This window comes from Oncorhynchus kisutch, linkage group LG4 (assembly GCF_002021735.2).
Source record: "Oncorhynchus kisutch isolate 150728-3 linkage group LG4, Okis_V2, whole genome shotgun sequence".
NCBI classification, from domain to species: Eukaryota; Metazoa; Chordata; class Actinopteri; order Salmoniformes; family Salmonidae; genus Oncorhynchus; species Oncorhynchus kisutch.
This window is the reverse complement of record NC_034177.2, coordinates 5801805-5945983: the sequence shown is the minus strand read 5'-3', so window position 1 is coordinate 5945983 and position 144179 is coordinate 5801805.

Here is a 144179-nt window from a genome sequence, read left to right as displayed (position 1 = left end):
CCCATGTTTGCAAGGAAACGTGACAGGCCTCGACACACTACCCTGGTGTACCTCAACGTGGAGGAGGGAGGCTGTGGGTCTCCTCCTGTATTCTGCATTATGGCCCAGCAGCAGTCAATACCACAGTACAGCTCTGACCTTTCAACTGTGGTCTAATTACATTCATGTCCCGGGGTAGGCTGACAGCAAAATAAGCCTTCTTCTTTTATGAACTCACCACTGGGGCATTGTCATAGCCGCCTGTCACCTGGGATCTTGGCTGGCCTTGTTGATCCCCTCCCACCGTTTCCCCAGTAGGAGAATGGACCAGGCCCAGTTTCCAGTTGAGCAATGCCATGGTTCCCTCTATTCAGGCATCTGGGGTCCATTCAGACGTCAGCCATCTTGGCTCAAATTGAGGCCCCCTTCCGTGGCTGTGCTCTTGAGGGGGAAAGACAGCGACTGGAGCTGGTGTTCAGCAGCCAGCCCGTGTCAGGACCCGTCAGCTCCGAACGGGTATCTTAAAAGACGGCCGCACTCTTTCAATAACAGTAGGAGGAGCATGCTGGGACTGTGGCCAGCCAAAGGCTTCCTGTTCCCAAGATGCCTCACAGCTCTCAATCTCTATGGCAATTTAATTTAAAGGGGCCTTATGTGATGGATATGTTGGACGGTGATAAAGGAGAAGATAAGAGTAGTTCAGGAATACACACTTACAGGAATTAAAGGTCCAGTGTAGTCCAAATTTCCCTGTGTTTTATATACATTTCTACACTATGAGGTTGGATTAATACTGTGAAATTGGGAAAATACGACAATGCCATTATAGTGTGAGAACTGCACTAAAACACTACCTGCAATTTCTGTCTGTTTTGGTGGGATGGAGTTTTGGCCTGGCTAGTGACATTAGCAGGTGGTAAATTAGACCATTCAGACCAATCAGAGAGATCCAAACATTTTTGCCATTAAAACATCTAGTTTTCAGTTTTCCCCTACCAACTCAGACCACTCCCATTCATTCCTAGCAAACTTATTGTTTGGGAAATTTCTCTTTGCTAAGAACTTATTTTGTTTATTTTTTACCATTTTAATTGAATCATTCACGATAAGTTACTTAATTGTTACCCAGAAACAATTTGATATTGATATAGAAATGACTGTATTGGATGTTGAATTTGCTTGAAACTGTGATGTTAAACTGACAATGAATATGTATTAAGGCTTTTAAAGAACATCCTGTACCTGTATAGCATATCGCTGCAGCATTTTATAGCATGTAGCATAATTATTATAGTTGCAGCAATGTGATACACATGCCCAACCTCATTAGCTGGAGATATATAAGCCCAACCTCATTAGCTGGAGATATATAAGCCCAACATCATTAGCTGGTGATACTCATGCCCAACCTCATTAGCTGGTGATATACAAGCCCAACCTCATTAGCTGGAGATATATAAGCCCAACCTCATAAACTGGAGATATATAAGCCCAACCTCATTAGCTGGAGATATACAAGCCCAACATCATTAGCTGGAGATATATAAGCCCAACCTCATTAGCAGGTGATATTTAAGCCCAACCTCATTAGCTGGAGATATACAAGCCCAACCTCATTAGCTGGAGATATATAAGCCCAACCTCATTAGCTGGAGATATATAAGCCCAACCTCATTAGTTGGAGATATACAAGCCCAACCTCATTAGCTGGAGATATATAGCCCAACTTCATAAGCTGCTGATACACAAGCCCAACCTCATTAGCTGGTGATATACAAGCCCAACCTCATTAGCTGGAGATATATAAGCCCAACCTCATTAGCTGGTGATACACACGCCCAACCTCCTTAGCTGGTGATACACATGCCCAACCTCATTAGCTGGAGATATACAAGCCCAACCTCATTAGCTGGTGATATACAAGCCCAACCTCATAAGCTGGTGATATACAAGCCCAACCACATTAGCTGGTGATATACAAGCCCAACCTCATTAGCTGGTGATACACATGCCCAACCTCATTAGCTGGGGATACACAAGCCCAACCTCATTAGCTGGTGATACACATGCCCAACCTCATTAGCTGGTGATATATAAGCCCAACCTCATAAGCTGGTGATATACAAGCCCAACCACATTAGCTGGTGATATACAAGCCCAACCACATTAGCTGGTGATATACAAGCCCAACCACATTAGCTGGTGATATACAAGCCCAACCACATTAACTGGTGATATACAAGCCCAATCTCATTAGCTGGTGATATACAAGCCCAACCACATTAGCTGGTGATACACATGCCCAACCTCATTAGCTGGGGATACACAAGCCCAACCTCATTAGATGTTTATACACATGCCCAACCTCATTAGCTGGGGATACACAAGCCCAACCTCATTAGCTGGTGATACACATGCCCAACCTCATTAGCTGGTGATATACAAGCCCAACCACATTAGCTGGTGATATACAAGCCCAACCACGTTAGCTGGTGATATACAAGCCCAACCTCATTAGCTGGTGATACACACGCCCAACCTCCTTAGCTGGTGATACACATGCCCAACCTCCTTAGCTGGGGATACACATGCCCAACCTCATTAGCTGGTGATATACAAGCCCAACTTCATTAGCTGGTAATATACAAACCCAACCTCATTAGCTGGAGATATACATGCCCAACCTCATTAGCTGGTGATATACAAGTCCTACCTCATAAGCTGGTGATATACAAGCCCAACCACATTAGCTGGTGATATACAAGCCCAACCACATTAGCTGGTGATATACAAGCCCAACCACATTAGCTGGTGATATACAAGCCCAACCACATTAGCTGGTGATATACAAGCCCAACCACATTAATTGGTGATATACAAGCCCAATCTCATTAGCTGGTGATATACAAGCCCAACCACATTAGCTGGTGATACACATGCCCAACCTCATTAGCTGGGGATACACAAGCCCAACCTCATTAGCTGGTGATATACAAGCCCAACCTCATAAGCTGGTGATATACAAGCCCAACCACATTAGCTGGTGATATACAAGCCCAACCACATTAGCTGGTGATATACAAGCCCAACCACATTAACTGGTGATATACAAGCCCAATCTCATTAGCTGGTGATATACAAGCCCAACCTCATTATCTGGTGATATATGAACCCAACCTCATGAGCTGGTGATATACAAGCCCAACCACATTAGCTGGTGATACACATACCCAACCTCATTAGCTGGTGATATACATGCCCAACTTCATTAGCTGGTAATATACAAACCCAACCTCATTAGCTGGAGATATACAAGCCCAACCTCATTAGCTGGTGATATACAAGCCCAACCACATTAGCTGGTGATATACAAGCCCAACCACATTAGCTGGTGATATACAAGCCCAACCACATTAGCTGGTGATATACAAGCCCAACCACATTAACTGGTGATATACAAGCCCAATCTCATTTGCTGGTGATATACAAGCCCAACCTCATTATCTGGTGATATATGAACCCAACCTCATGAGCTGGTGATATACAAGCCCAACCACATTAGCTGGTGATACACAAGCCCAACCTCATTAGCTGGTGATACACATGCCCAACCTCATTAGCTGGTGATATACAAGCCCAACCACATTAGCTGGTGATACACAAGCCCAACCTCATTAGCTGGTGATACACAAGCCCAACCTCATAAGCTGGTAATATACAAACCCAACCTCATTAGCTGGTGATATACAAGCCCAACCTCATTAGCTGGTGATATACAAGCCCAACCTCATAAGCTGGTGATATACAAGCCCAACCACATTAGCTGGTGATTTACAAGCCCAACCACATTAGCTGGTAATATAGAAGCCCAACCACATTAGCTGGTGATATACAAGCCCATCCACATTAGCTGGTGATATACAAGCTCAACCTCATTTTTGGTCTATCAAGCTATTAGCTAGTGTTCTCTGCATAAACAACGCTCTTAAACAATATAAACTGCAATGTACTCACTATCCATACAACTGCTCCGTACAGAGTTTATGTGAAAAATACAATCAAGGCAACCAATGTTCATCCCCCTTAGTAACTGATCTCAGTTGGCTTTTTACAATAACACATCATCCATCAATAATCCTTAATGACAAGTCAACTGTGATTGTAAAATTGCAATCTCTGGCCAAGACATTTTAGATCCTCCCTCTTCATTGAAATGCTGGTGGCAGTCCGATCTCAATGTGTTTTTGTGTTCGGTGAGCTATGTGATTCGTGAAACCCGGCGGGATGGGTCTGTGCCATAGTGTCACAGAGCCAGTTTGGAGACAGTTAACTATGAAAGGTCAAATGGTGAAAATGGAGTGGAACATTTCTTACAATTTCATGAAATGATTTAAATTGGATTTTGGCTGGGCTTGTGTCTGTTCTAGATATCCCACAAGGTGTCGTGAAGAGTTTGAGAAAAGAAGAGGGGATAGAGGAGAGGAGAGAGGACGAAAGGGGAGCAAGTGGGGAGGAGTGGAGGATACAACATGGAAAGGCAAGTCAGTTAAGAATTAAGAACGAATGCTTATTTACAATGATGTCCTACCCGGCCAAACTCTAACCCGGACATCACTGGGCCAATTGTGCACCGCCCTATGGGACTCCCAATCACGGCCTGTTGTGATACAGCCTGGAATCAAACCAGGGTCTGTATTGACACCTCTAGCACTGAGATGCAGTGCTTTCGAACGTAGTGCCACTTTGGAGCCCCAGTGTGATGAGTGGAAGAAGGAAGGGGAATGTTTAAATAAAATTTATTCAACCTCTATTTAACTAGGCAAGTCAGTTAAGAACACATTTTTATTTACAATGACAGACTAGGAACAGTGAGTTAGCTGCCTTGTTCAGGGGCAGAACGACAGATTTTTTTATCTTGCCAGCTCAGGGATTGCAACCTTTCGGTTCCTGGCCAAACATTCTAACCACTAGGCTACCCTGCCGCCCCAAAAGTGAAGGGTAGAAGAGGCAATTGGAAGGAAAATAGGACAAGGTTAATGCATCACTGAACTCCACATGCGAAAGGGAAAAGGTGAGAGGAGAAGAGAGCGTAGTTGCGAGAATTAATTATACAATGAGTAAAGTGGTCATGCTGTTTGTACGTGGCTTCTATGAAAGTGAACTGTGTTTGCGGTCATCAGGGGTGTATTCATTCTGCCGATTCTATTGGAAAAACAAGGTGTTATTGAACATCACTGTCTGTCACCTTGATTACTCAAATTTCTCCCTGACCTGTGTGTACCTACGTTGTAAACTTTCATTCATAGGCGAGATTGTAGCAACCACATGATGGGTACAGGGAAATTCAAGAATCATTTAGTACTGTATTTTGAACTGGGTGAATGGAATATGAATGACTGTCATCCAATATTCTGTAATAGAAATAAGGCCAAGTTCATCTTAGACGGTGGATGCCGCCATTGAGACCCTGTGGTTCTGTATGTGATGGATGAGTTTGCTAAAGGAGTGCTGACTCTCTTGATCGAATGATGGAGGACATGAGGGAGATTTCAGTTGATATAATAACAATAATAATAATATGTTAGGTGCTTAGCTTGGTCTTGTCAAATGTCTGAATTAGAAATTCTGTTTTTTCCCAGTTTTTTGCACATCCCATTCCCTGAGAGACCAGTCAGAGACCCGTCAGAGAGTGGGTTCAAGGCAAGGGTCTGACATGATCAACTCCCTGAGAGACCCGTCAGAGAGTGGATTCAAGACAAGGGTCTGACATTATTATCTCCCTGAGAGACCTGTCAGAGACCCGTCAAAGAGTGGGTTCAAGACAAGGGTCTGACATTATCAACTCCCTGAGAGACCCGTCAGAGAGTGGGTTCAAGACAAGGGTCTGACATTATCATCTCCCTGAGAGACCTGTCAGAGACCCGTCAGAGAGTGGGTTCAAGACAAGGGTCTGACATTATCAACTCCCTGAGAGACCCGTCAGAGAGTGGGTTCAAGGCAAGGGTCTGACATGATCAACTCCCTGAGAGACCCATCAGAGAGTGGGTTCAAGGCAAGGGTCTGACATTATCAACTCCCTGTGAGACCCGTCAGAGAGTGGGTTCAAGACAAGGGTCTGACATTATCAACTCCCTGAGAGAACCGTCAGAGAGTGGGTTCAAGACAAGGGTCTGACATGATCAACTCCCTGAGAGACCCATCAGAGAGTGGGTTCAAGACAAGGGTCTGACATGATCAACTCCCTGAGAGACCCGTCAGAGAGTGGGTTCAAGACAAGGGTCTGACATTATCAACTCCCGGAAAGACCCATCAGAGAGTGGGTTCAAGACAAGGGTCTGACATTATCAACTCCCTGAGAGACCCGTCAGAGAGTGGGTTCAAGGCAAGGGTCTGACATTATCAACTCCCTGAGAGACACGTCAGAGAGTGGGTTCAAGACAAGGGTCTGACATTATCAACTCCCTGAGAGAACCGTCAGAGAGTGGGTTCAAGACAAGGGTCTGACATTAACAACTCCCCGAGAGACCCGTCAGAGAGTGGGTTCAAGACAAGGGTCTGACATTATCATCTCCCTGAGAGACCCGTCAGAGAGTGGGTTAAAGACAAGGGTCTGACATTATCAACTCCCTGAGAGACCCATCAGAGAGTGGGTTCAAGGCAAGGGTCTGACATTATCAACTCCCTGAGAGACCTGTCAGAGACCCGTCAGAGAGTGGGTTCAAGACAAGGGTCTGACATTATCATCTCCCTGAGAGACCGTTCAGAGAGTGGGTTCAAGACAAGTGTCTGACATTATCATCTCCCTGAGAGACCCGTCAGAGAGTGGGTTCAAGACGAGGGTCTGACATTATCAACTCCTTGAGAGACCGTTCAGAGAGTGCGTTCAAGACAAGTGTCTGACATTATCATCTCCCTGAGAGACCCGTCAGAGACCCGTCAGAGAGTGGGTTCAAGACAAGTGTCTTACATTATCATCTCCCTGAGAGACCTGTCAGAGAGTGGGTTCAAGACAAGGGTCTGACATTATCAACTCCCTGAGAGACCCGTCAGAGAGTGAGTTCAAGACAAGGGTCTGACATTATCAACTCCCTGAGAGACCCGTCAGAGAGTGGGTTCAAGACAAGGGTCTGACATTATCAATTCCCTGAGAGACCCGTCAGAGAGTGGGTTCAAGGCAAGGGTCTGACATTATCAACAGCGACCCCTTGAGATGATAGCTTTTCATGATTTGTACCAGCATATTTTGTCCTACAGTATGTTGAAAGCACAGCTAAATATCATACGAATTCATTACTGCAAATACAATTTGTGTGTGTGTGTGTGTGTGTGTGCGTGTGTATCTGTGTCTGTCGTCTGTGTGTGTCTGTGTTTGTGTGTGTGTGTGTGTGTGTGAGAGAGAGAGAGAGCAAGATTGTGCATGCCCGCATTTTTCAGGAATGTGTGTTTGTGTGTTTCCTTAGTGTCTACATGCACACACACACACACACACACACACACACACACACACACACACACACACACACACACACACACACACACACACACACACACACACACTAGCATCTCTGTGTGTGCGTGTTAAAAGCAGCCTTAGTTAAGGCAGAGAAAGCCTGTTAATTAAAACCTTTATGAAAACACAATGAATATTAATAGAGAATCCGTTTCGAGCTGTTATTTGATTATTCTCCCCGACACTTCCTGTATATTGCTCTTTTTCATTACCAATCTGTTTCACATGGGGGAATCTCATGTTACTAGGGAGAATGAAAAAAAGATTGCTGGCTAATTAGTCTAAGACTATTTAATGACTCTAAATTACAGCTCTGTATGAAAACTGCTCGCTGAACACAAATTAGAAAATCAAGATACCCTTTACTTTGGTCATATTGTGTTTTAGCCTTGATCAAGGATCTGTAAAACGTTTCTAAAACAAAGGCTGGGACAGGACTACATAGCTTCAAAATGGTAATGGTATCAGAGTGAGAGCACACTAATACACAATCTACGATAATACCCTTCATACAGTTCTGTACAGCACTTTAAGGTACTACCCTTCGGGGCTATAGTATCTCAATGTAAGGTACTACCCTTCGGGGCTATAGTATCTCAATGTAAGGTACTACCCTTCGGGGCTATAGGATCTCAATGTAAGGTACTACCCTTCGGGGCTATAGTATCTCAATGTAAGGTACTACCCTTCGGGGCTATAGGATCTCAATGTAAGGTACTACCCTTCGGGGCTATAGTATCTCAATGTAAGGTACTACCCTTTGGGGCTATAGTATCTCAATGTAAGGTACTACCCTTCGGGGCTATAGTATCTCAATGTAAGGTACTACCCTTTGGGGCTATAGTATCTCAATGTAAGGTACTACCCTTCGAGGCTATAGTATCTCAATGTAAGGTACTACCCTTCGGGGCTATAGTATCTCAATGTAAGGTACTACCCTTCGGGGCTATAGTATCTCAATGTAAGCTACTACCCTTCGGGGCTATAGTATCTCAATGTAAGGTACTATCCTTCGGGGCTATAGTATCTCAATGTAAGGTACTACCCTTCGAGGCTATAGTATCTCAATGTAAGGTACTACCCTTCGGGGCTATAGTATCTCAATGTAAGGTACTACCCTTTGGGGCTATAGTATCTCAATGTAAGGTACTACCCTTCGAGGCTATAGTATCTCAATGTAAGGTACTACCCTTCGGGGCTATAGTATCTCAATGTAAGGTACTACCCTTCGGGGCTATAGTATCTCAATGTAAGCTACTACCCTTCGGGGCTATAGTATCTCAATGTAAGGTACTACCCTTCGAGGCTATAGTATCTCAACACAAATTAAAACACTTTGAGTGGTTATCAGGACGTTTGGACTTTATGGGATGACCGTTTTCCTAATCAGCTTTAGCCCAGTCAACAAGAGGCTCCAATAGTTTTCCTGGTGCACTCGAGATATTTGTATGTTGTCCAAGTGTTTTTTCGTGGAACGGGAGGCCTCTGGCATCAACACATGGTGTCTCACACCTCGGGACAATCTGTCGGAAACAAAGAAGAAGCTCATTGGAAAGAGCTCCCCCACACTCGACTGGACATCTGAGCCCCCGCACTTGACGGGACAACTGAGCCCTCGCACTCGACTGGACATCTGAGCCCCCACACTCGACTGGACATCTGAGCCCCCACACTCGACTGGACATCTGATAGCATGTACACCCACTTAGTCTCTGTCTGTTCCAACACATTCCTTAACTCACTCACTGTGTGTCTCTCTCTGTGTGTGTGTGTGTGTGTGTGTGTGTGTGTGTGTGTGTGTGTGTGTGTGTGTGTGTGTGTGTGTGTGTGTGTGTGTGTGTGTGTGTGTGTGTGAGTGCGCGTGTGTGTGTGACAGACATCTGAAGAGACATTACTGAATGATTGGGATGACCATAGTCAACGGGACACGTTATCAAGCAGGAGACATGATTCTCTTTCACTTGGCCTAAGACTGTGCTGGATGGGTGACATAAGATGATGGTGATGGTGGTGATGACTATGGTGACGATGATGGTAATAGTGATGGTAATTATTAATTGTGGTAATTACGATGCCATGCTTTCAGAAAATCCTCAATATTTATTATTGGTAAATAGGCAATCAACAGAGATGTATAGACAAACGATCACCACTGGCTCTGCCAAACTCAACCTGCACCTTCCCCACCCTGTCCCCTCCATTCAGAGTGATGCATTCTGGGAAAGCATCACTCCGAGAACCCCCACTGACTGTCGACGCTGTATTTTCTCAGTAAGTGGAGCAGATGATCAGCTGTTACAGCTGTGAGCCAGTAGCAGTTAAGAGAATAACACCTGTCTCATAGTGCCCCGCCTTCTATTATGACGCTCTTCCACGCGCCAGTTAGCGTTGTTATGCTAATCTACTAATGTGGTGGATGTAATTGTAATTGAATGGTTTGGCGCGGAGGCCTTATGGTCAGGGAAAGAGAATTGCTCGTGCCCATGCCAATGTTATGATAGCCACAGATTAGGCACAGCGCACAGGGCTGATCAGGCTGGATGTGGGACGGCTAATAGACTCCGACGGTATTAATTTGCACACCTGTGTGTGTGTGTGTGTGTGTGTGTGTGTGTGTGTGTGTGTGTGTGTGTGTGTGTGTGTGTGTGTGTGTGTGTGTGTGTGTGTGTGTGTGTGTGTGTGTGTGTACTATATGTGTGTGTGTGTGTGTGTGTGCGTGCGTGCGTGTGTGAGTGTGTGTTGGTCTACGTGTGTGGTCCTCCCAGATCTCTCTCTAACTCTCTCTGCTCCTCTCTGTCTTTCAAATCAAATCAAATTGTATTTGTCACTTCGTAAAAAACAAGTGTGAACTATCAGTGAAACTAACAGTGAAACTAACAGTGAAATGCGAACAACAATGGAGACAGAAAGAACATAGATACATAATAGAAAAGTAATAACACGTAACAATAAAAGTAATAATAAATACACAATGAGTAACGATAACATGGAGTACCAGGTAATAACATGGTTATATACACAGAGTACCAGGTAATAACATGGTTATATACACAGAGTACCAGGTAATAACATGGCTATATACACAGAGTACCAGGTAATAACATGGTTATATACACTGGGTACCAGGTAATAACATGGCTATATACACAGAGTACCAGGTAATAACATGGTTATATACACAGAGTAGCAGGTAATAACATGGCTATATACAGGGAGTCCCAGGTAATAACATGGCTATATACACAGAGCACCAGGTAATAACATGGTTATATACAGGGAGTCCCAGTTAATAACATGGCTATATACACAGAGTACCAGGTAATAACATGGCTATATACAGGGAGTACCAGGTAATAACATGGTTATATACACAGGGTACCAGGTAATAACATGGCTATATACAAGGAGTCCCAGGTAATAACATGGCTTTATACACAGAGTACCAGGTAAAAACATGGTTATATACACAGAGTACCAGGTAATAACATGGCTATATACAGGGAGTCCCAGGTAATAACATGGCTATTTACTCAGAGTACCAGGTAATAACATGGCTATATACACAGGGTACCAGGTAATAACATGGCTATAGACAGGGAGTCCCAGTTAATAACATGGCTATATACACAGAGTACCAGGTAATAACATGGCTATATACACAGAGTACCAGGTAAAAACATGGTTATATACACAGAGTACCAGGTAATAACATGGCTATATACAGGGAGTCCCAGGTAATAACATGGCTATTTACTCAGAGTACCAGGTAATAACATGGCTATATACACAGGGTACCAGGTAATAACATGGTTATATACAGGGAGTACCAGGTAATAACATGGTTATATACACAGGGTACCAGGTAATAACATGGCTATATACAAGGAGTCCCAGGTAATAACATGGCTTTATACACAGAGTACCAGGTAATAACATGGTTATATACACAGAGTAGCAGGTAATAACATGGCTATATACACAGAGTAGCAGGTAATAACATGGCCATATACAGGCTATTTACACAGAGTAGCAGGTAATAACATGACTATAAACACAGAGTACCAGGTAATAACATGGCTATTTACACAGAGTACCAGGTAATGACATGGTTATATACACAGAGTACCAGGTAATAACATGGCTATATACACAGAGTACCAGGTAATAACATGGTTATATACACAGAGTACCAGGTAATAACATGGCTATATACACAGCGTACCAGGTAATAACATGGCTATATACAGGGAGTACCAGGTAATAACATGGTTATATACACAGATTACCAGGTAATAACATGGCTATACACACAGCGTACCAGGTAATAACATGGCTATATACAGGGAGTACCAGGTAATAACATGGCTATATACACAGAGTACCAGGTAATAACATGGCCATATACACTGGGTACCAGGTAATGACATGGTTATATACACAGGGTTCAGTACCGAGTTGATGTGCAGGGATACGAAGTAATTGCGGTAGATATGTACGTATAACCTCACCCTTAGAATAAAAGTTGCTATCTAGAACCAATAAATGTTCTTCGGCTGTCCCCTTAGGATATTCCTTTGGAAATCACTGTTTGCTTCCAGGTAGATCCGCTTTGGCTTCCATGTGGAACATGACTCGGTACTGATACCCTGTGTATATAGCCATGTTATTACCTCGTACCCCTGCACATCAACATGGTACTGATACCCTGTGTATATAGCCATGTTATTATCTCGTACCCCTGCACATCAACATGGTACTGATACCCCATGTATATAGCCATGTTATTATCACGTACCCCTGCACATTGCCTCAGTACTGATACCCCGTGTATATAGCCATGTTATTACCTCGTACCCCTGCACATCAACATGGTACTGATACCCCGTGTATATAGCCATGTTATTAACACGTACCCCTGCACATCAACATGGTACTGATACCCTGTGTATATAGCCATGTTATTAACACGTACCCCTGCACATCAACATGGTACTGATACCCCGTGTATATAGCCATGTTATTATCACGTACCCCTGCACATTGCCTCGGTACTGATACCCCGTGTATATAGCCATGTTATTATCTCGTACCCCTGCACATCAACATGGTTCTGATACCCCGTGTATATAGCCATGTTATTATCTCGTACCCCTGCACATCAACATGGTACTGATACCCCGTTTATATAGCCATGTTATTATCACGTACCCCTGCACATCAACATGGTTCTGATACCCCGTGTATATAGCCATGTTATTATCTCGTACCCCTGCACATCAACATGGTACTGATACCCCATGTATATAGCCATGTTATTATCTCGTACCCCTGCACATCAACATGGTACTGATACCCCATGTATATAGCCATGTTATTATCTCGTACCCCTGCACATCAACATGGTTCTGATACCCCGTTTATATAGCCATGTTATTATCTCGTACCCCTGCACATCAACATGGTTCTGATACCCCGTGTATATAGCCATGTTATTATCTCGTACCCCTGCACATCAACATGGTACTGATACCCCATGTATATAGCCATGTTATTATCTCGTACCCCTGCACATCAACATGGTTCTGATACCCCGTGTATATAGCCATGTTATTATCTCGTACCCCTGCACATCAACATGGTACTGATACCCCATGTATATAGCCATGTTATTATCTCGTACCCCTGCACATCAACATGGTACTGATACCCCATGTATATAGCCATGTTATTATCTCATACCCCTGCACATCAACATGGTACTGATACCCCATGTATATAGCCATGTTATTATCTCGTACCCCTGCACATCAACATGGTACTGATACCCCATGTATATAGCCATGTTATTATCTCGTACCCCTGCACATCAACATGGTTCTGATACCCCGTGTATATAGCCATGTTATTATCTCGTACCCCTGCACATCAACATGGTACTGATACCCCATGTATATAGCCATGTTATTATCTCGTACCCCTGCACATCAACATGGTTCTGATACCCCGTGTATATAGCCATGTTATTATCTCGTACCCCTGCACATCAACATGGTACTGATACCCCATGTATATAGCCATGTTATTATCTCGTACCCCTGCACATCAACATGGTTCTGATACCCCGTGTATATAGCCATGTTATTATCTCGTACCCCTGCACATCAACATGGTACTGATACCCCATGTATATAGCCATGTTATTATCTCGTACCCCTGCACATCAACATGGTACTGATACCCCGTGTATATAGCCATGTTATTAACTCATACCCCTACACATTGCCTCGGTTTTAATACCCCGTGTATATAGCCATATTATCTCGTACCCCTGCACATCAACATGGTTCTGATACCCTGTGTATATAGCCATGTTATTAACTCATACCCCTGCACATTGACTCGGTTCTGATACCCCGTTTATATAGCCATGTTATTATCACGTACCCCTGCACATCAACATGGTTCTGATACCCCGTGTATATAGCCATGTTATTATCTCGTACCCCTGCACATCAACATGGTACTGATACCCCATGTATATAGCCATGTTATTATCTCATACCCCTGCACATCAACATGGTACTGATACCCCGTGTATATAGCCATGTTATTATCTCGTACCCCTGCACATCAACATGGTACTGATACCCCATGTATATAGCCATGTTATTATCTCGTACCCCTGCACATCAACATGGTTCTGATACCCCGTGTATATAGCCATGTTATTATCTCGTACCCCTGCACATCAACATGGTACTGATACCCCATGTATATAGCCATGTTATTATCTCGTACCCCTGCACATCAACATGGTACTGATACCCCGTGTATATAGCCATGTTATTAACACGTACCCCTGCACATCAACATGGTTCTGATACCCCGTGTATATAGCCATGTTATTAACTCATACCCCTACACATTGCCTCGGTTTTAATACCCCGTGTATATAGCCATATTATCTCGTACCCCTGCACATCAACATGGTACTGATACCCCATGTATATAGCCATGTTATTTTCTCGTACCCCTGCTCATTGACTTTTATAACCCCTTTCTCTAATAGTGCTGGTATTAAGTAACAGATAGCAAACAGTAGCAGCAGCAGTAGCAGTATGTGACGAGTCAAATGAGTTAATGGTCAATGCAGTCCGGATAGCTATTAGGTGAACCATTTAACTAACTATTTAGCAGTTGTATGCTTTGGGGTAAACATTGTTCAGGGTCCTGTTGGTTCCAGACTTCTATCACTCCAGCCCTTCCATCTCTCTTTCTATTCTACCTCTTCTGCCTCTTACCATCTCTTCATCCTTTTCTCTGTCTTTTCTCTCTTAGGGCAGTCTCTCCACTTCTCCCATCTTTCGCTGCTTTCCCATCCTCGCTCTAGGTCTCTACCAATTTGTCTCTCAAACACTCCCCCGCCTCTCTCTCTCTCTCTCTCTCTCTCTCTCTGTGTGTGTTTCTTTCAAACCCTTCCATCATCTCTCTCTCTCCATCGCTCTCTACCTCTACCCCTTCCACCTCTCTTGCTGTCTCTGCCTCTTTCAATTCAATTTCAATTTGATTTAAGGGCTTTATTGGCATGGAAAGCATACTGTATGTTAACATTGCCAAAGCAGGTGAAATAAACAATACAAATGAACAGTAAACGTTACACTCACAAAAGTTCCTGAGTAGCGAAGCAGTCTAAGGCCCTGAATCTCAGTGCAAGAGGCATCACTACAGTCCCTGGTTTAAACCCAAGGTGTATCACATCTGGCTGTGATTGGGAGTCCCATAGGGCGGTGGCTTGACTGGTTAAATAAAGGTTAAAAAAAAGAATATATATATATATATATATTTCACCTTAATTTAACCAGGTAAGCTAGTTGAGAATAAGTTCTCATTTACAACTGCGGCCTGGCCAAGATAAAGCAAAGCAGTGCGACACAAACAACAACAACACAGAGTTACACATGGAATAAACAAGTGTACTGTCAATAACACAATAGAAAAAAGAAAGTCTATATACAGTGTGTGCAAATGGCATGAGGTGGTAAGGCAATAAATAGGCCATAGTAGCAAAGTAATTACAATTTATCAGATTAACATTGGAGTGATAGATGAGCAGATGATGATGAGCAGATGATGGTGTGTAAGTAGTGATACTGGTGTGCAAAAGAGCAGCAAAGTAAAAAAAAAGGTAGGTAGATTGGGTGGGCTATTTACAGATGGACTATGTACATCTGCAGCGATCGGTAGCTGCTCAGATATCTGATGTTTAAAGTTAGTGAGGGAAATGTAAGTCTCCGGCTTCAGCGATTTTTGCAATTCATTCCAGTCACTGGCAGCAGAGAACTGGAAGGAAAGGCGGCCAAAAGAGGTGTTGGCTTTGGGGATGACCAGTGAGATATACCTGCTGGAGCGCGTGCTACGGGTGGGTGTTGTTATCATGACCAGTGAGCTGAGAAGCTGGAAATAAGGCGGGGCTTTACCTAGCATAGACTTATAGATGACCTGGAGTCAGTGGGTCTGGCGACGAATATGTAGCGAGGGCCAGCCGACTAGAGCATACAAGTCGCATTGGTGGGTGGTATAAGGCGCTTTGGTAACAAAGCGGATGTCACTGTGATAGACTACATCCAATTTGCTGAGTAGAGTATTGAAAGCTATTTTGTAGATGACATCGCCGAAGTCGAGGAATGGTAGGATAGTCAGTTTTACTAGGGTAAGTTTGGCGGCGTGAGTGAAGGAGGCTTTGTTGTGAAATAAAAAGCAGATTATAGATTTAATTTTGGATTGGTATATATACACTGTTATAATGATGTTCAAATAGTTAAAGTACAGAAGGGAAGATAAGTAAACATAAATATGGGTTTTATTTACAACGGTGTATGTTCTTCACTGATTGCCCTTTTCTTGTGGCAACAGGTCACAAATCATGGTTCTGTGATGGCACACTGTGGTATTTCATCTAGTGGATATAGGAGTTTATCGAAATTGGGTATGTTTTTCGAATTCTTTGTGGTTCTACGTAATCTGAGGGAAATACGTGTCTCTAATATGGTCATACATTTGGCAGGAGGTTAGGAAGTGCAGCTCAGTTTCCACCTCGTTTTGTGGGCAGTGAGCACAATAGCCTGTCTTCTCTTGATAGCCAGGTCTGCCTTTGGCGGCCTTTCTCAATAGCAAGGCTATGCTCACTGAGTCTGTACATTTGTCAAAACTTTCCAAACCTCTCAAGTGTTGGTGAGTTACAGTGGTCAGGTATTCTGCCACTCTGTTTAGGGCCAAATAGCATTCTAGTTTTCACATTTTTTTTGTTCCTTCTTTCCAATGTGGTAAGTAATTATCTTTTTGTTTTCTCATGATTTGGTTAGGTCTAATTGTGTTGCTGTCCTGGGGCTCTGTGGGATCTGTTTGTGATTGTGAACAGAGCCCCAGGACCAGCTTGCTTAGGGGACTCTTCTCCATATTCATCTCTCTGTAGTTGATGGCTTTGTTATGGAATGTTTGAGAATCGCTTCCTTTTAGATGGTTGTAGAATTTAACGGCTTTTTTCTGGATTTGCTGAATTTTGCATGCAGGGTCTCAATTTGGTGTTTGTCCCATTTTGTGAATTCTCTCTCTTTCTCTCTCTCTCTCTCTCTCTCTCTCTCTCTCTCTCTCTCTCTCTCTCTCTCTCTGTCTCTGCTACACAGTGGAACTGCAGTAAGCTGCCAGGGGAGCTGGCAGGCAGCCATTGGTGAAGTTCAAGGCTGTTTGAAATTTCAGTGGGATACAGGACGTTCTTTAAGAAGCCTTTTCAGTCATTGTAATATAAGTGTCCAATCTCCTAGGAGAAAGAGAGAGAGAGAGAGAGAGGGAGAGGGAGAGGGAGAGAAAACATTTTTTTCCCCTTTTGTACTTCAGCTATTTGCACGTCGCTACAACACTGTATGTAGACATAATATGACATTTGAAATGTCTTTATTATTTTGTAGCTTTTGTGAGTGTAATTTTCACTGTAACAAAAATATAAAGTTTAATTCACCTTTGTTTATTATCTATTTCACTTACTTTGGCAATTTAAACATGATTCCCATGTCAATAAAGCTCCATAAATTGAATTGAGAGAGGGAGAGACAGAGACAGAGACAGAGACAGAGACAGAGACAGAGACAGAGACAGAGACAAAGACAGAGACAGAGAGAGAGAGACAGAGAGAGAGAGAGACAGAGAGAGAGAGAGAGAGAGAGAGGGAGACAGAGATTTGTGCGGTGTCTCATCAAATGTTGTGTAAAAACAAACATTCAGCAAAATGTGTTGTAAATAAGGCTGACAAAATGTATGGGGACTAGGCAACTACTTCCAAAACAGACCTTGGTAAAAATTTGTCAGCCTTTTGTACACAGTGTACCACACACATGATAACACGGGTTAGTTGGCTCCTGGATGGTGATCGGTTGACAGCCGGGAGTTACAGCACCAGAATCACGCATGCTCTAGGTAATGCCTGTTAACAATTCCATTAGATTTAACAATGCACATCCACTATCCCACAGCCCAGTCACCTTCATCTCCCATGGAAAAATACAATGTCTCCCCATGCTACTAGGCTATCATTTTGATTGTGTGCTAGCTTTAGTTGGCTAGCTAGCAAAATAAAAGTAAATAGCCTGCATAGCTTCGTGACAATGTTTAGCATAGTGACCAATTGAATGGATAGAATGAACGACCAGCCCATTTGGATAGCAACTTCAGAATCTCAGAACTAACGACCAGCCCATTTGGATAGCAACTTCAGAATCTCAGAACTAACGACCAGCCCATTTGGCCAGCAACTTCAGAATCTCAGAACTAACGACCAGCCCATTTGGCCAGCAACTTCAGAATCTCAGAACTAACGACCAGCCCATTTGGATAGCAACTTCAGAATCTCAGAACTAACGACCAGCCCACTTGGCTAGCAACTTCAGAATCTCAGAACTAACGACCAGCCCATTTGGATAGCAACTTCAGAATCTCAGAACTAACGACCAGCCCATTTGGCCAGCAACTTCAGAATCTCAGAACTAACGACCAGCCCATTTGGATAGCAACTTCAGAATCTCAGAACTAACGACCAGCCCATTTGGCTAGCAACTTCAGAATCTCAGAACTAACGACCAGACCATTTGGCTAGCAACTTCAGAATCTCAGAACTAACGACAAGCCCATTTGTCTAGCAGCTTCAGAATCTCAGAACTAACGACCAGCCCATTTGGCTAGCAGCTTCAGAATCTCAGAACTAACGACCAGCCCATTTGGCCAGCAACTTCAGAATCTCAGAACTAACGACCAGCCCATTTGGCCAGCAACTTCAGAATCTCAGAACTAACGACCAGCCCATTTGGATAGCAACTTCAGAATCTCAGAACTAACGACCAGCCCATTTGGCTAGCAACTTCAGAATCTCAGAACTAACGACCAGCCCATTTGGCTAGCAGCTTCAGAATCTCAGAACTAACGACAGGCTTTGGCCCAAACTATTTTGTATTTTGAAAGGATTCAATTAAATGAATCCTCCAAAAAACATTTTATGAAAACATGTCGTTAATCTTTTTTTGAATATGTTGGTAACTGTTTTATAAAATCAATAAGGCCATCAAAGAACAACACCTTTCTAAGGTTTGTTTTTCCAGCCCTTGGTTTCGCCTCGGGCCTAAGAACAGCCCTTAACTGGCAGTTATTCACACAATAATTCCCAGGTCTGTAACGGCTGTTTGAAGAAGAGGACCAAGGTGCAGCGTGGTACATGTTCATGATTTTAATAAAACTGAACACTAGAACAAAAAATAACAAAGCGGCACAAACAAAACACACAAAACAGAAAACAACCACCCACCAAAACCCATTGTGAGAAAAATCTACCTAAGTATGGTTCTCAATCAGAGACAACGATAGACAGCTGCCTCTGATTGAGAACCACACCCGGGCAAACAACAAAGAAATACAAAACATAGAAACTGAACATAGAATGCCCACCCTAGACACACCCTGGCCTAACCAAAATAGAGAATAAAAGCCTCTCTATGCCCCACCCAAAGGTGCGGACTCCGGCCGCAAAACCTGACTCTAAAGGTGAGGGTCCGGGTGGGCCTTATTTATGGCGGCGGCTCTGGTGCGGGACGTGGACCCTCGCTACAGGCTTTGGACCGGAGGGCGACTCTGGCAGCTCCGGGCAGGAGGGCGACTCTGGCAGCTGTGGACAGGAGGGCGACTCTGGCACCTCCGGACAGGAGGGCGACTCTGGCACCTCCGGACAGGAGGGCGACTCTGGCACCTCCGGACAGGAGGGAGACTCTGGCACCTCCGGACAGGAGGGCGACTCTGGCACCTCCGGACAGGAGGGAGACTCTGGCACCTCCGGACAGGAGGGCGACTCTGGCAGCTCCGGGCTGGGGAGACACACAGGAGACCTGGTTCTGGGAACAGGCACATGACTCACCAGGCTGGGGAGACCTACTGGAGGCCTGGTCTGTGGAGGAGGCACAGGATAGACCGGGCTGTGGGGGAGCACAGGAGATCTGGTGCGTAGCCTTGGCACCACTCTTCTAGGCTGAATGCCCAGTCTAGCCCGGCACGTGCGGGGAGCTGGAACAAGCCGCACTGAGTTCTCCTGGCGCACTGGGGAAACCGTGCTTAGAGCCGGCGCAGGATATCCTGGCCCGAGCAGACGCACTGGAGGTCTGGAGAGCAGGGCTGGCACCATCCGTCTGGGCTGGATTCTCACCCTAGCCCGGCAGATGCGGATAGCTGGAATGTAGCGCACCGGGCTCAGAACGCGTACTGGAGATCTGTAGTGCCAAGCTGGCACAAGACGTGCAGGGCTGGGAAGTCGCACAGGAGGCCTGGTGCGTGGGGGCTGGCACAGTCTTCACCAGACAGCTAGCACGCACCTCAGGACGAGTATGGAGAGCTGACTCAGGTATCATCAAATCCAGGACACACTCCATCGGGCGGATGTCGTGTCTCATGCATCAACACAGGAACTCCCTCATTACTCTCTCCTCCAATCTCCCCATTAACTCCTTCACTGTCTCTGCTTCACTCCCTTCGCTCACCTCCAATCTCCCCATTAACTCCTTCACTGTCTCTGCCTTGCTTCCGTAGCTCTCATCCAATCTCCCCATCAACTCCTTCACTGTCTCTGCCTTGCTTCTGACGCTCTCCTCCAATCTCCCCATCAACTCCTTCGCTGTCACTGCTTCGCTCACCTCCAATTCCACCCTGACTGGCTCTGGTTCCATCCTCGGCTCCTTATGGTCAGCAAGGGGAGTTGGCTCAGGTCTGAATCATGATCCTGCCACACTCCCCGTGTGCCTCCCCAAAAAATGTTGTTTGGGGCTGCCTCTCGGGCTTCCTTGCCAGCCATGTTCCCTCGTATCGCTGGTTCCCTTTTCCTGCTGCATCCGCTCTCCTGGCTGCCTCCACCTGTTCCCATGGGAGGAGATCCCTTCCAGCCAGGATATCCTCCCATGTGTAGGATTCCTTGCCGTCCAGAATGTCCTCCCATGTCAAGTCCTCTCTTCCACGCTGCTTGGTCCTTTGGTGTTGGGTAGTTCTGTAACGGCTGTTTGAAGAAGAGGACCAAGGTGCACTGTGGTGTTCATGATTTGAATAAAACTGAACACTAGAACAAAAATTAACAAAGCGGCACAACCGAAACAGTTCTGTCTGGTGCAGACACACAAAACAGAAAATAACTACCCACAAAACCCATGTGGGAAAAAGTTACCTAAGTATGCTTCTCAATCAGAGACAACGATAGACAGCTGCCTCTGATTGAGAACCACACCCGGCCAAACAACAAAGATATACAAAACATAGAAAATTAACATAGAATTCCCACCCTAGTAACACCCTGGCCTAACCAAAATAGAGAATAAAAGCCTCTCTATGGCCAGGGCGTGACAAGGTCCGATTGCCTTACACTCAACACTGCCACACAAATTCTTAACTTATTAACACACTTGTACACAAACCTACATATTGATTCGGACAGTGAAGCTAAAACCTTCAGTTTGGCGCTATACTCCAATTCTGGATTTAAGATCAAATGTTTAATATGATTCAACATACGTCTGTTTTGACGCTTAGAAATGTATGCATTTTATGTATCTAGGAGTCATACGTTTTGGACAAATTCACTTATTTTAGAGACTTCATGGCGCGTGGTACGGTTCTGCACTGCAAAAAATCCATGGCTTAGAATGGGGAAACATCCGATTCAATTAAGCAACAAAAAAACACCAATGGCGTGGGCAAATAGAAATATCTAGTTGTTGAGAAAGAACTAGTAAAAACTAGTAAGAACTAGTAAAAACTAGTAAGAACTACTAAAAACTAGTCTAAACTATGCAAATAGCGCTTGACTTGTCTCATCAGACCACATGACCTTCTCCCATTCCAAAATCATATGTCATATGTCACATGTGAAATGCTTATTTTACTTTACAGGCCAACAATGCAGTTAAAAAAATAGAGTTATGTAAAACATGTAATAAAAAAGTGACAAAATAAAATAACAATAGCAAGGCTATTACATTAGCAGAGGTTTAGTTCCATTGCACAATAGCAAGGCTATTACATTAGCAGAGGTTTAGTTCCATTGCACAATAGCAAGGCTATTACATTAGCAGAGGTTTAGTTCCATTGCACAATAGCAAGGCTATTACATTAGCAGAGGTTTAGTTCCATTGCACAATAGCAAGGCTATTACATTAGCAGAGGTTTAGTTCCATTGCACAATAGCAAGGCTATTACATTAGCAGAGGTTTAGTTCCATTGCACAATAGCAAGGCTATTACATTAGCAGAGGTTTAGTTCCATTGCACAATAGCAAGGCTATTACATTAGCAGAGGTTTAGTTCCATTGCACAATAGTAAGGCACAAAGAGAGACACTTGTATATTTCTCATTTCTCAAAATAATAAAAACAATCTTAAGTGTTAATATATCAGTTTGAAACAAAGTTTTAAAAAAAGCTTTAGAAAACACGCACATTAATAAACAATTTCTTTGACATGATCTTTTTATTATAGCTATAGCATTTTTAATTCAGCCTGTGCACTGCAAAGCTAGACAGTAGCCTTCTGACACCATATACACATTTGACAAAGCTTTACAACAAACAAACAAAGAAAAGTAGGAGAAATGCCTGTATAGTCTGTGACAATGACTATGTTTTGAATAAGTCAACCAGACATTTCAACGCTCATGCATCCCATGTTCACATGGTGTGATGAAAAATAGGTAAAGTTTGGGAAAGTAACTTGAAACAGATATGGACAGTCAAAAAACATTCCAAAACATTTGACTTCTGTCATTGCCAACAAAGGGTATATAACAAAGTATTGAGATAAACTTTTGTTATTGACCAAATACTTATTTCCCACCATAATTTGCAAATAAATAAATTAAAAATCCTACAATGTGATTTTCTGGATTTTGTTTTCTCATTTTGTCTGTCATAGTTGAAGTGTAGCTATGATGAAAATTACAGGCCTCTCTCATCTTTTTAAGAGGGAGAACTTGCACAATTGGTGGCTGACTAAATACTTTTTTGCCCCACTGTATATATATATCTGAAAACAGAAGTCCCTTATTGCAAAATATGAACTACCTTATGAATGGACCGGTTGATATTCAATGGCTTGACGATGTGATGTCACTTCCCCCATCTTCTTGGGTGGTGCAACCAACAGTGTCGGAAGGGCTTTCAAGACGGTTATGTCTTTTTCACCTGTTACTAACAAAAATATAATGATCATGGAAACCTCAAGTCACCGTATTGAATCAAGCTATTGAGAAATGACTGATATGTTTCGCCTTACCTTCATCCAAAGTAATTGGAGACCTCATGGCTTTTTCATGACGCCACAGAACAGTAGTTTAGAATGCAAGGCTTTCCATCGATCCTCCTAAAACCCCTCAGGCCTGAAACTAAATATAATAAAAAATGTATCCAAAAATTATTTTCCCTGAAAAACATATATATTTTTATAACATTTTTGAACAGGAGAACTTCCATGTGAAATTTCCTCCGTTAGAAAAAGGGAATTTTCTTCTATGTCCCACCTCAGGGCGCCGTCTTCCCATCTCACGTCTCGCAAATTAGTTACAGCTCAAGCCTCTTTACTGAGCACAATTTGGGAGTATTGTCACCACTGTTGAAGGACACTCCAGGCTACCTGGCGTATCTACTTCAATTATAACCCAACTAAATTCTGAACACTGCAGCCCGTTTCTAAATGCCTGATGCGAACTCATGCCCAAACTTATCAAATATTCGGCTCAATGGGCTGATGCCACTATAAAGCTGCCAGCTCCCAGCAGCAGCACTGGCCACAATGTACTGAATGAGGCCTTTGCTGTTGTCAAACCAGCCTTTGACAGCAGCTGATAACATCATGTAAATGTGTGACTTCTCTTTAAATGATACATTTCCTGGAAAAAAGGGTATGTCTCCAACATTTTACTGGGCCTCTCTTGCTATTTAACGGCATCTGAATCGATGAATGCTCTTCGAGACTGGAATTCCAGGAAAGCAGGCTTCTTTGGCTTTTTGGTCTTCTAGATTTCCTGGAGGGTTCTGTATTGTCATGCCTGTTTGTTTTTTAACTGAAAAATACAAAGGAAAGTGCCGCACACGGTTGTTAATGCTCCCAGGTGATTTTATTGTTACAATGTTTCGACCCCTTGGTCTTAATCAGGCATCCATATGCCAGGTGGGGGTGCAAGGTCCTACAAATAGGGGCAGTGCTCACTGAATTAGAGCATTGGGCCTGTAACTGAAAGGTTGCTGGATGGAATCCCAGAGCTGACAAAGTACAAATATTTTTCTGCCCCTGAGCAAGGCAGTTAACCCTCTGTTCCCCTTATGGCAGCCTCCCGCAACTCTCTGATTCAGAGTGGCTGGGTTAAATGTATTTCAGTTGTACAACTTACTAGGTACCCCCCCTTTCCCTTTCAAAGCAATACGTGGCAACAAAACAATAACAATAAGTCCCTCTGCACACATCAACAGTCACCCAGGAAGCATCGTTACCCATCGCTCCACAAAAGCCGCGGCCCTCAGAGCAAGTGACGTCTAAATAGCTAGCCGTTTCACATTGGTTACACTCACCCCCCTTTTGACCTCCTCCTTTTCCGCAGCAACCAGTGATCCGGGTCAACAGCATCAATGTAACAGTTTAGCTTTCATCCCTCCACTCGCCGGGCTCGAACCAGGGACCCTCTGCACACATCAACAGTCACCCTCGAAGCATCGTTACCCATCGCGCCACAAAAGCCTCGGCCCTTGCAGAGCAAGGGGAACCACTACTTCATGGTCTCAGAGCAAGTGACGTCACCGATTGAAACGCTATTAGCGCGCACCACCGCTAACTAGATAGCTATTTCACATCGGTTACACAGGCTCGGGGATTCGAACCAGAAACCTTTTGGTTACAGGCCCAATGCTCTTAAAAGCTAGGATACCTGCTACTCACCCTTCTAATATGGCTGAATGTACTTTTAACAAGTGGACGTGGATGGAAGCTGTCACTTCTAAGGAGGGAGTTCCTGTCCATAGGTTTCCTGTAGAGATCTGTAGATCCATCACATCAAGAAAAGGTCATAGTTAATGGTGAAACTGAGGTGCTCATTCATAGAGTTTAGAAAGGCATGGAATTCCAAGAGTTCAAATAAAATCGAATCAAATTGTATTTGTCACCGAAATCAATAGGTGTAGACCTTACCGTGTGCCCAAAACGAACACATACAGTTCAATAAAAAGTGTTGAGAAAATATTTACTAAATAAACTAAAGTAAAACATTTCATTAAAATAAACTAAATAAAATAACGCTGATGAGGCTATGTATCGGGGATACCGGTACCGAGTCAATGTGCGGGGGTTACAGGTGAGTCGAGGTAATTTGTACGTAGGTAGGGGTAAAATGACAACGCATAGATAATAAACAGAGTGTAGCAGCAGTGTAAAAAAAGGCCTGGGTGGCCATTTGATTAATTGTTCAGCAGTCTTATGGCTTGTGGGTACCGCTTGCTGTGCGGTAGCAGACAGAACAGTCTATGACTTGAGTGACTGGAGTCTTTAACAGTTTTTTGTTCTTTCCTCTGACAACACCCAGTATATACTGTAGGTCCTGGATGACAGGAAGTTTGGCCCCAGTGATGTACTGGGCTGTACGCACTACCCTCTGTAATGCATTACGGTTGGATACCGTGCAGTTGCCATACCAGGCGGTGATGTAACTGGTCAGGATGCTCTTGATGGTGCAGCTGTAGTACTTTTTGAGGATCTGGCCAAATCTTGTCAGTCTCCTGAGAAAAAATGACTTGTCGTGCCCTGTTCACAACTTTCTTGGTGTGTTTAGACCATGATAATTTGTTGGTGATGTGGACAACTCTCGATGCGCTCCACTGTAGCCCTATCGATGTGAATGGGGGCGTGTATGGCCATCCATTTCCAGTAGTCTACGATCATCTCCTTTGTCTTGCTCCTGGCACCACAATGCCAGGTCTCTGACCTCCTCACTATAGGCTGTCTTATTGTTGTCGGTCATCAGGCTTACCACGATGTGTCGTCAACAAACTTAATGATGGAGTTGTAGTCATGCTTGGCAACGCAATCGTGAGTGAACAGGGAGTACGGGAGGGGATTAAGCATGCACCCCTGAGAGGCCCCTGTTTTGAGGATCAGCATTGCAGATGTGTTGTTGGCTACCCCTACCACCTGTCAGGAAGTCCATGATCCAGTTGCAGAGGGAGGTGTTTAGTCCCATGGCCCAAAACTTAGTGATGAGCTTTGTGGGCACCATGGTGTTGAACGCTGAGCTGTAGTCAATGCATAGCATTCTCACTTAGGTGTTCCTTTTGTCGAGCTGGGAAAAAGGAGTGTGGAGTGCGATTGAGATTGCGTCATCTGTGGATCTGTTGGGGTGGGAGTGGGTCTAGGGTTTTTAGGGACAATGGTGTTGATGTGAGCCATGACCAGCCTTTCAAAGCACTTCATGGCTACCAACATGAGTGCTACAGGAAGGTAGTCATTTAGGGAGGTTACCTTCGCTTCCTTGGGCACAGGGACTATGGTGGTCTGTTTTAAACATGTAGGTATTACAGATTCGGACAGGGAGAGGTTGAAAATGTTAGTGAAGACACCTGCCAGTTGGTCCACACATATGCTTTGGGTAATCCGACTGGCCCAGCGGCTTTGTGAATGTTGACCTGTGTAAAGGTTTTGCTTACATCGGCCACGGAGAGCGAGATCACACAGTCGTCTGGAACAGCTGGTGCTCTGATGCATGCTTCAGTGTTGCTTGCCTCGATAGGCATAGCAGTGGTCATTTAGCCAGGTTACATTGGCATTCTTTGGTCACAGGGACTATGCTGGTCTGCTTGAAACATGTAGGTTTTACAGACTCTTTCTGGGAGAAGTTGAAAATGTCAGTGAAGACCCTTGCAAGTTGGTCTGCGCGGCTCTGTGTACACGTCCTGGTAAGCTGTCTTGCCCCACGGCTTTGTGAATGTTGACCTATTTTAAGGTCTTGCTCACATCGGCTGCGGAGAGCGTGATCACACAGTAGTCCAGAACAGCTGGTGCTCTCATGCATTTTTCAGTGTTGCATGCCTCGAAGCGAGCATCAAAGAAATGCATACCATCTGGTAGGCTCACCTCATTTGGCAGCTCGCAGCTGGGTTTCACTTTGTATTCAGGAATATTTTGCAAGCCCTGCCACATGTGACGAGCGTCAGAGCCGGTGAGGTAGGATTCCATCTTAGTCCTGTATTTAAGCTTTACCTGTTTGATGGTTTCGTCTGAGGTGGTATACTCCTCAATGCCATTGGATGAAACATATTGTTGTCTGTGCTGGCAAAACAGTCTTGTAGCGTAGCATCGGCATCATCTGACCACTTCCGTATTGAGCGAGTTACTGGTACTTCCTGCTTTAATTTTAGCTTGTATGCAGGAATCAGGAGGATAGAATTATGGTCAGATTTACCAAATTGAGGGTGAGGGAGAGCTTTGCATGCCTCTCTGTATGTGGAGTAAAGGTGGTCTAGAGTTTTTTTTCCTCCGGTTGCACATTTGACATGCTGGTAGAAATGAGCTGAAACGGATTTAAGTTTGCCTGCATTAAATTCCCCGGCCACTAGGAGCGTCACTTCTGAATGAGCATTTTCTTGATGCTTACGGCCTAATAGTTCATTGACTGCAGTCTTAGTGCCAGCATCGGTTTATGGTTGTAAATAGACGGCTACGAAAAATATAGGTAGATAGTATGGTCTACATCTTATCATCAGTTACTCATCAGGTACTCTACCTCAGGCAAGCAATATCTCGAGACTTCCTTAATATTAGACATTGCGCACCAGCTGTTATTGACAAACAGACACACACCACCACCCCTCGTCTTGCCGAGCTCTTCTGTCCTTCCAGTGCAGGTAAAACCCAGCCAACTGTATATTATCCATGTCGTCATTCAGTGAAACGTAAGATATTACTGTTTTTAATGTCCCGTTGGTAGGATAGTCTCGAACGAAGCTCATCCAGTTTATTCTCTAGTGATTACACATTGGCCAATAGAACAGATGATGGCGGCGCGTTACCCACTCGCCGACAAATTCTCACAAGGCACACCAATCTCCGCCCGCTGTCGTTTCTTCACATGAATGACAGTGATTTGGGCCTGGTCTCTGAGAAGGAATATATCCTTTGCGTTTGACTCATTAAAGAAAACATCTACGACCACTTCTAGTAATCTCTGTTCTGATACCCAGAAGCTCTTTCCGGTCATAAGAGACGGTAGCAGCAACTTTATGTACAAAATATGTTACAAACAATGTGAAAAACACACAAAATAACACAGTTGGTTAGGAGCCTATAAAACAGCAGCCATCCCCTCCAGCACCATTCTTCCTGGGTCCCTGTTTAGATAAGGAAAATATAATCTAAATATCTCAGAATGAAGACAATATTGGGGAGAAATGGGTTATGTTCTGGATGCAGCACCACCAACATTCCTAGTTAGTAGGTGTCCCTTTGGTCTATAAGAAAAATTATCCTCTGAAGAGAAAATAGTTGGAGGTTAGTACCAGTTCAGCGAAGTCCACAATACAATTGGTGCTGAGAAGAGCTGAGGAAGAACTTGAGGGCCTCTAGGCAGCTCTGGTGGGAGATGTTAGTATAAAGACTGGTAACATCAAAGTACACCGAATATACTTTTCTGGTATACAGTCCACATATTTCAGGAGAGTGATAAAATCAATTGTCTCTGATGTATGTGAGGAGAGCCCAGGCTTTCAATGTTCCACAAAGGTAGAGATGTTCTCTGTCAGGTGGCATCAAGCTCTGGTGAATTTTGGAGAGAGTGTATGTGACAGATGGGGTTGGGCAGTCAACTTTCCGACACTCATATTCTGTCTTTGTAATTTCCCCTTCATATGAAAACTTCGATATGGATCGGAGACTTGAATTGATTAGTAGGATCCCGAGGGAGTCTTTTGTACAATCCATTATCACTGAGTTATCTTTTCGTTTATCATGTCTTTAGGACAAGACTCAAGTTCATTGTCACTCAGGTTATCAATGGGAAGAGATTAAGTAGCCTTGTTTCAGTATCGTGAGGTAGCTTGTTGTACAAATACACACCCAGGATAGGACTCTAGTCTATCACAGGGCCTTAACCCCAATATATCTCCTTAAGTCTGAGTGCCAAGATGTATCAGGTCTTATTTTTACAGGTATTATTCAGCCATGGATGGAACTCACGACTTTCCAATCTCAGGGCAGACACTTTAACCACACAACCATTGAGTTGGTCAATGGGAAGAGCATTAGAACTATGGCTTGTCTGGTTACTTGTCTCGTTCAATGGATTTAGATTGACAGGGAGCAACCCTATTTAACAAAGAACTCGTCAATATCAAACTGCTGACAAACTTTATAACTGTATCAAAGTCATTGACCTTTGATGTTAAGACATTATAGTCCCTTGCCTAAGTCAGATAAGCATGTGTCAAATATAGACCTGTTGGACAAGTTCATTACTGTGTCTTGCTCCGTCGGGGGTACTTCAGCTGTTTTCCTCTCTTGCATTTCTTGCGGGGAAGCAGGGTGGGTGGCATATTCAATAACGTTATCCATCAGGATTCCCCCCCCCCAAAAGTTTAAACTCCGGATTGGTCACTGGAGTCAGAGGTGAAGGAGCAGGTTCATCGTCACATCTGTGGCCTTCTAGGATTTTGGCCGGGCTGGCATTTACCCTTTCAGCTTGCCGATTCGCTTGTCTCCATCCACCCCTCCAGATATACACCTTCTGATCCTTGTAGTCCGCAGTATCACGCTCAAACTCTTTCTGCTTGCTTGTCTTTGTCTCCTCTGCAAGTTCATCACGAATGTTTTCCATATTGCTCAGAATGTTCTCTCGTTTGTCCTTGTCGGTGATCTAGATCTAGATCTTTCTAGATGTTCCTCTTGATCTCCGGTCATGCTCAATTGTTCTGTTACTTATTGCATGGTCAGAGCCATTAAATCAAAAGAGGATTTATTAAGAAATTTTTTCCCACTCTCATTGCTGTCAGGGTCGTTTCTCCAGCTTGAAAATAAACATTTAATATAATTATTCCTACCCCTTAATGGTTTTGGTGTTAAAGGCACAATTCTTAATTGAATAAAAACAATTTTAATTAAGGGGTAAAAAAATGAAATGTCTCCCAATCCAAGAGGGCGATTGCACTGCCCTCTGGTTTAGCTGAGAGTTAGCACAAGGCTGGTAGAAAGCAGTGCTTGCACTGATTTAACTCAGATACGTTAAATTGATTGTTGTGTCAAAACAGGCACAGACATGCAAATTGCAGTGGTAGTGTCTAGCTTAGGGTCTAGGGACTAGTTTGGAAATCAGGTGCTGAAAGCACAGCAATCAGGTTTAGCCTTGCCCCAGAAAATCTATAAACTCTTAACCACATTGTAAAAGTCCCTAAGGGCATATGCCAAAACAGTGACAGCTTAACTTAATGTTTCAATTGACAAGATGTTGAATGTTTTGTTTGTAAACAGAGTATAATGTGTACTCCCATGTTTCATTAAAAAAAGGCTAAATCAAGCTACCAATCTAATGTTTCATTACCATCACCTATGCTCTTTACTCTCTGAGGTGCAGGATCTATGCTGTTCACTCTCGGGGGAGCTGTACCTATGCTCTTTACTCTCGGAGGTGCTGGATCTATGCTTTTCACTCTCGGGGGAGCTGTACCTATGCTCTTTACTCTCTGAGGTGCTGGATCTATGCGGTTCACTCTCGGGGGAGCTGTACCCATGCTCTTTACTCTCTGTGGTGCTGGATTCTCTTGTCTCTTTCAGGTTTAGGGCCCTTGGTCTTTTTGCCCCTGGTCCGCACATTCTGTTGTCTCTTCATCAGTAGTCTGGAGACAGTTTCCTGTTAGGACACACAGGAAATGGCTCCCTTTAAATGCACATGACATGACACAATAATGCAGCAATTAACTGCTGTTAATTCCTGATTAGCAACATACACCATGATTAGACTAAATGGCATGAAACAAGATGACCACTCACCCATCATATTTACAATACACTGATCTGTCCCGCAGCATAGGGTAATATTCTACCAGTCGTTTGGCCATTGAATTTACTTCACGCTTCGACGGATACTTGAAGTCTTCCATTGTGGCTCGCATTATGAATATCATGTTTGTCATCGTGTTACGGAGTAGTCAACAGCGAAGCAATTTTGCTCTTGCCTAAAAAGCTGCTTTCAAAGTAATATCTTCTGGCTTGCTTTAACTCGCTGTCTACGTAGATGACATTCTGCAGTGGGTAACTTTATGATGTTGAAGGGACTCCTTCATGATCGCTAAGCCTTGATGTAAAATGTGACCTGAGTGTGGAGGCACTGGTGTCAATGCCATTGGCTCTAAATGAGGTATTTGGATTACTGGACTTCAGAGTGCTGGGGTCACTGGTTCTGGTATTGGAGGTACTGGGGTCACTGGGTCTGGTACTGGAGGTACTGGGGTCACTGGGTCTGGTACTGGAGGTACTGGGGTCACTGGGTCTGGTACTGGAGGTACTGGGGTCACTGGGTCTGGTACTGGAGGTGATGGGGTCACTGGGTCTGGTATTGGAGGTACTGGGGTCACTGGGTCTGGTACTGGAGGTACTGGGGACACTGGGTCTGGTACTGGAGGTGATGGGGTCACTGGGTCTGGTACTGGGGATGCTGGGGTCACTGGGTCTGGTATTGGAGAGTGCTGGGGTCACTGGTTCTGGTATTGGAGGTACTGGGGTCACTGGGTCTGGTATTGGAGGTACTGGGGTCACTGGGTCTGGTATTGGAGAGTGCTGGGGTCACTGGGTCTGGTACTGGACGTGATGGGGTCACTGGTTCTGGTACTGGTGTCTCAATAGCCGGCCTACAAGACTGGAATGGTCTACCGTATCAAAAGCTTTGGCCAAGTCAATAAAAATAGCAGCACAACATTGCTTAGAATCAAGGGCAGTGGTGACATCATCGAGGACCTTTAAGGTTGCAGTGACACATCCATAACCTGAGCAGAAACCAGATTGCATACCAGAGAGAATACTATAGACATCAAGAAAGCCAGTCAGTTGATTATTGACAAGTTTTTCCAACACTTTTGATACACAGGGCAAAATAGAAAGTGACCTATAACAATTTGGATCGGCTTCATCTCCCCCTTTTAATAAAGGATGAACCGTGGCTGCCTTCCAAGCAATGGGAACCCCTCTTGAAAGGAGAGGCAAGTCTAAAAGGTTGGAGATAGGCTTGCCGATGATAGGGGCATCAACCTTAAAGAAGAAAAGGTCTAAACCATCTGTTCCAGATGGGGTCAAGTTTCAGGAGCTCCTTTAGCACCTCGGACTCAGTGACTGCCTGCAGGGAGAAACTTTGTTGTGAGCAGGGGAAAAAGAGGGAGAAGCATCGGGGATAGTCGCAATGGAAGTGTGGGAGATGAGGAAATGTTGGATGGGCAATGATGCATGGCTAAGTCAAATAGGAATCTTGACTTAATGAAGTGGTGATTAAAAAGCTTGGCCTCAGTGCTTCTTGTCAGTAACAACCACATCATCAACATTAAGGGACATGGGCAGCTGTGAGGAGGAGTGTTTATTCTCGAGGTCTTTAACCGTTTTCCGGAACTTCTTGGGGTTAGACCCACAGAGAGAGAACTGTTCCTTATAGAACTGCTCCTCCTCAGCCTGAGTATACGTGTGCCGAGACTTTCGCCAAATGCAATTCTCGAGGTGGAGTTAGTCCACAAGATCACGGTTGAACCAGGGACTGAACCTGTTTTTAATTCTCATTGTCTTTATGGGGATGTGTTTATACAGGTACTCCCTGTATATAGCTCAACTATTGTTATTTACTGCTGCTCATTAATTATTTGTAACTTTTTATTTTCTACCTTCAAATGTTTTACTTATCTATTTTTTACTTAACATTTGTTTTTCTTAACTTCTTAAACATTGTTTGTAAGTAAGAATTTTACTGTAAGTTCTACACCTCTTGTATAAGGCGCGTGTGACAAATACAATTTCATTTGGATTTGATTTGTATGTGGCATGAATGGTTGTACTAAAGAGTATGGTGTTGTATGTGGCATTAATGGTTGTACTAAAGAGTATGGTGTTGTATGTGGCATTAATGGTTGTACTAAAGAGTATGGTGTTGTATGTGGCATTAATGGTTGTACTAAAGAGTATGGTGTTGTATGTGGCATTAATGGTTGTACTAAAGAGTATGGTGTTGTATGTGGCATTAATGGTTGTACTAAAGAGTATGGTGTTGTATGTGGCATTAATGGTTGTACTAAAGAGTATGGTGTTGTATGTGGCATTAATGACTGTACTAAAGAGGATGGTGTTGTATGTGGCATTAATGGCTGTAGTAAGGAGAAGAGTCTACAACTCTATCTAGTATCATGTCAAGTCAACCCACTCTCAGCACCTCCTCACCACCAATGAGTGCAGATCAAGACGGAGGGACAACCGAGGATCACCGTGACCGAGGGGTATCGTCGTCGTTAGAACAACATGCGACCAGGTGAAACCAGAACCCATCAAGATTTTGTGAATTTGGAGAAGGAGTGTAGGCCAGTTTTGGTCACTGGCCTACACACAATAGCCCATAACGTCAAAGTGGAATTATGTTTTCTAAATGTTTCCAGTTTAATTAAAAATTAAAAGCTGAAATGTCTTGAGTCAATAAGTATTCAACTCCTTTGTTATGGCAAGCCTAAATAATTCCAGGACTAAGAATGTGCTTAACAAGTCACATAATAAGTTGCATGGACTCACCCTGTGTGCAATAATAGTGTTGATCATGATTTTTGAATGACTACCTCATCTCTGTACCCAACACATACAATTATCTGCAGTGTCCGTCTGTCAAGCAGTGAATTTCAAACACAGATTCAACCATAAAGACCAGAGAGGTGTTTCAATGCCTTGCAAAGAAGGATACCTGTTGGTAGATGGGCAAAACAAAAAAAGGCAGACATTGAATCCCCCATTGAGCAATTTTATTATTTACACTTTGGATGGAGTATCAATACACCCAGTCACTACAAAGATACAAGCAACCTTCCTAACTCAGTTGCCGGAGAGGAAGGAAACCACCCAAGATGTCACCACGAGGCCAACTTTGACTTTAAAACAGTTACCCAGCTTAATGGCTGTGATAGGAGACCACTGAGGATGGATCAACAGACTTGGTGTTACTCCACCAGTGGAGGCTGATGGGGGGGGGGCTATAGGAGGATGGGCTCATTGTAATGGCTGGAATGGAATTAAGGGAAGGGAGTCAAACATGTGGTTTCCATATGTTTGAATTGTGTGATACTGTTCTATTCCATTCCAGCCATTACAATGAGCCCGTCCTCCTATAGCTCCTCCCCCAAGCCTCCACTGTACTCCACAATACTAACCTAGTGAAAAGAAGCCATGTTTCTCCAAAACATGCATCCTGATTGCAACAAGACCCAAAAGTAATACTGAAAAAGAAATGTGGTAAAACAAATCACTTTTTGTCCTGAGTAATAAGTGTTATGTTTGGGACAAATCCAATATAACATATTACTGAGTACCACTCTCCATATTTTCAAGCTTAGTGGTGGCTGCATTATGTTATGGTTATTGCCTGTAATCGTTAAGGACTGGGAGTTTATTAGGATAGAAAAAAAAGACACGGACTGCAGTAAAGCACAGGCAAAATCCTGGAGAAAAACCTTAAACACAAGGCCAAATCTACACTGGACTTGCTTGCCAAGAAGACAGTGAATGTTTCTGAGTGGTCTAGTTACAGTTTTGACTTAAATCTGCTTGAAGATCTATGGCAAGGCCTGGAAATGGTTGTCTAGCAATGATCAACAATCAATTTGACAGAGCTTGAAGAATTTAGAAAAAAATAATGGAAAACGTTGCACAATCCATGTGTGGAAAGCTCTTAGAGACTTACCCAGAAAGACTCACAGCTCTTAGAGACTCACCCAGAAAGACTCACAGCTCTTAGAGACTCACCCAGAAAGTCTCACAGCTCTTAGAGACTTACCCAGAAAGCCTCACAGCTCTTAGAGACTTACTCAGAAAGACTCACAGCTGTAATCACCAAAGAGGATTCTAACATGTATTGACTCAGGGGGTTGAATACTTATCTAATCCAGATATATTACTTGTATTTAAAAAGAAAAATGTAAGTAGAATATTTCTTCTATATTGACATATTGACATTACAGATTATTTTGTGTAGATTGTTGACAAAAGAAAAATACACATTTTTTATTTTTTTATCCCATTTTGCAACTTTGCAAATGTCAAAGAGGTGGATACTCTCTGAAGGCACTGTAGCTTGCACTTAATGGTTATAACTAATTTGACTATTCCTACAGAATACACATACCAAGGAGTGTTCTAAGCTTATATGTAGACTGACAAAATTGGATGGGAGTAATAACCATTAATAATGATACAGTACAGTACAGAAAGAGTTATGCCCATATATATCATCATCCCTTTAATGTTTTTCCAGGATATATGCATATATCACCATCCCTTTAATGTTTTTCCAGGATATACTGTATATCACCATCCCTTTAGTGTTTTTCCAGGATATATGCATATATCACCATCCCTTTAATGTTTTTCCAGGATATACTGTATATCACCATCCCTTTAGTGTTTTTCCAGGATATACTGTATATCACCATCCCTTTAATGTTTTTCCAGGATATATGCATATATCACCATCCATTTAGTGTTTTTCCAGGATATACTGTATATCACCATCCCTTTAGTGTTTTTCCAGGATATACTGTATATCACCATCCCTTTAGTGTTTTTCCAGGATATATGCATATATCATCATCCCTTTAATGTTTTTCCAGGATATATGCATATATCACCATCCCTTTAATGTTTTTCCAGGATATACTGTATATCACCATCCCTTTAATGTTTTTCCAGGATATACTGTATATCACCATCCCTTTAGTGTTTTTCCAGGATATATGCATATATCACCATCCCTTTAGTGTTTTTCCAGGATATACTGTATATCACCATCCCTTTAATGTTTTTCCAGGATATACTGTATATCACCATCCCTTTAGTGTTTTTCCAGGATATATGCATATATCACCATCCCTTTAATGTTTTTCCAGGATATACTGTATATCACCATCCCTTTAGTGTTTTTCCAGGATATATGCATATATCACCATCCCTTTAATGTTTTTCCAGGATATATGCATATATCACCATCCCTTTAGTGTTTTTCCAGGATATACTGTATATCACCATCCCTTTAATGTTTTTCCAGGATATACTGTATATCACCATCCCTTTAGTGTTTTCCAGGATATACTGTATATCACCATCCCTTTAATGTTTTTCCAGGATATATGCATATATCACCATCCCTTTAGTGTTTTTCTATGATCTCTGCCCATATATATCATCATCCCTTTAGTGTTTTTCTATGATCTCTGCCCATATATATCATCGTCTTTTTAACACCAGTCTCAACGTAAATAGTGAAGAGGCGACTCCGGGATGCTGACCGTCTAGGCAGAGTTGCAAAGAAAAAGCCATATCTCAGACTGGCCAATAAAAAATTAAAACATTAAGATGGGCAAAAGAACACGATGTTTACGTTGAGACTGGTGTTTTGCAGGTACCATTTAATGAAGTTGCCAGTTGAGGACTTGTGAGGCATCTAGTTCTCAAACTAGACAGTCTAATGAACTTGTCCTCTTGCTCAGTTGTTCACCTGGGCCTCCTACTCCTCTTTCTATTCTGGTTAGAGGTTAGTTAGCGCTGTTCTGTGAAGGGAGTGGTACACAGCGTTGTACGGGATCTTCAGTTTCTTGGCAATTTCTCGCATGGAATAGCCTTCATTTCTCACAACAAGAATAAAGAATAAGATGACAACTTTCAGAAGAAATGACTTTTTTTCTGGCCACTTTGAGCCTGTAATTGAACCCAGAAATGCTGATGCTCCAGATACTCAACTAATCTAAAGAAGGCCAGTTTTATTGCTTCTTTAATCAGCACAAGGGTTTTCAGCTGTGCTAACATAATTGAAAAATGGTTTTCTAATTATCAATTAGCCTTTGAAAATGACAAACTTGGATTAGCTAACACAACGAGCCATTGGAACACAGGAGGGGTGGTTGCTGATAATGGGCCTCTGTACGCCTATCTACTGTAGATATTCCATAAAAAATCAGCCGTTTCCAGCTACAATAGTCATTTACATCACTGAAAGTCTACACTGTATTTCTGATGAATTTGATGTTATTTTAATTGACAAAAAAATGTGCAAAGACATTTCTAGGTTTTAACTGTAGGGAAACTTTAGAGAAAAGTTTGGAACAGTTTTTGTCTCGCCCAACAATACTAGCCATGATTGAAGATGGACCTCAGAAATGCACTGATCGATTTTTATGACATTGTACTTGGGGACCTTATAAGATCACATTGTTTTTCCATGAAACCCACTTGCTTTACAGATTATTTTTATATACAGAATAAATTGAGTTGTGTAATCCTTTAGGCTCCCATGCTTCAAAGAAAAAAGTTATTCATGATTTATTACATTTTGGGAAATATCAACCCCACAAGCTGTCTGCCGTCCGACTTTTTGCTATAGCAAAATCACGTGACTTCTCAGTGTGTGGTGGATGCGATATTGCAAAGAATTTAAAGAGGCCTTGGTTCTATTGTACAATGGTGATCAATTTCTAACTGTCAATGTGGAGAACGAGGCATATGGACCAATGGTTCTTCTCTGCAGTGATACTTACGCTGTGTGGATAAAGAGCGGGTGGGATTTGCATTTAGCAAATGTAGACACTGTGAATGTACTTTTGATGATGTGTTGATGTACATTCATGAGGATGTTTTTTTGTGTGCAAAGGACATTGTACAGACTTATTTGGCAATGCTGTGAAATTTACATCTTAAGAAACAGTCTGAAAACAACATATGGTATAAACAGAAAGAGCAAGCAAGTTGCATTCATTGCTTTATTCAATCTTAAACGCCACAGGATTGAATGCATCGTAAATGAAGGCATTAGTTCATTAGACATGAAGTGTGTGTTAAAACACCTACTTATTTCAGGACAGTTGGACTTGGACACTTTAAATGCTGCTATCCTTGGTTTCTGGATGTACGATGTACAGTAAAGCAATAAACCATGACCTAAACCTACAGCACATTGGCATCAAATGTTTATATACATTTCAAGCAGTCCTCAGGGCAAATTCTTGATCTCCTTAATATATTGCCGTTTTACAGTGTGTCCTCTGGCCCATTCTCCACTACCACATATCTACAACACAAAATCCATGTGTATGTGTGTGTATAGTGCGTACGTTATCATGTGTGTGTGTATGCATGTGTCTGTGCCTCTGTGTGTGTCTCTTCACAGTCCCCGCTGTACCATGAGGTATATTTTTACCTGCTTTTTAAAATCTGATTCTCCTGCTGCATCAGTTACCTGATGTGGAATAGAGTTCCATGTAGTCATGTCTCTACGTAGTACTGTGTGCCTCCCATAGTCTGTTCTGGACTTGGGGACTGTGAAGAGACCTCTGGTGGCATGTCTTGTAAGGTATGCATGGGTGTCTGAGCTGTATGCTAGTATTTTAAACAGGCACCTCAGTACCTTCAGCATGTCAACACCTCTTACAAAAACAAGTAATGATGATTTCAATCTCTCTTCCACTTTGAGCCATGAGAGATTGACATACATGTCATTAATGTTAGCTCTCTGTGAACTTTTAAGGGACAGCCGTGCTGCCCTGTTCTGAGCCAACTGCAAAGACCCTCTTTGTGGCACCTGACCACATGACTGAACAGTAGTCCAGGTGTGACAAAACCAGGGCCTTTAAGACCTGCCTTGTTGACAGTGTTGTTAAGAAGGCAGAGCAGCTTTTTATTATGGACAGACTTCTCCCCATCTTAGCTACTGTTGTATCAATATGTTTTGACCATGACAGTTTATAATCCAGGGTTGCTCAATTTCCACATTATTCGTTACGAGATATAGTTGAGGTTTACTGTTTAGTGAATGTTTTGTCCCAAATACAATGCTTTTAGTTTAGGAAATATTTAGGACTAATTTATTCCTTGCAAACCATTCTGAAACTAACTGCAGCTCTTTGTTAAGTGTTGCAGTCATTTCAGTCACTGTGGTAGCTGACGTGTACAGTGTTGAGTCATCCACAGATATAGACACACTTGCCTTACTCAAAGCCAATGGCATGTCATTAGTACAGATTGAAAAAAGCAAGTGAAAAAAGCAAGTGGCCTAAACAGCTACCCTGGGGAATTCCTGCTTCTATCTGGATTATATTAGAGAAGCTTCCATGAAATAACACCCTCTGTGTTCTGTTAGACAAGTAGCTATTTATCCACATTATAGCAGGGGGTATAAAGCCATAACACATATGTTTTTCCAGCAGCAGACTGTGATCGATAATGTCAAAAGCTGCACTGAAGTCTAAAAAAGCCAGCCCCCACAATAATTGTATCATACAATTCTCTCAGCCAATCATGTCATTTGCGTAAGTGCTATGCTTGTTGAAGGTCCTTCCTTGTAAGCATGCTGAAAGTCTGTTATCAATTTGTTTATTGTGAAATAGCATTGTATCTGGTCAAACCATTTTTTCCAGAGGTTTACTAAGGGTTGGTAACAGGCTGATTGGATGACTATTTGAGCCAGTAAAGGGGGCTTTACTATTCTTGGGTAGCAGAATGACTTTAGCTTCCCTCCAGGCCTGAGGGCACACACTTTCTAGTGGGCTTAAATTGAAGATGTGGCAATATTGTCTGCTATTTCCATCCAGATTGTCAGACCCCGGTGGCTTGTCATTGTTGATACTTTTTTCACCTCCTCCACACTGACATTACGGATTTCCAAATGACAATGCTTGTCTTTCATAATTTGGCGTACTTGGATGTGAAGTGTCAGCGTTTGTTACTGGCATGTTATACTTCAGTTTGTTTATCTTGCCAATGAAAACGTATTAAAGTAGTTGGCAATATCAGTGGGTTTTGTGATAAATGAGCCATCTGATTCAATGAAAGCTGGAGCGAGTTGGCTTTTTGTTCCCCAAAAATTTCATTTTAGGTCAAAGCTTTTTGCTGTATATTCTTTATAGAATTTATCTTTGTTTAATAGTATAGTTTATTTTCATTTTTAATTTAGTTTAGCCACATGATTTCTTAATTTGCTGTACATTTGCCATTCAGTTGGGCTGCCAGACTTATTTGCCATTCCTTTTGCCTCATCTCTCTCTACCATAACATTTTTCAATTCCTCATCAATCCACGGGGATTTAACCATTTTGTAACAGTCATTTTCTTAATGGGTGCTTATTAGTAACTAAATTAAGCAATTTCATAAATGTGTCAAGTGCAGCGTCTGGTTGCTCCTCATTACACACCACAGACCAGCAAATATTCTTTACATCAACATATGAATCACTTACAAAACTTATTGTATGACCTCTTATACACTATATTAGGCCCAGCCTTTGGAACTTTGGATTTCCTAGACATAACTACTATATTGTGATTACTAGATCGATGGATCTGGATTCTGCTTTCAAGCTCATTTCTGCAGCATTAATAAAGATCAATACATATTGATGTTTTCATTCCTGTGCTGTTTGTAACTAACCTGGTAGGTTGAATGACAACCTGAACCAGGTTGCAGGCACTGGTTACAGCTTGACATTTTTTCTTGCGTGGGCAGCTTGATGATGGCCAGTCATTATTTAAATCACCCAGAAAATATACTTCTCAGTTGATTTCACATAAATTATCAAGCATTTCACACATATCATCCAGATACTGACTGTTAGCACTTGGTGGTTTAGATAAGTCGGTCCATTCATGATACACTTTTACATTATCTAGATAATTGAGTCGGTCCATTCATGATACACTTTTACATTATCTAGATAATTGAGTCGGTCCTTTCATGATACACTTTTACATTATCTAGATAATTGAGTCGGTCCATTCATGAACCACTTTTACATTATCTAGATAATTTAGTCGGTCCATTCATGATACACTTTTATAGCAGCTTCCCACCAGAATGGGCTTTAGGTGAGTCAGATGAACATGTAGCCAGATTACTTCAACATTATTTAACATTAGATCCTCTCTAATCTTTACAGGAATGTGGTCCTTTGTATAGACCACAACACCTCCACCTTTGGCATTTCTGTCTTTTCGGTAGATGTTATAGCCATGTATTGCTTCCACTGTATTATCAAAGGATTATGTAAGTGATTTTTAGAGATATTCAGAATATGAATAGCAACTGTTACAAGCAAGTTATTGACTTCATATACCTTGTTTCTCAGACTGTATATGTTAATATGGGACATTTTAAGCACTTTTCTGGGTTGCTTGATTGTTTTTAAAGCTTATCAGAAGAAGACATGATAGTGCAGGGTGAGCTGCACAAAGTGGTCTTCTTACTAAAGCACACCACCTCAGTGTTAACAGTGTAACTCTGGTTCATAGGCTCATGATTACTGCATACAATAGCTTTAGGATTAACAAAGGTATTCAGGGAAATTAGGGGAACATAAATTAAGTTTCTTACATTGTGTCTGCCAACGCCCCTAGGATAATGTACATTTAATGCAGCATTATGACTACTCATTGTCAAAATGGTAGGAATTAGCTGAGCTGGCCATGGCTCATTGATAAGTCATTGTTTCAACGCAGCCTTGAAATGTGTGGACAGAGTCCAGGAACAAAGATGATTTGGATGGACTCCGTCCTACCTGTAGAGTATCGTCTGTTTCCAGTCGATATGTAACTATAACCAGTTGACATATAACTCTATAGGGTTACCAAACCCTTTGAGGGATCATCAATGAAGTGCAGTCGGATTAAGTCATTGTAAAATGCTGAGAAGAGAATCATATCAAAGGTTGTGTGAGCGTTGCATTGTGAAAGACAAGTGCTTTATGTGAACATGTATTGCAATGTGAAACACTGATTAAGTTTGGTGAAGAAGTGACTGTATGATTTTGTGTGTTTTACTTAGTTAGTTAATTAGTTAGTTACTTAGTTAGTTAATTAGTTAGTTACTTAGTTAGTTAATTAGTTAGTTACTTAGTTAGTTAATTAGTTAGTTACTTAGTTAGTTAATTAGTTAGTTACTTAGTTAGTTAATTAGTTAGTTACTTAGTTAGTTAATTAGTTAGTTACTTAGTTAGTTCATTGACCATGTGTTTAGTTTTGAAACAACTGCCTTTTTAAAGATCTGTTTTGAGTTTTGTACCAAATAGTTACGAAAATGTACCACATACTTGTGAAAATGTACCAAAGCGATACAAAGAACTGTAAGGAATACAGGGCCTTTAAAGTCACAAAAAAACACTCTTGTTTAAGACCATGTTCCTCTTCTCCAATCCACTTCCAAGTATACAGACCCTGGGGAGAATCTGTTTCTGGTAGCAGTGGCTCTCCTGTTTAATGCTATTTTCTCCTTGGTCTGACTAGCACCGTTGTTTTTCGGTCTGGTTCTCACGTTTCCTCTACTTTCAGAAAGTCTCTTGGCTCCTTTGGGACATTCGATCACACCGCTTGTCTGTCTGACTTTCTTCCTGGGTCGTGGTATTATTTGGATTATTATTATATTAGTTGTTTACCAGATAGCCTCCGTGTTGTCGGCGGGAGTAATGCTATATACTTTTTTTGCTTATGAAGGTGACACTGTGACTTATGCGAACGACACAAGGATGGCGAAGCGACCGTTTGACGTGCACATGGCATTTCCTGATTCTGTATCCACCTTGCAGTTCTAAAGACCAACGTGGGAGGAGTTTACCAGAAGCTCAATTTAGACGTTACCATGTTTACCTTTTGATGAGTTAAATCTGTGGAAGGATGGCAAGGGATTGAACGGGGGTGTTTCACTGTCAATAACCACCTCTTTTAAAAAATGATAACAGAAGGACTCAAAGAAGGGTTGTAAAAGAGAGAAGTTAATTTATCTGGGTTACAGCATCACTCCTCGTGGACCTTGAGTTTGAACGTCATTGTTTAAAATAACCAATAAATCATGTTGAATTGCTGTGTAATTGAATTGACTGATAATGTAGTTATGACATCACCTTGTGACTCCAGGGCCAAATGTAACCAATGCAATTATATTTGACCATATGGACCTTATTGCAGAGAGAGGAGCGGTCTGGTTTCTTTCCTATTCACCCAAGACTGCTCTGACCTTTGTAGCATCTTATTCGAGTGACATACACATACTGTATATGTGCCGTTAAATAACATGCAGTATGAAAAACCAATTTTTTTTGTCTTCCCTTGAAAACCACTCAGATTCAGATAGATCGGAGACAGCATTGGGAGGTTACTCAGGGCATTGGGAGAACACACAGAAAATTGGGAGTTTACGCAGAGCTTTGGGATGGTTATACAGAGTGGGTCAATTACAATTGTTATTCTCGGTTCACACATTGTGTCTTCGGGGGATGGCGGTAACCCAAGCCTGCTCCAAAATGAATGTGATAACCTACAGGATGGGTCATAGGTCAAGAGGTCAAGAGTTCCCACAACTGTCAAATCTACGTCTGTAACTCTCTGAAACTCAGGAGTTCCCCCCCCCACTGTGAAATCTACATCTGTAACTCTCTGAAACTCAGGAGTTCCCCCCCCCACTGTGAAATCTACGTCTGTAACTCTCTGAAACTCAGGAGTTCCCCCCCCCACTGTGAAATCTACGTCTGTAACTCTCTGAAACTCAGGAGTTCCCCCCCCACTGTGAAATCTACGTCTGTAACTCTCTGAAACTCAGGAGTTCCCCCCCACTGTCAAATCTACGTCTGTAACTCTCTGAAACTCAGGAGTCCCCCCACTGTCAAATCTACGTCTGAAACTCTCTCAATATCTATCAGTTTCTCTATATTTCTGTTCCAGCTCTCGATTTCTCTAGCACACACACCAACACACTCCTACACACACCAACACAGTGCTACACACACACACACACACACACACACACACACACACACACACACACACACACACACACACACACACACACACACACACACACACACACACACACACACACACACACACACACACACACGCACACACACACACATACACACCCATACACACACACACACACACACACACACACACACACACACACACACACACACACGCACACACACACATACACACCCATACACACACACACACACACACACACACACACACACACACACACACACACACACACACACACACACACACACACACACGCACACATACACATACACACCCATACACACACACACACACACACTCCTACAAACACCAACACAAAATGAGACTGCTGCAGCATGTAAAATAGGGCAATTGGACCCGTACCTGACCTAACCTTTAATTTGACCTCTACCTGATCTAACCTTTAATTTGACCTGTACCTGACCTAACCTTTAATTTGACCTGTACCTGACCTAACCTTTAATTTGACCTGTACACTGACCTAACCTTTAATTTGACCTCTACCTGACCTAACCTTTAATTTGACCTGTACCTGACCTAACCTTTAATTTGACCTGTACCTGACCTAACCTTTAATTTGACCTGTACCTGACCTAACCACAAGATTGACCTGCCCCTGACCTAACCTTAAATTTGACCTGTACCTGACCCAACCACAAGATGGACCTTTACCTGATCTAACCCCTAGATCGACCTGTACCTGACCTAACCCCTAGATTGACCTGTACCTGACCTAAACCCTAGATTGACCTGTACTTGACCGAACCCCTAGATTGACCTGTACCTGACCTAACCCCTAGATTGACCTGTACCTGACCTAACCCCTAGTTTGACCTGTACCTGACCTAACCCCTAATTTGACATGTACCTGACCTAACCCCTAGATATTCCTGTACCTGACCTAACCCCTAGTTTATAGAATATGTAATAGCCACTGCACAATTGGAGTTTAATTTCCTACCTCAAGTGATCTGAAGATAGTTGTGGTGAACATGCTGCAGATTGAAGGAGCTGGTGAGAAGTAGGAAGGGAGGAAAGGTGAGAGGGAGGGGGACAAAAAAAAAACGAGTTCCTTTTTGTGCAAATGGTTCGACATGTATTTAATAAGACGAGTGACAATCACTGAGGAAAGAAACAGAAGCTTCAGTTCTTCTTTTGTCGAGAGACGGCATTGGGGATTAGGGAAGATATTGCAGTTGTGTCAGTCGGGGAGGGAGGGAGGGGGGGGGGGGGGGGGAAAGCAGCCTGCATCTTTATCCAATTGCTTTCTGGGTATTGGAAACCCCAGTCAAGCCTCAAGTCACAGGTGAAAGAGTGGCTGAATAATTACCTCTGTTGCTCCGCTGCTAGCACTCTGTCTCACCCTCTCATTCTCTCTCCACAGTTGAAACATTAATTTCCATGTTCATTTCCCTTGTCACAAGATGAAACACATGTCACGATGGCTGAAGAGGACCAGCGTTCCCCCCTCCCCCATTTGAAAATAGGATCCTTAACTTTGTCATTCCGCTGCTTGATATTACACTCAGTTTAAAGTATTTTTTTTTATTTAACCAGGCAAGTCAGTTAAGAACAAATTCTTATTTTCAATGACAGCCTAGGAACAGTGGGTTAACTGAATGTTCAGGGGGGCAGAACGACAGATTTGTACCTTGTCAGCTCAGGGGTTTGAACTTGCAACCTTCCAGTTCCTAGTCCAACGCTCTAACCACTAGGCTACCCTGCCGCCCCCTAATTACATTGTAATGTTTAAATCGATAGCACGAAAATGGCTGTGGGGGCTTGAGTCAATGCATGTGACAGAGGGTGACCGGGTGGAGACGAGCCGATCTGTTGGTTGCCGTGAACACTCGGTGGAGTCAGGTTACACCTTTGCTAATGCTAGGCTGAACTACCAGAATCATGATGATATCAAACCAAGGGAAAATCAGCCTAAACTTCTATGATCTACAGTAGGTGATATACTCATGACTCCAGGTTTTATCGATGGAAATGGAAGAGATCAAACACGACAACCCTGTTGGGTTCCCTTTCATACTGCCTTCCTCTATCTCTTTCTTGACCTCTCTTGTCGATCCCCATCTCTCTTTGTGTCACTCACTCCACCTCCCTGTCCTACTTGTATCTCCCACCTACTGGTCTCCTCTCTCTCTCTCTCTCTCTCTCTCTCTCGCGCTCTCTCTCTCTCTCTCTCTCTCTCTCTCTCTCTCTTTGTCCCTCTTCTCTCTCTCTCTCTCTCTCTCTCTCTCTCTCTCTCTCTCTCTCTCTCAATTCAAAGGGCTTTATTGGCATGGGAAACATATGTTAACATTGCCAAAGCAAGCAAAATAGATTATAAACAATACAGATTAACAGTATACATTACAATCACAAAAATTCCAAAATAATAAAAACATTTCAAATGCCATATTATGTGCAAATCGTAGAAGTACAAAAGGGAAAATAAATAAACATAAACATAGGTTGTATTTACAACTGTATTTGTTCTTCACTGGTTGCCCTTTTCTTGTGGCAACAGGTCACAGATCTTGCTGCTGTGATGGCACACTGTGGTATTTCACCTAGTAGATAAGGGAGTTTATCAAAATCGGATTTGCTTTCGAATTCTTTGTGGATCTATGTAATCTGAGGGAAATAGGTGTCTCAAATATGGTCATACATTTAGCAGGAGGTTAGGAAGTGCAGCTCAGTTTCTACCTCATGTTGTGGGCAGTGTGCACATAGCCTGTCTTCTCTTGAGAGTCAGGTCTGCCTACTGCGGCCTTTCTCAATAGCAAGGCTATGCTCACTCAGTCTGTACATAGTCAAAGCTTTCCTTAAGCTTGGGTCAGTCACAGTGGTCAGGTATTCGGCCACTTTGTATTCTCTGTTTAGGGCCAAATAGCATTCTAGCTAGCTCAGATTGTTGGTAAATTTTTTCCAGTGTGTCAAGTTGCCTTGAGCACTGCATAGCTTCACGTTCATTTAGTTCTTTATTGATTTTGCCGGTTCACGTAATAAAGATGATGAACCCAAACCACGCACTTTGGTCCGGCTATCTTTACACCGACGTTCATGACAGAAGAGCCCACCACCATCAGACCAAGCAGCGTGCCCAGGAGGAGCAGGGATCCTTGGAGGAGCAGGGATCCTGGGCCTGGGAGGAGCAGGGATCCTGGGCCCGGGAGGAGCAGGGATCCCGGACCTGGGAGGAAAGCAAGGAGTGGAGGACATCCTGGACTTGGGACGAAATAATGTCAGGAGACAAAAGCCTGAAATGGAAGCAGGCGGAAGCAGCGAAGGAGGGACAGTGGCGACATCGGGGTTTGCGGCCACGACGTAGGCCCAAGAAGCAGCCTCAAACCATTTTTATGGGGGGGTGACACAGGGTGGTTGGCGACTATGAGGGGTGAGTTAGAGACCAAGGAGGAAGCGTTGGATAGATTGAGAGAGAGTGAACGGGGGGGTGAGATAGAGACCTTTGAGGAGTGGTTGGCGAAATGTGAAGAGAGTGAAGCGGAAGAGCTGGTGGTTTGGCTAGGGAGGCAAGGAATTCGCCCTGAGGAGCGTGTTAGCCTGCTCCACGCACCAGGTCCCCAGTGCGCCTCCACAGCCCAATATGTCCTGTGCCAGCTCTCCGCACTCGCTTTGAGGAGCGTGTCATCGTTCCGGTACAATGTGTGCCGGTTCTACGCACCATTTCTCCAGTGCGCCTCCACAGCCCGGTGCGTCCTGTGCCAGCTCTCTGCACTCGCTTTGAGGAGCGTGTCATCATTCCGGTACAATGTGTGCCAGTTCTACTCATCGTGTCTCCAGTGCGCCTCCACAGCCCTGTGCGTCCTGTGCCAGCTCCACGCACCAGGCTTCCAGTGCATCTCCCCAGGTCGGAACACCCTGTGCCAGCTCCATGCACCAGGCCTCCAGCGATGGTCTGCAGTCCAGAGCCTCCAGCGACAGTTCCCAGTCCGAAGCCTCCAGCGACAGTTCCCAGTCCGGAGCCTCTAGTGACGGTTCCCAGTCCGGTGCCTCCAGCGACGGTTCCCAGTCCAGAGCCTCCAGTGAAGGTTCCCAGTCCGGAGCCTCTAGTGATGATCCAGGGCCCGGATCCTCCAGTGATGATCCATGGCCCGGAGCCTCCAGTGATGATCCATGGCAAGGAGCCACCAGTGATGATCATTGGCCCGGAGCCTCCTGTGATGATCCATGGCCCGGAGCCTCCAGTGATGATCCATGGCCCGTAGCCTCCAGTGATGATCCATGGCCCGGAGCCTCCAGTGATGATCCATGGTCCAGGGCCTCCTGCGAGGGTTCCCAGTCCAGAACCTTCAGCGATGGTCACGCCCTGACCTTAGAGATCCTTTATTCTCTATTTTGGGTTAGGTCGGAGTGTGATTAGGGTGGGCATTCTAGTTTCTTTATTTCTAGGTTGGCCTGGTATGGTTCCCAAACAGAGGCAGCTGTCTATTGTTGTCTCTGATTGGGGACCATACTTAGGCAACCTTTTCCCACCTGTTTGTTGTGGGATCTTGTGTGTGTAGAGTTGCCTTGAGCACTGCATAGCTTTACGTTTGTTTTGTTCTTTATTGTTTTTTTGCCGGTTCACGTAATAAGATGACGAATCCAAACCACGCTGCACTTTGGTCCGACAATCCTTACAATGACGTTTGTGACAGTCCCACGTTAATTTATACAAACATTAGGATGCAAGTACAAACACCATGGGAAGATCTAGGTGTGCAGAAGATCTAGGTGCTGCTGTAGGTCCTCCTTGGTTGGTGACAGAAGCACCAGATCATCAGCAAACAGTAGACATCTGACTTCAGATTCTAGTAGGTTGAGGCCGAGTGCTGCAGACTCTTCTAGGCCCCTCACGAATTCATTGATGTATACAGTACCAGTCAAATGTTTGGACACACCCATTCATTCAAGGGATTTTCTTTATTTTTTACTATTTTCTACAATGTAGAATAATAGTGGAGACATCAAAACTATTAAATAACACATATGGAATAATGTAGTAACCAAATAAGTGTTAAACAAATCAAAATATTTCCGCTTCTTTAAAGTAGCCACCCTTTGCCTTGATCACAGATTTTCACATTCTTGGCATTTTCTCAACCAGCTTTATGAGGTAGTCACCTGGAATGCATTTCAATTAACAGGTGTGCCTTGTTAAAAGTTAATTTGTGGAATGTCTTTCTGTCTTAAAGTGTTTGAGCCAATCAGTTCTGTTGTGACAAGGTAGGGTTGGCATACAGAAGATAGCCCTATATTATAGCAAGAACATCTCAAATAAGCAAAGAGAAACGACAGTCCATTATTACTTTAAGACATGAAGGTCAGTCAATCAGGAAAATGTCAATAACTTTGAGAGTTTCTTCAAGTGCAGTCGCAAAAACCATCAAGCGCTGTGATGAAACTGGTTCTCATGAGGACCACCATAGGAAAGGAAGACCCAGAGGACAAGTTCATTAGAGTTACCATCTTGCATCTTAAATAAATGAGTTTCACAGAGTTCAAGTAACAGACACATCTCAATATTAACTGTTCAGAGGAGATGATGAATCAGGCCTTTATGGTCCAATTAAAACACAACTAAAGGACAATAAGAAGAAGAAGATAAGAACAAAGAGCATTGAAAATTAGATCAGTTGAACTCTGTCCTTTGGTCTGATGAGTCCATATTTGAGATATTTGGTTCCAACAGCCATGTCTTCGTGAGACACAGAGTAGATGAGCGGATGATCTCTGCATGTGTGGTTCCCACCGTGAAGCATGGAGGAGGAGGTGTGATGATGTGCGGAAGCTTTGCTGTTGACACTGACAGTGATTTATTTAGAATTCAAGACACACTTAACCAGCATGGCTACCACAGCATTCTGCAGAGATACACCATCCCATCTGGTTTGCGCTTAGTGCGACAATCATTTGTTTTTCAACAGGACAATGACCCAACACACCTCCAGGCTGTGCAAGGGCTATTTGACCAAGAAGGAGTGTGATGGAGTGCTGCATCAGATAACCTGGTCTCCACAATCACCTGATCTCAAACCAAATGAGATGGTTTGGGATGAGTCAGACCACAGAGTGCAGGAAAAGACGCAAACAAGTGCTCAGCATATTTGGGAATTCTTTCAAGACTGTTGGAAAAGCATTCCTGGTGAAGCTGGTTGAGAGAATGCTAAGAGTGTGCAAAGCTGTCATGAAGTTAAAGGGCGGCTACTTTGAATTATCTCAAATACAAAATATATTTTGATTTGATTAACACTTTTTTGGTTACTACATGATTCCATATGCATTATTTCATAATATTAAAAATAAAGAAAAACCCCTTGATTGAGAGGGTGTGTCCAAACTTTTGATTGGTACTTTATGTTACAAAGTGTGGGGCTTAAGCTGCACCCTTGTCTCACCCCCCGGCCCTGTTGATAGAAATGTGTGTGTTTTTTGCCAATTTTAAACCCACACTTCTTGTTTGTGTACATCGATTTTATCATCTTGTATGTTTTACCCCCAACACCACTTTCTCTTCTCTCTCTCCACTCCCCCTCTCCCTCTCTCTCTCTCCATCTCTCTCTCTCTCCATCTCGTCATCTCTCTCCCTCTCTCTTCTTCCTCTCCCCTCTCTCCCTTTCTCTCTCCCTTTCTCTCTTCTCTCCCTCTCTCTCTCTAACCCTTCCACCCTCCCTCTGTCTCTCTTTGTCGGCTCCTGCCGCCTTTGATGCACTCTATATTGAAGATTTATGGCCCCGCCAGAGCCAGGTGTAGCACTTGGAACAGGGGTTAAAAGCAATTTTATTGCACAATTTTATGAAGCCAGTACAAGGAAAACAGAGATTAGAAAAGGAGATAGCCGCTCGAGATACTACCTGAAATTCCAAGGGTAATGGTTGACGGTCCCTTTATAGTGTGGAGTAGAGAGAAGAGGAGACAGTCCCGTTATAGAGAGGAGTAGAGAGAAGAGGAGACCGTCCCTTTATAGTGTGGAGTAGAGAGAGGAGGAGACAGTCCCTTTATAGTGCGGAGTAGAGAGAGGAGGAGACAGTCCCGTTATAGAGAGGAGTATAGAGAAGAGGAGACAGTCCCTTTATAGTGTGGAGTAGAGAGAAGAGGAGACAGACCTTTTGTAGTGTGGAGGAGACAGTCCCATTATAGAGAGGAGTAGAGAGAAGAGGAGACAGTCCCTTTATAGAGAGGAGTAGAGAGAGGAGGAGACAGTCCCTTTATAGTGTGGAGTAGAGAGAGGAGGAGACAGTCCCTTTATAGAGAGGAGTAGAGAGAGGAGGAGACAGTCCCTTTATAGAGAGGAGTAGAGAGAGGAGGAGACAGTCCCTTTATAGTGTGGAGTAGAGAAAAGAGGAGACAGACCTTGTGTAGTGTGGAGGAGACAGTCCCGTTATAGAGAGGAGTAGAGAGAAGAGGAGACAGTCCCGGTATAGAGAGGAGTAGAGAGAAGAGGAGACAGTCCCATTGTAGAGAGGAGTAGAGAGAGGAGGAGACAGTCCCTTTATAGTGTGGAGTAGAGAGAAGAGGAGACAGTCCCATTATAGAGAGGAGTAGAGAGAAGAGGAGACAGTCCCTTTATAGTGTGGAGAGGAGAGAGGAGGAGACAGTCCCGTTATAGAGAGGAGTATAGAGAAGAGGAGACAGTCCCTTTATAGTGTGGAGTAGAGAGAAGAGGAGACAGACATTTTGTAGTGTGGAGGAGACAGTCCCATTATAGAGAGGAGTAGAGAGAAGAGCAGACAGTCCCTTTATAGTGTGGAGTAGAGAGAGGAGGAGACAGTCCCTTTATAGTGTGGAGTAGAGAGAGGAGGAGACAGTCCCATTATAGAGAGGAGTAGAGAGAGGAGGAGACAGTCCCTTTACAGAGAGGAGTAGAGAGAGGAGGAGACAGTCCCTTTATAGTGTGGAGTAGAGAAAAGAGGAGACAGACCTTGTGTAGTGTGGAGGAGACAGTCCTGTTATAGAGAGGAGTAGAGAGAAGAGGAGACAGTCCCGGTATAGAGAGGAGTAGAGAGAAGAGGAGACAGTCCCATTGTAGAGAGGAGTAGAGAGAGGAGGAGACAGTCCCTTTATAGTGTGGAGTAGAGAGAAGAGGAGACAGTCCCTTTATAGTGTGGAGTAGAGAGAGGAGGAGACAGTCCCTTTATAGTGTGGAGTAGAGAGAGGAGACAGACCCATTATAGAGAGGTATAGAGAGAAGAGGAGACAGTCCCGTTATAGAGAGGAGTAGAGAGTAGAGGAGACAGTCCCATTATAGAGAGGAGTAGAGAGAAGAGGAGGCAGTCCCGTTATAGAGAGGAGTAGAGAGAGGAGGAGAATATACATCCTCCTCGAGCAGGAAGGATGGATAAATCTTCAATGCGGTTTAATCCACTGTTGGCTATTTGACTGGAACAACAATGAAATGTTGAAATCAAATGGAGACATTTGAATATGTTTCAGAGGACATGTTTATCTGTTCATGCTTGGATCCCAGGCAGTGTTTCAGAGGACATGGTTATATGTTCATGCTTGGATCCCAGGCAGTGTTTCAGAGGACATGGTTATATGTTCATGCTTGGATCCCAGGCAGTGTTTCAGACGACATGGTTATCTTTTCATGCTTGGATCCCAGGCAGTGTTTCAGACGACATGGTTATATGTTCATGCTTGGATCCCAGGCAGTGTTTCAGACGACATGGTTATCTTTTCATGCTTGGATCCCAGGCAGTGTTTCAGAGGACATGGTTATCTTTTCATGCTTGGATCCCAGGCAGTGTTTCAGAGGACATGGTTATCTTTTCATGCTTGGATCCCAGGCAGTGTTTCAGACGACATGGTTATCTTTTCATGCTTGGATCCCAGGCAGTGTTTCAGACGACATGGTTATCTTTTCATGCTTGGGTCCCAGGCAGTGTTTCAGAGGACATGGTTATCTGTTCATGCTTGGATCCCAGGCAGTGTTTGACTGTGTTCCCCAAATACTTTTGAAAAGTACATATCAATGTCTTGATTATGAATATTTTCACCTACAGTAGGTTTTAAAGCCATGAAGGTTACCTGAATATAAATCAAATCGAATGTTATTTGTCACGTACATAAACAACTGGTGTAGACTAGCAGTGAAATGCTTACATACCGGTCCTTACTTGTGAGTGTAAATATGTGTGAGCGTGTGTTTATTGCCCAGTGTGTGTGTGTGTAACGTCGACGCAGGGAGTCAGGAAGCAGGTGCAGTTAGTGAGTTTAATAATAATGAACGTAGAACGATACAAAACAAACGTCTGACAAGGAACATAACCAAATCTCTCTGAAGAGTGATGCTAGGGAGTGCCAGATGAAGGGGGAGTAATCAGTGCAGTGATGGGTTGCCAGGTGTGCATAATGAGGGTTGCCAGGTGTGCGTAATAATGAGTTGCCAGGTGTGCGTAATGAGGGTTGCCAGGTGTGCATAATGATGGGTTGCCAGGTGTGCGTGATGATGGGTTGCCAGGTGTCCGTGATGATAGGTTGCCAGGTGTGCATAATGAGGGTTGCCAGGTGTAAGTAATGAGGGTTGCCAGGTGAGCGTGATGATGGGTTGCCAGGTGTGCGTAATGCGGGTTGCCAGGTGTGCATAATGATGGGTTGCCAGGTGCGCTTAATGATGGTTGCCAGGTGCGCTTAATGATGGTTGCCAGGTGTGGGTAATGATGGGTTGCCAGGTGTGCATAATGATAGGTTGCCAGGTTGCGTAATGAGGGTTGCCAGGTGGGTGTAATGAGGGTTGCCAAGTGTGCATAATGATGGGTTGCCAGGTGTGCGTAATGAGGGTTGCCAGGTGAGCATAATGATGGGTTGCCAGGTGTGCGTAATGAGGGTTGCCAGGTGTGCATAATGATGGGTTGCCAGGTGCGCTTAATGATGGTTGCCAGGTGCGCTTAATGATGGTTGCCAGGTGTGGGTAATGATGGGTTGCCAGGTGTGCATAATGATAGGTTGCCAGGTTGCGTAATGAGGGTTGCCAGGTGGGTGTAATGAGGGTTGCCAAGTGTGCATAATGATGGGTTGCCAGGTGTGCGTAATGAGGGTTGCCAGGTGAGCATAATGATGGGTTGCCAGGTGTGCGTAATGAGGGTTGCCAGGTGTGCATAATGATGGGTTGCCAGGACTGGTGGTTAGTAGACCGGTGATGTCGAGCGCCAGAGAGTGGGAGTAGACGTGACAGTACCCCCTCCGATGCGTGGCTTCAGCCGCAGGAAGACGGCGGCCAGGAGCACGCCGGCCAGGATGACGCCGGCCCGGAGGACGGCCCCGAATAGGGCAGAATGGTGAAGGTGGAATTCTCGGATGATTTTGGGATCTAGAATGTCGTCCACCGGAATTCAGCACCGCTCCTCTGGACCGTACCGCTCCCAGTCCACCAGGTACTGGAGCCGACCCACACAATGTCGGGAGTCCAGCAGTGATCTGACGGTATAGGCGTGGCTCCAAGGGAGGTGGAGGGGTGTCGTGGGGGACGGCATCAGCCAGGGGAGCAGGTACCACCGGCCTGAGGAGGGAAACATGAAAAGATGGTGAAATCTGGTAGATAGTGGGGAGTTGTAGTCTCTAAGTTATCTTGTTGACCATCCGGACGACCTTGAACGGCTCCACAAACTGGAGACTCAGCTTCTTTTAATGCAGCCGGAGAGGGAGGTTCCTGGATGGGGAGCCAGACGCGATCACCAGAGCCTCGCTGCGGTAGCGATCCACCTGCTCGTTCTGGCGCGGACGACGCGCTGGTGTCTCATGGCATCGTTCCATACATCTTCTGCCTGAACCACTCGTCCACCGCAACGCTTCGGCCTGACTTGGAGTCCACGGAGCCAGGGCCAGCTGTTAACCCAGAACACACTGTAGGGAGTCAGCCAGGTGGAGGAGTGTCACAATGAATTCTGTGGTATTCAGCATAAGGAAGGAATCAGGCCCACGTCTACTCTCCCTCTCCGGAGGGCAATTTGCAGGAGCGGGTTCCCTTGCCAGATCCTAGAGGATGTCCACATCTACAGTCCCAAAACATGGGGCCAATGATTCAGGAAGACCAATTGACGGGCTGGAGGACACTCACACGGACCTCCACCGACATGGAACCACAGGGTGCGGGAAAGCAAGTCCTCCAACATCCTGGTCCCCAGGTGGTAATCCTCTTCACTGACCAGGAGATGGTGGGATTAGGGAGTTGGAGCCACCTTCCCGCCCGATCCGAGCTTGAACCAGGGACCCTCTGCACACATCAACAACAGTCACCCACGAAGCATCGTTACCCATCGCTCCACAAAAGCCACGGCCCTTGCAGAGCAAGGGGAACAACTACTTCAGTTCTCAAAACTAGTGATGTCACCGATTGAAACGTTATTAGCACGCACCACCGCTAACTAGCTAGCCATTTCAGATCGCTTTCATGTGGGTAGAGTCCAGTGTGTGTGGGTAGTCAGTGTGTGTGGGTAGTAAGTGTGTGTGGGTAGAATCCTGAGTGTGTGGGTAGTCAGTGTGTGTTGGTAGAGTCCTGTGTGTGTGGGTAGAGTCCAGTGTGTGTGCTTAGTTAGTGTGTGTGGGTAGTCAGTGTGTGTGGGTAGTCAGTGTGTGTGGGTAGTCAGTGTGTGTGGGTAGTCAGTGTGTGTGGTTAGTCAGTGTGTCTCGTCGTTGTTGGTAGTCAAGCCTACCACGGTAGTGTCGTCTCCAAACTTGATGATTGAGTTGAAGGCGTGCGTGGCCACGCAGTCGTGGGTGAACAGGGAGTACAGGAGAGGGCTGAGAACACACCCTTGTGGGGCCCCAGTGTTGAGGATCAGCGGGGTGGCAAATTTGAGTGGGTCTAGGGTGTCAGGTAGGGTGGAGGTGATATGGTCCTTGACTAGTCTCTCAAAGCACTTCATGATGACGGAAGTGAGTGCTACGGGGCAGTTAGTCATTTAGTTCAGTTACCTTAGCTTTCTTGGTAACAGGAACAATGGTGGCTCTCTTGAAGCATGTGGGGACAGCAGACTGGGATAAGGATTGATTGAATATGTCCGTAAACACACCAGCCAGCTGGTCTGCGCATGCTCTGAGGACGCGGCTGGGGATGCCGTCTGGTCCTGCAGCCTTGCGATGGTTGACACGATTAAATGTTTTGCCCACGTCGGCTGCAGTGAAGGAGAGCTCGCAGTTTTTGGTAGCGGGCCATGTCAGTGGCAATGTAGTGTCACAAAGCAAGCATAATGTTGTTTAGTCTGTCTGGGAGCAAGACATCCTGGTCTGTGACAGGGCTGGTTTTCCTTTTATAGTCTGTGATTGACTGTAGACCCTGCCACATACCTCTTGTGTCTGAGCCGTTGAATTGCGACTCTACTTTGTCTCTATACTGACGCTTAGCTTGTTAGATTGCCTTACGGAGGGAATAGCTGCCCTGTTAGTATTCGGTCATGTTTCCGGTCAATCATCATGCGATGTCCTAAGGAGTAGTAAAATGAAATTCCTAAGAACTTCCTAAAAAGGGTCCTGACATGGTCCTCAGCATCTTCCTGGGAACATACAAAGAACTTGACAAAGGTCCCCCCAGAGATCGTTCCCTTGTGACCATTGCGCAATGTTCAATGTTCAGAATATTAGTGGGTTAAGGTTGCTCAGAAACCCTTAATAAAGGGACCTTTTGGGAATGTCACCGATTGTCCTCAGGATGTCCCGTTTGCTGGGTAGGTACTTAGAGTGCGTGAATCAACCAAGGTGTGTGTGTCCACGTGTGCGTATGCTTGTCAGCATACGTGTGTGCACTAGTGTGTGTGTGTGTGTGTGTGTGTGTGTGTGTGTATGTTTTTCAGAGACGTGTGTGTTGGTGGTTAACTGCTTCAATCCCATGTTCTCCGTACCAAACAGTGTTCCCAGACCTAGGAATGGGCCCTGCGTGGGATTGCTACGATACCGATGACAGACTGAAGGGCAGGTCAGTCTCCTGCAGCTCATGAAGGACAAAAGGTAGTTACAAGTCAAGGCTGCCAAGCCTCTGGCAATAAGGAGGACAAAGTGCTCTGTTCAACCCCACAATGGTGAGTTATAACAGCCTATGGTTCTTGTGTTGCGACATTGTCAATCAAACTCCACTTTGATTGGACTGATACTGTGGGGGGATAACCCAAAACCACTGTTTTTATTCAATAAAGTCCTTTCTCTCTCACTCTTCCTAACACTCACTCTCTCCCTTCTTTTAAAAAAAATACAAAAAATACTTTCATTATTTCCACATTCCCCCTTTTTCCTCCCCTCCTCCCTCTAATCACAGATGGTCTTTCATCTCTACAGGCAGGAATGGAGTGATAGGATCAGGAGGAGTGAAGAAAGAGTCATTGTGCCCCCTTAACCCCTCTCTCTGGTACCCCAAACTAACCTGCTAATAGTCCCAGGGACATTGAGGTCACAGTCAGAGACCTAGACATCTGTTCTGTGGCTCTGGTGTACAGTTTGTTGCTCCACTATGATATATCATGTTATATAACATGGTAATAGAGCAGAGATCAGTTGCAATTCAAATCAAATCCAATTTTAGCTGATGTTATTGCGGGTTTAGTGAAATGCTTGTGTTCCTAGTTCCTCTCTTTATTTTTACTATGTATATATATATATATACATAAAGTGAATTCAGAAAGTATTCAGACCCTTGACTTTTTCCACATTTTGTTACGTTAGAGCCTTATTCTATCATGTATTCAATTTAAAAACAAACATTCCTCATCAATCAGTTGTGCATATTTATTATTTACATATTTTATTCAGAAATTGTGCTCAGGTGGTTTTTGCTCTGACATGCACTGTCAACTGTGGTACCTTATATAGACAGGTGTGTGACTTTACAAATCTTGTCCAAATCAATTGAATTTACCACAGGTGGACTCCAATCAAGTTGTAGAAACATCTCAAGGACGGTCAATGGAAACAGTATTTACCTGAGCTCAATTTTGAGTCTCATAGGGTCTGAATACTTAATAAATAAGGTATTTCTGTTTTTAAATTTTTTATTATTATTATATTTTTTTATTTATTATACATTTGCAAAAATGTCTAAAAACTTGTTTTCGCTTCGTCATTATTATTATATTTATTGTGTGTATATTGATAAAAAACATTTTTTTTTGTACATTTTAGAATATGGCTGTAACATAACAAAACAAGGAAGGAAAGGGTCTGAATACTTTCCAAATGCACTGTTCATATTAAATGGGTAAAACATGATGTAAACATGATTAAAATGACCAGTGTTCCATGTCTATGTATATAGGGCAGCAGCCTCTAAGGTGCAGGGTTGAGTAACCGGGTGGTAGTTGGCTAGTGACAGTGACTAAGTTCAGGGAAGTGTACTGGGAGGAGGCCGAATAGTGATGGCTTCTTAACAGTCTGATGGCCTTCAGATAGAAGCAGTTTTTTAGTCTCTCGATCCCAGCTATAATGCACCTGTACTGTCTCCTAAATGGTAGCGGGGGTGAACAGGCCATGGCTCAGGTGGCCGAGGTCCTTTCTGCGACACCAGGTGCTGTGGATATCCTGGAGGGCAGGATGGTTACTTACAGTTTTTCATAACCAGATACATTTTCTGGTAAGTGTTTTGATTAACACTCTCCTGTTACTTGAATAAACGTTGGGAAACGTATCAGCAGTTCAAAAACATTCGATGGGTTCAGTGCAAAAACTTTTCACAGTCCTTTCGAATGGAAAGTCGTGGCTCCAAATGTGGAGGAAAAACTCCAAATGCTTTTCCAATCTGCACATCCCTCAAGACCTAAAAGACCTATTTATCCAAATCAGCCATTTCGCATAGACTTGTGGGTAATTGTTTGAAGGAGGAATTTGAGAGACCGAAAGAGGTTTCTGTTGTAGTTGTAAATCTCGACACTGGACACAAAGCAGAACTTAAACTCTCAACAGTCGAGGCTTTCTCTCCCAAGTTCTGGCTAGTCTTAAAGACCAAGTCCTTGGTTGCTATCTTTATGATGTTTGGTTTATGGGGGATTATTTGTGTTTGCGCTGGTGTCCCACAAGCAATTGCTAATCTGTTTGGGAGTTCACAGTGAAGGCCTTCGACGACGGGGAAGTTAATGGTGCCAGACAACAAACACTAGTGACTGTGTAAAGCTGTAAATAGTCTGAGTCAGGTCTCCCACTAAGTGATCTGTAACTTCTATCAAGTTTCAACCATCATAAATGTGTGGTTAGTGCAATGGCTTAGAGTCGTGTCAATTACTGACCTCAGAGGATTCGGGGTGAAATAACACTTGGATTAAGTGGGGCGGCAGCCTAGTGGTTAGAGCTGTTGGACTAGTAACCAAAAGGTTGCAAGTTCAAATCCCCGAGCTGACAAGGCAACAATCTGTCCTTCTACCCGTGAACAGGCAGTTAACCCACTGTTCCTAGGCTGTCATTGAAAATGAAAATATGTTCTTAACTGACTTACCTTGTTAAATGAAGGTTTAAAAAAATATATTTTTAAAAATTATGTATCATTGTATCTCTCTCATGTGAACTGCATTCACCCAATAATATCAATATACTGATCAAATCAAATCGTATTTGTCACACGGCCGAATACAACAGGTGTGTAGACCTTACCGTGAAATGCTTACAAAGTTCTAAATCAACAATGCAGTTTTAAGAAGTAGAGTTAAGGAAACAGTTTACTAAATAAGCTAAAGTAAAACATTTTAATGAAAAGTAACAAAATAAAATAACAGTAACGAGTCTATATACAGGGTATTACGGTACAGAGTTAATGTGGAGGCTATATACAGGGTATTACGGTACAGAGTCAATGTGGAGGCTATATACAGGGTATTACGGTACAGAGTCAATGTGGAGGCTATATACAGGGTATTACGGTACAGAGTCAATGTGGAGGCTATATACAGGGTATTACGGTACAGAGTCAATGTGGAGGCTATATACAGGGGGTACCGGTACAGAGTCAATGTGGAGGCTATATACAGGGGGTACCGGTACAGAGTCAATGTGAACACAAAGATTCCTTGATGCCCTTCCAGACTCCCTCTGCCTACCCAAGGACGCCAGAGGACAAAAATCAGTTAACCACCTAACTGAAGATCTCAATCTAACCTTGCGCAATACCCTAGATGCAGTTGCACCCCTAAAAACAAAAAAAATGTCTCATAAGAAACTAGCTCCCTGGTACACAGAAAATACCCGAGCTCTGAAGCAAGCTTCCAGAAAATTGGAACGGAAATGGCGCCACACCAAACTGGAAGTCTTCCGACTAGCTTGGAAGGACGGCACCGTGCAGTACCGTAGAGCCCTTACTTAATTGAGGAAAATAAGAACAATCCGAAATTCCTTTTTAATACTGTCGCAAAGCTAACTAAAAAGCAGCATTCCCCAAGAGAGGATGACTTTCACTTTAGCAGTGATAAATTCATGAACTTCTTTGAGGAAAAGATTATGATTATTAGAAAGCAAATTACGGACTCCTCTTTAAACCTGCGTATTCCTCCAAACCTCAGTTGTCCTGAGTCTGCACAACTCTGCCAGGACCTAGGATCAAGAGAGACGCTCAAGTGTTTTAGTACTATATCTCTTGACACAATGATGAAAATAATCATGGCCTCTAAACCTTCAAGCTGCATACTAGACCCTATTCCAACTAAACTACTGAAAGAGCTGCTTCCTGTGCTTGGCCCTCCTATGTTGAACATAATAAACGGCTCTCTATCCACTGGATGTGTACCAAACTCACTAAAAGTGGCAGTAATAAAGCCTCTCTTGAAAAAGCCAAACCTTGACCCAGAAAATATAAAAAACTATCGGCCTATATCGAATCTTCCATTCCTCTCAAAAATTTTAGAGAAGGCTGTTGCGCAGCAACTCACTGCCTTCCTGAAGACAAACAATGTATACGAAATGCTTCAGTCTGGTTTTAGACCCCAACATAGCACTGAGACGGCACTTGTGAAGGTGGTAAATGACATTTTAATGGCATCGGACCGAGGCTCTGCATCTGTCCTCGTGCTCCTAGACCTTAGTGCTGCTTTTGATACCATCGATCACCACATTCTTTTGGAGAGATTGGAAACCCAAATTGGTCTACACGGACATGTTCTGGCCTGGTTTAGATCTTATCTGTCGGAAAGATATCAGTTTGTCTCTGTGAATGGTTTGTCCTCTGACAAATCAACTGTAAATTTCGGTGTTCCTCAAGGTTCCGTTTTAGGACCACTATTGTTTTCACTATATATTTTACCTCTTGGGGATGTTATTCGAAAACATAATGTAAACTTTCACTGCTATGCGGATGACACACAGCTGTACATTTCAATGAAACATGGTGAAGCCCCAAAATTGCCCTCGCTAGAAGCATGTGTTTCAGACATAAGGAAGTGGATGGCTGCAAACTTTCTACTATTAAACTCGGACAAAACAGAGATGCTTGTTCTAGGTCCCAAGAAACAAAGAGATCTTCTGTTGAATCTGACAATTAATCTTAATGGTTGTACAGTCGTCTCAAATAAAACTGTGAAGGACCTCGGCGTTACTCTGGACCCTGATCTCTCTTTTGAAGAACATATCAAGACCATTTCGAGGACAGCTTTTTTCCATCTACGTAACATTGCAAAAATCAGAAACTTTCTGTCCAAAAATGATGCAGAAAAATTTATCCATGCTTTTGTCACTTCTAGGTTAGACTACTGCAATGCTCTATTTTCCGGCTACCCGGATAAAGCACTAAATAAACTTCAGTTAGTGCTAAATACGGCTGCTAGAATCCTGACTAGAACCAAAAAATTTGATCATATTACTCCAGTGCTAGCCTCTCTACACTGGCTTCCTGTCAAAGCAAGGGCTGATTTCAAGGTTTTACTGCTAACCTACAAAGCATTACATGGGCTTGCTCCTACCTATCTCTCTGATTTGGTCCTGCCGTACATACCTACACGTACGCTACGGTCACAAGACGCAGGCCTCCTAATTGTCCCTAGAATTTCTAAGCAAACAGCTGGAGGCAGGGCTTTCTCCTATAGAGCTCCATTTTTATGGAACGGTCTGCCTACCCATGTCAGAGACGCAAACTCGGTCTCAACCTTTAAGTCTTTACTGAAGACTCATCTCTTCAGTGGGTCATATGATTGAGTGTAGTCTGGCCCAGGAGTGGGAAGGTGAACGGAAAGGCTCTGGAGCAACGAACCGCCCTTGCTGTCTCTGCCTGGCCGGTTCCCCTCTTTCCACTGGGATTCTCTGCCTCTAACCCTATTACAGGGGCTGAGTCACTGGCTTGCTGGGGCTCTCTCATGCCGTCCCTGGAGGGGGTGCGTCACCTGAGTGGGTTGATTCACTGTTGTGGTCATCCTGTCTGGGTTGGCGCCCCCCCCCTTGGGTTGTGCCGTGGCGGAGATCTTTGTGGGCTATACTCAGCCTTGTCTCAGGATGGTAAGTTGGTGGTTGAAGATATCCCTCTAGTGGTGTGGGGGCTGTGCTTTGGCAAAGTGGGTGGGGTTATATCCTTCCTGTTTGGCCCTGTACGGGGGTGTCCTCGGATGGGGCCACAGTGTCTCCTGACCCCTCCTGTCTCAGCCTCCAGTATTTATGCTGCAGTAGTTTGTGTCGGGGGGCTGGGGTCAGTTTGTTATATCTGGAGTACTTCTCCTGTCCTATTCGGTGTCCTGTGTGAATCTAAGTGTGCGTTCTCTAATTCTCTCCTTCTCTCTTTCTTTCTCTCTCTCGGAGGACCTGAGCCCTAGGACCATGCCCCAGGACTACCTGACATGATGACTCCTTGCTGTCCCTAGTCCACCTGGCCATGCTGCTGCTCCAGTTTCAACTTCCACCTGACTGTGCTGCTGCTCTAGTTTCAACTGTTCTGCCTTATTATTATTCGACCATGCTGGTCATTTATGAAGATTTGAACATCTTGGCCATGTTCTGTTATAATCTCCACCCGGCACAGCCAGAAGAGGACTGGCCACCCCACATAGCCTGGTTCCTCTCTAGGTTTCTTCCTAGGTATTGGCCTTTCTAGGGAGTTTTTCCTAGCCACCGTGCTTCTACACCTGCATTGCTTGCTGTTTGGGGTTTAGGCTGGGTTTCTGTACAGCACTTTGAGATATCAGCTGATGTACGAAGGGCTATATAAATAAATTTGATTTGATTTGATTTGATTTGAATGTGGAGGCTATATACAGGGGGTACCGGTACAGAGTCAATGTGGAGGATATATACAGGGGGTACCGGTACAGAGTCAATGTGGAGGCTATATACAGGGGGTACCGGTACAGAGTCAATGTGGAGGATATATACAGGGGGTACCGGTACTGAGTCAATGTGGAGGCTATATACAGAGGGTACCAGTACAGAGTCAATGTGGAGGCTATATGCAGGGGGGTACCAGTACATAGTCAATGTGGAGGCTATATACAGGGGGTACCGGTACAGAGTCAATGTGGAGGCTATATACAGGGGGTACCGGTACAGAGTCAATGTGGAGGCTATATACAGGGGGTACCGGTACCGAGTCAATCTGGAGGCTATATACAGGGGGTACCGGTACAGAGTCAATGTGGAGGCTATATACAGGGGTACCGGTACAGAGTCAATGTGGAGGCTATATACAGGGTATTACGGTACAGAGTCAGTGTGGAGGCTATATACAGGGGGTACCGGTACAGAGTCAATGTGGAGGCTATATACAGGGGGTACCGGTACAGAGTCAATGTGGAGGCTATATACAGGGTATTACGGTACAGAGTCAATTTGGAGGCTATATACAGGGTATTACGGTACAGAGTCAATGTGGAGGCTATATACAGGGTATTACGGTACAGAGTTAATGTGGAGGCTATATACAGGGGGTACCGGTACAGAGTCAATGTGGAGGCTATATACAGGGGGTACCGGTACAGAGTCAATGTGGAGGCTATATACAGGGGGTACCGGTACAGAGTCAATGTGGAGGCTATATACAGGGGGTACCGGTACAGAGTCAATGTGGAGGCTATATACAGGGGGTACCGGTACAGAGTCAATGTGGAGGCTATATACAGGGGGTACCGGTACCGAGTCAATGTGGAGGCTATATACAGGGGGTACCGGTACAGAGTCAATGTGGAGGCTATATACAGGGGGTACCGGTACAGAGTCAATGTGGAGGCTATATACAGGGTATTACGGTACAGAGTCAGTGTGGAGGCTATAAACAGGGGGTACCGGTACAGAGTCAATGTGGAGGCTATATACAGGGGGTACCGGTACAGAGTCAATGTGGAGGCTATATACAGGGTATTACGGTACAGAGTCAATGTGGAGGCTATATACAGGGTATTACGGTACAGAGTCAATGTGGAGGCTATATACAGGGGGTACCGGTACAGAGTCAATGTGGAGGCTATATACAGGGGGTACCGGTACAGAGTCAATGTGGAGGCTATATACAGGGGGTACCGGTACAGAGTCAATGTGGAGGCTATATACAGGGGGTAACGGTACAGAGTCAATGTGGAGGCTATATACAGGGGGTAACGGTACAGAGTCAATGTGGAGGCTATATACAGGGGGTAACGGTACAGAGTCAATGTGGAGGCTATATACAGGGGGTAACGGTACAGAGTCAATGTGGAGGCTATATACAGTGGGTACCGGTACAGAGTCAATGTGGAGGCTATATACAGGGGGTACCGGTACAGAGTCAATGTGGAGGCTATATACAGGGGGTACCGGTACAGAGTCAATGTGGAGGCTATATACAGGGGGTACCGGTACAGAGTCAATGTGGAGGCTATATACAGGGGGTACCGGTACCGAGTCAATGTGGAGGCTATATACAGGGTATTACGGTACAGAGTCAATGTGGAGGCTATATACAGGGGGTACCGGTACCGAGTCAATGTGGAGGCTATATACAGGGGGTACCGGTACAGAGTTAATGTGGAGGCTATATACAGGGGGTACCGGTACAGAGTCAATGTGGAGGCTATATACAGGGGGTACCGGTACAGAGTTAATGTGGAGGCTATATACAGAGGGTACCGGTACAGAGTTAATGTGGAGGCTATATACAGAGGGTACCGGTACAGAGTCAATGTGGAGGTTATATACAGGGGGTACCGGTACAGAGTTAATGTGGAGGCTATATACAGAGGGTACCGGTACAGAGTTAATGTGGAGGCTATATACAGGGGGTACCGGTACAGAGTCAATGTGGAGGCTATATACAGGGGGTACCGGTACAGAGTCAATGTGGAGGATATATACAGGGGGTACCAGTACCGAGTCAATGTGGAGGCTATATACAGGGGGTACCGGTATAGAGTCAATGTGGAGGCTATATACAGGGGGTACCAGTACAGAGTCAATGTGGAGGCTATATACAGGGGGTACCAGTACCGAGTCAATGTGGAGGCTATATACAGTGGGTACCGGTATAGAGTCAATGTGGAGGCTATATACAGGGGGTTACGGTACAGAGTCAATGTGGAGGCTATATACAGGGGGTACCAGTACCGAGTCAATGTGGAGGCTATATACAGGGGGTACCGGTACCGAGTCAATGTGGAGGCTATATACAGGGGGTACCGGTACAGAGTCAATGTGGAGGCTATATACAGGGGGTACCGGTACAGAGTCAATGTGGAGGATATATACAGGGGGTACCGGTACAGAGTCAATGTGGAGGCTATATACAGGGGGTACCGGTACCGAGTCAATGTGGAGGCTATATACAGGGGGCACCGGTACAGAGTCAATGTGGAGGCTATATACAGAGGGTACCGGTACCGAGTCAATGTGGAGACTATATACAGAGGGTACCGGTACAGAGTCAATGTGGAGGCTATATACAGGGGGTACCGGTACCGAGTCAATGTGGAGGCTATACACAGAGGGTACCGGTACCGAGTCAATGTGGAGGCTATATACAGAGGGTACCGGTACCGAGTCAATGTGGAGACTATATACAGAGGGTACCGGTACAGAGTCAATGTGGAGGCTATATACAGGGGGTACCGGTACAGAGTCAATGTGGAGGTTATATACAGGGGGTACCGGTACCGAGTCAATGTGGAGGCTATATACAGAGGGTACCGGTACCGAGTCAATGTGGAGGCTATATACAGGGGGTACCGGTACAGAGTCAATGTGGAGGCTATATACAGGGGGTAACGGTACCGAGTCAATGTGGAGGTTATATACAGGGGGTACCGGTACCGAGTCAATGTGGAGGCTATATACAGGGGGTACCGGTACAGAGTCAATGTGGAGGCTATATACAGGGGGTACCGGTACAGAGTCAATGTGGAGGCTATATACAGGGGGTACCGGTACAGAGTCAATGTGGAGGCTATATACAGGGGGTAACGGTACCGAGTCAATGTGGAGGTTATATACAGGGGGTACCGGTACCGAGTCAATGTGGAGGCTATATACAGGGGGTACCGGTACAGAGTCAATGTGGAGGCTATATACAGGGGTTACCGGTACAGAGTCAATGTGGAGGCTATATACAGGGGGTACCGGTACAGCGTCAATGTGGAGTCTATATACAGAGGGTACTGGTACAGAGTCAATGTGGAGGCTATATACAGGGGGTACCGGTACAGAGTCAATGTGGAGGCTATATACAGGGGGTACCGGTACCGAGTCAATGTGGAGGCTATATACAGAGGGTACCGGTACAGAGTCAATGTGGAGGCTATATACAGGGGGTACCGGTACAGATTCAATGTGGAGGCTATATACAGGGGGTACCAGTACCGAGTCAATGTGGAGTCTATATACAGAGGGTACTGGTACAGAGTCAATGTGGAGGCTATATACAGGGGCTACCGGTACAGAGTCAATGTGAGGAGGCTATATACAGGTGGTACCGGTACCGAGTCAATGTGGAGGCTATATACAGGTGGTACCGGTACCGAGTCAATGTGGAGGCTGTATACAGGGGGTTCCAGTACCGAGTCAATGTGCAGGGGTACAGGTTAGTAACGAGGCTATATACAGGGGGTACCGGTACCGAGTCAATGTGGAGGCTATATACAGGGGGTACCGGTACAGAGTCAATGTGGAGGGGTACAGGTTAGTAACGAGTCTATATACAGGGGGTACCGGTACCGAGTCAATGTGGAGGCTATATACAGGGTGTTATGGTACAGAGTCAATGTGGAGGCTATATACAGGGTGTTACGGTACAGAGTCAATGTGGAGGCTATATACAGGGGGTACCAGTACCGAGTCAATGTGAGGAGGCTATATACAGGTGGTACCGGTACCGAGTCAATGTGGAGGCTATATACAGGGGGTACCAGTACCGAGTCAATGTGCAGGGGTACAGGTTAGTAACGAGTCTATATACAGGGGGTACCGGTACCGAGTCAATGTGCGGGGGTACAGGTTAGTAACGAGGCTATATACAGGGGGTACTGGTACCGAGTCAATGTTGAGGCTATATACAGGGGGTACCGGTACAGAGTCAATGTGGAGGGGTACTGGTTAGTAACGAATCTATATACAGGGGGTACCGGTACCGAGTCAATGTGGAGGCTATATACAGGGTGTTATGGTACAGAGTCAATGTGGAGGCTATATACAGGGTGTTACGGTACAGAGTCAATGTGGAGGCTATATACAGGGGGTACCGGTACCGAGTCAATGTGCAGGGGTACAGGTTAGTAACGAGGCTATATACAGGGGGTACCGGTACCGAGTCAATGTGCAGGGGTACAGGTTAGTCAAGGTAATTTATACATCTAGGTTGGGGTGAAGTTACTATGCATAGATAATGTCACATTTTCTGCAATATTTTCCCACTCTACCCCTTCTGAGGGAGAAGATGCCGAAATCTGAATAGAGATGGATGGAAATTTGAGTTGGGCCCTGGGCCCCCTTGAAGCCTGGTCTTTTCCCAGGAGTGAAGCCCCCGAAGGGCCAGGGTAATTAGGCCAGGTGAATAGGCCGGCAGCCTGGTACAGTGGGTCCTTGTTCCCCGTCTGCGGCACGGCTCAATTGTCTCAGACTGGAGAGAGGGATGATTTCATTCAGGAAATGGACAGGATGGGACTTTAATTCGGGTCTCGGTAATTGAGTATAATGCAGGACATAATTGAAGATACGCCAATAGGAGGGGATTGGGGCAGGAAGGTCGGGCACAATGGTTAATAGTGTTCTGGTGAGAGGGTGTAGGTAGAGGGTATAGGTAGAGGGTATAGGTAGAGGGGGGAGGTAGAGGTAGAGGTAGAGGGGGAGGTAGAGGTAGAGGGTGGAGGTAGAGGGTATAGGTAGAGGGGGGAGTGAGAGGGTGGAAGTAGAGGGTATAGGTAGAGGGGGGAGTGAGAGGGTGGAAGTAGAGGGTATAGGTAGAGGGGGGAGTGAGAGGGTGGAAGTAGAGGGTATAGGTAGAGGGTGTAGGTAGAGGGGGGGGGTAGAGGGAATAGGTAGAGGGTATAGGTAGAGGATATAGGTATAGGGTACAGGTAGAGGGGGGAGGTAGAGGATATAGGTAGAGGGTATAGGTAGAGGGGGGTGGTAGTGGTAGAGGTAGGAGAGGTAGAGAGGGTAAGGGGGAGGTAGAAGGGGGTAGAAGGGGGAGGGGGAATGTAGAAGGGGGACTGAATCACCTGTGGAAATACTGTCCTTCAGCTCACGTTGAAATAATACTTTTGTGAAACATTTGGCCCTAGCCAAAGTCCAAAACTGGATCAATAGTCTATTCCCGGCCCTACCTTCTCTTCCCAGTGTCCTCGGTCTATCTCTCTCTCCCCGATTCCTCTTTTCTCTCTCTCCCCTCTCCGTCTCTATGCAGCCTGTAACTGTGCTCTCTTCCAGGCAGTTTTTCTCTGGTGCACAGAGCTGCTACAGGCAAGATAAGACTGGTCTCCCCGAGTTAGGGCTTAGCATAATCCCTCTTCCCTCCTCAAAAAATACAGTGCTCACACTCATCCACACACAGACAGAGAAGAGAAGACAGACCGATGGAGAAAGAGAAAAGAGAGATAGGGAGAGGGGCTGAGTAGGGGGGCAGAGAGAGAGAGAGCAGCAGGAGAGAGAGAGAGTAGTGGGAGAGAGAGTAGGGAGGAGAGAGAGAGTAGGGAAAAGAGAGAAAGAGAGAGTAGCAGGAGAGAGAGAGAGTAGCAGGAGAGAGAGAGTAGGGGGAGAGAGAGAGTAGGGAGAGGAGAGAGAGAGAGTAGGGTGAGAGAGAGAGAGAGAGAGAGAGAGAGAGAGAGAGAGAGAGAGAGCGAGAGTAGGGAGGAGAGAGAGAGAGCGAGAGTAGGGAGGAGAGAGAGAGAGTAGTAGGAGAGAGGGAAGTGAGAGAGAGAGAGAGAGCAGCAGGAGAGAGAGTTGGGAGGAGAGAGAGAGTAGGGAAAAGAGAGAGAGAGAGAGTAGCAGGAGAGAGTAGCAGGAGAGAGAGAGAGTAGGGAAAGTGAGAGAGAGAGAGAGTAGGGAATGAGATAGACAGAGAGAGAGAGAGAGAGAGAGAGAGAGAGAGAGAGAGAGTAGGGAGGAGAGAGAGAGAGTAGTAGGAGAGAGAGAGAAGGGAGAGAGAGAGAGAGAGAGAGCAGCAGGAGAGAGAGAGAGTAGTGGGAGAGAGAGTAGGGAGGAGAGAGAGAGTAGGGAAAAGAGAGATAGTAGGGAAAGAGAGAGATAGAGAGAGAGTAGGGAAAGAGAGAGAGAGTAGGGAATGAGAGAGAGAGAGAGAGAGAGAGAGAGAGAGTAGGGAAAGAGAGAGAGAGTAGGGAAAGAGAGAGAGAGTAGGGAAAGAGAGAGAGAGAGAGAGAGAGAGAGTAGGGAAAGAGAGAGAGAGAGAGAGTAGGGGGAGGAAGGAAACAAGGAATTGCAGACCCACTGCCACACAGTATGTACATTAGTATTTCTCTATAATAAACTAGGTACAAAAGAATGTGAGCGTGCCGTGGAATGAGGCGAAAGAGGAGGAGGGATTTGAGTTCCAGTGTTGCTGATGATCAGTGTGCAAGCTAATCCTCTGACAAGGGGTGCCCGGTCGGTGAAACCCAATCCCCATACATGCCCGAAGGCTCGGCAAGCAGGCAGGGTAACGCCAGGTTAAAACTTAGCATCCAGACTCCAGTGACAGGACTCAGACAATGTGCCCGCAAGCTGGTTGTTGTTGTCTGCCCTCCTGCATGGCTTCCGCTGGCACAGAGATGGCACTCTGTTCAGATGCAGACGTAAATAAAAACATGAAATCCTATGAAATCATGTTAGCAAAGAGGCTGGGGGAAAAAAAATACAGACTCAAAGATGATATGGGGAAGATAAAGGGAAAATAGATTGGCCATGAAATAGCATATCCTTTATCAGGAAATACATCTCCCTGTGTATTTGTGTTTTGTATTAGTGTGTTTTTTTGTTGTCTTCTTCTATGTTTTGGTTGTTGTTTCCAGTTAAAAGAGAGAAAAAAATGAAATCAATTGTCTATAAAAAAACAAACAAACATGCAGACTCGTCATTGATTGGACGATGGACGATGGTTTGTTGTGGAAGGGGGAGGAGGATGGCTGAAATGGAGTTACACACTTAAAAAGATGGATGGATGGATGTTTACTGAAAAAGAGATGGCAGGCAAGACAAGATGGCATCACTAAAAACAGACCCAAGAGGAATCTGCCCCCCCCGACTTGTCCTGATAAAATCCTCTAAACTATCGCTGGCCTCTATTTGAAAACAGATTTCAGAAAGCAGTCATCGTTACGTCTTGATCACTGAATATATCAAAGACTGAGAGCCTCACCTCATGAACAAGAAAACAAAACAAAATTCTAAAGTGTTTATAGTGACAGTTTCAGTCATGTCTCAGAATTGACTAACACCCAGGTCACAGTACAATGTGACATTCGTTCCTTTTGTTTTGTCGTTTGTTCCCTTTTCGTCAGTTAGTTCCTTTCTCACCTTCCGATCTCATCAGCTCAGCTTCACACTCTGACAGAACACATATAGTCACTCATCACTTATTCATCTAAAGAATAATGGCGGAAAATATTAGATTTTTTTCTTCTGGCAGGTGGTAGTGGTATCTGTAACTTTTCAAAGTCAAATCCTTCTTAGGATGAATTAAAAAGGAGAAAGAAATCATTAAGAGTTAACAAAACAACACATCACTAATACGGCAAAATTTACCTAATAGCATGAATGACATTGCCTTGAAATACAATACCGTGACATAGTTGGTAGAGTGAGGCTAACAGAACTCTTTGCTTGCCTATATCATGGTTCAACGCTCAAGAAAAGATTGGAGAACATTTAAGTTAGCATAATGTTGTCCCTGTGTTGTTGACCTTATTATGTTCTGGTGACTGACAGCTATTTGGCAGTTTTGACATTTTGAGTGACTCAACTGCTCTTGCTATTGGGGCTGAATAGAGTCTTTGTTAAGGAAGTACCACGGAGGCCACCTGATGAGCGTGGGGTTCGAGTAAAGCTGGGAAACAGAGGAAAAACAGATTCAGCAAAAGTATGAATACAGATTCAGTAACACTGTAGGAGTCCTATGAATGCATTCATAAAGCCTTTATAAAGGCTACAAAATGCATTATAAGATCAGATATAGACAGTTATGAACATTATGTCGTGGTTATTAACAATAGCACTATATACTATTCCAAAATATACTATTCCATAATATACTATACTATACTATTCTATGCTGGGGTGCCAGGTAGCCTAGTGGTTAGAGCGTTGGACTAGAAACCGAAAGGTTGCTCGATCGAATCCCCGGGCTGACAAGGTTAAAGAATCTGTCCTTCTGCCCCTGAACAAGGCACTAGGCCGTCATTGAAAATAAGAATTTGTTCTTAACTGACTTGCCTGGTTAAATAAATAATACAACAACAACGAAAAATGTCTGATATAATATACTATAATATTTTATAAGATACTATACTTTACTATTCAATAAACATAATATACTATTCGATAATATACTATGCTATAATATACTATACCTTTCAATAATATACTATACTATTCTATAATATAATATAATATACTATACTATTCTATAATATACTATACTATTCCGTAATATACTATACTATAATATACAATAATATACTATACTATAATATACAATAATATACTATAGTATAATATACAATAATATACTATAGTATAATATACAATAATATACTATACTATAATATACAATAATATACTATACTATAATATACAATAATATACTATACTATAATATACAATAATATACTATAGTATAATATACAATAATATACTATACTATTCTATAATATAATATACTATACTATTCTATAATATACTATACTATTCCGTAATATACAATATTATACTATACTATTCAATAATATACTATACTATAATATACAATAATATACTATAGTATAATATACAATAATATACTATACGATTCTATAATAAACTATACTATTCAATCATATACTATACTATTCTATAATATACTATAGTCTTCTATAATATACTATAATATAATATACAATGATATACTAATATATTGTATAATATTCTATATCTATATATTCTCCTACACTATAGTATTATATAATATGCTATACTACCATAGAATATACTGTTCTGTAATATACTATGATATACTATTCTGTAATATACTACACTATTATATACTGTACCATTATATACTAAGCTATTCTATGATATACCAAACTATTATATAATATTCTAAGCTATTCTATAATATACCAAACTATTCTATAATATACTATACTATTCTATAATATACTATACATTCTATCATATACTTTTGTATTTTTTTATATACTATTTCACAATATACTATACTATTCTCTAATATAATATTCTCTAATATACCAATCTATGATATACTATACTAATCTATAATATATTATAATAGTATATACTATACTATACTATAATATACTATACTATTTTGTAATATAATACACCATTCTGTAATATATTATAACATTGAATGCTATACTATACTATAATATACTATACAATTCTATAATATACTATACTATTCTAAAATATATTATTATATTATATTCTGTAATATACTATACTATTCTATAATATACTATACTATTCTGCTTGGGGCTCCTGAGTGGCAGAGCTGTCTAAGGCACTGCATCTCAGTGCAAGAGGCATCACTACATTCCCTGGTTCAAATCCCAACTTTTTCAAGATCAGTCTCACAAAAAATAAGCATTCTTGCATTCTAACTGCATGCTATTCAGTGCTCTGAACAAATTAAGGGAATCGCTCAAGAACATTGGCACATTCTAAGATCCGATGATAGTATCAGAAATGTGTTTTCGGACCTTCCCTTGGTCATGTTCTCGCGGGGGCAGAAACCTCAGAGATCAACTGGTAAACTTTGATTTACCACCCCAAGATATTCCTGAACAACGTGTATTTGCGTCCCTACTGGATGGGAAACTACAAATGTAATGGCTGTCCTCAATGCAATGGCACTTATTAATGTAGAGGCTTCAAACACCGCCAAACAGGGAAACAGATCCCAATCAAAGGTGTTATCACATGCTCCACTAAGGCAGTTATTTATCTTATTACTTGTCCTTGTGGTAACATTTATGTGGGTTAAACAAAGCGCAAATTAAAAGTACATTTCTCGAAGCATCATAGAACCCTATTCGGTGCAAAAACTCGACTTACCCAGTTGCGACCCACTTTTTAGAAGAAAACCACTCGATTTCGTCTTTACGTTATATTGGCATCGAACATATCACCCTCCCTGGGAGAGGGGGTGACCTCGACAATTTATTGTTAAAACGAGAGGCTGCCTGGATCTTTAATTTAAAGAACCTTTCCTCCTTTCGGTCTCAACGTAGACGTTGATCTGAAGCCATTCTTGTGATTATTGTGATTTTGCCATTGTAAATGTTTGTAGGCTTATGTATCTATGATCATAAGCTATCCATTTATGTTTTTTTGTATGCTATTTTAATATGAGAAGAAACCAATGATATCAGGCCAAACCCAGCCATGATTACAGACACCTGTGTGTCTTTTGACACAATATAAACGAGTCACCCCACAGTGTTTGTCATCAGACCCTGATGAAGACAGCTTGTCTGTCGAAACGTTGGACGTAAATATTTTTGCATCCTGAGCGGGTCTCCTTTTATTTTTTTCAAGTGTTCCGCTCCGCTAGCCAGCACCTCGCCTAAATAGGTGTGCGTTTCTTTCACCTCTAGATCAAATCCAGGGCTGTATCACATCCGACCCGTGATCGGGAGTCCCATAGGGCGGCGCACATTTGGCCCAGCGTCGTCCCGGGTAGGCCGTCATTGTATATAAGGATATGTTCCTAAACTGACTTTCTGTTATTCCATATCGTAATATACTATACTATGCTATACTGTGTTATACTATACTGTAATATGTTACACTATACTATACTATGCTATACTATGTTATACTATAATATAATATACTATAATGAGCTCTGTTATTCCATACCGTAATATGCTATACTATGCTATACTATGTTATACTATACTGTAATATGTTACACTATACTATACTATGCTATACTATGTTATACTATAATATAATATACTATAATGAGCTCTGTTATTCCATACCGTAATATGCTATACTATGCTATACTATGTTATACTATACTGTAATATGTTACACTATACTATACTATGCTATACTATGTTATACTATAATATAATATACTATAATGAGCTCTGTTATTCCATACCGTAATATACTATACTATGCTATACTGTGTTATACTATACTGTAATATGTTACACTATACTATACTATGCTATACTATGTTATACTATAATATAATATACTATAATGACCTCTGTTATTCCATACCGTAATATACTATACTATGCTATACTGTGTTATACTATAATATAATATGTTACACTATACTATACTATGCTATACTATGTTATACTATAATATAATATACTATAATGAGCTCTGTTATTCCATACCGTAATATACTATACTATGCTATACTGTGTTATACTATAATATAATATGTTACACTATACTATGCTATACTATGTTATACTATAATATAATATACTATAATGAGCTCTGTTATTCCATACCGTAATATACTATACTATGCTATACTGTGTTATACTATACTGTAATATGTTACACTATACTATACTATGCTATACTATGTTATACTATAATATAATATACTATAATGAGCTCTGTTATTCCATACCGTAATATACTATACTATGCTATACTATGTAACACAACGCTGTACTATTTTATACTGTACTGTACGATGCACGTATCTAATCTACTCAACTATACTGCAATATACTATACTATAGTATACTATACAATGCTAGTGTATACTATGTAATATTATACTACACATTGCTATGTTATACTATGTTATAATACACTGTGATGTGGTATACTCTACTCTACTATACTTTGTTGTACTATACGATGTTAAACTATACTATACTTATGTAATAAGGCACAAGGAGGTGTGGTATACGGCCAATATACTGTACCACAGCTAAGGGCACAGTTTATAATATTTTGTACTATACAATGTTATACTATACTATGTTATGCTCTATTAATATATACTATACTAAATTATAGCAAACTATGTTAACTATACTACACTATACTATACTATACTGTACTATATACTATATGCTGTTATACTCAACTACTTTTAGCTGTACTATCTTACAATATACTATGGTATACTATGTTATAGTATACACTACTCTACTCGGCTATACTCTACTATGTTATGCTACACTCTACTATACTATGCTATGTTAAGTTATTCCATACCATATTATACTATATTATACAATACTATGTTAAAGTATACTATGCTATACAATACTATACTATGTTTACTATGGTACGCTGTGTTATACTATCCTATACTGTTATATACTATAATATGTTATACTATGCAATGTTATTCCATGCTATACTATCCTGCACTACGTTAAACTATGGTATCCTATACTATGTTATACCAAACGATACTATGCTTAGCTATACACTAATCGACTCTACTATTCTGTACTACAGTGTACTATGCTATGTTATTCCATTCTATAAAATACTATATTTTGCTATACTATGTTATACTATACTATACAATATTATACAAAACTATACAATATTATACTATACTATGTTATACTATACACAAATCTACTTGACTATCCTGTACTAAACTATTCAATATTACACTATACTGTACTGTAATGACCTGGCCAGATCATAAATTAAGAAATGGACAGACAGAGGTGTGAGGTTACGAATTCCCGGTTTATTAACCAAACTCAAGACAGGCTACTGTTTGGCCGTAGCCCATGCCAAATAAATCAAGGATACCCATATAAAACAACCATGACCATCTCTTGTTAAGACCAGATGGCAAAAAAAATGGCTAAGCATGGTCTTAAACTTGTCTGGGATGCTCCACTCCCAGCCAAACCCCTGAGGGTGGGTGCTTGGGGAACGGCATTGCCTGAGAGGGGAATTGTGGGGGTCCCTGTGGATTGGGGAGAAGAGGCCCCTCAGTATAGGGGCTAACCTGTCCCTGTGCAGCGCCAGGGGGAGAAAGATGCACCCGGTACACAACCTCCTCTACCTTCTCCAGGATGCTGCAGGGTCCCACCCAGTGGATGTCCAACTTGGGGCATCTGCCTTTCTTTCTCAGGGGGCTGTAGACCCAGACCAGCTCCCCAGCCACAAAGTGCCTTCCCCGGGTGTGCACGTCGTAGTTCCTCTTGTGCCTCACACCTGCATTCACCAGCTGCTCTCTGGCGAAGGTGTGGGTTTTCTCCAGGCTGTCCTGCAGTCACCCAGCATACTTCGGCCCCGGGAGGAACAGGAGCGCTATCCAGGGGGCCGGTCTCGTGCATACCCAGCCTCTCCCACATGGTGGCGAACACAGGGGACTCAAAGTTTCTGCCTTGGTTGCTGTGGATGGACTCAGCAGCTCCAAACTTGCTGAACATCCCCGCTGTCCCCGCATCGACGATGGTCTTTGCCTCCTGGTCAGGCAGAACTTAGGCCTCGGGCCATTTTGTGAAATAGTCCTTGGCCGTGAGCAGCCAGCGGTTTTTACTGTCTGTGGTGGGAAACGGCCCAACTACATCCACTCCCACCCTCTCCATCGAAGCTCCAACTGGGAACTCTTGGAGCTGAGCATGAGAACGGCCTGGAGGGCCCTTCTGTGCTGACACCTCCTCCCACCTTGGCCTCAGCTGCGCCTCTACCCACTGTAGCACCGGCTGTAGGTCTGTGTCCCGTCCCTGCTGCTGCCCACATTCAGCCACGTCGACAGTCTGCAGCTCACGGCAGACAGGTCCCAGCGCCCGACACACTGTGGCACAGACCCCTTCCTCTGCACACAGCTCTCTCTCTCACTTCCCTCTCTCCGCTCACAGTGGTGGCAGCTGTCTGCAGTACAGGGCTGACGGAACATGGCGTCGGAGTTGGAGTGGCGTGCCCCTGCCCTGTGCACCACTGTGAAGTCATACGGCTGAAGCTCCTCCATCCAGCGTGCCACCTGCCCCTCTGGCTCTCTGAAAGACATGAGCCACTGGAGATCAGAGTGGTCAGTCCTAACAGTAAAGGGCAGTCAACCGAGGTAGTACTTGAAGTATTTGATGGAAGCCACAACAGCAAGGAGCTCCCTCTGGGTGACACAGTAGCGGCGCTCATGTTTGTTGAATGTTTTGCTGAAGTTACACCACCACTCTCTTCCCCTCCCCAACCAAGCCCACATTGCTCGTGTCTGTGTCCAGGATAAAGGACAAGGTGAAGTCACGAGGGGGGCGAGCACAGGGACATCGATCAGTGAACATTTGAGGGTGTTGAAGGCATCCTCTCACTCTACTGTCCAAGTGAAGGCCTTGTCCTGCGGCAGCAGGCGGATCAGGGGAGCAGCAATGCTTGAGAAGCCCCGTACAAACCATCTGTAGTACTAGGCCATTCAAACAGCAACTACTGCAACCGTTCCTGCTTCTCAGGGTCAAGACCAACGCAGTTCCTCTCCCATATCTCCCTTACTGCAGACAGTGTCCTCTCCTCTCCCATATCTCCTTCACAGGCAGTGTCCTCTCCCATTTGGGGTAGCTGGGCTGGGGGGGACCGAGCTCACGTAGGGATCTGTCATGGAGGTAGCTGGGGGAATGTAACACACAGCCATAGGTGATAGAGGGGCTGGGGAAAAGGCACACAGAGATGTGTGTGTGGGGGGGGGGGGGGGGCAGCCATGAGTCTCTGTTGCATTAACCATTGGAGTAAGGGGGTTGTTGAGTTGTGTGAATGTGACATTAGGAGACGGGAGCCCCCCATGGATGATCAGCGTGCCCTCAGCCTGTGCTCCTAAGAATGTCCAATCCCAGGAAACAACCTGGTTCTCCAGGTTGCCTGTTGTCTATTACTCAGTTCAGAGTGCAGCAGCCCAGGCTGCACACACAGTGTCCAAAGCGCATCCTCAGTGTTCCAACTAAAGCCCCATAATCCCGTCTGTCCTCCGGGCTAATCAATATCAAACAGGACAGAGCATCATCTGTGAGGCACAAAGCAAGCTGCAGTGGGCCTATCTTCATTCGACCCCTTTAGAATGAGCGAACAGTTCAAACTGAAAGCATGAAATGCTTCCCAATCTGCTTTACCGGGGTCTTTATTATTAACAGATACAGACGCAATCGGGAACATGTGCGCCGTCATGTTTATTTACATTCTGAGCTTCTCGTCAAGCAGCGCTACAACTATGTTGTAGTGACTTCACAGTTATGTGTTATGTTGTAGTGACATCACAGTTATGTGTTATGTTGTAGTGACTTCACAGTTATGTGTTATGTTGTAGTGACTTCACAGTTATATGTTATGTTGTAGTGACTTCACAGCTATGTGTTATGTTGAATTGCTTTCACAGCTTTGTGTTACATTGTAATGACTTCACAGCTAATTGCTATATTGTAGTGACTTCACAGCTAATTGCTATATTGTAGTGACTTCACAGCTAATTGCTATATTGTAGTGACTTCACAGCTAATTTCTATATTGTAGTGACTTCACAGCTATGTGTTATGTTGAATTGCCTTCACAGCTATGTGTTATATTGAATTACCTTCACAGCTATGTGTTATATTGAATTACCTTCACAGCTATGTGTTATATTGAAATACCTCCACAGCTATGTGTTATATTGAATTACCTCCACAGCTATGTGTTATATTGTAAAGCCTTCACAGCTATGTGTTATATTGTAGTGAATGTTTTGGGGCTGTAAAAAAGGGATTGATAAATAACATCCTGTATTGATAAATAACATCCTGTATTGCTATGGCAACACCTCAAACGAGACCCTCGTTTGAATTTAAGGACAATAAACAATGAAGCCTGGTGGCCAGTTTGGTATTGCCTGGTTGCCAGGTTGGTATTGCCTGGTTGCCAGTTTGGTATTGCCTGGTTGCCAGGTTGGTTTGCCTGGTTGCCAGTTTGGTATTGCCTGGTTGCCAGGTTGGTATTGCCTGGTTGCCAGGTTGGTATTGCCTGGTTGCCAGGTTGGTATTGCCTGGTTGCCAGGTTGGTATTGCCTGGTTGCCAGGTTGGTAAGGCCTGGTTGCCAGGTTGGTATTGCCTAGTTGCCAGGTTGGTATTGCCTGGTGGCCAGGTTGGTATAGATTGGTTGCCAGGTTGGTTTAGCCTGGTTACCAGGTTGGTTATGCCTGGCTGCCAGGTTGGTTCACTATATAACAATATATATTATTAATATGACAGTGTGTCTACTGCCATACTGAGAATTGATTCCTGAGTTATAGCTCAACTCCAGCTTTGTTGAAATCTGTCATTCTACTCCCATTTTATCTTTCATTCTACTCCCATTTTAGACAAAAAAAAAATCCTTCCAACAGCGCGTCCAGCGCCAACCCAAACACGCATGGAGACCTCGTTGATGTGAAGGAATCTTGACGGGTCTCCCAGGTGTGAAAAGAAAAGGAAAAAACCTGAGGCGTAATTGCTCACAAACTCTGTAATTAAGGTGCCTAAATGGGTATGAGGTGACGCCTGCCTGGTAAAAACTCAGGTGATGTCGGGTCAAATCCACCTAGTGTGGTTAGCATGGAGATCTTTTCACTTACTCATTATAATATTGTAGTGGTCCTTTACACACTCCATTTAAATGATTTCATTTATTATGATCCTCAAAGCCAATGGCAACAGCTACTCTTACCGGGGTCCGACACATAACGAAAAAGACATTACAGACAGAAGACTTTTACAATTGATACTAACGTGTGTGTGTGTGTGTGTGTGTGTGTGTGTATCAGTTACACGTACATGTCAGTACAAACACACAACAAGTAGGTCACATGGAGGAGAGGCATTGTGCCATGAGGTGTCGCTTTATATTTATTTTTGAAACCAGGTTTGCTTTTCACTATATAAGATGGAAGGGAGTTCCATGCACCTGTGGCTCTGTGTAATACTGTACTTTTCCTGGAATTTGTTCTGGACCTGGGGACCGTGAAAAGACCCCTGGTGGCATGTCTGGTGGGGTGTAAGTGTGTATGATGTCACATCAGCACTTGCAGCAAACACAGAGATATCGCAACATGCCTGTTAGCAAACGCACACGTTAATGTACATTGGAAACACTTATGCCCACGTTAGCTTGTGCTATGTCATAGGAAAGTTCTTTCCACATTTATAATCCTGGCTTCAGATTGCGATCAACATTGCAAGCGTGAGCTCATTGAAAATCATTGCGTGTCTTCAGGTAGATCACATAGGATTTGAAGTTGGCAACCTGTCTAAGCCTGTGCCCACCTGGAATTGGGTCACGCCCATGAACCGTAACAAATAGAGCTAGGGGTGGAGCCTCTGTACTTACAGCACACCTGAGCAACCATCATCTAATCAGCTGAAAGACATCTCTCTCTCTCTCTCTAACTCTCTCTGATGTTTTATTACTCCAAAAACGCTTTCCCTTATCTTGTGCAATACCATTCTCTCTCAGCTTGTCCAGTTCTTACACACTTTTCTTTTTGAGGAGAAGGAGCCGTTTAATTATGTTGGGACACACCCAGTGGCTGAATGAGAACAGAAGAGGAGAAGGAGCAGTTAAGTTATGTTGGGACACACCCAGTGGCTGAATGAGAACAGAAGAGGAGAAGGAGCCGTTTAAGTTATGTTGGGATAGATTCACAGTGCCTCACGCTCTTCCTCTCTCCACCCAAGTGCTCCTCTGGCTGAGAAACTAATGAAAGCCCAACTGCTTGTGACAGCAGCTATTTCCTGCATGGCCCCTGGGGGCCAGTTGGGTTGGGTTATGAGGAGTTGTGTCTGGCATGTGAACCCAGCCATATGCCCTAGGTCAAGTGCTTTGAGCTGGGCTACCAACAGGAGCCAGATGGGTCCAATTCTGCAATCAGAAAATCTAGGGGGGGAAAAAAAACATTTGTGATCATCAGTTTACGGCAGGTTGGCTGTGACAAATCTTAAAGGTCCATCTAGCAATGTGACATCATCGTAGTAGGGCAACTTCCTGCTTACAGACATGAACAACAACAGAATTCAAAATCAGCCTTGGGACATGTCCACATTGAGAAGAGTTGTAGTCTTGGGACAGGTCCACATAGAGAAGAGTTGTAGTCTTGGGACAGGTCCACATTGAGAAGAGTTGTAGTCTTGAGACAGGTTCACATTGAGAAGAGTTGTAGTCTTGGGACAGGTCCACATTGAGAAGAGTTGTAGTCTTGAGACAGGTCCGAATTGAGAAGTGTTGTAGTCTTGAGACAGGTCCACATTGAGAAGAGTTGTAGTCTTGAGACAGGTCCACATTGAGTTGTAGTCTTGAGACAGGTCCACATTGAGAAGAGTTGTAGTCTTGAGACAGGTCCACATTGAGAAGTGTTGTAGTCTTGAGACAGGTCCACATTGAGAAGAGTTGTAGTCTTGAGACAGGTCCACATTGAGAAGAGTTGTAGTCTTGGGACAGGTCCACATTGAGAATAGTTGTAGTCTTGAGACAGGTCCATAATTGAGTTGTAGTCTTGAGACAGGTCCACATTGAGAAGAGTTGTAGTCTTGAGACAGGTCCACATTGAGAATAGTTGTAGTCTTGAGACAGGTCCACATTGAGTTGTAGTCTTGAGACAGGTCCACATTGAGTTGTAGTCTTGAGACAGGTCCACATTGAGAAGAGTTGTAGTCTTGAGACAGGTCCACATTGAGAAGAGTTGTGGTCTTGAGACAGGTCCACATTGAGAAGAGTTGTAGTCTTGAGACAGGTCCACATTGAGAAGAGTTGTAGTCTTGAGACAGGTCCACATTGAGTTGTAGTCTTGAGACAGGTCCACATTGAGTTGTAGTCTTGAGACAGGTCCACATTGAGAAGAGTTGTAGTCTTGGGACAGGTCCACATTGAGAAGAGTTGTAGTCTTGAGACAGGTCCACATTAAAAAGAGTTGTAGTCTTGAGACAGGTCCACATTGAGAGGAGTTGTAGTCTTGAGACAGGTCCACATTGAGCAGAGTTGTAGTCTTGGGACAGGTCCACATTGAGAAGAGTTGTAGTCTTGAGACAGGTCCACATTGAGAAAAACCTAAAGTAGTTGTCTTGGTCAATTTGAACTTGATTGTTTGCAGATTTTTGTAAGCAGGAAGTCACCCCATTACGTATGATCAAATCAAATCAAATGTTATTTGTCACATACACATGGTTAGCAGATGTTAATGCGAGTGTAGCGAAATGCTTGTGCTTCTAGTTCCGACAATGCAGTAATAACGAACAAGTAATCTAACTAACAATTCCAAAAAACTACTGTCTTATACACAGTGTAAGGGGATAAAGAATATGTACATAAGGATATATGAATGAGTGATGGTACAGAGCAGCATAGGCAAGATACAGTAGATGATATCGAGTACAGTATAACATATGAGATGAGTATGTAAACAAAGTGGCATAGTTAAAATGGCTAGTGATACATGTATTACATAAGGATGCAGTCGATGATATAGAGTACAGTATATACGTATGCATATGAGATGAATAATGTAGGGTAAGTAACATTATATAAGGTAGCATTGTTTAAAGTGGCTAGTGATATATTTACATCATTTCCCATCAATTCCCATTATTAAAGTGGCTGGAGTTGAGTCAGTGTCATTGACAGTGTGTTGGCAGCAGCCACTCAATGTTAGTGGTGGCTGTTTAACAGTCTGATGGCCTTGAGATAGAAGCTGTTTTTCAGTCTCTCGGTCCCAGCTTTGATGCACCTGTACTGACCTCGCCTTCTGGATGACAGCGGGGTGAACAGGCAGTGGCTCGGGTGGTTGATGTCCTTGATGATCTTTATGGCCTTCCTGTAGCATCGGGTGGTGTAGGTGTCCTGGAGGGCAGGTAGTTTGCCCCCGGTGATGCGTTGTGCAGACCTCACTACCCTCTGGAGAGCCTTACGGTTGAGGGCGGTGCAGTTGCCATACCAGGCGGTGATACAGCCCGCCAGGATGCTCTCGATTGTGCATCTGTAGAAGTTTGTGAGTGCTTTTGGTGACAAGCCAAATTTCTTCAGCCTCCTGAGGTTGAAGAGGCGCTGCTGCGCCTTCTTCACGATGCTGTCTGTGTGAGTGGACCAATTCAGTTTGTCTGTGATGTGTATGCCGAGGAACTTAAAACTTGCTACCCTCTCCACTACTGTTCCATCGATGTGGATAGGGGGGTGTTCCCTCTGCTGTTTCCTGAAGTCCACAATCATCTCCTTAGTTTTGTTGACGTTGAGTGTGAGGTTATTTTCCTGACACCACACTCCGAGGGCCCTCACCTCCTCCCTGTAGGCCGTCTCGTCGTTGTTGGTAATCAAGCCTACCACTGTTGTGTCGTCCGCAAACTTGATGATTGAGTTGGAGGCGTGCGTGGCCACACAGTCATGGGTGAACAGGGAGTACAGGAGAGGGCTCAGAACGCACCCTTGTGGGGCCCCAGTGTTGAGGATCAGCGGGGAGGAGATGTTGTTGCCTACCCTCACCACCTGGGGGCGGCCCATCAGGAAGTCCAGTACCCAGTTGCACAGGGCGGGGTCGAGACCCAGGGTCTCGAGCTTGATGACGAGCTTGGAGGGTACTATGGTGTTGAATGCCGAGCTGTAGTCGATGAACAGCATTCTCACATAGGTATTCCTCTTGTCCAGATGGGTTAGGGCAGTGTGCAGTGTGGTTGAGATTGCATCGTCTGTGGACCTATTTGGGCGGTAAGCAAATTGGAGTGGGTCTAGGGTGTCAGGTAGGGTGGAGGTGATATGGTCCTTGACTAGTCTCTCAAAGCACTTCATGATGACGGATGTGAGTGCTACGGGGCGGTAGTCGTTTAGCTCAGTTACCTTAGCTTTCTTGGGAACAGGAACAATGGTGGCCCTCTTGAAGCATGTGGGAACAGCAGACTGGTATAGGGATTGAGAATATGTCCGTAAACACACCGGCCAGCTGGTCTGCGCATGCTCTGAGGGCGCGGCTGGGGATGCCATCTGGGCCTGCAGCCTTGCGAGGGTTAACACGTTTAAATGTCTTACTCACCTCGGCTGCAGTGAAGGAGAGACCGCATGTTTTCGTTGCATAGCTGCACTGTTTGTATTCGGTCATGTTACCAGACACCTTGCCCTGATTAAAAGCAGTGGTTCGCGATTTCAGTTTCACACGAATGCTGACATCAATCCACGGTTTCTGGTTAGGGAATGTTTTAATCGTTGCTATGGGAACGACATCTTCAACGCACGTTCTAATGAACTCGCACACCGAATCAGCGTATTCGTCAATGTTGTTATCTGACGCAATACGAAACATCTCCCAGTCCCAGTCCACGTCATATTGCTGCGTCTACCTTCAAGTCGCCATCATCCTCTCCGTCTGTGGATGTCAAACATGCAACTATACACAGTTGCTACCAAGGGTGAGACCGTGGAACATCATGTCAAGAACACAAGGAGCGTTGTGAGTAACGAAGCATGTTCCAATCGACAAGCCTTTGCTCTGCAAATTAAATGAGGTGCCCCTTTCTGTGTTTTGCTGTGGCTATGAGAGAAAAGGTCATCCATTGACTGTCCCATTTAATCAGGCACTAACTATATGCAGTTAACTTACATCTGCTGTGCTACTCATAATTTTTTTAACAGCTTAGCATCGGCACAAGAACGTACTTTGTGCACAGCTCTCTCTTTCTCTCTCTCTCTCTCTCTCTCTCTCTCTTTCCTCCTTCCACTGTCCTTATCAGCATGATTACAGATTTTAAATCCACTATCATACAGAAAGCCTGATGAAAAACAAATGGCATGTCTTATATTGGACGATGAAAGTGACAGGATTTACTGGGAACTCTCTGATCTTTGGGAATTAAGATCAGAATGTGCTGACTCGAGAGCTAATTCTGTAGAAGGGAAGTTATAGTAGTGGAAGTTTCATTTATGCAAACTAGGCTCAGGGCTTGTGGGGTATGGAGTTAACATACTAATAACTAGTTAGATTTCGAAAGCGTCACTGATAAAACTAATTTTGTATTTAGGTATTTTTTTCAGTGTGTGTGCATGCGGTCACACACAAATAGTACTTCTGCAATTAATATGACTGACTACCAGACTAATTTGCATGTTAAGATGTTAAAACACAGAAGAGTTCAAGGAAACTGTCCTTTTCTTTTACATACATTTCAGAATACGCTATCTCAATTCAACAAGGTCCAGAGAACACATTGCTGAATAAATATTAGCTCTGCTCGGTCAAGTGAATATCTTGAAATGTTTATAAATAAATAAATAACTCTACAACCCAAACTGACATCTTCATAAATATTTATTAGACGCTTTCCCCCTCAGAAAAAATACACAAATCTGAATATAGGAAATGGACATTTCAAATGCATGAGATTTCTTAATATCACCACCTACGGGGCGGCAGGGTGGAAGGTAGCCTAGCGGTTAGAGTGTTGGGCCAGAAACCAAAAGGTTGAGCATTTGAATGCCCGAGCTGGCAATGTGAAAAATCTGTTGATGTGCTCTTGAACAAGGCACTTAACAGTAATAAGCTTTTGCAACAGCTGATCATGCTATTTTACTGAATAAGTTGTCCTCGATAGGTCTGAAAGCTAACGCCTGTTCAAGGTTTCATGATTATCTTAATGACGGAACTCAGGCCATCGTGATTGATGGGGTTAAGTCTAGAAGTACATAAATGTGTACCGCAGGGGTCGATACCCTGTTATTTTATTTTCACTATTAATATAAATGCTGTTGGTCAATAAACAGGGTTCATATTCTCTACCCAACCCTACTGTCTAAACCTAAACCCTTACCCTAACCGGGTTAGTATCCTCAGCCCAAACCTACCCCCTAAACCTTACCTAAAAAACTGGGTTCGTACTCTCAGCCCTACCCTACCCCCTAAACCTTACCTAAAAACTGGGTTTGAACTCTCAGCCCTACCCTACCCCCTAAACCTTACCCTAAACCGGGTTCCTATCCTCCACCCTACCCTACCCCCTAAACCTTACCCTAAACCGGGTTCGTATCCTCAACCCTACCCTACCCCCTAAACCGGGTTCATATCCTCAACCCTACCCTACCCCCTAAACTGGGTTCGTATCCTCGACCCTACCCTACCCCCTAAACCGGGTTTGTATCCTCAACCCTACCCTACCCCTAAACCTTACCCTAAACCTGGTTTGTATCCTCAACCCTACCCTACCCCCTAAACCGGGTTCGTATCCTCAACCCTACCCAACCCCCTAAAGCTTACCCTAAACCTGGTTCGTATCCTCAACCCTACCCTACCCCCTAAACCTGGTTCGTATCCTCAAACCTACCCTACCCCCTAAACCGGGTTTCTATCCTCAACCCTACCCTACCCCTAAACCTTACCCTAAACCTGGTTTGTATCCTCAACCCTACCCTACCCCCTAAACCGGGTTCGTATCCTCAACCCTACCCTAACCCCTAAACCTTACCCTAAACCTGGTTCGTATCCTCAACCCTACCCTACCCCCTAAACCGGGTTCGTATCCTCAACTCTACCCTACCCCCTAAACCTTACCCTAAACCGGGTTCGTATCCTCAACCATAACCTACCCCCTAAACCTTACCCTAAACCGGGTTCATATCCTCAACCCTACCCTACCCCCTAAACCGGGTTCGTATCCTCGACCCTACCCTACCCCCTAAACCGGGTTTGTATCCTCAACCCTACCCTACCCCTAAACCTTACCCTAAACCTGGTTTGTATCCTCAACCCTACCCTACCCCCTAAACCGGGTTCGTATCCTCAACCCTACCCAACCCCCTAAACCTTACCCTAAACCTGGTTCGTATCCTCAACCCTACCCTACCCCCTAAACCTGGTTCGTATCCTCAACCCTACCCTACCCCTAAACCGGGTTTCTATCCTCAACCCTACCCTACCCCTAAACCTTACCCTAAACCTGGTTTGTATCCTCAACCCTACCCTACCCCCTAAACCGGGTTCGTATCCTCAACCCTACCCTAACCCCTAAACCTTACCCTAAACCTGGTTCGTATCCTCAACCCTACCCTACCCCCTAAACCGGGTTCGTATCCTCAACTCTACCCTACCCCCTAAACCTTACCCTAAACCGGGTTCGTATCCTCAACCATAACCTACCCCCTAAACCTTACCCTAAACCGGGTTCGTATCCTCAACCCTACCCTACCCCCTAAACCAGGTTCGTATCCTCAACCCTACCCTACCCCCTAAACCAGGTTCGTATCCTCAACCCTACCCTACCCCCTAAACCTTACCCTAAACCGGGTTCGTATCCTTAACCCTTCCCTTCCCTACCCCCTAAACCTTACCCTAAACCGGGTTCGTATCCTCAACCCTACCCTACCCCCTAAACCAGGTTCGTATCCTCAACCCTACCCTACCCCCTAAACCTTACCCTATACCGGGTTCGTGTCCTCAACCCTTCCCTACCCCCTAAACCTTACCCTAAACCGGGTTCGTATCCTCAACCCTACCCTACCCCCTAAACCTTACCCTAAACCGGGTTCGTATCCTCAACCATACCCTACCCCCTAAACCTTATCCTAAACCGGGTTCGTATCCTCAACCCTACCCTACCCCCTAAACCAGGTTCGTATCCTCAACCCTACCCTACCCCCTAAACCGGGTTCGTATCCTCAACCCTACCCTACCCCCTAAACCAGGTTTGTATCCTCAACCCTACTCTACCCCCTAAACCTTACCCTATATCGGGTTCGTATCCTCAACCCTTCCCTACCCCTTAAACCTTACCCTAAACCGGGTTCGTATCCTCAACCCTACCCCGAACCCGGTTTAGGGTAAGGTTTAGGGGGTAGGTTATGGTTGAGGATACGAACCTGGTTTAGGGGGTAGGGTAGGGTTGAGGATACGAACCCGGTTTAGGGGGTAGGGTAGGGTTGAGGATACGAACCTGGTTTAGGATAAGGTTTAGGGGGTAGGGTATGGTTGAGGATACGAACCCGGTTTAGGGTAAGGTTTAAACCTTACCCTAAACCGGGTTCGTATCCTCAACTCTACCCTACCCCCTAAACCTTACCCTAAACCGGGTTCGTATCCTCAACCATACCCTACCCCCTAAACCTTATCCTAAACCAGGTTCGTATCCTCAACCCTACCCTACCCCCTAAACCGGGTTCGTATCCTCAACCCTACCCTACCCCCTAAACCAGGTTCATATCCTCAACCCTACCCTACCCCCTAAACCTTACCCTATACCGGGTTCGTGTCCTCAACCCTTCCCTACCCCCTAAACCTTACCCTAAACCGGGTTCGTATCCTCAACCCTACCCTACCCCCTAAACCTTACCCTAAACCGGGTTCGTATCCTCAACTCTACCCTACCCCCTAAACCTTACCCTAAACCGGGTTCGTATCCTCAACCATACCCTACCCCCTAAACCTTATCCTAAACCGGGTTCGTATCCTCAACCCTACCCTACCCCCTAAACCGGGTTCGTATCCTCAACCCTACCCTACCCCCTAAACCGGGTTCGTATCCTCAACCCTACCCTACCCCCTAAACCAGGTTTGTATCCTCAACCCTACCCTACCCCCTAAACCTTACCCTATACCGGGTTCGAATCCTCAACCCTTCCCTACCCCTTAAACCTTACCCTAAACCGGGTTCGTATCCTCAACTCTACCCTACCCCCTAAACCTTACCCTAAACCAGGTTCGTATCCTCAACCATACCCTACCCCCTAAACCTTATCCTAAACCAGGTTCGTATCCTCAACCCTACCCTACCCCTTAAACCGGGTTCGTATCCTCAACCCTACCCTACCCCCTAAACCAGGTTCGTATCCTCAACCCTACCCTACCCCCTAAACCTTACCCTAAACCAGGTTCGTACCCTCAACCCTACCCTACCCCCTAAACCTTACCCTAAACCGGGTTCGTATCCTCAACCCTACCCTACCCCCTAAACCTTACCCTAAACCGGGTTCGTATCCTCAACCCTACCCTACCCCCTAAACCTTACCCTGAACCGGGTTCGTATCCTCAACCCTACCCTACCCCCTAAACCTTACCCTAAACCGGGGTCGTATCCTCAACCCTACCCTACCCCCTAAAACTCAGTTGTGTGTTCTTTAAATGCTAAATCATTGTCAATCTAAATACCAAGGTATTTGTACGCAGGGACTTGTTTTGATTTACCATCTGATGAGTAAAGATGTCATCCTTCTGAGACAATCTTACCAGAACTTGAAAACAACATATATTTAGGTTTGCCATTTATTAAATACTAGTTTTAAATCAGTAAGGGCATCCTGTACAGCTGCAAAATCAGACTGTAGCCTTGTCACAGCCAGGTCAGCAGTTGGGGAAATTGCATACATACTGTAATATTATGATCCACGTAAAGATGAAATGGACAATTTATAGCAGTTTAACATGATTTTTGAACAACTACCCCATCTCTGTACCCCACAAATTTGTTGGTGTTGGAGACATGGGTGAACAAGGAGTACATGTGGGGACTAAACACCCCTGTGTGGCCCCTGTGTTGAGGATCAGCGCGCGGACGTGATGTTGCCTACCCTCACCAACTGGGGTCGGCCCTTCAGGAAGTCCAGGACCCAGTTGCAGACCTAAAGTCCTAAGCTTGGTGACGAGCTTGGAGGGGACAATGGTGTTGAACGCTGCTCTGTAGTTAATGGACAGCATTCTCACGTAAGTATTCCTCTCATCTACCTGGGTAAAAGCAGTGTGGAGTGCAATTGAGAATGCGTCATCTATGGATCTGTTGGGGCGGTGTGTAAATTGGAGTGGGTCTGGGATGATAGAGTTGATGTGAGCCATAACCAGCCTCTCAAAGCACTTCATCAAATCAAATCAAATCAAATGTATTTATATAGCCCTTCGTACATCAGCTGATATCTCAAAGTGCTGTACAGAAACCCAGCCTAAAACCCCAAACAGCAAGCAATGCAGGTGTAGAAGCACGGTGGCTAGGAAAAACTCCCTAGAAAGGCCAAAACCTAGGAAGAAACCTAGAGAGGAACCAGGCTATGTGGGGTGGCCAGTCCTCTTCTGGTTGTGCCGGGTGGAGATTATAACAGAACATGATTCATAATTACAGAAGTGAGGGCTACAGGGTGGTAGTTATTGTGGCATGAAGCCTTAGAGTTCTTGGGGACAGGGGTGATGGTGGTCATCTTAAAACATGTAGGGATTACAGACTGGGGACAAGGAGAGGTTGCACGTGCTCCGAGAAAGAACAATATCCGTCAGTGACGGACCTCGAAACGGGGCACAATGGTTTTTTTAATTGTCTTAGCGTGCATTAAAATGCATTGAGTTGGCCTGGTAGAGGCATTGTTAGGCATATCACAGCTGGGTCTTCCTTTGTAATCCGTCATGGATTGTAGCCCCCTGCCACATACGATGAGCGTCAGAGTCTATCTAATAGGATTCCAACTGTATTCCTATATTGTACTTTTGCTCAGTTTGATGGCTCTGCGGTGGTCGTAGCAGGACTACTTGTTCCTGTCCTTGGCCTTCAGGCGTTTGTCTACAGGTTTTTTTTTCTCACTATTGTTACGACCATTATGTAAAAAAAAAAAGGACTTAATAAAAATGGACAAGCGAATTCAATAAAATGCCTATTCAGCATCCACAATGTAAATCACTCATTACTGCCACACACAGGTCGGAAGTCTACAGAAACTCTATACATTGGAGGTGCTGAACAGGCATTTTTTTTCCCAGTTTCTTGTAAATGTGGGTAGCCTAGTGGATAGAGTGTTGGACTAGTAACTGGAAGGTGGCAAGTTCAAATCTGTCATTCTGCCCCTGAACAGGCAGTTAACCCACTGTTCCTAGGCCATCATTGAAAATAAGAATTTGTTCTTAACTGACTTGCCTAGTTAAATAAAGGTAAAATAAAAATGTCTATCTAGACCTTTCTTTGGAAGTACCCTACTTAAATGAATATAGTCGCTCAGTGAAACTCCATATTTGGTAAGTAACAAATGTATTTTTGGGAAATTATAACACTTGCAAAGCTGTCTTAATGGGATTTTGAATCTGAGCGTCCTGGGCGGTAGAGAGGAGGACACATCATACTCATCGTTGACATCTCTAACGCTCTCTTGGGGCGGCAGCGTAGCCTAGTGGTTAGAGCATTGGGCTAGTAACCGGAAGGTTGCGAGTTCAAACCCCCGAGCTGACAAGGTACAAATCTGTCGTTCTGCCCCTGAACAGGCAGTTAACCCACTGTTCCCAGGCTGTCATTGAAAATAAGAATGTGTTCTTAACTGACTTGCCTGGTTAAATAAAGGTAAAATTAAAAATTAAATGTACCGAGGGTGGCTTTGGAGATGCATTCACAGAGAAGTGGCCAATGTTCTCGTTGTAAACTTTTTAACCTTGAGAAGGACGCTGGATCCTCTGTCGGTGGAGCTTGTTTGGTCCAGCAGTAAATTGATGAACTGGCACGGATTAGCATAGCCCCGGACATTCCCCCTAGAGTACATCAATAGCCTGGAGCTGTCTGCCCTGTGCACGTGTGCGTGTGCGTGTGTGTGAGAGAGAGAGATACAGAAAGAAAGAGAGAGAGAGAGTTTGTTTGCGTGTGTAGTGTAAGTATGTGCCTCTCTGTATATGTATGTGTGCTTGTGCAGGTGGGTGGATGACTGTAAACCTGTCAAGAGCCCTTGGGGAGGAGCTGCCAACCTGAGAGACACACTGACCCTGACCACCTGTCCCTGACTCACAGCTCACCCCTCTCTCTCTCTCTCTCTCTCTCTCTCTAATTCTCTCCCTATGTCTCTCTCTTTCTATGTCTCTCTCTCTGTCTCTCTTTTTCTCTCTTTCTCTCTCTCTTTCTCTCTCTCTCTTTCTCTCTCTCTCTCTTTCTGTCTCTGTCTCCATCCTCTTTTTCTATCCCCTATTTTCCTTCTGGTGATTGGTCATGTCTGAAGCCCAGTTATTTACCCTATTGAGGGATAGGAGAGAGATGATTGGATGACAGGGCCTCTGTGCTGGCTTAGTCAGGTCTGACTGAGTTGCCCCGGTGTTGAGAGACAAGCAGACAACAACTGTGTCACCTGGCTGGTTCAACATACGGTGAGAAAACCAGCGTATGTTGACGGGCTGGGACATTATTTTGTCACTATAAAAAAAAAAGCATAAATACTATGATCGCAGTGCAATATTACTACAGTAAATGAGTGAAGATGATCTGGGCACCGATAAACATCTCGTCTGATGTAGCGTGCCGGGGCAGGTTTCGAAGGAGGAAACAGACGTTTGTTTTTGCAATAGGAGAGTCGTTTTTTTTTCTTCTACTGGGAGAAGTCTGTCTGTCATCCGCTCGTCACGGTGGTTTCCGTGGATTTCTCCCAGTATCCCAAGCTTTAAGGACCTTGTTGACATTTAATGTGGTAAATCCTTGCCGGATGAAAGGGAATACCTTGCCTGGTTGCATGAACAACACAGATAGTTGGATGGTGCTGCATCAGAACTTCCAGACTTGGCCGTACTATGGGAGCCGTCTCACACAAACCACAGTGTTTACGTTTTCCCTCTGACCTGTAAAAATAAACATTTAGCTAACTGGCAGCTGAGGAATTTGTTAGTGCGTTGCCACAAAACGATTAAATACATTTTTTGAGAATCATTAAAGAGGACATCAATCACAAAAAAAAAAAAAAAGAAGACAAGGTTTGTCTTTTGGATAAATACTCATACACATTTCAGACAGTACCAGACAGGAAGTATGTGTTGCATGTAAGAAACACTGGAGAAGAAGTAGTTAACTTTTAAAGGTGTGTTACTTTATGCGTGTTGTCTGAAAACATTTAGCGTGCTACACTGAAGTATATCCCTCTAGAAGAGCACTGTATTTCCCTAATCATTCATTTGATAGCTTGACATTGCTCTGACATTGCTCTGACATTGCTCTGACATTGCTCTGGCATTGCTCTGGCATTGCTCTGACATTGCTCTGACATTGCTCTGACATTGCTCTGGCATTGCTCTGACATTGCTCTGGCATTGCTCTGGCATTGCTCTGGCATTGCTCTGACATTGCTCTGACATTGCTCTGGCATTGCTCTGACATTGCTCTGGCATTGCTCTCACATTGCTCTGACATTGCTCTGGCATTGCTCTGACATTGCTCTGACATTGCTCTGGCATTGCTCTGGCATTGCTCTGACATTGCTCAGACATTGCTCTGACATTGCTCAGACATTGCTCTGGCATTGCTCTGACATTGCTCTGGCATTGCTCTGACATTGCTCTGACATTGCTCTGGCATTGCTCTGACATTGCTCTGACATTGCTCAGACATTGCTCTGACATTGCTCTGACATTGCTCTGACATTGCTCTGACATTGCTCTGACATTGATCTGGCATTGCTCTGACATTGCTCTGACATTGCTCTGACATTGCTGTGACATTGCTCTGACATTGCTCTGACATTGCTCAGACATTGCTCTGGCATTGCTCTGACATTGCTCTGACATTGCTCTGACATTGCTCTGACATTGCTCTGGCATTGCTCTGACATTGCTCTGACATTGCTCTGACATTGCTGTGACATTGCTGTGACATTGCTCTGACATTGCTCTGACATTGCTCTGACATTGCTCTGACATTGCTCTGACATTGCTGTGACATTGCTGTGACATTGCTCTGACATTGCTCTGACATTGCTCTGACATTGCTCAGACATTGCTCTGACATTGCTCTGACATTGCTCTGACATTGCTCTGACATTGCTCTGGCATTGCTCTGACATTGCTCAGACATTGCTCTGACATTGCTCTGGCATTGCTCTGACATTGCTCTGACATTGCTCTGACATTGCTCTGACATTGCTGTGACATTGCTCTGACATTGCTCTGACATTGCTCTGACATTGCTCTGACATTGCTCTGACATTGCTCGTGCTTCTATTTACATGTTCTTTATTCCCTTCCTTTACTTAGATTTGTGTGTATTGGGTATATGTTGTGAAATGGTTAGATATTACTAGTTAGAAACACAAGCATTTCTCTACAACCTCAATGACATCTGTCAATTTGACCAGTAAAATTTGATTTGATTTGTGTCAGAAACCCTTTCCTGTAGAGAACACGGAGTGGCATAGCATCATCATACAGTTTTATAGTAACTACTTAGTCCCGCAGGTTACACAAGTGCCAAACTGTGTACTACAGACGCACTAGGAGACATACTGCACATGACTGTATTACTTTAAAGGAATAGTTCACCCAAATTACAAAACATCATATTGGCTTCCATACCCTGTAAGCAGTCTAAGTACAATAAATGTATGTCTTTGGTTTTGTTTCCCTGGCTTTTAGTGAAAGTAGATTTGTCTCATGAAGTCAACATTCTCCTCTATGATCATCTATCAAAGGTGAAAGCAAATGACTGGTTCTTTCTAAACATTTATTTTGATCAAGTTGACATTTTTCCATCAGGCTCTTCGTCTGAAATTATATTTGACAGAGGGAAAACCAGCATATCATTCTATTCACATACTGTGTTAACTTCACTGTCTATTCACATACTGTGTTAACTTCACTGTCTATTGACATACTGTGTTAACTTCACTGTCTATTCACATACTGTGTTAACTTCACTGTCTATTCACATACTGTGTTAACTTCACTGTCTATTCACATACTGTGTTAACTTCACTGTCTATTCACATACTGTGTTAACTTCACTGTCTATTCACATACTGTGTTAACTTCACTGTCTATTGACATACTGTGTTAACTTCACTGTCTATTCACATACTGTGTTAACTTCACTGTCTATTCACATACTTTGTTAACTTCACTGTCTATTCACATACTGTGTTAACTTCACTGTCTATTCACATACTGTGTTAACTTCACTGTCTATTCACATACTGTGTTAACTTCACTGTCTATTCACATACTGTGTTAACTTCACTGTCTATTCACATACTGTGTTAACTTCACTGTCTATTCACATACTGTGTTAACTTCACTGTCTATTCACATACTGTGTTAACTTCACTGTCTATTCACATACTGTGTTAACTTCACTGTCTATTCACATACTGTGTTAACTTCACTGTCTATTCACATACTGTGTTAACTTCACTGTCTATTCACATACTGTGTTAACTTCACTGTCTATTCACATACTGTGTTAACTTCACTGTCTATTCACATACTGTGTTAACTTCACTGTCTATTCACATACTGTGTTAACTTCACTGTCTATTCACATACTGTGTTAACTTCACTGTCTATTCACATACTGTGTTAACTTCACTGTCTATTCACATACTGTGTTAACTTCACTGTCTATTCACATACTGTGTTAACTTCACTGTCTATTCACATACTGTGTTAACTTCACTGTCTATTCACATACTGTGTTAACTTCACTGTCTATTCACATACTGTGTTAACTTCACTGTCTATTGACATACTGTGTTAACTTCACTGTCTATTCACATACTGTGTTAACTTCACTGTCTATTGACATACTGTGTTAACTTCACTGTCTATTGACATACTGTGTTAACTTCACTGTCTATTCACATACTGTGTTAACTTCACTGTCTATTGACATACTGTGTTAACTTCACTGTCTATTCACATACTGTGTTAACTTCACTGTCTATTCACATACTGTGTTAACTTCACTGTCTATTGACATACTGTGTTAACTTCACTGTCTATTGACATACTGTGTTAACTTCACTGTCTATTCACATACTGTGTTAACTTCACTGTCTATTCACATACTGTGTTAACTTCACTGTCTATTGACATACTGTGTTAACTTCACTGTCTATTCACATACTGTGTTAACTTCACTGTCTATTGACATACTGTGTTAACTTCACTGTCTATTCACATACTGTGTTAACTTCACTGTCTATTGACATACTGTGTTAACTTCACTGTCTATTGACATACTGTGTTAACTTCACTGTCTATTGACATACTGTGTTAACTTCACTGTCTATTCACATACTGTGTTAACTTCACTGTCTATTCACATACTGTGTTAACTTCACTGTCTATTGACATACTGTGTTAACTTCACTGTTTATTCACATACTGTGTTAACTTCACTGTCTATTCACATACTGTGTTAACTTCACTGTCTATTCACATACTGTGTTAACTTCACTGTCTATTGACATACTGTGTTAACTTCACTGTCTATTGACATACTGTGTTAACTTCACTGTCTATTCACATACTGTGTTAACTTCACTGTCTATTCACATACTGTGTTAACTTCACTGTCTATTCACATACTGTGTTAACTTCACTGTCTATTCACATACTGTGTTAACTTCACTATCTATTGACATACTGTGTTAACTTCACTGTCTATTCACATACTGTGTTAACTTCACTGTCTATTGACATACTGTGTTAACTTCACTGTCTATTGACATACTGTGTTAACTTCACTGTCTATTCACATACTGTGTTAACTTCACTGTCTATTCACATACTGTGTTAACTTCACTGTCTATTCACATACTGTGTTAACTTCACTGTCTATTCACATACTGTGTTAACTTCACTGTCTATTCACATACTGTGTTAACTTCACTGTCTATTCACATACTGTGTTAACTTCACTGTCTATTCACATACTGTGTTAACTTCACTGTCTATTCACATACTGTGTTAACTTCACTGTCTATTCACATACTGTGTTAACTTCACTGTCCCAAATGAATAATGATTTCTGGGTTAGATACCGTAGCACTTACTTTAACCGTAACATAAACAGAGGAATGAAACTAACGGCATTCCTCGAATACAGATTGACTAATCTCCTCAAATACAGATTGACTAATCTCCTCAAATACAGATTGACTAATCTCCTCAAATACAGATTGAATAACCTCCTCGAATACAGATTGAATAATCTCCTCGAATACAGAGTGAATAATCTCCTCGAATACAGAGTGAATAATCTCCTCGAATACAGATTAAATAATTGTATTATGACAGTATCTTCCTGGGGCGTTTAAATGCTCTACATTGAGGCCATTAGAGTATTTATGCTACCAGCGCACGCACATCATGTCCAGGGCACAGGCTTTACACTGTGTTAGGGCAGGAGGGTTATGGCTAAGGTTTCTTATTAGCGGCCTTTAATCATTCCTGCATCCTAATTGGACAAGCCGTTTGACGATTTGAAAACCAGATCAAATGCAGATAAAAAATAAAAATGAATAAGGGCTGATTAGATAATGCGGAAGGCGCCGCGTGTAATTCAACACGCTGTCCTTTCATCTCTTGCTGTTTCAACAATTTTCACGTGGAATATGTAGACTAAGTTATGGATCCATTTTGTCATGAAGGTTCATATGTAGACTATCTAATATTATAACCTGGGTGGTCGAGCCCTGAATGCTGATAGCAATAAGGCACTTCGGGATTTGTGGTATATGGCCAATATACCACGGCTAAGGGCAGTGTCCAGGCACTCTGTGCTGCGTCGTGGTAATAGAAAAGCCCTTAGCCCTGGTATATTAGCTACATACCACACCCCTCAGGCCTTATAGGTTAAATAACTAAGTTATTGATTCATTTAGTCGAAAAGGTTCCGTGGCCAAAAATAGTTCCATCACACTTAACCCATGGCACCTTTTTGCAATCTAAATCCCCCCCCCCCCCCCCGTTCATCTAACTCCACCCCCCATTCATCTAACTCCACCCCTCCACTCATCTAACTCCCCCCCCACCAACTCATCTAACTCCACCCCCCCATTCATCTAAATCCACCCCTCCACTCATCTAACTCCACCCCCCCAACTCATCTAACTCCACCCCCCCACTCATCTAACCCCCCCCCCCCAACTCATCTAACTCCACCCCCCCACTCATCTAACTCCCCCCCCCAACTCATCTAACTCCACCCCCCCATTCATCTAACTCCACCCCTCCACTCATCTAACTCCCCCCCCCAACTCATCTAACTCCACCCCCCCATTCATCTAACTCCACCCCTCCACTCATCTAACTCCACCCCCCCAACTCATCTAACTCCACCCCCCCACTCATCTAACTCCCCCCCCAACTCATCTAACTCCACCCCCCCAACTCATCTAACTCCACCCCCCCACTCATCTAACTCCACCCCCCCAACTCATCTAACTCCACCCCCCCCAACTCATCTAACTCCACCCCCCTACTCATCTAAATCCACACCATCACTCAACTGTACTGCATAGGCATTAGCCCCATTTCATATAATATAATCATATGGGCTGACTCCATCGTCTTCAGGCGATTCCATGATCTCTGCACTCTCTGCTCCCTCAACCATCTTTGTTCCTCACAAATAGTTTTCCCATAAGGAAATGGCCTGGGCTCTGCGACTGACTTGGACACACAATCAGGTATCAAGGTAAGAGCCAGATGTAGACCGTGTCGTAGTAACAATGTGTAATACAGAAACGGAGTAGAGGTACAGGACGGCAGGCAGGGTCAGGGTCAGGGGCAGGGTCAGGGGCAGGGTCAGGGTCAGGGGCAGGGTCAGGGGCAGGGTCAGTGTCAGGGGCAGGGGCAGGGGCAGGGGCAGGGTCAGGGGCAGGGGCAGTGTCAGGGTCAGGGGCAGGGTCAGTGTCATGGGCAGGGTCAGTGTCAGGGGCAGGGGCAGGGGCAGGGTCAGTGTCAGGGTCAGGGTCAGGGGCAGGGTCAGGGTCAGGGTCAGGGTCAGGGGCAGGGGCAGGGTCAGGGTCAGGGTCAGGGTCAGGGTCAGGGTCAGGGGCAGGGTCAGGGTCAGGGGCAGTGTCAGGGGCAAGGGCAGGGGCAGGGTCAGGGGCAGGGGCAGGGGCAGGGTCAGGGTCAGGGTCAGTGTCAGGGTCAGGGGCAGGCTCACGGCCAGGGGCAGGCTCAAGGGCAGGGTCAGGGTCAGGGTCAGGGTCAGGGGCAGGGTCAGGGGCAGGGGCAGGGGCAGGCTCAGGGGCAGGGGCAGGGGCAGGGGCAGGGGCAGGGGCAGGCTCAGGGGCAGGGGCAGGGGCAGGGGCAGGGGCAGGGGCAGGGCAAGGGGCAGGCTCAGGGGCAGGTACAGGGTCAGGGGCAGGCTCAGGCTCAGGGACAGGCTCAGGGTCAGGGGTAGGCTCAGGCTCAGGGGCAGGCTCAGGCTCAGGGGCAGGCTCAGGGTCAGGCTCAGGGTCAGGGTCAGGGTCAGGGGCAGGGTCAGGGTCAGGCAGGGTCAGTGTCAGGGCCAGGGGCAGGCTCACGGTCAGGGGCAGGCTCAAGGGCAGGGGCAGGGGCAGGCTCAGGGTCAGGGTCAGGGTCAGGGTCAGGGGCAGGGGCAGGGTCAGGGTCAGGGGCAGGGGCAGGGGCAGGGGCAGGGTCAGGGGCAGGGTCAGGGGCAGGGTCAGGGGCAGGCTCAGGGTCAGGGTCAGGGGCAGGGTCAGGGGCAGGGGCAGGCTCAGGGGCAGGCTCAGGGGCAGGGTCAGGGTCAGGGGCAGGGTCAGTGTCAGGGTCAGGGGCAGGCTCACGGCCAGGGGCAGGCTCAAGGGCAGGGGCAGGGTCAGGGTCAGGGTCAGGGGCAGGGTCAGGGGCAGGGGCAGGGTCAGGGGCAGGGGCAGGGGCAGGCTCAGGGGCAGGGTCAGGGGCAGGGGCAGGGTCAGGGCAAGGGGCAGGCTCAGGGGCAGGCTCAGGGTCAGGGTCAGGGGCAGGCTCAGGCTCAGGGACAGGCTCAGGGTCAGGGGTAGGCTCAGGCTCAGGGGCAGGCTCAGCTCGTGGGCAGGCTCAGGGTCAGGGTCAGGGTCAGGCTCAGGGTCAGGGTCAGGGTCAGGGGCAGGGTCAGGGTCAGGGTCAGGGTCAGGGTCAGGGTCAGGGTCAGGGTCAGGGTCAGGCAGAGTGTCTCCAAGGTGGCATAGCAGTTCAGACGTCTTTTGTCCTCGTCTTGTCGTGTCCTGTATATATATATATTTACAACTTTTTCACATACATTTTATTTTTATTTTCCATCAACTCATCTTCAAAACATTCTCCTGCAACCCGCCTCACCAATGTATATTTATAAAAAAGTATTATTTACCTCAGATCTGTAATCCTCCAAGAAGCTAGCCAGAAACTCCAAGAAGCTAGCCTGAAACTAGCCAGAAGCTAATCCAGAAGCTAGTTCAGAAGCTAGTTAGCTCCTTTACTGGCAAATCGTTAATATTCAGCTAACCACGGTTTGTGGTCATCAGCTATCCTTTAGCTCGAAAATCTATCGCCAGTTCTGTACGGCGCAGCGCGGCTCGGAACAGAACATACCGGACCAATTTTTCTCTCCATGTCCCTGGATTTCGACTGCTCTCTGGACATTCATACCCGGATCTCACAGCTAGCTAGCTGCTATCCGTGTGACTATCGGCCTTCGTCGATTCCGGAGCAAACATCAATTATTCCGGAGCTAGCAAGCTCCGTCAATCACTCCTGAGTTCCATAAATCACACCTGGGCTGCAGTCACCTATCCGGACCCGTTTTACTGCCTTCGCGGAGCCCCACCGGGCCTTCACAACTGGACTGCCGACGTTATCTACCCGAAGGAGTTATTCGGCTGGCTCCTCCGTCGCGACGTTACCTGAACGCCCATCTGCGGCCTGCTAACCGTTAGCTGTCTTACCGGCTGCTATCTGAATAGACAATCGGACAATTTTTTATTATTTTTTTTATTATTATTATTATGTATTCTTCTAGGGCCTCTATAACTATATCGATTGTTTTTATTTTTGTTGTTGTTGTGTGATTTGGATTAATCCCCTCTACCACACGGAACCCCACTAATCTACTGACGGAACGTAAGGGGTGGCTAACAGACCTCCATCCTATGCTAGCTTGCTACCGATGCCCTGGCTAGCTGTCTAAATCACCAACCAACCTCTCCACTCACCGGACCCTTTTGATCACTCGACTAAGCATGCCTATCCTTAATGTCTTAATGTCTTGTCCATTTCTGTTCTGGTTAGTGTTTATTGGCTTATTTCACTGTAGAGCCTCTAGTCCTGCTCACTATACCTTATCCAACCTATTAGTTCCACCACCCACACATGCAATGACATCTCCTGGTTTCAACGATGTTTCTAGAGACAATATCTCTCTCTTCATCACTCAATACCTAGGTTTACCTCCGCTGTATTCACATCCTACCATACATTTGTCTGTACATTATACCTTGATGCTATTTTATCGCCCCCAGAAACCTCCTTTTACTCTATGTTCCAGACGTTCTAGACGACCAATTCTCATAGCTTTTAGCCGTACCCTTATTCTACTCCTCCTATGTTCCTCTGGCGATGTAGAGGTGAATCCAGGCCCTGCAGTGCCTAGCTCCACTCCTATTCCCCAGGCGCTCTCTTTTGACGACTTCTGTAACCGTAATAGCCTTGGTTTCATGCATGTTAACATTAGAAGCCTCCTCCCTAAGTTTGTTCTATTCACTGCTTTAGCACACTCTGCCAACCCGGATGTTCTAGCTGTGTCTGAATCCTGGCTTAGGAAGACCACCAAAAACTCAGACATTTTAATTCCAAACTACAACATTTTCAGACAAGATAGAACTGCCAAAGGGGGCGGTGTTGCAATCTACTGCAAAGATAGCCTGCAGAGTTCTGTCCTACTATCCAGGTCTGTACCCAAACAATTTGAACTTCTACTTTTAAAAATCCACCTCTCTAAAAACAAGTCTCTCACCGTTGCCGCCTGCTATAGACCACCCTCTGCCCCAAGCTGTGCTCTGGACACCATATGTGAACTGATTGCCCCCCATCTATCTTCAGAGTTCGTGCTGCTAGGCGACCTAAACTGGAACATGCTTAACACCCCAGCCATCCTACAATCTAAACTTGATGCCCTCAATCTCACACAAATAATCAATGAACCTACCAGGTACCTCCCCAAAACCTTAAACACGGGCACCCTCATAGATATCATCCTAACCAACTTCCCCTCTAAATACACCTCTGCTGTCTTCAACCAAGATCTCAGCGATCACTGCCTCATTGCCTGCATCCGTAATGGGTCAGCGGTCAAACGACCTCCACTCATCACTGTAAAACGCTCCCTGAAACACTTCTGCGAGCAGGCCTTTCTAATCGACCTGGCCGGGGTATCCTGGAAGGATATTGATCTCATCCCGTCAGTAGAGGATGCCTGGATATTTTAAAAAAATGCCTTCCTAACCATCTTAAATAAACATGCCCCATTCAAGAAATTTAGAACCAGGAACAGATATAGCCCTTGGTTCTCCCCAGACCTGACTGCCCTTAACCAACACAAAAACATCCTATGGCGTTCTGCATTAGCATCGAACAGCCCCCGTGATATGCAGCTGTTCAGGGAAGCTAGAAATCATTATACACAGGCAGTTAGAAAAGCCAAGGCTAGCTTTTTCAAGCAGAAATTTGCTTCCTGCAACACTAACTCAAAAAAGTTCTGGGACACTGTAAAGTCCATGGAGAATAAGAACACCTCCTCCCAGCTGCCCACTGCACTGAAGATAGGAAACACTGTCACCACTGATAAATCCACCATAATTGAGAATTTCAATAAACATTTTTCTACGGCTGGCCATGCTTTCCACCTGGCTACTCCTACCCCGGACAACAGCACTGCACCCCCAACAGCAACTCGCCCAAGCCTTCCCCATTTCTCCTTCTCCCAAATCCATTCAGCTGATGTTCTGAAAGAGCTGCAAAATCTGGACCCCTACAAATCAGCCGGGCTAGACAATCTGGACCCTTTCTTTCTAAAATTATCTGCCGAAATTGTTGCCACCCCTATTACTAGCCTGTTCAACCTCTCTTTCGTGTCGTCTGATATTCCCAAAGATTGGAAAGCAGCTGCGGTCATCCCCCTCTTCAAAGGGGGGGACACTCTTGACCCAAACTGCTACAGACCTATATCTATCCTACCGTGCCTTTCTAAGGTCTTCGAAAGCCAAGTCAACAAACAGATTACCGACCATTTCGAATCTCACCATACCTTCTCTGCTATGCAATCTGGTTTCAGAGCTGGTCATGGGTGCACCTCAGCCACGCTCAAGGTCCTAAACGATATCTTAACCGCCATCGATAAGAAACATTACTGTGCAGCCGTATTCATTGATCTGGCCAAGGCTTTCGACTCTGTCAATCACCATATCCTCATCGGCAGACTCGACAGCCTTGGTTTCTCAAATGATTGCCTCGCCTGGTTCACCAACTACTTCTCTGATAGAGTTCAGTGTGTCAAATCGGAGGGTCTGCTGTCCGGACCTCTGGCAGTCTCTATGGGGGTGCCACAGGGTTCAATTCTTGGACCGACTCTCTTCTCTGTATACATCAATGAGGTCGCTCTTGCTGCTGGTGAGTCCCTGATCCACCTCTACGCAGACGACACCATTCTGTATACTTCCGGCCCTTCTTTGGACACTGTGTTAACAACCCTCCAGGGGCAGGGGCAGGCAGGGTCAGGGTCAGGGGGCAGGGGCAGGGGCAGGGGCAGGCTCAGGGGTAGGGGCAGGCTCAGAGTCAGGGTCAGGGGCAGGGACAGGGGCAGGCTCAGGGTCAGGGTCAGGGGCAGGGGCAGGCTCAGGCTCAGGGGCAGGGACAGGGACAGGGACAGGGACAGGGACAGGGACAGGGACAGGGACAGGGACAGGGACAGGGACAGGCTCAGGGTCAGGGGCAGGGCAGGCTCAGGGGCAGGCTCAGGGTCAGGCTCAGGGGCAGGCTCAGGGGCAGGGGAAGGGGCAGGCTCAGGGACAGGCTCAGGGTCAGGCTCAGGGTCAGGCTCAGGCTCAGGGGCAGGCTCAGGCTCAGGGACAGGCTCAGGGTCAGGGTCAGGGGCAGGCTCAGGGGCAGGGGCAGGGGTAGGCTCAGGCTCAGGTGCAGGCTCAGGGTCAGGGGCAGGCTCACGCTCAGGGTCAGGGGCAGGCTCAGGGGCAGGGGCAGGGTCAGGGTCAGACTCAGGCTCAAGTTCAGGCAGAGTGGTCAGGCAGGTGGGTACAGGGTCAGAGGCAGGGTCAGGGGCAGGGGCAGGGGCAGGGTCAGGGTCAGGCTCAGGGTCAGGCAGAGTGTTCAGGCAGGTGGGTACAGGGTCAGGCTCAGGGTCAGGGGCAGGATCACGCTCAGGGTCAGGGGTAGGGGCAGGGGCAGGCTCAGGTTCAGGTTCAAGGGCAGGCTCAGGGGCAGGGGCAGGCTCAGGGTCAGACTCAGACTCAGGCTCAGGGTCAGGCATAGTGGTCAGGCAGGTGGGTACAGGGTCAGGGGCAGGGGCAGGGGCAGGGTCAGGGTCAGGGGCAGGCTCAGGGTCAGGGTCAGGCTCAGGGGCAGGGGCAGGGGCAGGCTCAGGGTCAGGGTCAGGGTCAGGCTCAGGCAGAGTGGTCAGGCAGGTGGGTACAGGGTCAGGGGCAGGGTCAGGGGCAGGGGCAGGATCAGGGTCAGGGTCAGGGGCAGGCTCAGGGTCAGGGTCAGGCTCAGGGTCAGGCAGAGTGGTCAGGCAGGTGGGTACAGGGTCAGGGTCAGGGTCAGGGGCAGGGGCAGGGGCAGGCTCAGGGTCAGGGGTAGGGGCAGGGGCAGAGGCAGGCTCAGGGGCAGGCTCAGGCTCAGGGTCAGGGGTAGGCTCAGGCTCAGGGGCAGGCTCAGGGTCAGGGTCAGGGTCAGGCTCAGGGTCAGGGTCAGGGGCAGGGGCAGGCTCAGGCTCAGGGTCAGGGGCATGGTCAGGGGCAGGGGCAGGGGCAGGGGCAGGCAGGGTCAGGGTCAGGGGGCAGGGGCAGGGGCAGGGGCAGGCTCAGGGGTAGGGGCAGGCTCAGAGTCAGGGTCAGGGGCAGGGACAGGGGCAGGCTCAGGGTCAGGGTCAGGGGCAGGCTCAGGCTCAGGGGCAGGGACAGGGACAGGGACAGGGACAGGGACAGGGACAGGGAAAGGCTCAGGGTCAGGGTCAGGGTCAGGGGCAGGGCAGGCTCAGGGGCAGGGGCAGGCTCAGGGTCAGGCTCAGGGTCAGGCTCAGGGGCAGGGGAAGGGGCAGGCTCAGGGACAGGCTCAGGGTCAGGCTCAGGGTCAGGCTCAGGCTCAGGGGCAGGCTCAGGCTCAGGGACAGGCTCAGGGGCAGGGGCAGGGGTAGGCTCAGGCTCAGGTGCAGGTGCAGGCTCAGGGGCAGGGGCAGGCTCACGCTCAGGGTCAGGGGCAGGCTCAGGGGCAGGGGCAGGGTCAGGGTCAGACTCAGGCTCAAGTTCAGGCAGAGTGGTCAGGCAGGTGGGTACAGGGTCAGGGTCAGGGTCAGGGTCAGGGGCAGGGGCAGGGGCAGGGGCAGGCTCAGGGTCAGGGGTAGGGGCAGGGGCAGAGGCAGGCTCAGGGGCAGGCTCAGGCTCAGGGTCATGGGTAGGCTCAGGCTCAGGGGCAGGCTCAGGGTCAGGGTCAGGGTCAGGCTCAGGCTCAGGGTCAGGGTCAGGGGCAGGCTCAGGCTCAGGGTCAGGGGCATGGTCAGGGGCAGGGGCAGGGGCAGGCAGGGTCAGGGTCAGGGGGCAGGGTCAGGGGCAGGGGCAGGCTCAGGGGTAGGGGCAGGCTCAGAGTCAGGGTCAGGGGCAGGGACAGGGGCAGGCTCAGGGTCAGGGTCAGGGGCAGGCTCAGGCTCAGGCTCAGGGGCAGGGACAGGGACAGGGACAGGGACAGGGACAGGCTCAGGGTCAGGGTCAGGGGCAGGGCAGGCTCAGGGGCAGGGGCAGGCTCAGGGTCAGGCTCAGGGTCAGGCTCAGGGGCAGGGGAAGGGGCAGGCTCAGGGACAGGCTCAGGGTCAGGCTCAGGGTCAGGCTCAGGCTCAGGGGCAGGCTCAGGCTCAGGGACAGGCTCAGGGTCAGGGGCAGGGGCAGGCTCAGGGGCAGGGGCAGGGGTAGGCTCAGGCCCAGGTGCAGGCTCAGGGTCAGGGGCAGGCTCACGCTCAGGGTCAGGGGCAGGCTCAGGGGCAGGGGCAGGGTCAGGGTCAGACTCAGGCTCAAGTTCAGGCAGAGTGGTCAGGCAGGTGGGTACAGGGTCAGAGGCAGGGTCAGGGGCAGGGGCAGGGTCAGGGTCAGGGTCAGGCTCAGGGTCAGGCAGAGTGTTCAGGCAGGTGGGTACAGGGTCAGGCTCAGGGTCAGGCTCAGGGCAGGCTCAGGTTCAGGGGCAGGATCACGCTCAGGGTCAGGGGTAGGGGCAGGGGCAGGCTCAGGTTCAGGTTCAAGGGCAGGCTCAGGGGCAGGGGCAGGCTCAGGGTCAGGGTCAGACTCAGGCTTAGGGTCAGGCATAGTGGTCAGGCAGGTGGGTACAGGGTCAGGGGCAGGGTCAGGGGCAGGGGCAGGGTCAGGGGCAGGCTCAGGGTCAGGGTCAGGGTCAGGCTCAGGGGCAGGCTCAGGGTCAGGGGCAGGCTCAGGATCAGGGTCAGGCTCAGGGGCAGGGGCAGGCTCAGGGTCAGGGTCAGGGTCAGGCTCAGGCAGAGTGGTCAGGCAGGTGGGTACAGGGTCAGGGGCAGGGGCAGGATCAGGGTCAGGGTCAGGGGCAGGCTCAGGGTCAGGGTCAGGCTCAGGGTCAGGCAGAGTGGTCAGGCAGGTGGGTACAGGGTCAGGGTCAGGGGCAGGCTCAGGGTCAGGGGTAGGGGCAGGGGCAGAGGCAGGCTCAGGGGCAGGCTCAGGCTCAGGCTCAGGGTCAGGGGTAGGCTCAGGCTCAGGGGCAGGCTCAGGCTCAGGGGCAGGCTCAGGGTCAGGTGCAGGCTCAGGATCAGGGGCAGGGGCAGGGGCAGGCTCAGGGTCAGGCAGAGTGGTCAGGCAGGTGGGTACAGGGTCAGGGGCAGGGTCAGGGTCAGGGTCAGGGGCAGGATCAGGGTCAGGGGCAGGGGCAGGCTCAGGGTCAGGCAGAGTGGTCAGGCAGGTGGGTACAGGGTCAGGGTAGCGGGACAAGAAAGCAGGAAAGAGGGTGACGGATAAGCAAGCCAGCACAATGGTATGCGTTGCTATGGTGATTTCAGTAAACAAACAGTGCAAATCAACATTCGGCAGAAAACAACGCTATGGCAGATGACAAAAGTTGAAATATTTGAACTCTGGCGTCAAGTCCCATCTACTGTGGCAGCATTCACCGTAAGCCTCAACAACATTTACTGTTGTGCTCTTATTGGAAACAATGACGTCTGTTTTGCCGTCTACCGTCTTCCTCGTACCACCAGCCGTCTAACTTATAAAGCTAGCTGGTGGATATCACTGTAAAGATGCCACATAAAGCTAGCTGGCTGGTGGATATCACTGTAAAGAGACAACATAAAGCTAGCTGGCTGGTGGATATCACAGTAAAGAGATAACATAAAGCTAGCTGGCTGGTGGATATCACAGTAAAGAGACAACATAAAGCTAGCTGGCTGGTGGATATCACTTTAAAGAGACAACATAAAGCTAGCTGGCTGGTGGATATCACAGTAAAGAGGCAACATAAAGCTAGCTGGCTGGTGGATATCACTGTAAAGATGCAACATAAAGCTAGCTGGCTGGTGGATATCACAGTAAAGAGACAAGATAAAGCTAGCTGGCTGGTGGATATCACTGTAAAGATGCAACATAAAGCTAGCTGGCTGGTGGATATCACAGTAAAGAGACAACATAAAGCTAGCTGGCTGGTGGATATCACGGTCAAGAGACAAGATAAAGCTAGCTGGCTGGTGGATATCACGGTAAGGAGGCAACATAAAGCTAGCTGGCTGGTGGATATCACGGTCAAGAGACAACATAAAGCTAGCTGACTGGTGGCTGCGTTTAAACATTGTGTTCCTCTAGGGCCACTAATGGTTCTTCACGGTTCTTATTTTAAGTCTGTCACACCTCTGGAAGTTTCTTAAATGGGCGCAGGTCTGTAATACCTTTTATTAAGGCAGTCAGGGTTTTGAAGCTCCCTACTACATGCCTGGGTGGCAGTGACAAGGTACTGTAGTAAGGAGTGTATGTGAGCCATCAACACTTTCACATCAATCCCCTAAAGTCATGGTTGGGTTGTGGTTTATACTGCATAGTGAACAATGAAGACTTCAGCTTGAAAGGCTCTCCTTTCTCCTTACTGAATGTGTGCCTTAAAACTTGAATTAGATGCGCCCGGGAGACTTCTTGTTAAGCCGAGGTCAACAACCCTTCTAGAGGGTATTGAAGGCGGCGTTTGAAAGACGTTCATCTGTAATGTTTCCATGTCGTTATTTAAGTTGTCAAGTATGCTGTTTCTCTCTCTCTCTCTTGCCCTCTATCGATCCCCTAAACTGACAGTATGTTAGACAGTCCTGTTTGAACAGGTCCCACAGACAAGAACAGCAATATAATTAGATAAATAAAGAACACTTTGAAAGCTATATAAGTATAGAACTTAGCAATGCATTCATAAGCATGCAACTATCATTGTCAGTGTCTTCGGAAAAGTCCAGGAGTGAATTCTGAAAAAAGTTAGAATTTCTTGGAAAGTTTTGATGGTGAGAGTTGAGAGGTTTTTCGTGTGGGGAAGTGGGTTTGAGGAGAAAGAAGAGAATGAGGGTCATCCCTGGTTGACCCCTCTACCGGCAGCCCAGGAGAAAGAAGAGAATGAGGGTCATCCCTGGTTGACCCCTCTACCGGCAGCCCAGGAGAAAGAAGAGAATGAGGGTCATCCCTGGTTGACCCCTCTACCGGCAGCCCAGGAGAAAGAAGAGAATGAGGGTCATCCCTGGTTGACCCCTCTACCGGCAGCCCAGGAGAAAGAAGAGAATGAGGGTCATCCCTGGTTGACCCCTCTACCGGCAGCCCAGGAGAAAGAAGAGAATGAGGGTCATCCCTGGTTGACCCCTCTACCGGCAGCCCAGGAGAAAGAAGAGAATGAGGGTCATCCCTGGTTGACCCCTCTACCGGCAGCCCAGGAGAAAGAAGAGAATGAGGGTCATCCCTGGTTGACCCCTCTACCGGCAGCCCAGGTGACCTGTGTTCCTGTCTCATTATATTTTGAATTTGTGTTGGAGATGAGTGTCACACACACACTCACACACATACATACAGTACCAACACACACACATACATACAGTACCAACACACACACCTACATACAGTACCAACACACACACCTACATACAGTACATACACACACACCTACGTACAGTACAGACACACACACCTACATACAGTACATACACACACCTACATACAGTACATACACATACACTCACACACACATACCACTTACATCTAATTTGAATCAATCAATCAATCTCTCTCTCTCTTGCAGTGCATGCTGGGAGTTTGAGTGTTTGGTGTGGAGGGCTCTGTCCTAACTTATTTTCTTGATTCTGTCTTTGCTCTTTTCTTTCATTTAAAAAAACATTTCTATAGTGAAGGGTTAATGCCCTATTTGTTTTTAGCGGTATCCACACGTTCTTTTCAAAGTTAGGGTGGAAGAGGACAGAGTTTTAGCTTCCCTGGGGTTTGGAAGGTGTGGTGTGCGTAATGGCATCTCAGCCTAGCGTGGAGGAGACTCTACGCAGGGTTTGCCAGCACAGATAGTCTATGGTGTTTTGAGTTTGGGGATTTGGAGCATATGAGCTTTGCTTGCCCACATAAATGCCATAGACAAGGTGAGGGTTCAAGCGCCAGTGGGGGAAATCGAGGTCAACGTGCAGGGGGCATTGAGACGCAGGCAGCAGAGGCTGGGCCTAGTCATGCCGGTGATGATGATGTAGATGAGGCTGCGTCTAGTCAGGTTATAGATGGTGGTGTAGATGAGGCTGGGCCTAGTCATGCCAGTGATGATGATGTAGATCAGGCTGCGTCTAGTCAGGTTATAGATGGTGGTGTAGATGAGGCTGGGTCTAGTCAGGCTATAGATGGTGGTGTAGATGAGGCTGGGCCTAGTCATGTTATAGATGGTGGTGTAGATGAGGCTGCGTCTAGTCAGGTTATACTAGTAGATGAGTAGAGTATAGTGGGGAAGTGGAAGAGACTAGGGGGGAGGAGGAGGGTGTCAAGCAGAAGAGGAAAAAGGAGAGAAGAAAGAAGTTGGGAAGGGAGAGGCTGGTGTGGTCAAAGGAACCAAGAAACCTTTGCCTGGTGCTGAGGGGGGGGGGACCTAACCAGAAAGGAAGGGCAGGTGGTCATGAGATGGAGATGAGGAGGAGAAAGTGAGTCTAAGGAAGAGGATGATGAGGAAGCCTTTTTTTTGCTGACAGCCAGTCAAGCAGAGGGGTCAAAGTGCACGCTGAGGGAACTGACAAGGTTCTTTTTTTCATCAAAGAAAGTTTGTAAGATCAGTACAACATGCTACGAATAATGAGGGGCATGGTGTCCTAATAACCCAGGAAACGGTATAGGTTGAGGAAGTGGTTTAAAACAGTGCGTAAAGGGCTACATTCAGAAACTGTTTAGCTTTGTCATTGGTCTCTTTCTTTGCTGGCTTTTCTCCCACCTCTTATGGGGACTCTTTGGGGAGGCTCATATAATATAAATGGTGCCAGAGATCCGGGAAAGAGGACTGTGTTGGGTGAATATGTAAAACCAAAAGAAGTACAGGTGTTGTTTCTGCAGGACACGCATAGTGACGATGTGAATGAAGTCGATTGGGGGCTCTGTTGGAAAAGGGCAGGTGTTGTTTCTGCAGGACACGCATAGTGACGATGTGAATGAAGTCGATTGGGGGCTCTGTTGGAAAAGGGCAGGTGTTGTTTCTGCAGGACACGCATAGTGACGATGTGAATGAAGTCGATTGGGGGCTCTGTTGGAAATGGGCAGGTGTTGTTTCTGCAGGAGACGCATAGTGACGATGTGAATGAAGTCGATTGGGGGCTCTGTTGGAAAAGGGCAGGTGTTGTTTCTGCAGGACACGCATAGTGACGATGTGAATGAAGTCGATTGGGGGCTCTGTTGGAAAAGGGCAGGTGTTGTTTCTGCAGGAGAAGCATAGTGACGATGTGAATGAAGTCGATTGGGGGCTCTGTTGGAAAAGGGCAGGTGTTGTTTCTGCAGGACACGCATAGTGACGATGTGAATGAAGTCGATTGGGGGCTCTGTTGGAAAAGGGCAGGTGTTGTTTCTGCAGGACACGCATAGTGACGATGTGAATGAAGTCGATTGGGGGCTCTGTTGGAAAAGGGCAGGTGTTGTTTCTGCAGGACACGCATAGTGACGATGTGAATGAAGTCGATTGGGGGCTCTGTTGGAAAAGGGCAGGTGTTGTTTCTGCAGGACACGCATAGTGACGATGTGAATGAAGTCGATTGGGGGCTCTGTAGGAAAAGGGCAGGTGTTGTTTCTGCAGGACACGCATAGTGACGATGTGAATGAAGTCGATTGGGGGCTCTGTTGGAAAAGGGCAGGTGTTGTTTCTGCAGGACACGCATAGTGACGATGTGAATGAAGTCGATTGGGGGCTCTGTTGGAAAAGGGCAGGTGTTGTTTCTGCAGGAGACGCATAGTGACAATGTGAATGAAGTCGATTGGGGGCTCTGTTGGAAAAGGGCAGGTGTTGTTTCTGCAGGACACGCATAGTGACGATGTGAATGAAGTCGATTGGGGGCTCTGTTGGAAAAGGGCAGGTGTTGTTTCTGCAGGACACGCATAGTGACGATGTGAATGAAGTCGATTGGGGGCTCTGTTGGAAAAGGGCAGGTGTTGTTTCTGCAGGACACGCATAGTGACGATGTGAATGAAGTCGATTGGGGGCTCTGTTGGAAAAGGGCAGGTGTTGTTTCTGCAGGACACGCATAGTGACGATGTGAATGAAGTCGATTGGGGGCTCTGTTGGAAAAGGGCAGGTGTTGTTTCTGCAGGAGACGCATAGTGACGATGTGAATGAAGTCGATTGGGGGCTCTGTTGGAAAAGGGCAGGTGTTGTTTCTGCAGGACACGCATAGTGACGATGTGAATGAAGTCGATTGGGGGCTCTGTTGGAAAAGGGCAGGTGTTGTTTCTGCAGGACACGCATAGTGACGATGTGAATGAAGTCGATTGGGGGCTCTGTTGGAAAAGGGCAGGTGTTGTTTCTGCAGGACACGCATAGTGACGATGTGAATGAAGTCGATTGGGGGCTCTGTTGGAAAAGGGCAGGTGTTGTTTCTGCAGGACACGCATAGTGACGATGTGAATGAAGTCGATTGGGGGCTCTGTTGGAAAAGGGCAGGTGTTGTTTCTGCAGGACACGCATAGTGACGATGTGAATGAAGTCGATTGGGGGCTCTGTTGGAAAAGGGCAGGTGTTGTTTCTGCAGGACACGCATAGTGACGATGTGAATGAAGTCGATTGGGGGCTCTGTTGGAAAAGGGCAGGTGTTGTTTCTGCAGGACACGCATAGTGACGATGTGAATGAAGTCGATTGGGGGCTCTGTTGGAAAAGGGCAGGTGTTGTTTCTGCAGGACACGCATAGTGACGATGTGAATGAAGTCGATTGGGGGCTCTGTTGGAAATGGGCAGGTGTTGTTTCTGCAGGACACGCATAGTGACGATGTGAATGAAGTCGATTGGGGGCTCTGTTGGAAAAGGGCAGGTGTTGTTTCTGCAGGACACGCATAGTGACGATGTGAATGAAGTCGATTGGGGGCTCTGTTGGAAAAGGGCAGGTGTTGTTTCTGCAGGAGAAGCATAGTGACGATGTGAATGAAGTCGATTGGGGGCTCTGTTGGAAAAGGGCAGGTGTTGTTTCTGCAGGACACGCATAGTGACGATGTGAATGAAGTCGATTGGGGGCTCTGTTGGAAAAGGGCAGGTGTTGTTTCTGCAGGACACGCATAGTGACGATGTGAATGAAGTCGATTGGGGGCTCTGTTGGAAAAGGGCAGGTGTTGTTTCTGCAGGACACGCATAGTGACGATGTGAATGAAGTCGATTGGGGGCTCTGTTGGAAAAGGGCAGGTGTTGTTTCTGCAGGACACGCATAGTGACGATGTGAATGAAGTCGATTGGGGGCTCTGTAGGAAAAGGGCAGGTGTTGTTTCTGCAGGACACGCATAGTGACGATGTGAATGAAGTCGATTGGGGGCTCTGTTGGAAAAGGGCAGGTGTTGTTTCTGCAGGACACGCATAGTGACGATGTGAATGAAGTCGATTGGGGGCTCTGTTGGAAAAGGGCAGGTGTTGTTTCTACAGGAGACGCATAGTGACGATGTGAATGAAGTCGATTGGGGGCTCTGTTGGAAAAGGGCAGGTGTTGTTTCTGCAGGACACGCATAGTGACGATGTGAATGAAGTCGATTGGGGGCTCTGTTGGAAAAGGGCAGGTGTTGTTTCTGCAGGACACGCATAGTGACGATGTGAATGAAGTCGATTGGGGGCTCTGTTGGAAAAGGGCAGGTGTTGTTTCTGCAGGAGACGCATAGTGACGATGTGAATGAAGTCGATTGGGGGCTCTGTTGGAAAAGGGCAGGTGTTGTTTCTGCAGGACACGCATAGTGACGATGTGAATGAAGTCGATTGGGGGCTCTGTTGGAAAAGGGCAGGTGTTGTTTCTGCAGGACACGCATAGTGACGATGTGAATGAAGTCGATTGGGGGCTCTGTTGGAAAAGGGCAGGTGTTGTTTCTGCAGGACACGCATAGTGACGATGTGAATGAAGTCGATTGGGGGCTCTGTTGGAAAAGGGCAGGTGTTGTTTCTGCAGGACACGCATAGTGACGATGTGAATGAAGTCGATTGGGGGCTCTGTTGGAAAAGGGCAGGTGTTGTTTCTGCAGGACACGCATAGTGACGATGTGAATGAAGTCGATTGGGGGCTCTGTTGGAAAAGGGCAGGTGTTGTTTCTGCAGGACACGCATAGTGACGATGTGAATGAAGTCGATTGGGGGCTCTGTTGGAAAAGGGCAGGTGTTGTTTCTGCAGGACACGCATAGTGACGATGTGAATGAAGTCGATTGGGGGCTCTGTTGGAAAAGGGCAGGTGTTGTTTCTGCAGGACACGCATAGTGACGATGTGAATGAAGTCGATTGGGGGCTCTGTAGGAAAAGGGCAGGTGTTGTTTCTGCAGGACACGCATAGTGACGATGTGAATGAAGTCGATTGGGGGCTCTGTTGGAAAAGGGCAGGTGTTGTTTCTGCAGGACACGCATAGTGACGATGTGAATGAAGTCGATTGGGGGCTCTGTTGGAAAAGGGCAGGTGTTGTTTCTGCAGGACACGCATAGTGACGATGTGAATGAAGTCGATTGGGGGCTCTGTTGGAAAAGGGCAGGTGTTGTTTCTGCAGGACACGCATAGTGACGATGTGAATGAAGTCGATTGGGGGCTCTGTTGGAAAAGGGCAGGTGTTGTTTCTGCAGGACACGCATAGTGACGATGTGAATGAAGTCGATTGGGGGCTCTGTTGGAAAAGGGCAGGTGTTGTTTCTGCAGGACACGCATAGTGACGATGTGAATGAAGTCGATTGGGGGCTCTGTTGGAAAAGGGCAGGTGTTGTTTCTGCAGGACACGCATAGTGACGATGTGAATGAAGTCGATTGGGGGCTCTGTTGGAAAAGGGCAGGTGTTGTTTCTGCAGGACACGCATAGTGACGATGTGAATGAAGTCGATTGGGGGCTCTGTTGGAAAAGGGCAGGTGTTGTTTCTGCAGGACACGCATAGTGACGATGTGAATGAAGTCGATTGGGGGCTCTGTTGGAAAAGGGCAGGTGTTGTTTCTGCAGGAGACGCATAGTGATGTGGTGAATGAAGTCGATTGGGGGCTCTGTTGGAAAAGGGCAGGTGTTGTTTCTGCAGGACACGCATAGTGACGATGTGAATGAAGTCGATTGGGGGCTCTGTTGGAAAAGGGCAGGTGTTGTTTCTGCAGGACACGCATAGTGACGATGTGAATGAAGTCGATTGGGGGCTCTGTTGGAAAAGGGCAGGTGTTGTTTCTGCAGGACACGCATAGTGACGATGTGAATGAAGTCGATTGGGGGCTCTGTTGGAAAAGGGCAGGTGTGTTGAGCCATGAGCCAAAAGGGCAAGTGTGTCCACCCCTGCACATGTTAGTAGGTATGTTAGTGCAGGGGTGGAAGTCCTTTTTGCACCTCCATCTGTCTGTAAAAATGTGCTCCTCAAAGGAGGTGTGTTGGGTAGACTGCTTGTAGTGAAAGAAGAAATTAATAACAGGGGTTTTATCTTTATAAATGTGTATGAGCCTAATGAAAGGGAGAGAGAGGGAGCTTCTATTTGGGTGTCTTAGACAGGAACTCTCACAGGAGACGCTGGTGGTCGGGGGGGACTGGAACTGTACAATGGATTTTATGAAAGACAACAATGGGGAAGAGCCTCATTCAGGGTCAGTGGTGGTGTTAAGGGACATCATTAATCAGTTTGACCTAGTGGATGTTTGGAGAACTAGACATCCTGACTCAAGACAGTATACATGGGTAAAGGGCTTTGGGGCAAAAGGTGAGTGCAGCCCGGCTTGATCAATTGTACATGTCCAACAATCAGCGCAATAGGCTGTTGGGCGCTACCATTATCCTGGTGGGGTTTTCAGATCACCACATAACCATGGCAAGGCTGTCTGTTTCACCAGGGCCTCGGCATGCATCCTATTGGAGTGTAATGTAAAGCTCTTACAACAAGCTACTTTTTGCTCAAGTTTCCAGATTTTTTGGGGTAAGGTGGAGGCAGCAAAGAGTATGAGTCTTTGAGTCAAAGGTGGGATGTGTGGAAAGTCCAAATTCTGCTTTCCCGTCAACAGTACACAGCTCTGTCATCCTCAGAGGCTAGGAGAGTATTGGGGATACTCGAATGTAGTATTAATGAGATGGAGGTAGAGATACTGGGGCAAGACAATGTAGGCCTCCAGGCTAATTTAGTTGAGTTACATAGTGACCTGGGCAGTTTTTTTTCTAGGTTAAAGCAAAGGGAGCACTTGTAAGAGCTAGGTTCTCCATGATCAAGGAGATGGATGCTTCCAGCTCCTTCATCTTTGGTTTGAAAAGACAGAGCGGTGAAGCCAAGGGTATGCATTGTCTACGGCTGTCTGATGGGCGGGTGATCTCTGTGGTGGGAGATATGCAGGAGGGGACTGTGGAGATTTGTATAGGGCAGAACTGTGTGATCCTATGTGTGCTCAGGTCTTGTTTGCAGAACTCCCTAAGCTCTCTCTGGCACATAGGGATGAAATGGACATTCCTCTGTTGTCCCAGGAACTGGCAGAGGCCGTAACCCAGATGTCCCCCGGCCATGCACCAGGGATTGATGGACTCCCAGTGGAGTTGTATAAAAAATTCTGGAGAATAATTGGACTGGACTTCTTTTGCGTGAATGCGTCGGGGTAGGAGAGTTGCCGATGTGCTGCCGTTGGGCGGCTCTAACTCTCCTGCCCAAAAACAAGGACTTGTGTGTGAACTTAAGAACTGGAGGCCTGTTGCAATGCTCTATGTGGACTACAATATATTTGCTAAGGTCCTCTCTAACAGACTGAAGTCCCATCTGGACTCGGTAGTACACAAGGACCCAAGATATTGTGTACAGGGAAGGTCAAAAAGGGATAACTTGTTTTTAATCAGGGACGTGTTGGAATCATCGAGACGTTCTAATGTGAACTTTGGACTGGTCTCTTTAGATCAAGAGAAGGCTTTTGATAGAGTGGGCCATGAGTGTCTGTTTAATGTGATGACTGTTTTGGGGTTTGGAGTGCAGTCAGGAGACGGCATGGAGTGTGCTGGACAAGCAATGGGTTTTAGATGGATTGGGCTCTACAAATCCCCAGTACCAACGAGGTCAGGGGACCTCCAGTGGAGGGTTCTACATGGAGCCCTGGCCACTAACATCTGGTTGGTACGGGTTGAACCGGGAGTCGGGCAGGGGTGACTTTTCTGTGTTATGAGAGAAACTATGATTCATGTGTTTTCTGTGTGCACCAGGTTAATATCATTAATGTCTCTGTTGGAATGTCTGTGTGAGAGGTTGGGGGTTGGGGGTGCAGTTTGCTGTAGAAGTAGAAGGTCAAAAGGTCAAATGTGTGTTGTTGAATTTTCTGTTTGCTCAGGCAAAGTTGTCTATTTGTCTAACAAGGAGGAACAGGGTCAAAGGTTGGGGGATAACATACTCTTTACTGTTGTTTAATGGGATGGTCTCTGTGCTGCTTAGGTTGGAATATGAGTTCTATAAAATGATAAAAAGTGTGGAGATGTTTCAGGAGATGGTGTGTTGGGGGGGCTGTCTGTATAGCTGGGGAGATGGGTTGGATATACGGTTGTAGAAGTGGGGAGGTTTTGGTTATTGTGATGTGTGGTGTTGTTTTGTATCGTGGGGTAGAGGGCAAGGTGAGTATTGTACATGTATGCAGGACAGGATTACATTTTGGTGTTTTATTTTATGGGTGGGTGGGGGGGGGGTTAATGAAATGAGAATGTTTCATTAAAGAAAGACTCCCTCTCTGTCTCTCTCTTATTGACATGTGCACACAAAGAGACTAAATGTCTGCTTCATCTCCCTCTCTCACACTCACATTCCAAGCTCCCCTGTGAGAAGCTTTTGGACTAACAAGACTTTTAAGGGGAATAGAAACACCAGCTTTAAACTTTCTCAATATAATTAGGGAAGCCTTTGAGCTTAAGAAAAAATATCTAACCATTCTTCTCTACAGATCATCTCATGCTCTGATCGGGTTTAAGTCCGGGCTCTGACTGGGCCACTCAAGGACATTCAGAGACCTGTCCCGAAGTCACTCCTGCATTGTCTTGGCTGTGTGCTTAGGATTGTTGTCCTGTTGGAAGGTGAAGCTTCGCCCCAGTCTGAGGTCCTGAGTGCTCTGGAGCAGGTTTTCATCAAGGATCTTGCTGTAATTTGCTCCATTCATCTTTCCCTCGATTCTGACTTGTCTCCCAGTATCTGTCACTGAAAACATCCCCACAGCATGATGTTGCCACCGCCATGCTTCACCGTAAGGAGGGTGCAGGTTTCCTCAAGACGTGAAGCTTGGCATGCAGGCCAAAGAGTTCAATCTTGGTTTCATCAGACCAGAGATTATTGTCTCTCATGGTCTGAGAGTCCTTTAGGTGACTTTTCGCAAACTCCAAGTAAACTCCATGAGCCTTTTACTGAGGAGTGGCTTCTGCCTGGTCACTCTACAATAAAGCCTTGATTGATGGAGTGCTGCAGAGATGGCTGTCCTTCTCCCATCTCCACAGAGGAACTCTGGAGCTCTGTTAGAGTGACCATCGGGTTCTTGGTCACCTCCCTGACCAAGGCCCTTCTTCCCCGATTGCTCAGTTTGGGCGGGCGGTCAGCTCCAATCAGGGTTTTGGTTGTTTTAAACTTCTTCCATTTAAGAATGATGGAGGCCACTGTGTTCTTCGGGACCATCAATGTAGTGTAGTGTAGTGCATTACCTAAGACCTGGGTCCATAGGGCCCTTGTAGTAGTGCACTATATAGGGAATAGGGTGGCATTTGGGGCACTAACCGATGTCACAGGCACTGCTTAGATCTTTCCTCTTGTTTTGAACTCTCTTCCACTTCAAACTGTTGGACTGTTTTGTTTGAGGGGTCTCTGGTTCTAAAGCCTTATACCTAGTGCTAACATGCACCATATGTCCTTGTCTTATCCACATTCTGAGTGTGCCAACATTGTAGCCCGTTACATCTACATAAGGCAGTAAAATGTGTCTCTTCTCCGTCCACTGTGTCCAAGTTGTAACCAGAAATCCTGGTTCCTCAATATAAGCAAATTATGACAGATATTCTTTCAAAATAATATGTATTTATTTTAAGACACATATCGATGGGGCAGCAGGGTACCCTAGTGGTTAGAGTGGGGCAGCAGGGTACCCTAGTGGTTAGAGTGGGGCAGCAGGGTACCCTAGTGGTTAGAGTGGGGCAGCAGGGTACCCTAGTGGTTAGAGTGGGGCAGCAGGGTACCCTAGTGGTTAGAGTGGGGCAGCAGGGTACCCTAGTGGTTAGAGTGGGGCAGCAGGGTACCCTAGTGGTTAGAGTGGGGCAGCAGGGTACCCTAGTGGTTAGAGTGGGGCAGCAGGGTACCCTAGTGGTTAGAGTGTTGGACTGGTAACTGGAAGGTTGTAAGTTCAAAACCCCAAGCTGACAAGGTACAAATCTGTCATTCTGCCCCTGAACAAGGCAGTTAACCCAATGTTCCTAGGCCGTCATTGAAAATAAGAATTTGGTCTTTAACTGACTTGAATAGTTAAATAAAGGTTAAATAAAAATAAAATGTATGCCATAAGTCAATAGTGTTACCTGTCAAGGATTTTAGAGGGCAGGATCATGATCCATCTACACTTGTAAGATCCAGACTCAATGTGTGTTTGACTTCCTCTAGAGGTGGTCAGAAGATCTGGTCACAATCAGACCCCAATGTGGTTCTAGTCCCAATGTGGACGAGATCAGGACAAAGGCTGCATGCTAGAACCAGATATAAACAGGGCTTAAGAGCCAGGTACTGAATGGGACTGTTTAACCTCTATCTAGGAACAAGGGAAACCAGGAACTCTATCTAGGAACAAGGGAAACCAGGAACTCTGTCTAGTAACAAGGGAAATCAGGAACTCTGTCTAGTAACAAGGGAAACCAGGAACTCTGTCTAGTAACAAGGGAAATCAGGAACTCTGTCTAGTAACAAGGGAAATCAGGAACTCTGTCTAGTAACAAGGGAAACCAGGAACTCTGTCTAGTAACAAGGGAAACCAGGAACTCTGTCTAACAACAAGGGAAATCAGGAACTCTGTCTAGTAACAAGGGAAATCAGGAACTCTGTCTAGTAACAAGGGAAATCAGGAACTCTGTCTAGTAACAAGGGAAACCAGGAACTCTGTCTAGTAACAAGGGAAACCAGGAACTCTGTCTAGTAACAAGGGAAATCAGGAACTCTGTCTAGTAACAAGGGAAATCAGGAACTCTGTCTAGTAACAAGGGAAACCAGGAACTCTGTCTAGTAACAAGGGAAACCAGGAACTCTGTCTAGTAACAAGGGAAACCAGGAACTCTGTCTAGTAACAAGGGAAACCAGGAACTATGTCTAGTAACAAGGGAAACCAGGAACTCTGTCTAGTAACAAGGGAAACCAGGAACTCTGTCTAGTAACAAGGGAAACCAGGAACTCTGTCTAGTAACAAGGGAAATCACAAACTCTGTCTAGTAACAAGGGAAATCACGAACTCTGTCTAGTAACAAGGGAAATCAGGAACTCTGTCTAGTAACAAAGAAATCCAAAGGCATGGATGTTACTGGTAGTTTATTAGCAGATTTTCTATTCAAACTCAATTAATTTATTCACATTCCATAGTATAATCCTTTTAATTTTCAACAGGCAGTGTAATATAATATAATAAAATATGATGAAATTGGACGTCTTTTCATTTGGAGATAATTCCAGAGCAAGAAATTCTAATGAAACCCAACTGAAGATATTCATCAGAAGAAGAAGAAGAAGAAAAGGAGTCTGTGAGAAAAGGAAGGAATGGATTTGACGTGTCACTCGACTGGGGTGTTCTAGACGAAGGAAGGAGTATGGAGAGGGACGAGTAGAGCGGCTCAGTGGGTTTCGGGGGACAAGCAGAGGGGCCACAACACTGGATTGTTTGCAAATATTTAAGGTCCCGGTTTGTAAAAGGAGGTTGAGGAGAGTGCTGGGGGGGGGGGGCACAATTAAGACTCTTACAAAACAAAACTCCAGCGGTCTAAGGCACTGCATCTCAGTGGCAAGACACCTCACTGCAGTACCTGACTCGAATCCAGGCTGCATCACATCTGGCTGTGATTGGGAGTCCCACAGGGTGTCGCAACAATTGACCCAGCGTCGTCCGGGATTGGCCAAGGTAGGCCGTCATTGTAAATAAGAATTTGTTCTTAACTGACTTGCCTATGTAAGTACATCAAATAGAAAAATGTCCCCAAGCCCACCCCTCTTCACACAACTGACCTTCTGCAATCACTCATCCTGAAAACTGATTTTTCAAAAATCTGTCAGTCTCCCAAAGTGAAGGGCTCCCACTTTACAAAGGGGCACTGGGGATGACTGGTCGTAGGTTAACCGCTACAATCTGAGCTGAAAGGACCTTTGATGACAAGTCTGGTTGCTGTTGGACAGAGTGAGGGGGTCAAAACAGTCCCTTGCAAAGCTACGGTTCTATCACTTTAACTGTGGGAATAGCACTCAATCTGTCAACCAGGCGAAGAGGGGTGTGCCATCCGGCATCCGATACCAGAGTACACACTTTGGAGAGCACAAACATGTGGCCTGAGTGGGAGACAGGGGGGTGGTGTTGATGAATATAACAATTAACCTTGCTTTCACAGAGTAGTGCTGTTGATTTGAAAGATTCCTGGGAGGAGTGTAATAAATCAACAACATCCCTTAAGAAAGAGGTATTGTGACCTCACTGGGAAGGAAAGAGGTATTGTGACCTCACTGGGAAATAAATAATTATTGTGACCTCACTGGGATCATCTGGTTCAGTAGATAAAAACAATGTTAGCATTTTCTCATTTTTCTCCTATCTATACTTCGTGCGTCCCAAATGCGTCCCCTATGTGGAGCTCTACTGGTCAACAGGGCACATAGGGGCGATTTGGGATGTAGCCTTTGATGCAGTTACCCATACTTCTGTATGGATGTCATCCAACCTCCCCTCCCTCAGAATCTTGCATTAGAGCTAACAGGATTAACTGATAAGGCTAATCAATAGCACTGTCTGTCCTCAATAAAATGACTGAGCGGGTAACGTATGGACCGTTGTTATGGATGGGCCTTTTACAGACAGCCGTAACTGTGAGATACGTCCCACTATTATGCTTCTGACCTCATTGTGACTGTGAGACAGCATTAGTCATATGAGAGAGAGAGAGAGAGAGAGAGAGAGAAAGAGAGAGAGAGAGAGAGAGAGAGAGGGAGAGGCAGGGAGAGAGAGGGGAGAGGGAGGAGACCTGTGGGGAGATGGAGTAGGCAGGGAGGGAGGCAGGGAGGGAGGGAGGGAGGGACAGAGACAGAGAGAGAGAGAGAGAGAGAGAGAGAGGGTGGCTGTGGGGAGAGGGCAGAGAGGGAGAGAGAGAGAGAGGGAGAGGCAGGGAGAGAGAGGGGAGAGGGAGGAGACCTGTGGGGAGATGGAGTAGGCAGGGAGGGAGGGAGGGAGGGAGGGAGGGAGGGAGGGAGGGAGGGAGGGAGGGAGGGAGGGAGGGAGGGAGGGAGGGAGGGAGGGAGGGAGGGAGGGAGGGAGGGAGGGAGGGAGGGAGGGAGGGAGGGAGGGAGGGAGGGAGGGAGGGAGGGAGGGAGGGAGGGAGAGGGATGGGTCTACGTAGGGAATGGATTGCTGTTGAATAATCATCAATAACCCCGACTTCACTTCACACATTACTTTCAAAGAGAGAGAGAGAGAGAAGAGGAGAGACCGAGGAGGGGGAGGTGACCATTAACCCCCCCCCCCCCCAAAAAAAGTCCTAGTCCATGTTCTATTTTTAATTCTCTCTCTCCTCCACAGCTTGGGGTAATTTAAGAGAGTCCTGGCCCAGACAGTGTACTGAGGGAGAGCCATTAATTAACTCAGAGACACACTGGTGTTCACAATGAGAAGAGAAGGATGAGGAACCAGAGAGGAAGAGAAGGATGAGGAACCAGAGAGGAAGAGAAGGATGAGGAACCAGAGAGGAAGAGAAGGGTGAGGAAACAGAGAGGAAGAGAAGGATGAGGAACCAGAGAGGAAGAGTGAGTGAGTGAGTGAGTGAGTGAGTGAGTGAGTGAGTGAGTGAGTGTGTGTGTGTGTGTGTGTGTGTGTGTGTGTGTGTGTGTGTGTGTGTGTGTGTGTGTGTGTGTGTGTGTGTGTGTGTGTGTGTGTGTGTGTGTGTGTGTGTGTGTATATATATTGAAGTGTGTGTACAGTATGTACTATGTCTATGTGTGTGTCTGGTGTGAAATGTACAATCTCTGGTCAACGTCCAGGCCCTTTGCAAGCAAAAGAGGCTGAAGCATTTGTCATTCCCAGCCTCATTAAGCCTCTCTGCCAGGGCTGAACAAACAGACAGACAGACAGACAGACAGACAGACAGACAGACAGACAGACAGACAGACAGACAGACAGACAGACAGACAGACAGACAGACAGAGGCAGTAGAATGGCCTGACTGAAGAGCTCAGTGACTTTCAACGTGGTGCCGTCACAGGATGCCACCTTTCCAAGTCAATTTGTAAAATGTCTGCCCTGCTAGAGCTGCTAGGGTCAACTGTAAGTGCTGCTATTGTGAAGTGAAAACGTCTAGGAGAAACAGCGGCTCAGCCACGAAGTGGTAGGCCACACACGCTCAAAGGTACCGCCAAGTGCTGAAAATCGTCTGTCCTTGGTTGCAACACTCACTACCGAGTTCCAAACTGGAAGCAAAGTCAGAATAAGAGCTGTTCGTCGGGAGCTTCATGAAATGGGTTTACAAGGCAGAGCAGCCTCACACAAGCCTAAGATCACCATGCGCAACTCTGGATCAGTGGAAACACTTTCTCTGGAGTGATGAATCACGCTTCACCATATGGTAGTCCATCGGACGAATCTGGGTTAGGCGGATGCCAGGAAAACACTACCTGCCCAATTGCATAGTGCCAACTGTAAAGTTTGGTGGAGGAGGCATAATGGTCTGGATGGTCTGGGGCTGTTTTTCATGGTTCGGGCTCCTTAGTTCCAGTGAAGGTAAATCTTGACGCTACCGCATACAATGACAATCTAGACAATTTGTGGCAACAGTTTGGAGGAGGCCCTTTCCTGTTTCAGAATGACAATGCCCCCGTGCACAAAGAGAGGTTTGTACATAAATGGTTTCTCTAGATCTGTGTGGAAGAACTTGACGGGCCTGTGCTTCTCGGCCCTGTGCTTCTACACCTGCATTGCTTGCTGTTTGGGGTTTTAGGCTGGGTTTCTGTACAGCACTTTGAGATATCAGCTGATGTACGAAGGGTTATATGAATATATTTGATTTGCCTGCATTAATCCTTAAGAGGTTTTAAGTCGTTTTTTAATGGTATCTGTACTTTACTATTTATGTTTTTGACAACTTTTACTTTTACTTAAATACATCCCTAAAGAACTTTACTTCACACATTTTCCCTGACACCCAAAAGTACTCATTACATTCTGAATGCTTAGCAGGACAGGACAATGGTGTAATTCACACACTTATCAAGAGAACATCCCTGGTCATCCCTACTGCCTCTGATCTGGAGGACCCACTAAACAGAGAACATCCCTGGTCATCCCTACTGCCTCTGATCTGGAGGACTCACTAAACAGAGAACATCCCTGGTCATCCCTACTGTCTCTGATCTGGAAGACTCACTAAACAGAGAACAACCCTGGTCATCCCTACTGCCTCTGATCTGGAGGACCCACTAAACAGAGAATATCCCTGGTCATCCCTACTGCCTCTGATCTGGAGGACTCACTAAACAGAGAACATCCCTGGTCATCTCTACTGCCTCTGATCTGGTGGTTTACCTAAACAGAGAACATCCCTGGTCATCTCTACTGCCTCTGATCTGGTGGATTCACTAAACAGAGAACATCCCTGGTCATACTGCCTCTGATCTGGAGGACCCACTAAACAGAGAACATACCCTTGTCATCCCTACTGCCTCTGATCTGGAGGACTCATTAAACAGAGAACATCCCTGGTCATCCCTACTGCCTCTGATCTGGAGGACCCACTAAACAGAAAACATCCCCGGTCATCCCTACTGCCTCTGATTTGGAGGACTCACTAAACAGAGAACATCCCTGGTCATCCCTACTGCCTCTGATCTGGAGGACTCACTAAACAGAGAACATCCCTGGTCATCGTCTTCCTCTAATCTGGAGGACTCACTAAACAGAAAACATCCCCGGTCATCCCTACTGCCTCTGATTTGGAGGACTCACTAAACAGAGAACATCCCTGGTCATCCCTACTGCCTCTGATTTGGAGGACTCACTAAACAGAGAACATCCCTGGTCATCGTCTGCCTCTAATCTGGAGGACTCACTAAACAGAAAACATCCCCGGTCATCCCTACTGCCTCTGATCTGGAGGACTCACTAAACAGAGAACATCCCTGGTCATCCCTACTGCCTCTGATCTGGAGGACCCACTAAACAGAAAACATCCCTGGTCATCCCTACTGCCTCTGATCTGGAGGACTCACTAAACAGAGAACATCCCTGGTCATTGTCTGCCTCTAATCTGGAGGACTCACTAAACAGAGAACATCCCTGGTCATCCCTACTGCTTCGGATTTGGAGGACTCACTAAACAGAGAACATCCCTGGTCATCGTCTGCCTCTGTTGTGGCGGACTCACTAAACACAAACGCTTCATTTGTAAATGATATCTGAGTGTTGGAGCGTTTATTTGTAAATAATGTCTGAGTGTTGGAGCGTTTATTTGTAAATAATGTCTGAGTGTTGGAGCGTTTATTTGTAAATAATGTCTGAGTGTTGGAGCGTTTATTTGTAAATAATGTCTGAGTGTTGGAGCGTTTATTTGTAAATAATGTCTGAGTGTTGGAGCGTTTATTTGTAAATAATGTCTGAGTGTTGGAGCGTTTATTTGTAAATAATGTCTGAGTGGTGGAGCGTTTATTTGTAAATAATGTCTGAGTGTTGGAGCGTTTATTTGTAAATAATGTCTGAGTGTTGGAGCGTTTATTTGTAAATAATGTCTGAGTGTTGGAGCGTTTATTTGTAAATAATGTCTGAGTGTTGGAGCGTTTATTTGTAAATAATGTCTGAGTGTTGGAGCGTTTATTTGTAAATAATGTCTGAGTGTTGGAGCGTTTATTTGTAAATAATGTCTGAGTGTTGGAGCGTTTATTTGTAAATAATGTCTGAGTGTTGGAGCGTTTATTTGTAAATAATGTCTGAGTGTTGGAGCGTTTATTTGTAAATAATGTCTGAGTGTTGGAGCGTTTATTTGTAAATAATGTCTGAGTGTTGGAGCGTTTATTTGTAAATAATGTCTGAGTGTTGGAGCGTTTATTTGTAAATAATGTCTGAGTGTTGGAGCGTTTATTTGTAAATAATGTCTGAGTGTTGGAGCGTTTATTTGTAAATAATGTCTGAGTGTTGGAGGTTTGGAGCGTTTATTTGTAAATAATGTCTGAGTGTTGGAGCGTTTATTTGTAAATAATGTCTGAGTGTTGGAGCGTTTATTGTAAATAATGTCTGAGTGTTGGAGCGTTTATTTGTAAATAATGTCTGAGTGTTGGAGCGTTTATTTGTAAATAATGTCTGAGTGTTGGAGCGTTTATTTGTAAATAATGTCTGAGTGTTGGAGCGTTTATTTGTAAATAATGTCTGAGTGTTGGAGCGTTTATTTGTAAATAATGTCTGAGTGTTGGAGCGTTTATTTGTAAATAATGTCTGAGTGTTGGAGCGTTTATTTGTAAATAATGTCTGAGTGTTGGAGCGTTTATTTGTAAATAATGTCTGAGTGTTGGAGCGTTTATTTGTAAATAATGTCTGAGTGTTGGAGCGTTTATTTGTAAATAATGTCTGAGTGTTGGAGCGTTTATTTGTAAATAATGTCTGAGTGTTGGAGCGTTTATTTGTAAATAATGTCTGAGTGTTGGAGCGTTTATTTGTAAATAATGTCTGAGTGTTGGAGCGTTTATTTGTAAATAATGTCTGAGTGTTGGAGCGTTTATTTGTAAATAATGTCTGAGTGTTGGAGCGTTTATTTGTAAATAATGTCTGAGTGTTGGAGCGTTTATTTGTAAATAATGTCTGAGTGTTGGAGCGTTTATTTGTAAATAATGTCTGAGTGTTGGAGCGTTTATTTGTAAATAATGTCTGAGTGTTGGAGCGTTTATTTGTAAATAATGTCTGAGTGTTGGAGCGTTTATTTGTAAATAATGTCTGAGTGTTGGAGCGTTTATTTGTAAATAATGTCTGAGTGTTGGAGCGTTTATTTGTAAATAATGTCTGAGTGTTGGAGCGTTTATTTGTAAATAATGTCTGAGTGTTGGAGCGTTTATTTGTAAATAATGTCTGAGTGTTGGAGCGTTTATTTGTAAATAATGTCTGAGTGTTGGAGCGTTTATTTGTAAATAATGTCTGAGTGTTGGAGCGTTTATTTGTAAATAATGTCTGAGTGTTGGAGCGTTATTTGTAAATATGTCTGAGTAAATAATGTCTGAGTGTTGGAGCGTTTATTTGTAAATAATGTCTGAGTGTTGGAGCGTTTATTTGTAAATAATGTCTGAGTGTTGGAGCGTTTATTTGTAAATAATGTCTGAGTGTTGGAGCGTTTATTTGTAAATAATGTCTGAGTGTTGGAGCGTTTATTTGTAAATAATGTCTGAGTGTTGGAGCGTTTATTTGTAAATAATGTCTGAGTGTTGGAGCGTTTATTTGTAAATAATGTCTGAGTGTTGGAGCGTTTATTTGTAAATAATGTCTGAGTGTTGGAGCGTTTATTTGTAAATAATGTCTGAGTGTTGGAGCGTTTATTTGTAAATAATGTCTGAGTGTTGGAGCGTTTATTTGTAAATAATGTCTGAGTGTTGGAGCGTTTATTTGTAAATAATGTCTGAGTGTTGGAGCGTTTATTTGTAAATAATGTCTGAGTGTTGGAGCGTTTATTTGTAAATAATGTCTGAGTGTTGGAGCGTTTATTTGTAAATAATGTCTGAGTGTTGGAGCGTTTATTTGTAAATAATGTCTGAGTGTTGGAGCGTTTATTTGTAAATAATGTCTGAGTGTTGGAGCGTTTATTTGTAAATAATGTCTGAGTGTTGGAGCGTTTATTTGTAAATAATGTCTGAGTGTTGGAGCGTTTATTTGTAAATAATGTCTGAGTGTTGGAGCGTTTATTTGTAAATAATGTCTGAGTGTTGGAGCGTTCCCCTGGCTATCTGTGAATTATAACATACAAGAAAATGGTGCCGTCTGGTTTGATTTATATATATATATAACATATTATTTTGATACTTAGGTATAATTAAGCAATTACATTTACTTGTGTTACTTAAGTATATTTAAAACAAAATACTTTTAGACAATAACTCAACTGACTTCCACTTTTACTTGAGTCATTTGCTATTCAGGTATCTTTACTTTTACTCACGTATGACAATTGGGTACTTTCTCCACCACTGCGTTCCAGTGTGCTCCGTTACAACGGGGGGCGAGAGATTAGCCTGTGTGTCTGTTTCTGCCCACCTGCCGCTAATCAGGATGTCAGGTGCACTTAGGGAATGGCAGGGGTCTGCGTGGCCTCCGACTGAGGCGTTTCCATGACGGCTGGCTCTCCATGACAACGGGGTGAATTAGCCTCCAACGGATGTCATGATGTCTAACAGGCATGAACGTCAACAGAGGAAGCCATACAGACACACGTTTGTGTGTGTGTGTGTGTGTGTGTGTGTTTGTGTGTGTGTGTGTTTGTGTGTGTGTGTGTGTGTATGTGTGTGTGTGTGTGTGTGTGTGTGTGTATGTGTGTGTGTGTGTGTGTGTGTATGTGTGTGTGTGTGTCTTGTGTGTCTGTGTGTGTGTTTGTGCTTCGTGTGCATCTGTGTATCTGCCTGTGCATTCTGTGTGTAGCTCCGCGAGTACGACATAATTTAATTTCCTTATTAGCGAATGTGTGTATTGTGTGAATACATGTGAGGGTGAGGGCATGTCAGTGGAGGGTTTTCCCTTGAAGGAAAAGAGGGTAAATGATCACTATGGGTCAAGAGTCACGATGCAAAATTAACCCAGATCAGATGGATAATGTTTTGACAATAAGACACACACACACACACACACACACACACACACACACACACACACACCATACACTGTTGATGAGAAAAGTGAGGCATATTATCTACATAAAGCAATTTAGCTGTGACCTGTACTGTGTCCTTTCTGCAGTAAACAGCACCATAATCACATCTGTAATCACTAATCTGCCTTCTCTATGACCTGACGGTGAATCTGCCAGCGTATAAAACAAACAAAATGAATCAAGTGAAACATCAGACCTGTTCTTTGTTTATTTGTAGCACAATTTCAAGGGTTTCAAACGAGAAGACAGAAAAGAGGGAGAGGGAGCAGCGAGGATTGGCAAAACACTACCACGGAACATTAAAACATTTCCCGTTATATCATAGCAAAACAATACCACGGAACATTAAAACATTTCCCGTTATATCATAGCAAAACACTACCACGGAACATTAAAACATTTCCCGTTATATCATAGCAAAACAATACCACGGAACATTAAAACATTTCCCGTTATATCATAGCAAAACACTACCACGGAACATTAAAACATTTCCCGTTATATCATAGCAAAACAATACCACGGAACATTAAAACATTTCCCATTATATCATAGCAAAACAACAACAACGGACTTGGCTACGGAGAAAATAACACCATAGACAGAGGATCAAATCAAATCAAATGTTATTTGTCACATGCTTGGTAAACAACAGGTGTAGACTAACAGTGAAATGCTAACGGGTTTTTTCCCGACAATGCAGAAAGAAACATAGATGTAATAGAAATACAATAACACTGAGAATAGATATGCAATGAGTAACAATAACTTGTCTGTATACATGCGGTACCAGTACCTAGTTCATGTGCAGGGGTACGATGTAATTGAGGTAGATATGTACATATAGGTAGGGGTGAAAGTGACTAGGCAACAGGATAGATAATAGACAGTTTGAAGCAGAAGTATTTGATGAGTTAAAAAGGGTCAACGCAGATAGTCTGGGCAGCTATTGATCAACTATTTAACCTCTAGAAGCCTAAGCTGTTGGATTGCTGAGCTGACATTTGGCATTGTTTTAAGAAGGTCATGGATCATTTAGCTATTTGATTGGGAATTGTAGGACCCCTTTAGGTATCCCCAAATAACTTACCAAACAGTTATGCGATGAAATATTGATGTATACACACATATATATATATATATATATACATATATATACATATACGCAGATATATATATATATATAGGTATTGGTAAAGTAACTAGGCAACAGGATAGATAATAGACAGTATCAACAGTATACTGTAGGTAGGGGTAAAGTAACTAGGCAACAAGATAGATAATAGACTGTATCAACAGTATACTGTAGGTAGGGATGAAGTAACTAGGCAACAAGATAGATAATAGACAGTATCAACAGTATACTGTAGGTAAGGGTAAAGTAACTAGGCAACAAGATAGATAATAGACTGTATCAACAGTATACTGTAGGTAGGGATGAAGTAACTAGGCAACAAGATAGATAATAGACTGTATCAACAGTATACTGTAGGTAGGGATGAAGTAACTAGGCAACAAGATAGATAATAGACAGTATCAACAGTATACTGTAGGTAGGGGTAAAGTAACTAGGCAGCAAGATAGATAATAGACTGTATCAACAGTATACTGTAGGTAGGGATGAAGTAACTAGGCAACAAGATAGATAATAGACTGTATCAACAGTATACTGTAGGTAAGGGTAAAGTAACTAGGCAACAAGATAGATAATAGACAGTATCAACAGTATACTGTAGGTAGGGATGAAGTAACTAGGCAACAAGATAGATAATAGACTGTATCAACAGTATACTGTAGGTAGGGATGAAGTAACTAGGCAACAGGATAGATAATAGACTGTATCAACAGTATACTGTAGGTAGGGATGAAGTAGCTAGGCAACAAGATAGATAGTAGACTGTATCAACAGTATACTGTAGGTAGGGATGAAGTAACTAGGCAACAAGATAGATAGTAGACTGTATCAACAGTATACCCTTGGTTAGGGATGAAGTAACTAGGCAACAGGATAGATAATAGACTGTATCAACAGTATACTGTAGGTAGGGATGAAGTAACTAGGCAACAGGATAGATAATAGACTGTATCAACAGTATACTGTAGGTAGGGATGAAGTAACTAGGCAACAGGATAGATAATAGACTGTATCAACAGTATACTGTAGGTAGGGATGAAGTAACTAGGCAACAGGATAGATAATAGACTGTATCAACAGTATACTGTAGGTAGGGATGAAGTAGCTAGGCAACAGGATAGATAATAGACTGTATCAACAGTATGTGATGAGTCAAAAAGACTAAATGCAAAAAGGTTCAATGCAGATAGTCTGAGTAGATATTTGGTTAACTATTTAACTAACTATTTAGGAGTCTTATGGCTTGGAGGTAGAATCTGTTCAGGTTCCTGTTGGTTCCAGACTTGGTGCATTGGCTGCCGTGTGGTAGCAGAGAGAACAGTCTATGACTTCTGGAGTCTGGAGTCTGAACATTTTTAGGGCCTTCCTCTGACACCACATGGTATATAGAACATGGATGGCACAAAGAGCTCGGCCCCAGTGATGTACTGGGCCTTCCTCTGACACCACATGGTATAGAGAACAAGGATGGCACAAGGAGCTTGGCCCCAGTGATGTACTGGGCCTTCCACTGACACCGCATGGTATAGAGAACATGGATGGCACAAGGAGCTTGGCCCCAGTGATGTACTGGGCCTTCCTCTGACACCACATGGTATAGAGAACAAGGATGGCCCAAGGAGCTTGGCCCCAGTGATGTACTGGGCCTTCCACTGACACCGCATGGTATAGAGAACATGGATGGCACAAGGAGCTCGGCCCCAGTGATGTACTGGGCCTTCCACTGACACCGCATGGTATAGAGAACATGGATGGCACAAGGAGCTTGGCCCCAGTGATGTACTGGGCCTTCCTCTGACACCACATGGTATAGAGAACAAGGATGGCACAAGGAGCTTGGCCCCAGTGATGTACTGGGCCTTCCACTGACACCGCATGGTATAGAGAACATGGATGGCACAAGGAGCTCGGCCCCAGTGATGTACTGGGCCTTGTGCACTACCCTCTGTAGTGCCTAGAGGTTCTATGGCAAGAAGTTGCCGTACCAAGTGGTGATGCGGCCAGAGAGGAACAGACAGAGACAGTGAGATTACAAGTAAATATAGGATTCCATTTGTGTGTGTAAACAATTATACGTGCATGTTTGTACGTGTGCTTGTTTATGTGAGAGAAAAAGATAGCCAAATAGATGTAGGAAAATATGAGAGAGTGCCAAAGGTGTCCCCTGTTGTTTTCCTGCCCCTCTCTCCCCCTTTAATTAGTGTCCGGGTCTTGGCCTGGCTAGTTGGCAATGCGGTGTTAACTTAATATGGCGTGAAAAAAATCATTCGGCCACGCTACAGATGGGGTAAGTCATGCGGAAGGACCCCAATGCTCCCCTTTCAGAAAGGGGCCTTTTTAAATCAGGGCCCCCTAACAAACTGAGCACCACCGGGTCTGTTGCTGACAGCAAAGATCTGTTAGTTAGCCCAACGCCAGCAAGGGAAGAGGGGAAAATGGATGAAGGAAAGTAGGGATAGAGGGAAGGGAGGAAAAAGAGAGAGATGCACTTGGAACAAAGGGAGATACAGATGTAGAGAGTTGGGAAGAAAGAGAAGGATAACAGAGTGAAAGGAGAATGAGTCAAATAAAAATTTAAAATAGTAAAAATAATTAAAAAACAAAACAAACATGGAGACAGATACGTGTTCATTAAAGGTAGTAAAGGATAAGTTTCCAATCCAAAGGGGTAACAGAGACAACAGTTTCCATTAAAGAAGAAAGGCAATGTGGAGAGGAGAATAGAGTAGCTCAAAGAGGAGAGAACGAGAGGAAGCGACCCTTGGGTGACAGTGTTCAGTGAGGCTCATGATGGGAGAAAGCTGTACACCCAGCTACCACATTTTGGTTTATTGGAAGTTGTGGTGACGTCCTTTTTTGGTATCACATTGGTTCTGAGAAGGAAGCTATTCATTTCCTGAAAATGTTGCCTGTTCTGGGAACGTTCATTTACAGGTTATAGGTAGGTTCTGAAAACATTTAACTATGGTTCCCTGAAAGTTTTCCCGGGATGTTGTATTCATGTTCTGAAAAAAAAAAAAATATCACTGCTAGCTTAGTTTGAGTTAACTGTTTTGAACTCCAAGCACAGATATGAAACAAGGATGTTAATTTGCTGAGGTATTAATCTTTCAATACACATTTATTTTTTATTTTGACACAGCGGTGTCATAGGCATAAAAATACACAAAACAAAGTGGTAATGAGGACCCGACGCACCAATGCAAACAATCTCTGACAAAGACATGAGGGGAAACAGAAGGTTACATACATAACAGGTAATGAATGGGATTGGAACCAGGTGTGTAGGAAGACAAGACAAAACCAATGGAAGATGAAAAATGGATCAATGATGGCTAGAAGACTGGTGACGTCGACCGCCGAGCACTGCCCGAACAAGGAGAGGCATCGACTTCGGCAGAAGTCGTGACAGTACCCCCCCTCCCCCCGATGCGTGGCTTCAGCAGCGCGTTGACACCGGACTCGGGGACGACCCGGAGAGCGAGGTGCAGGGAAGGATCTAGCTCCATCCGGATGGAGACGTTGGAATTCTCGCAGCAGGGAAGAATCTAACACGTCCTCCACCGGTACCCAGCATCTCTCCTCCGGACGGTATCCCCTCCCAGTCCACACGAGGTACTGAAGGCTTCCGGCTTCCGGGCAGGGCAGGCGGAGGGGCAGGTTTCGGGTCGAAAGCCAGACCCTGTCCCCTGGTGCTAACACCGAGGCCTCACTGCGGTGACGGTCTACGCAGTACGGCTTCCCAGGTTTCCTCCGCACACCGAAACCAATTGTCCACCGCAGGAGCATCGGTCTGACTCTGATTCCAAGGATACAGAACCGGCTGATACCCTAATACACATTGAAAGGGAGAAAGGTTATCGGAGGAGTGGCGGAGCGAATTCTGTGCCATCTCTGCCCATGGCACGAAATTCGCCCACTCCCCTGGCCGGTCCTGGCAATAAGACCGCAGAAACCTACCCACATCCTGGTTAACTCTCTCCACCTGCCCATTACTCTCGGGATGAAAACCTGAGGTGAGGCTGACCGAGACCCCCAGACGTTCCATGAACGCCTTCCAGATCCTTGACGTGACCTGGGGACCCCGATCAGACACTAAATCCTCAGGCACCCCATAGTGCCGGAAGACGTGTGTAAACTTGGCCTCCGCAGTTTGTAAGGCCGTAGGGAGACCAGGAAAAGGGAGGAGATGACAGGACTTAGAAAAACGATCCACAACGACCAGGATCTTGGTGTCACCCTGTGAAGGTGGAAGATCAGTTAAGAAATCCACCGACAGGTGTGACCACGGCCGTTGTGGAACGGGTAAGGGTTGTAACTTGGGCAGGTGTCTAGGAGCCTTGCAGTGGGCGCACACTGAGCAGGAGGACACATAAACCCTCACGTCCTTAGCTGAAGTGGGCCACCAGTACCTCCCATCAAGACAGCACACCGTCCAACCTATCCCAGGATGACCAGAGGAGGGTGACGTGTGGGAACAATAGATCAGTTGGTCGTGGACAGCAGACGGAACGTACAGACGCCCAACTGGACACTGAGGGGGAGAGGGCTCTGCATGTGACTCCTGCTCAATGTCCGCGTCCAGCTCCCACACTACCGGAGCCACCAAACAAGAAGCCGGGAGTATGGGAGTGGGATCCATGGACCGCTCCTCTGTGTCATACAGTCAGGACAGTGCGTCTGCCTTAATGTTTTGGGAGCCTGGTCTGAGAGAGGGTTATATACATAACAGGTAATGAATGGGAGTGGAACCAGGTGTGTAGGAAGACAAGACAAAACCAATGGAAAATGCAAAATGGATCAATGATGGCTAGAAGACCGGTGACGTCGACCGCTGAGTGAGTGAGATTGGAATCTATGATCTTCTGTTCTCTATCAAGTGAATTAGTCCAACGGGCCACCAGGATGGAGCTAGCAAGCCATTTGTGGCCAATTAGTGAGCACAGCCAACACACTTTAACAAGATTTGTTCTTTTAATTTTAATTTAACCTTTTTTTTAACTAGGTAAGTCCAGTTAAAGGACAAATTCATATTTACAATGAAGGCCTACCAAAAGGCAAAATGCCTCCTGCGGAAGTGAGGGCTGGGATTAGAAATCAAAAATAAAATAAAAATATAGAAGAGAGAAACCACAACACTACATCAAGATAGATCTATGACAACAACATAGCATGGCAGCAACACATGACAACACAACATGTGTTTTATGTTTGTTTTTTTACACAAAAAAATCTGGTGTTTCTATGCCAAACAGTTGTGTCATATTTCAGTCTTCTGTGATATAATATAATATAAATATTAATATATAAGATATATATAAAGGGTAATATTGGGATACAAACTGAAAATGTAATACATTTCGACTCTTTATCTGACATGGTACAGGCGTCGTCTTTCTTTCAGACTGTAACCATGTCTGTGAGATATAGACTTATGTTTCAAAGTAGATTGTTTAAGACGACCATAAAACACACTGACCCCGATTTAAACCACTGCAGTAAAATGTTAAAGAAGGATTTTTAAGCATTGAGACATGGATTGTGTTTTTGTTCGCCATTCAGAGGGTGACACAAAATATTTAAGTGCCTTTGAATGGGGTATGGTGGTAGTTGCCAGGCGCACCGGTTTGAGTGTGTCAAGAACTGCAAAGCTGCTGGGGTTTTCATGCTCAACAGTTTCCCATGAATTTTTATTGTTTTATTTCACCTTTATTTAACCAGGTAGGCCAGAACACCTTTATTTAACCAGGTAGGCCAGAACACCTTTATTTAACCAGGTAGGCCAGAACACCTTTATTTAACCAGGTAGGCCAGAACACCTTTATTTAACCAGGTAGGCCAGTTGAGAACAAGTTCTCCTTTACAACTGTGACCTGGCCAAGATAAAGCAAAGCAGTGCGACACAAACAACAACACAGAGTTACACATGGAATAAACAAAACATACAAACAACAACACAGAGTTACACATGGAATAAACAAGTGTACAGTCAATAACACAACAGAACAAAAGAAAGTCAATATCAAGAATGGTCCCCCACCCAAAGGACATCCAGCCAACATGGACCAGCATCCCTATGGAACGCTTTCGACACCTTGTAGAGTCCATATAGACACGGTGAGGCTGTTCTGAGGGCATAAAGGGGAGGTCATGGGAAACAACCATATCTGAGACCTAACCTGGACCAACAGGATACTATGTAATCACTGTCTGATGGCAGTGTATCTGATTGGTCAGTTAGTGTCAATAAGCCAGTCGTTAGGGATTGCCCTTTCCCTGGATACCAATTAGATTAGAAAACATTGAGTCTGTGTCCCAAATAACATCTATCCACTATCTATATGTAACTGATGTGAAATGGCTAGGTAGTTAGCGGTGGTGCGCGCTAAATAGCGTTTCAATCTGGTGGCTTTTGTGGAGCGATGGGTAACGATGCTTCGAGGGTGACTGTTGTTGATGTGTGCAGAGGGTCCCTGGTTCGTGCCCGGGTATGGGCGAGGGGACGGTCTAAAGTTAACTGTTACATATACTGCTTTACTTTTGTCCAGGGCCTATTTTTGAAAGTACTGCACTATATAGGGATTAGTGTGTCATTTGGGATGCAAACACTGTAAGCAGTACATTGAGGCAGAAACGGGATAGTAGACGCTGGGTACTGCTGTTTATTTTCACTAGAGTAACCTTACCTCACTTTCATTGGTTGCTGTAAGGGACTCTGCTTTACAACTCTCCATAGGTCAAACGTATAGTAATGGAAGAAAGGCTATTAAGGTTTAAAACACTTTCAATAGGGAGTATTTTACGTTACGTACTGTATGTTTGTGTAAGTAAGATGCAATCTCTCGATAGCTCAATTCCCAGATAACCAGAGATAGAGAGAGACAAACTCTCTCCGAATCTCTCAGAGTCCCTAGTGCCCTATGTGGGAAGTCTCGATGGGGGTACCTGGGATACTCACAGGTACACAACTCCAAAGGGTATGCACTGCCTAGTCTCATACTTAACCTTTGTTTTATATCCAGCCATTAACGAACAGTTGTGCTCTGATGAGGTAAAAGAAGGGTGGATTGGCTGGGGGAAGCGACTGCTGACATTTTGGTGGTTGTTAAGTTTTAAATTCCTCGCCAGCAGGCAGCACTGACTCTCGTTTTAAAACGAGAGTCAGTGGTAAAAAAAAATCTAAAGTCATCGAAGACAATCAAAGAGCATATGACATCCGTCTCCTTGCATACGTAAGACCTTTTAGAAATATGGAAATGTAGGTTTCCTTAGACTTTGTTTTTCGTGTGGACTGGATGAAATTATTAAGTAAACAGAGTCGGGTCAAGACCGAATTAACTCTCTGCTTTAAATGTCCAAACATCCTTCTTTAGTTCAACCTTATAATGAGAATAGAAATCGAGCTAACACAGAAAACCAATTGAAAAAGGAACCATAGTACAGAGCGTCAAGATGATTTCTCACTATTACACAGAGGTGAATTTCTAAGTTCTACTTATTCTGACTAGCTCCACCACCAGTCTTAATTTATTTTTTTTGCAAGAGCAAACCGCAATGTCAGCTGTACCTGCGCTGCATGAGTAATGAGAGCACTTTAAGTGAATAAAACAAAGTGGAAATTGAACACGGCGAGTCGGGCGGAGGGGGGGGAGCTATGCAGATATCCAGGCCCCGTTGTTCGTCTCTCTCCGCTTCCGTCTGAACTGATCCATCATTGACTCAGCAGTGTTTCCATCCTCCACCAGAACCTCCACTCCTCCTTCTCTTTCTCTCTGTTTATTTACCTTGCCTCCCATGATGAATGGATAGAAACATGGAGGATGAATTAATAGCTCTGTTATTGCGACGATAATGATGAAACACTAAAGCATTATTGATGACTCAATCAGAGCGCACAACCTCAAGCCAAGCGCCACGTTCAGAATAAGTTCACCACTTTCTGCCAAACGGTAATGTATAAAATCTGGCTTATATTTATTTGCAGCGTGGTCCATTTAATTCCTTTGAGTCACACAGCCCTGGTTGTATTTCTGCTGATTCACACAGCCATTGTTGTAGTTCCTCTAATTCATGCAGCCATGGTTGTAGTTCTTCTGATTCACACAGCCATGGTTGTAGTTCCTCTAATTCATGTAGCCATGGTTGTAGTTCTTCTAATTCATACAACCCTGGTTTGTAGCTCTTCTAATTCATGCAGCCCTGCTTGTAGTTCTTCTGATTCATTCAGTCCTGGTTGTAGTTCCTTGAATTCATACAGCCCAGGTTGTAGTTCTTCTGATTCATAGAGCCCTTGTTGTAGTTCTTCTGATTCACACAGCCATGATTGTAGTTCCTTTAATTCACACAGCCCTGGTTGTATCTTTTGATACACACAGCCATGATTGTAGTTCTTCTGATTCACACAGCCATGATTGTAGTTCTTCTGATTCATACAGCCATGATTCTAGTTCCTTTAATTCATACAGCCATGGTTGTATCTTCTGATTCACACAGCCATGGTTGTAGTTCTTCTGATTCATACAGCCCTGTTGTAGTTCTTCTGATTCACACAGCCATGATTGTAGTTCTTCTGATTCATACAGCCATGATTCTAGTTCCTTTAATTCATACAGCCATGGTTGTATCTTCTGATTCACACAGCCATGATTGTAGTTCTTCTGATTCACACAGCCCTGGTTGTATCTTCTGATTCACACAGCCATGGTTGTAGTTCTTCTGATTCACACAGCCGTGGTTGTAGTTCCTCTAATTCAAACAGCTGTGGTTGTATCTTTTGATTCACACAGCCATGGTTGTAGTTCTTCTGATTCACACAGCCGTGGTTGTAGTTCCTCTGATTCACACAGCCCTGGTTGTAGTTCCTCTAATTCATTCAGCCCTGTATGTTGTTCCTCTAAATCATACAGACCTTGTTGTAGTTCTTCTGATTCACACGGCCCTGGTTGTAGTTCTTCTGATTCACACGGCCCTGGTTGTAGTTCTTCTGATTCACACAGTCCTGGTTGTAGTTCTTCTGTTTCACATAGCCCTGGTTGTAGTTCTTCTGATTCACACGGCCCTGGTTGTAGTTCTTCTGATTCACACAGTCCTGGTTGTAGTTCTTCTGATTCACATAGCCCTGGTTGTAGTTCTTCTGATTCACACGGCCCTGGTTGTAGTTCTTCTGATTCACATAGCCCTGGTTGTAGTTCTTCTGATTCACACGGCCCTGGTTGTAGTTCTTCTGATTCACACAGTCCTGGTTGTAGTTCTTCTGATTCACATAGCCCTGGTTGTAGTTCTTCTGATTCACACAGTCCTGGTTGTAGTTCTTCTGATTCACACAGCCCTGGTTGTAGTTCTTCTGATTCACACGGCCCTGGTTGTAGTTCTTCTGATTCACCTAGCCCTGGTTGTAGTTCTTCTGATTCACACGGCCCTGGTTGTAGTTCTTCTGATTCACACGGCCCTGGTTGTAGTTCTTCTGATTCACACAGTCCTGGTTGTAGTTCTTCGGATTCACATAGCCCTGGTTGTAGTTCTTCTGATTCACACAGCCCTGGTTGTAGTTCTTCTGATTCACACAGTCCTGGTTGTAGTTCTTCTGATTCACACGGCCCTGGTTGTAGTTCTTCTGATTCACATAGCCCTGGTTGTAGTTCTTCTGATTCACATAGCCCTGGTTGTAGTTCTTCTGATTCACATAGCCCTGGTTGTAGTTCTTCTGATTCACATAGCCCTGGTTGTAGTTCCGGTGCTGCCGGTTCTTGCTTGGCTGTTCAATAAGATGTTGTTTAATAAAATAATTGGATTTTTGCTCTACAGGTTTTTTGTTCTTGCTATATTCTCATTTCTTTTCATAACCCGGGGAAGCGGACCAGGGAACAGGAGCACTGAATCACACAAACACTGAGCTGTAAACGCTCTCCTGTCACCTAAGAGAGCTCAGTACAAAACCCAGAGGAGGCCCTTGGGATTAAAAAGCCATTGAAAGGCACACTGAAAACACAGGACAGAAGGCAGTACAGGACATGAGCAGACTGATGTCATGACAATAGTTTACAGAGAGAAAACAAGAAAAGTTCAAAGGTAATGTTGAAAACATTCTGATAAGCAAGATGACACTGGCTCTAATTTGTAAATTACAACAAAAAAAAATTACAAAGGAGTGCTATATCAGACTATATTCTATGAAGTCATTATACATTATAGAAGTAACTTAAATAAATCAACATATGCTCTCCCATTTTTCACCTCATTGGATAAATCATACTGGGGTCGTGAAGATAGAGTAACTTTAACCTCTGCGAGGTCAAACAGGTCCATTATAATGTGACACCAGAGAGAGAGAGAGAGAGAGAGAGAGGGAGACAGCTCTTTAGCACACCTGTTCAAAAGAGTGGTTAATAGGTTTGTTCAGTGACTTTGCCTATCCAAACTATTCTACTACCTGAGTACTGTTCTACTCCCTGAGTACTGTTCTTTCATTCTACTCCATGAATACTGTTCTTTCATTCTACTCCATGAATACTGTTCTTTCATTCTACTCCCTGAGTCCTCCCTGAGTACTGTTCTTTCATTCTACTCCCTGAGTACTGTTCTTTCATTCTACTCCCTGAGCACTGTTCTTTCATTCTACTCCCTGAGTACTGCTCTACTCCCTGAGTACTGTTATTTCATTCTACTCCCCGAGTACTGCTCTACTCCCTGAGTACTGTTCTTTCATTCTATTCCGTGAGCACTGTTCTTTCATTCTACTCCCTGAGTACTCTTCCTTCATTCTACTCCCTGAGTACTGCTCTACTCCCTGAGTACTGTTCTTTCATTCTATTCCCTGAATACTGTTCTTTCATTCTACTCCCTGAGTACTGTTCTTTCATTCTACCTCCTGAGTACTGCTCTTTCATTCTACTCCCTGAGTACTGTTCTTTCATTCTACTCCCTGAGTACTGTTCTTTCATTCTACTCCTTGAGTACTGCTCTTTCATTCTACTCCTTGAGTACTGCTCTTTCATTCTACTCCCTGAGTACTGTTCTTTCATTCTACCTCCTGAGTACTGCTCTTTCATTCTACTCCCTGAGTACTGTTCTTTCATTCTACTCCTTGAGTACTGCTCTTTCATTCTACTCCCTGAGTACTGCTCTACTCCCTGAGTACTGTTCTACTCCTGAGTACTGTTCTTTCATTCTACTACCTGAGTACTGTTCTTTCATTCTACTCACTGAGTACTGTTCTACTCCCTGAGTACTGTTCTTTCATTCTATTCCCTGAGTACTGCTCTTTCATTCTACAACCTGACTACTGTTCATTCATTCTACTCCCTGAGTACTGTTCTTTCATTCTACTCCCTGAGTACTGTTCTTTCATTCTACTCCCTGACTACTGTTCTACTCCCCGAGTACTGTTCTTTCATTCTACTACCTGAGTACTGTTCTTTCATTCTAATCCCTGAGTACTGTTCTTTCGTTCTATTCTCTGAGTACTGATCTTTCATTCTACAACCTGACTACTGTTCTTTCATTCTACTCCCTGAGTACTGTTCTTTCATTCTACTCCCTGAGTACTGTTCTTTCATTCTACTACCTGAGTACTGTTCTTTCATTCTACTCGCTGAGTACTGTTCTACTCCCTGAGTACTGCTCTTTCATTCTACTCCCTGAGTACTGTTCTTTCATTCTAGTCCCTGAGTACTGCTCTACTCCCTGAGTACTGTTCTTTCATTCTATTCCCTGAATACTGTTCTTTCATTCTACTCCCTGAGTACTGTTCTTTCATTCTACCTCCTGAGTACTGCTCTTTCATTCTACTCCCTGAGTACTGTTCTTTCATTCTACTCCCTGAGTACTGTTCTTTCATTCTACTCCTTGAGTACTGCTCTTTCATTCTACTCCCTGAGTACTGTTCTTTCATTCTACTCCCTGAGTAATGTTCTTTCATTCTACCTCCTGAGTACTGCTCTTTCACGCTACTCCCTGACTACTGATCTTTCATTCTACTCCCTGAGTACTGTTCTTTCATTCTACTCCCTGAGTACTGTTCTACTCCTGAGTACTGTTCTTTCATTCTACTACCTGAGTACTGTTCTTTCATTCTACTCCCTGAGTACTGTTCTACTCCCTGAGTACTGTTCTTTCATTCTATTCCCTGAGTACTGCTCTTTCATTCTACAACCTGACTACTGTTCTTTCATTCTACTCCCTGAGTACTGTTCTTTCATTCTACTCCCTGAGTACTGTTCTTTCATTCTACTCCCTGACTACTGTTCTACTCCCCGAGTACTGTTCTTTCATTCTACTACATGAGTACTGTTCTTTCATTCTACTCCCTGAGTACTGTTTCTACTCCCTGAGTACTGTTCTTTCATTCTACTCCCTGAGTACTGTTCTTTCATTCTACTCCCTGAGTTCTGTTCTTTCATTCTACTCCCTGAGTACTGTTCTTTTATTCTACTCTCTGACTACTGTTCTACTCCCCGAGTACTGTTCTGTCATTCTACTACATGAGTACTGTTCTTTCATTCTACTCCCTGAGTACTGTTTCTACTCCCTGAGTACTGCTCTTTCATTCTACTACCTGAGTACTGTTCTTTCATTCTACTCCCTGAGTACTGTTCTTTCATTCTATTCTCTGAGTACTGTTCTTTCATTCTACTCCCTGAGTACTGTTCTTTCATTCTACTCCCTGAGTACTCTTCTTTTATTTTCATCCCTGAGTACTTTTCTTTGGACTCACCTACCTTCTATTTACACTGGTATCTAGGTTGAAAGGGGAAAAATAGGTCCAAGCCAAAATACTGAGTCACTATCTGACTTGAGGCTCATTTTTGGATTCTCCCAGGGGCCCTAGAAAGGTCTTCATCTTTGTCATCGGACAAGGGATTGATACGATTTCCTTCAGCATGTCGTTAGACCCTCTCAGTTAAGCTATGTGGACCCGAACAAGGGAGCCTTTCTCTCTCTGTCAGTGGGCACTTGGACACCGAGGAGGGCCAGGCAGTCTCCTCCAACAGAAACCAGATGCAGCCGTTCTCTCTCTCCTGCACTGTGTTACAGAATACCCCCTGCAGTTAGCAACCCGCAGCCTGTAACGCATGCCATACACACCCCAGGTATCAGAGTTACACCATCCCACAATGTTATTAACTACCTCGTGTGTGTCACTGTGTGCTCCTCTAGGTCACCAGGCTGCTCGTTATGGCGCACACCTGTCACCATCGTTACGCGTACCTGTGCGTCATCAGACTCACCTGGACTCCATCACTTCCTTGATTACCTTCCCTATATATGTCACTCCCTTCGGTTCCTTCCCTATATATGTCACTCCCTTTGGTTCATTCCCTATATATGTCACTCCCTTTGGTTCCTTCCCTATATATGTCACTCCCTTCGGTTCCTTCCCTATATATGTCACCCCTTTCGGTTCTTTCCCTATATATGTCACTCCCTTCGGTTCCTTCCCTATATATGTCACTCCCTTTGGTTCCTTCCCCACACGTCATTGTTTCTGTTTCCTGTCTGTGTGTTGTTAGTGTTTCATGTTTTGTATTATGTTCCGTATTTTTATCAAGACACTCACTCCCTGAACATGCTTCCCGACTCTCAGCGCACATCGTTACATTGTGTGTGTGTGTGTGTCTGTGTGTTTCTGTTTCTGCGAGTGTGTGTGTGTGTGTCTGTTTCTGCGAGTGTGTGTGTGTGTGTGTTTCTGTTTCTGCGAGTGTGTGTGTGTGTGTGTGTGTGTGTGTGTGTGTGTGTGTGTGTGTGTGTGTGTGTGTGTGTGTGTGTGTGTGTGTGTGTGTGTGTCTGCGAGTGT